This window comes from Gambusia affinis, linkage group LG08 (assembly GCF_019740435.1).
Source record: "Gambusia affinis linkage group LG08, SWU_Gaff_1.0, whole genome shotgun sequence".
Taxonomy (NCBI): domain Eukaryota; kingdom Metazoa; phylum Chordata; class Actinopteri; order Cyprinodontiformes; family Poeciliidae; genus Gambusia; species Gambusia affinis.
The window spans coordinates 2,530,514-2,672,827 of record NC_057875.1 but is presented as its reverse complement, the minus strand read 5'-3'; the positions used below and the strand labels follow the sequence as shown (position 1 = coordinate 2,672,827).

General features: G+C 37.4%; 8 protein-coding genes across 16 annotated transcripts in view; 2 read left to right on the top strand and 6 right to left on the bottom strand.

The window, feature by feature from the left end:
- Positions 1–6,733, bottom strand: part of LOC122835288 (cytochrome P450 2J6-like) — a 9,670-nt gene extending 2,937 nt beyond the window's left edge. For both annotated transcript variants that reach the window (XM_044124211.1, XM_044124210.1), the window contains exons 1-10: positions 5,645–6,733; positions 3,531–3,693; positions 3,234–3,386; positions 2,978–3,138; positions 2,518–2,586; positions 1,768–1,872; positions 1,243–1,378; positions 1,063–1,148; positions 463–564; positions 228–369 (exon numbers count right to left, since the gene is read on the bottom strand). In XM_044124211.1, coding sequence (XP_043980146.1) covers positions 228–369; positions 463–564; positions 1,063–1,148; positions 1,243–1,378; positions 1,768–1,872; positions 2,518–2,586; positions 2,978–3,138; positions 3,234–3,386; positions 3,531–3,693; positions 5,645–5,803 — 1,276 coding nt within the window. In that variant the 5' untranslated portion in view covers positions 5,804–6,733. The remainder of the gene's footprint in view (positions 1–227; positions 370–462; positions 565–1,062; positions 1,149–1,242; positions 1,379–1,767; positions 1,873–2,517; positions 2,587–2,977; positions 3,139–3,233; positions 3,387–3,530; positions 3,694–5,644) is intronic.
- Positions 6,734–7,676: 943 nt separating this feature from the next.
- Positions 7,677–14,793, bottom strand: LOC122835286 (cytochrome P450 2F2-like). Of its 2 annotated transcripts, XR_006371294.1 has the most exons (12): positions 14,555–14,793; positions 13,368–13,530; positions 12,258–12,419; positions 12,013–12,173; positions 11,303–11,371; positions 10,960–11,064; positions 10,699–10,837; positions 8,828–8,913; positions 8,526–8,627; positions 8,311–8,452; positions 7,912–8,236; positions 7,677–7,733 (listed from the first exon to the last, which is right to left on the bottom strand). XR_006371294.1 is itself a non-coding variant. In XM_044124207.1 (11 exons), exons 1-11 carry the CDS (start codon positions 14,714–14,716, stop codon positions 8,049–8,051), a joined length of 1,479 nt encoding a protein of 492 aa, XP_043980142.1. In that variant the 5' UTR covers positions 14,717–14,793; the 3' UTR covers positions 7,677–8,048. The 2 variants fall into 2 exon arrangements, 1 of the variants encoding a protein (XP_043980142.1); XM_044124207.1 differs by having other exon boundaries at positions 7,677–8,236.
- Positions 14,794–16,222: 1,429 nt separating this feature from the next.
- LOC122835287 (cytochrome P450 2F2-like) lies at positions 16,223–24,346 on the bottom strand. Its single transcript, XM_044124209.1, has 11 exons — positions 23,880–24,346; positions 22,431–22,593; positions 20,949–21,101; positions 20,649–20,809; positions 20,240–20,308; positions 19,897–20,001; positions 19,005–19,143; positions 17,835–17,920; positions 17,404–17,505; positions 17,195–17,336; positions 16,223–16,793 (listed from the first exon to the last, which is right to left on the bottom strand). The coding sequence occupies exons 1-11, from the start codon at positions 24,039–24,041 to the stop codon at positions 16,606–16,608; spliced, it is 1,470 nt and encodes a 489-aa protein (XP_043980144.1). The 5' UTR covers positions 24,042–24,346; the 3' UTR covers positions 16,223–16,605.
- Positions 24,347–29,021: 4,675 nt separating this feature from the next.
- tgm2l (transglutaminase 2, like) lies at positions 29,022–39,992 on the top strand. Its single transcript, XM_044123939.1, has 14 exons — positions 29,022–29,174; positions 30,361–30,531; positions 31,433–31,663; positions 32,224–32,342; positions 33,783–33,911; positions 34,264–34,441; positions 34,629–34,758; positions 36,187–36,290; positions 36,749–36,991; positions 37,172–37,317; positions 37,992–38,121; positions 38,203–38,363; positions 38,486–38,622; positions 38,708–39,992. Exons 1-14 carry the CDS (start codon positions 29,159–29,161, stop codon positions 38,889–38,891), a joined length of 2,079 nt encoding a protein of 692 aa, XP_043979874.1. The 5' UTR covers positions 29,022–29,158; the 3' UTR covers positions 38,892–39,992.
- Positions 39,993–43,344: 3,352 nt separating this feature from the next.
- Positions 43,345–81,647, bottom strand: cpne2 (copine II). 5 transcript variants are annotated; one of them, XM_044123941.1, is made up of 17 exons: positions 81,564–81,634; positions 80,409–80,527; positions 79,015–79,215; positions 71,751–71,930; positions 71,463–71,537; positions 69,426–69,497; positions 68,578–68,661; positions 67,639–67,728; positions 67,371–67,469; positions 65,757–65,843; positions 64,534–64,593; positions 54,404–54,537; positions 53,354–53,408; positions 52,952–53,003; positions 51,978–52,111; positions 46,928–47,164; positions 43,345–44,414 (listed from the first exon to the last, which is right to left on the bottom strand). In XM_044123941.1, the coding sequence occupies exons 3-17, from the start codon at positions 79,189–79,191 to the stop codon at positions 44,307–44,309; spliced, it is 1,644 nt and encodes a 547-aa protein (XP_043979876.1). In that variant the 5' UTR covers positions 79,192–79,215; positions 80,409–80,527; positions 81,564–81,634; the 3' UTR covers positions 43,345–44,306. The 5 variants fall into 5 exon arrangements, with proteins under 5 accessions (XP_043979876.1, XP_043979878.1, XP_043979875.1 ...); XM_044123943.1 differs by lacking the exon at positions 80,409–80,527 and having other exon boundaries at positions 81,564–81,647; XM_044123940.1 differs by lacking the exon at positions 81,564–81,634 and having other exon boundaries at positions 80,409–80,650.
- A 937-nt stretch (positions 81,648–82,584) lies between these two features.
- On the bottom strand, positions 82,585–114,157 carry nlrc5 (NLR family, CARD domain containing 5). The gene is made up of 55 exons (XM_044124877.1): positions 114,032–114,157; positions 112,490–112,833; positions 109,247–109,297; positions 108,808–108,885; positions 107,872–108,057; positions 107,632–107,786; positions 106,653–106,784; positions 106,249–106,564; positions 104,982–105,423; positions 104,693–104,855; positions 103,613–103,743; positions 102,825–103,056; positions 102,498–102,739; positions 101,530–101,613; positions 101,368–101,451; positions 101,197–101,280; positions 101,004–101,093; positions 100,724–100,774; positions 100,611–100,640; positions 99,712–99,795; positions 98,947–99,030; positions 98,767–98,856; positions 98,512–98,592; positions 98,109–98,192; positions 97,923–98,006; positions 97,090–97,179; positions 96,749–96,796; positions 96,531–96,560; positions 96,372–96,455; positions 96,204–96,287; positions 94,951–95,040; positions 94,787–94,846; positions 93,588–93,680; positions 93,399–93,482; positions 93,225–93,314; positions 93,078–93,143; positions 92,175–92,258; positions 91,659–91,742; positions 91,423–91,509; positions 91,290–91,337; positions 90,453–90,494; positions 90,052–90,129; positions 89,894–89,971; positions 89,241–89,315; positions 89,051–89,134; positions 88,894–88,980; positions 87,951–88,049; positions 87,797–87,880; positions 86,542–86,625; positions 85,669–85,752; positions 85,509–85,592; positions 85,340–85,417; positions 85,047–85,130; positions 84,198–84,281; positions 82,585–84,083 (listed from the first exon to the last, which is right to left on the bottom strand). Exons 2-55 carry the CDS (start codon positions 112,815–112,817, stop codon positions 84,002–84,004), a joined length of 5,715 nt encoding a protein of 1,904 aa, XP_043980812.1. The 5' UTR covers positions 112,818–112,833; positions 114,032–114,157; the 3' UTR covers positions 82,585–84,001.
- Positions 114,158–114,449: 292 nt separating this feature from the next.
- On the bottom strand, positions 114,450–123,761 carry syt19 (synaptotagmin XIX). Of its 3 annotated transcripts, XM_044124879.1 has the most exons (10): positions 123,665–123,761; positions 123,491–123,505; positions 121,665–121,895; positions 121,485–121,558; positions 119,753–119,869; positions 118,589–118,765; positions 117,295–117,444; positions 117,037–117,156; positions 116,026–116,137; positions 114,450–115,952 (listed from the first exon to the last, which is right to left on the bottom strand). In XM_044124879.1, the coding sequence occupies exons 1-10, from the start codon at positions 123,675–123,677 to the stop codon at positions 115,645–115,647; spliced, it is 1,317 nt and encodes a 438-aa protein (XP_043980814.1). In that variant the 5' UTR covers positions 123,678–123,761; the 3' UTR covers positions 114,450–115,644. The 3 variants fall into 3 exon arrangements, with proteins under 3 accessions (XP_043980814.1, XP_043980815.1, XP_043980816.1); XM_044124880.1 differs by lacking the exon at positions 123,491–123,505; XM_044124881.1 differs by lacking the exons at positions 123,491–123,505; positions 123,665–123,761 and adding an exon at positions 123,204–123,434.
- Positions 123,762–125,827: 2,066 nt separating this feature from the next.
- Positions 125,828–136,973, top strand: uba2 (ubiquitin-like modifier activating enzyme 2). The gene is made up of 17 exons (XM_044124757.1): positions 125,828–126,094; positions 127,906–127,989; positions 128,074–128,144; positions 128,779–128,843; positions 128,928–129,028; positions 129,120–129,241; positions 129,370–129,437; positions 130,842–130,963; positions 131,613–131,712; positions 131,848–132,002; positions 132,769–132,862; positions 133,007–133,119; positions 134,416–134,571; positions 134,653–134,749; positions 135,111–135,216; positions 135,314–135,456; positions 136,451–136,973. Exons 1-17 carry the CDS (start codon positions 125,954–125,956, stop codon positions 136,663–136,665), a joined length of 1,953 nt encoding a protein of 650 aa, XP_043980692.1. The 5' UTR covers positions 125,828–125,953; the 3' UTR covers positions 136,666–136,973.
- Positions 136,974–142,314: the final 5,341 nt, after the last annotated feature.

The window sequence follows — 142,314 nt, the reverse complement described above, 5'->3', positions numbered from 1 at the left end:
TAGGCTTCTGATCTTTCTGAGTCTGTACAGCCAAGTCACATTATGTCTTCTACTGTGCATGAGGGACACGTTCATGTTGTTTTTAGTTCACACAGGAGATCACATACAGGTTGCATATATTTGGAAATGTGAAACAACAGGCAAAAGAAAAAAAATTGGATATCACAAATATCAGAATTGCACATTAAGGCAGGCAGTGTGGATGAAGCCTTAGACATTGAGTCTACCTGCAGAGAAAGGCATGAAGGCTTCGGGTTTGACAAACTCTCCCTGTTCATTCAGGAAGTTTTCAGGGTTGAACTCATGAGGGAATTTCCACTGTCCCTCTTCTCTCAACACTGAGGTCAGGTTCTGGATGATCATTGTGCCCTGAAGAAAATCCAAAAGGGAGAGAAAAGCAGTCAAGTTGTTTATCTTATTTTCAGCAACACATAAAGCCTAATAAAGCAAGATGCTAACAACCTGAGGAATGGAGTATCCCATGAGCTCTGTGTCCTTTGTGGTGCAGTGGAAAACACTGAGAGGAACCGTGTTTGCAATCCGCTGGATTTCATGGATCACAGCCTGGAACAAAGCAGATTTCTTAAAATCTCTCCATCATGATGTGCAATTACTCTTATTGGTAGAGCTAAAACAAGAGCACAGAACCTGAAAAAGTTACAGGACCTCCTGTTGTATCAACCTTCCAGGACTTTCAGGTCTTCTGGTTCTGGTTCTGCTCTGCATCCCCAGAACCAGAACCAAACATGGAGAAGCAGCATTCAGCTTCTATGCTTCACAAATCTGGAGAAACTTCCAGAAAACTGCAAACATGCTGAAACACTGAGTTCCTTTAAAACAGTAATGCACTTCTGTGACCTTCAAGACTCCAGATGGCCACATAAATAGAACTTAAAGATAAAATCTTCTCCTGTATGTGGAAAATCGTTACGATTCAAAGAAATAAAACATCCGATTGTGTATGATCAGTAATGGAAAGTGTTTGAGCATTATTATTGAAAAACACTGTTTTCAGTAACTCCATCGTTAATTTATTAACTATGTCTTTAGGGAGCATTTCACCTGCATGTAAGGCATGCTGTGCCTGTCCTCAAAAGTGACCTGATCATGTCCCTGCAGCACCCGGTCTATCTCCTGCTGACATCGCTCTGAGGGAGGGAAAAAAGGCAATTTACAGTTATCAGTTCAACTAAAATACATTTTCATTTAAAGACGTTAGTGCTTTGCCATGTCAAAGTGTACCTTGAATGTGAGGGTAGTTCATGAGGTAAAGAAACCCGGTCAGCAGGGTGTTGGAGGTGGTGTCCGTCCCGGCAGCATAGAGGTCAAAAGTCATTCTTGTCAGTTGTTCCTCAGAAAAAGTGACATCATCACCTCTCTGAACATTGGAAGACAAAGAGACATAAAATTCAAATCAAATAAACTTTGTAAGGAAACAGAGAAACATGAGAAAAACTTCAACAGTCCGATTCTTACTTTTGTTGTATTTAATTATGAATAATTTCAGTTTGTACACAATGTGTGTATACATCTTTAGGTAGAAGTCATTTTCTGTAAAGAAATTTACATCTGATTTTGTACTTTATTTGTATTTATGTTGAGTAGACTGGTTTTTATATGTTCTGCAGGTGATGCAAAAATAGTTTCTGTATTCTGGGATCAATAAAGTGTGTTTTATCTTTATAAGGCAGTTATTTCATTTAGTTGTGTTTGACTATTACTCAGTAATGTGGCTCATCTCTCACAAAAAGCGCATGGATGACTCACCTTATCCAGCTCGTCCAGATAGCAGTCGACAAAATCTCGCGGCTCTCCAGGGACTCTGCTCTTCTTGTGTTCATTCACCAAACGTCGTGCAATGTTCAGAAACGTCTACAACACAGAAGTTAGTTGTGCTCATAAGTTTACTTTCTTTGGAAGAATTTGTCTATTTTTTGTGTTTTTTAGTGTCTTATTGCACATTATACTGTATCTTAAGGCCACAGAGTGTGCATATAGAAAAAACTGTGCTGAAAGTTGGAGATTTATGTTGGGGAATGTCATGTTATGTTGGGAAAGTCTATAAATGAGGCTGTTACAGGAATCCTTCTTCAATCGGATTAGATTCCTCCAGACATTCAGAGAAATTTCAGTGACATTCAGTTTGATTCGATTGTTCTAGCATGAAATATTTAACTTGTTCGTAAAAATTTACGCATTTATTTTGCAAGTGAAAGAAATGTGTTGTTTTGTTTAATTATTGTTATTATACGAGTTAAATCTTTGTGTTTGAGCTCCAGCTTGTTCACAAATCTCTTAGGAAAAAGCAGCCAGCTATAGGCTCTTGGTTTTAAGCTAACTGAATAAATTATGGCTTCCTTCCTCCAAATTCCTCTAAATCTGTATTCAAATGTACTTGATGAGAAATCATAACAGCCAACATTTATCCATGAGTGACAGAAAAGCAAAAAATACAAAAAGAAAAATTCAAACGTTGAGTGTGTAAACTTAGCAAAATAACTTTATGTCCTACATTACCTCCATGTTCTGAAAGGCTTTGATGTGGGGCAACCGGAGGGGACGGCTCAAAGGAAATGAATCATAGATCTGAGAAAAAAAGAGAAATTATTATAGTACATGGATTAAATAAAAAAAATAAAAAAATCACAGATTCTGTTTGAATAAAACATTTCTCAGGAGGAACATATTCATATTCATCTTAAGATATTCAACTTTTATTATGAGTCAAATTTAAGATACACCTTCACAATATGATTTTTGATTTGTGTGTTGTTTAGTAAAGAGGTTTCAACGCAGAAACATAAATCTAGCAAAAAGGTGCTTTAATGTTTGAAAAAACTAATATCAGTGATTTGTTAAAACTTTACATAGCAGCAACTTAAAGCAAGAAAACAAAGTGAAAATGTTGAGATTGTGATCATCAAAATCTGCTTTCTTTACCCACCTCATCCCATTTCTGTCTGATGCTGTGACTCACCATGGCCCATGGTCCATTAGCTATTTTGATCATCTCCGTGAAGCACCTGACAATAATTTTGATCGTCTCATCTTCGTACTCGTAACGGGTTCCAAACAGAACCTTACAGATGATGTTGGAGGCTGCATTATGAAACAGGAACTGAGGACTCAAAGTTTTACCTGAAAAACACACAAGAGACTAAAATGTGACAGGCTCACATGCAAGAACAACAGTACCTACAACAGAAACCGAATAATGCTTAAAGAAGACGCACCATTGTTGTCATCTAGAGTTTTAATTATGTGCTGAATCTCTTCATGGATTCTTTCCTCCATTGACTTCTTTCCCAAACCAAAGTTCCTCAGAGTCATGAGAGCAAAGCGCCGATGGTCCCTCCACAGCGAGCCATAATCAACCATAATCACACCTATAAAAGACAATAAACTAACTTTCAAGGTGACATTTAGCTATGCAGTAACTTCAAGTTCCTAGAATATTTTCATTTACTTTTATACCAAATTAGTCTTCCTTGTGTCTTTTTGTGCATTATGTTACAAAACACATACATTACCTTTGCTATCGGTGACGTTAGTAACTAAGATGTTTTGGGGTCGACCAGCAAAATCAGCAGCTTTGACCACCATCGCCTCCTTCATGGCCTTGAACTCATTGATGACCACAGCTGGTTTCAGACCCAAAAACAGACTGTAGACGTTTCCATAGGACTGCCTCAGCTGGAAGAGAGAAGTTGTGTTTTCTTTCAGATTTTTTTCCCCCCTGTTTTATGTCTTTATCCATCCATCCTTGAACATGTGAAGGAAGTCTGGTGATGAGTCACCAGATGATGGGGTAATAGAGCAAACCTCTAATCCTGAAACCTGTTTTCCCCATCCTTGATTTATCTACCATTTTCCCAGCTGCATGTATCAGCGTTTCCATTGACTATATAAATGGCAAGGTTGGCATTTCAAAAATAATTGCGTGTTATGGAAACACAGCAATTTTGAAAAAATTATCACTTTTTGATCAAACGTTTTTCACTAGTGATATTGGTTAATTTCGCAAAACTGCAATGGAAACACTTTTTTTGCATCACAAAAGTTAAAGGATCAACAACTGGGTGCAAACCATAAACGCGAAAATTGGAAGTAGATTTAGGTAGATTTTTAACAAATCACAAACTTATTCACAAGTGATTTTAATAACTTTTTTATTTAATGGAAACACATCAATTGTGAAAATGTGTTTTTTGGACATTAAGCAGAAGATTGGCAAAGTTTTGTGCACATTTGTAATGGAAATGCACCTTCTGTCACCTTAAAAAAATATTATTCCGATTGAGTTTATACCAGCTGTCATAAAACTACTTTGGTCTGGATGCCAGTGAGCTAAAGGGAACGTTCATGTCAGACTTGTATAGAAAACATCTTAAAAAATAGCAGCAACTTATGGATGACTTTGCAAAACAAAGATTAAAACATAAATGTCATAAAGATTGACTAATATTGATAACAATAATCTTTCTAGATCAGGGGTATCTAACTTCAGTCCTTAAGAGATACTGTCCTATATCGCTACTGAAGCACACGAGAATCAAAATGTATCATTACAGACTTTTAACACATTTGATGGCATTTTGAATTGGTAATTCAGTTATCTGAATCAGCTTTATCCAAACATTACAGGACAGAGGCTCTTGATTTAGAGACCCCTTCTCTGGAGATTATCCAACTTTTCAATAGTACTACTAGATTATTGACCAGTTGGCTGGTTACTCATTTCTAATCCATCCTTGAAGAAAAGCATGACTTAGAAATAAATTTGTCATTAATCATTAGGTCTGGCTTATCTGTTTTTCCAAGCATGCAAACACCAAACTTTCACTGTATATGTTTCATAGGAGACAGTAACTAAGCAAACTGTAACTTTGGACACAATTTTTTGTGTTTGGACACTAAAAGCTGAGGCAGGAGATCAAATGGGCTGAGTCTTGGACTAGAAGAGCATATTTCATTTGGTGAATTCAAGAGGTGTTGATTTTTGATGCTCAATATTGTATGAAATTCTACATTCATAAAATAATTATGAATGTAATTCATACTTATTGCCGGTCATAAAAGATGAAATGTTTCTCATTGTTTATATGCTATATCTTGTCACTTTAATTTCTAGTGTAAATAGTGTAGGACAGTAGCCGTAAATGTTTTAATGACTTTTGCATTTGAAAAGCTTTATAAGTTTGTGATATTATGAATGGACTGTTATCAGGGAGTATTTAAAGGTACACAAAACACAAGAAAAGTGTTTATCCAGTAAATGCTTCAGGGATACTTTAGGATAATTCATCTAGGAATCTTTTACACAGTTTCCTGAATCGTGCTGACATTATGCTGCGGACTACTAAAGTTTATGTAACGTCTGACTTTGCTGCAAAGTAACCTTTGCTTTACAAACATACAGTACAAAGTTTTCTTTGTTTTCTTTGTATTTAACCCAAATTCCGCTAAATATAGCTTATCAACAATGGAGTTAAAGTTTGTGTTTTACCTGCAATTCTGAACAAGTAAAACTGAAGTTCGCAAGCGTTAAATTAAATTCAAGCAATATATGGAAAGGAATCGTATATAAACTGTAAAAACAATAAATAAGAAAGAAAGAAAAGTGATTTATTAAAGCTTTTCTTACCCTTTCAAAGTCTTTTAAGGGGTTCTTTATGTTCAGGTTCCAAAGGTTCCCCAGTATAGGCAGACTGGGGGGTCCGGGCGGGAAGTTCTTGGGTCTCTGAGGTTTGAGTTGAAAAAGAAGGAAGACAACACAGAGCACCAGCAGAAATACTGAAATCATGTTGGCCTGTATTGGATCAACTGAAGAGATGACCTGCTTAGCTTATTATGAAAGTCTGCATCTCAGCGCTGACTGCTCTGGTTGTGCCCTTTGATTCTTTGTATTTAAAGTGAGAGACAACATCAGGCATGAATAGGTGATCATAAAAAAGGGCAGGAAATGAAGTAATGACATAGAGGGGTGGGTCCTCAACTCTATTTATGGTCTAACGTTTACATTCCTTTTTGTAAGCAGTTAGATTTATTTTATAGCTATGTAATTATTAGGAAAAAGACCAAACTTAAATCTTGAAAAATGCTTGGAAACATAGGTTGCCTCAAATGGTTTATCCAATAGTCCAAATTAGTGGAATAACATAATTTAATAGACCAAAAATAAAAGTAACCAAACTACAATCAGACTACAGTTCTAAAACAGTGCAGAAAATAATAATGATTATTATTATTATTATTATTATTATTCGCTGATCAGCCTGGTTGACTTTCTGGAGAAATCTAGCTCAATGGGAGAAACTCCAGCTGGAGCACTGAAGGAACATGAGAATGGATTTACGTAGGAAAGCAATGGCCAGATTAATTAGTGGAATCTGTGTGGGCAGGTTGATGATTCTTTATGCACAGATATAGATATTTATGGGGTGTTTCTTTACAAAAATTATTCCTCTTCTGTAGTTCTCTTCAATTCTCTCAAGCAAAAACTACACTGGTCCATATGTTTGTAAAGTTGCCATCATTTATCCTTTTTCCATGCAGGAACAAAAATCACCTGAATTCGTAAAGGAGAGAAATTATTGGACCATATCTAGAGATAATGAGCTACGATTTTGGGTTTATGATTTTTCATTTTTTGCTATTTCTGACCACTAGAGGGAGATGTTGTGTTACAGAGGAAGTCAAGGTTTCATTGAAACGCCAGGATATTCAGTCCAATCCAATCCAATGCAGACAATCAACTATATTTGTATAACACATTTCAAAGTGCTTACATCATAAAACCACAAAATTACAAAGTCATCAACAATTGAAACATTACATTTTATCAAAGGAAATATACATACTCTAAAGCTATTGGTTATGATTCTTTTATTTGATCACTATTTATTGTGATGCTCCATGTAGTTGAGGGAAACTTACCGCATGGTTCCAAAAGAGTTCAAGCAAAATCAGAAGGGAATCATGGCTTGTTCTTCTATAGCCCTTTATCAAGTTCACACTACATTTTAGTAATTCACACACTGATGGTGGAAATCTGCTGGATAACAGCCAGTAGTTTCCCTGGGGTAGTCTGACAGAAGTGAGGCTGCCATGCTGACCATATCATACCAAGTTAAAATGTCTTGTCCCTTTTACATTACTGAATACACATAAGACTTCAGAAAACCTCACTGATTTTCCTTCAGCTGAATCTTCATCAAATAGAGTTTGGGAGACATAGTTGCTCCATAGACTGGACTAAAGTCAGGTTCTCCTGCTAAACTTACAAAGAAACAATTGAATGGAAGAATGTAAACTTTGGTCTTGAAAAGATTTTTTAGGTAAGCTTTTATTCATTAGCAGCAGTACCAAAATACATTGATTATTTTGAATTTTTTTAATCCATTCTATTCCTCATCTGTAACTGCGTTTCCATTGACCTTAAAATTGTGCAAATTGGAATTACAAAGATAAATTTGTTTAATGGAAACTCAGCAATTTTGAAAAAACTAATTTTTTGTTAAAAGGTTTTAGCGCTAGCATGCGGTGGTTTTACAGCTGCACAGGAATTTGTGTATTTTGTAAAGCTGAAATGAAAACACTTTTTCTTTTGCATCACACGAGTCTTGATCCATAACCAGATGTTACTACTGGCGGAAAAGATGAAGAAGACGACAGGAGGTAGTGGAAGGATGATGGCGTGGCATGCTCTTGAACAGGGGTCACCAAACTCGGTCCTCGAGGGCCAGCCTCCAGCACGTTTTAGTTCTCTCCCTGGTGGCACCAACAACCTTTTCAGCATGTCAATGTTCTTCTTAGGCCTTCTAATGAGCCATCATCTGATTCAGGTGCGATAAACCAAGGAGAGAACTAAAACATGCAGGAGGCCGGCCCTCGAGGACCGAGATTGGGGACTCCTGCTCTTGAACAAACTTTTTCATCCATGATTTTAATGGCAACATCACAGTTGGGATTTTTTCCCCCCAACATTAGTGGAAAACTGGCAAAGTTTTATGTACATTTGTAAAAGAAACATGGTTAGTTTCTGCTCCTCACTGTTTGGACCTCAGTTGGACCTTCATGTGATAAGGTTTTGGCGTTAGAGTGACTCCATAGACTGGTGTAAAGTCGGGTTCTCCTGCATCCTCTGGCCAGATGAACTTAAACTTCCTTAGCAGAGTCACCGTGATGAGGAAGAGCTCCATGCGGGCCAGACCCTCTCCCAGACACATCCGAGGGCCTGGAAGAGAGAAACCACAAGATCCAACCCACACTTCAAGGTGGTTACCTCAACCATGACACATCTCAGTTTACCTGCAGAGAAAGGCATGAAGGCCTCAGGTTTGACAAACTCTCCCTGTTCATTCAGGAAGTTTTCAGGGTTGAACTCATGAGGGAATTTCCACTGTCCCTCTTCTCTCAACACTGAGGTCAGGTTCTGGATGATCATTGTACCCTGAAGAGAAGCATAAATATCAAATCAGATGGTCTTTGTTTTAGTGTCCCTCTTGCAAAAAAAAAAAACCTACCTTGGGAATGGAGTATCCCATGAGCTCTGTGTCCTTAGTGGTGCAGTGGAAGACACTGAGAGGAACCGTGTTTGCAATCCTCTGAATCTCGTGGATCACAGCCTGGATGAAGGAATATTTTTAACACTTTTTCTGAGCAATAAAACGTGTTTCTAAGTGTAATTGTTTGGTCATTATTACATTTAATAAATTTGAATTCCAAAGGGTAAATGAAGCAACAAGATCAAATAGAAAGTGGCTACAAGAGAAAAAAAACAAACTACTTCACAGAGTTACTAAGTTATATTTTGATGCTATAGTACCTGGACGTAAGGCATGCTGTTTCTGTCCTCAAAACAGACCCGGTCCTTTCCCTCCAGAACCTGGTCTATCTCCTGCTGACATCGTTCTGAGGGAGGAATAAAAATACAGAAGCATCAATTCTTCCACATTCTACACTTTTCTGCTGTGGTCCAGTTATTTTATCTGCAGCACCACTGTTATTTCTGTTACTGTTATCAATTGAAATTACTCCTCTTGGGACACTTGAAGCGCTCAACTGTCACCCTCAAAATCCTGGGTCAGAACTGCAAAACCACAAAATCTTACCAAGTTTGGGCAAGTTTCTATTTCAAATCTGTTAGTACACCTGAAATAAGACCAAACGAAGAAATAAGTAACTTTTCAACAAGAGCTTGTTTTAAGCCAATAATAAATTTTGCTGGACAATACACTGTCCCACAAGTTACTGCGATAAACAATAATTTTATTGTTTTGAGACAATTTTCACGCAATATAATGGCAATTAGGGGTGTAGAGATACCATAATCTCATGATACGATACTCTGATCACGATACAATATGTATCACGATATTTGGCAAACAATACAATTCAATGCACTTTTATGATTTTCTGAAAATTTTAGAAGGACAGAGTGATTTTAGTGACATTTTGTGTTCCATAGCCTTGGATTTAATTAACTGAAAACTGATTAAAAGCACCAACTACACAATACCTGACTCTGATTGGACAGAATCTAACAGGCTAAAAGGACAAAATGAATCAAAGGTGCAATGAGAAAATTAGTTTCTGTCAATTTACTCATGTGGATTTGGCATAAAACTCAAAGTTTCCACAGTGATCCAGGAGCTGAGTGGGGAGATTATCAGCCTCTACGGACTCTCAAAATACAAATGATTGCACTTATGTTTTTCTTCTGGACATACTGTGGCTGCGTTTTGGAATAAAAAAGTATTTTGGACTATAGGAAAAAGGCTTTTCTACCTTGGCTCCCGGAGTTAGCTATAGCTGTAAGCTGTTTACTACTAGCTGCAGGGGGAGCGGCTCTGCATCACCCTGTAGTGATCGACTCCTTGCAGCTGCGCAGCGCCGCCATTCCCCTGCTTAGATCTCTGCTGCCTCTCAGACTGCCAGGATCTCATCGTACTCTCAGTCTCTGATACTCTCTGTCAGTTGCTAATAAGGAGTCACAAACCACACATGTTAAAAAGACGGTATAAGCCTATGAACCCCTGTGGTTTAACGTATCGATACTCGCTGGTGAAAAATTGATGTCTTCCAAGGGTGGAAAAAAATGTTAAATATCGTAGAATTGATATAATTATACTATATAATTTCATAATTATTGTAAATATCCAAAATACATAAACAAAACAACAGAAACAATAAATAAAATGAGTCATTAAGTGTGTGTAAAGAAAATTGTCCTTCAAATAAAAAAATCACCAGACTGGAAACTTTTATCCTCCATTTTTTGGTAGAAAGAGAGAAAAGAGAAAAACGAGAAATAATTGGAAATTATTTTGCTCCTTCTAATTTATCATGTGATTAATTGAAAGATTATCTATTGTGACAGACCTAGTAAATAATTTCTTAATACTGATGAAAAATATTCATTAATATTTGATGAATAACATGGATAAAGCGTCTTGTAGGTGAAATAATCTGCCAGTGGAACTAACTATGTCTGTCATCATAAAGGAAATATTTGTTTAAAATAAGCTCCTACATCTTACTGAAAGGTTACTTATGAATTAATTTTGCCTTATTTCAAGTGTACTAAGATATTTGCACTACAAACTACACGAAAATACTTGATACGATTTTGTGTCTTTCCAGTGACTGAACTTAATTAGAAATAAACACATTGATGGAACCTGAATTGAAGCACACCTTGGACATGTGGGTAGTTCATCAGGTAGAGAAATCCTGTCAGGAGGGTGTTGGACGTCGTGTCAGTCCCAGCGAAATGAAGATCCAGGCTGAAAATCATGAGCTGAGCTTCTGAAAAGGAGGAACCGTCATCACCTCTCTGAAAAGACGACAGCTTATGATTATTATAAACACAGGCAAAATGCACCTAAAACTTACCGCTGCACAACCTGCTGGAGGTGATGAACTTAGTGAGTTTCTTATGTAGGTCGACTTACAAACCTTTTCCAGTTCATCCAGGTAACAGTCAACAAAGTGCCGAGGATCCCCAGGAACTCTGGTCTTCTTGTATTCAGTGACCAAGCAGTTAATATAGTTCTGGCAAATCTAAAGAAAATATTTTTGTTATGGAAACGGTATAAAGGATTTCTCAGTCAGACAAATTTAATGTTTTACAGACTTTATATATCCACTTTCTGAGTTGACAGTGATTAGAAACAAATTTGTTACAGTTCCTGAATGAATTTTTAAAAAATTCACAACATGGATGGAAAAACTGAAGCAAAAATAGCTGGGAATGCAGAAATACTTGGTTATTTACTTGGTAGGGAAATATTGTTTTTACCTTTGCATTCTTAAAGGCCTTCCTGAATGGCAGCGGGAGGTTACGACAAATGGGGATAGAATCATATATCTATAAAGAAAAAGAAATTACATTATCTGAAGAGAAATATGAGTATTTATTTCCAATAGCTAAATATTTTACAATTTCACTTATACGCACAAATCTACCACACCATATTTGGGTCATTGTAGATAGAAAAGAAAAAAAATAAATAGATAAAATAGAAAAAAATTGAGAAATTTCTGCCAAAATGTTTAGATTATTTTCAAAATTCTCTAGAAAAAAACCAAAACATGGACATTTCAATTTTTGGATGTTTTCAAAGTTTTTCATGGCAAGTTTTCAACTTTTCAAATTGAAAAATGTCCATTCATTTTCTACAAAATTTCTTAGATTCATCTAAAAATATTTCATCTACAACAACCCTAATACTGTCATACAAATCACCCTGCTAGTAGAAAATGTTTTAATAGCCAGATATAATGCATTTTATCAATAAGTGATATAACAGCCGGCTTTGTGAAGAGTAATAGTTTGCAATTGGAAAGTTGTGGGTCTTAATTCTAATGTCTTGCCCCATGTTTATATATTAGCACATTGCATCATAAATATGTCACTACATTACATGTAAGACTTTGATATCATTGTGAATTAAATGTTCTACTTTAGGGGGAGAAGTGTACGGCCCCTTCTTTAACTCAGACACTCACCATGGCCCAGGGTCCATTGGCTATCTTGGCATTTTCCGTGAAGCACTGAACAATCGTTTTGATCATGTCATCGTCGTACTCGTAGCGCTTTCCGAACAGAACCTGGCAGATGATGTTGGAAGCGGCGTTATGGAACATGACCCGAGGACTCAGAGTTTTACCTGTATGAAAATCAAAATAGACATTTAAAACAGGCTACAGAACAGAGCACAGGGAGTTGCTGCATGGAGTAACCAATGACATACCGATACTGCCCTCCAGGGTTTTAATAGTGTGTTGAATCTCATCATGAATTCTGTCCTCCATTGATTTCTTTCCCAGACCGAAATTCCTCAAAGTCATCAGAGCGAAGCGGCGATGCTCCCGCCAGCTTGGGCCATAATCTGCCAGAATCACTCCCACACCACCTGCAGCAACACAGAAACACATTCACATTATTTTTTAAGTCTCTAAACCACAAGTGTCAAACTCCAGCCTTCAAGGGCCGCTGTCCTGCAGTTTATAGATGTGCCACAGTAAAAAACACTGGAATGAAATGGATTAATGACCTCCTCCTTGTGTAGATCAGTTCTCCAGAGCCTTAATGACCTAATTATTCTATTCAGCTGTGTTGCAGCAGAGGCACATCTAAAAGTTGCAGGACAGCAACAAAGTTGCAGTAAAGACAGCAGTAAAGGTTTGACGGCCTGCTCTAAACCTTTCTATGACCAGGTTGCATTTGCTTTTATTTTTAGCTCTCTATGCTCTTTCATATTTTCAGAATACACAGATCCCACGAGTCTGAACCGAAAGTGATCCGCACCATCTGTGTAGGCAAGCGCATGTGCAATGCATAGCAGACCGACAAAAAGAAAATATGTGGACATTCTTGACCAATGTGCGAGAGAAAATACATGAACAAAATGGATGCTGTCGGGATCGACCCATATGAGACAGAGAAGTAAAATATGTCAGACAAGCTGCCTCCCATCTCCTACTAATTAAACTACCAAGTGAACGCAACACAACGTAACATAACTAAAGTTACACAGTTACAAAGTTCACAGAAACATTGCCTGCCATTGTTCTTGCTGTTTTTTATGCATTTCCATTTGATTTTTGCAAAGTTTATGAGAAGAATTCAAATCACAAGTCTAACTAAAGGTGGGAGACTTATCAAATTTTGAAAGAAGTATAAAATAGTGAAAGAGATCTTGTTTTGCCGGGACTATATTGAACACCACCAAATGCTGTCATGGTTGAGAAGACAAATCAAATATTTGAATCAAGTGTGATGAAACAGGGACCAATATAAACAGTAAAAAGCACAAAAAAACCCCTCAAACATTGGTTGTCCAAAGTCATGTAATACCTACCATTCCTACAGGCAACATCGTTGACAAACAAGTCTTGGGGCCGTCCAGAAAAATCTGCACCCTTGATCACCATGGCTTCTTTCATGGCCTTCAGCCCGTTCAGAATCACAGCTGGCCTCGGACCGATGTAAATACTGTAGATGTTTCCATAAGATTTGCTCAGCTGGGAGTGAAAAATAAAAATGTCAGTGATTTATAAACACCTGTCCATCCTTGGTGTTGTTCTGTAATTTAAGATTTGCATACAAGTGTATTATTCAAAGTTTCAAAATGTTAAAAAGTGAATTCATTTCATTGGTTTATTTCCACAACTGTAACTCTAGTAGATTAGTTACTTATGCTAGCTCTAAAATTGTTTATTTTTGTTCATTTCAGCATCCAGTCGATAATCAAAATTTTGTTTCTCATAAAATTTTAGCATTTCTCATTTATTAAAAATTATATACATCATGTTATAATTATTAAAATTTTCTGAATTTAAAAATTAAGATAAATTAGCTTTGATGTCATAATTTATTGAGATGCATATGTACAGTAATATTCAATAAATACAATTAATGTTCCGACCAGTCCTGTTAGTCAGATGTGAAAAAATCACTTACATTCAGCTCACATTTCTGCATAAAAAATGTTTCAATTTTGATCTAATATTCTAATCTTGAATGTGATGTTTAGATTAAAATAATCATAATTAGCTATTTTAAAGTCTTGAAAGAATAAATCTTAGCATAGGTAATCTATATAATCTGTTTGATTTAGTGAATTGAGTTACTAAAATGAATAACCTTTCAATAATATTCTGATTTACTGAACAGTTTGCAGTGAACTGTGTTGTGAACATTTAAGTATATTTGTGAGATTTATTTCATGCTGTGATAAAAACTTAGACTAGAATAAATTAGAATATGATTTATCGAATAAGAACTATGCACACACTGGCTTATCAAGTCCTCTGTGCATAAACTCTAACACTGGTTGGCATTATTCCAAGTGTGCAGATAGTTTTGCTGATATTATTCAGTCACTTATAGTTTGTAAAAGTAGTATCCTACAGAGAGATCAAGTACTAACACTTCTCAGGTGGATTTATTTCACCATTCAGCTTTACTGGAACTCTTGCGATCCTAAATCAAACTTTGCTACTGTCATTTAAGATATTTAAACAACAAACTGCATTGATTTCGTACCCTGTCAAAGTCCTTCAGTGGGTTCTCCAGGCTCAGGTTCAAAAGGTTCCCCAGGACAGGCAAGATGGTGGGTCCTGGTGGGAAGTTCTTTGGCCTCTGAGATTTGAACAGGATGATGACGAACCAAACAAAAAGCCATAGCAGAAAGATTGATACAAACATGTTTCTATATGAAGAGGAGAAAAGACAGGTCTGACAGGCAGCAACAGGATTAAGCTGCTGCGGTTAGCCCTGCCCAGTTTGCTTTAGGACTTTGTTTCTCTGTATGAAAGGTGAACAAAGTCACAATGTAAAAAAGGTAACAAGAATCAAGTTCAGACAGGCTTTGACAAGAGTTATCTGGCTCGGATGTAAAGTCCACAGATAAGCTAACGCCGTAGATAAAGAGCGCAGGAACCTTCTGTTCTACCAGAAGCAACCTTAGATGATCTTTACTGGGACCAGTCTAGCTCACCTAAAATACCTCCAACATTAAGTGTTGTTGGTTTATTCCACTACTTTCCTCTTAATCCATTCTGAGCATTATTGTGCTTTGCTTCATATAAACTCTGGTATTAAATACAACAATAGTGGCAGGGTGTGGTTTGAGCACAAGTACAAGGGAAAGCGTTGGGAGGCTGTCCCAGCCAAGCATGATGAAGCCAAGACAGAACACATCACCCTGGTTCTGAAGTCCACTGGCTCAGAAAACATAACACTTTTGCTTTAAAATCACCATGTTGAATGGCTTAGTACCAGAATACATTAAAGATTGTTGTATCAACCTTCAGACCACTCCGACCTTCTGGTTCTGGTCTGCTCTGCATCCCCAGAACCAGAACTAAACATGAAGAACCACCATTCAGGTTTTATACTCCTCTAATCTGGGACAAGAGGATTCAAAGTTATCCTCTTCAAATACAAATACATGAAATACATTGGCTGGTCTGATAAATATATTGCAGCTTCCACATTAAAAACATCCTGTTTCTATTAGAGCTAAAGAAAAAAAAAAAAGGGGGGGGGGGACATAATATGTAAACTTCACATTTTGTACCTTTTTGTACTTCCTTGTTGATTTCTACTGCTCCTAAAAAACAGTCCAAGTGCCTGAAAAAAAAAACACCCCGAAGCTTTTTGGTAATAAATTTATGTTTTTTGGTGTTTGGAAAATGAGCCATTTCAAAATCTTCCAGTATGTAAAGTCATAAATCAGCAGGCACAGCACCAGTACCTCTCAACCCAAGCTGAGCTCCAACACATTAGGTCAGCTGGTTTCAACACTGTACAATGGCTGCTGGAAAACACAGCAGCCGGTGGAAATGTTCAGATTTTCATTGCGATGGCCCAAAATAGAAAAGATCAGAAAGGAGTAAATCAGATGCTCACTTAGGTTACGTTTTTCTGATGAACTTAGGAAGGTAAGACTGAGATGTTTTCAATATGTAAAAGAACAAACAGGGAAGACAAAGAAAGGAAGACTTCAAAAACATTCAGGTATTTAGTGAAACAGAATCTAAAGAGGAGAATGTGAAGGATAGGCTGAGGTGGAAACCAATAATTATCCAACGGAAGAGAGGAAGATGAAAGTTGGCATAATATCCAAAATAAAATAAAAAGTTTTGTGAACACGTGTTAATGTATTCTGACTCCGATTGACCATTTCAAAATAATCTGATCACAAACAGATAAAGTGAGAAACTCTTTTAATCTTTTCATTTAATTTCAACAATCGACCAAAATAAAAACTCCTGCATTAGTGAATGGCATTTTGGTGCCATTCACTTATGCGAAATACAATGAGAGTTAGGTAAGCATTAGGTTTTTCCTTTCATTTCTAAAATATTCCCTATGTACATAAATATTTCTGGACAGGTCTTTGTTCATTAAGGAAAAAATTTTGTAGTAATTCCTCCATGCCTGTATGTGGCGACGTAGCAGTCGCTGTAATACACCATAAAAATGCTCATGCAAATAAAGTTAAGCTTGTTAAACATTAAGAGTTGCTTAGAGGCAGTTACTTAGTATTCATTTGTAAATTGCTCTTTAAACTCAGAATCTCTCTGCCGTCCTCACACTGAAGATCTCAGTTGGACCTTCATGTGATAAGGTTTTGGCGTTAGAGTGACTCCATAGACCCGAGTAAAGTCGGGTTCTCCTGCATCCTCTGGCCAGATGAACTTAAACTTCTTCAGCAGAGTCACGATGAAGAGGAAGAGCTCCATTCGAGCCAGACCCTCTCCCAGACAAACCCGAGGACCTGGAAGACAGAAAAAAAGATGAATTTCACTGACTTATCAACTCAGATGTACAAAGATGTATTGGTGTCATTACAGAGAGAGAAAAGGTAGGATTACATTTCCCATAAAGAATAATCTCAGAAATCTTGTAGGAAAAACAGGAATATTTCTGAGCTCCAAGTCAAAAATTTGCATGACGGGAACACAGAATTAATCTCAGAACATTTCTAGAAAAAATCTGGGAAATTTCTCAACTCCAAAAGATGAAAATTTACGAGAAAAACTGAAAAGTCCCAGAAGAAAAAAAAACTTGACTGTTTTTTCTAGAAAATTTCTGAAATTAATCTCAAAATTTCCCAGTTTATTGGCAGACATTTACTCCTTTTATTTTCTATCTACGATGGCCCTCATTTCATTTTACCTGCAGAGAAAGGCATGAAGGCTTCGGGTTTGACAAACTCTCCCTGTTCATTCAGGAAGTTTTCAGGGTTGAACTCATGAGGGAATTTCCACTGTCCCTCTTCTCTCAACACTGAGCCCAGATTCTGGACGATCATTGTACCCTGAAACCAAACAGACAACATGATGGCATTGCTGTTCCTCTTAGGAAGTCATTAATGTTTAACTCACTTTGGGAATGGAGTATCCCATGAGCTCTGTGTCCTTAGTGGTGCAGTGGAAGACACTGAGAGGAACCGTGTTGGCAATCCGCTGGATTTCATGGATCACAGCCTGATTTAACACAAATTTTCTATCATTAAATTCAAAACAGAAAAACAAAAGAGCTTAAAGTTACAATTGGAAAACAGTCCAAGCATACGCATTTTTAAGCTCCAAAAACCAGATTTTTAATGCAAATATTTGTTAAATTTATAAAGTTCTTCTGTTTGTCTCTTTGAGATGATACATCACAATCAGAGTTACAGGGCCAACCTCTGCAGCTGAGTGCAGCATCCCAAAATGTAGGACTGCTTTTAAAAAACTGCTTTCTCTTTTGTTGCTATGAGTCATGCCTGACGTTCTGAATAGAAATCAGAAATAAATCATCTGATGCGCCCTACCTGCACATAAGGCATGCTGAGTCTGTCCTCGAAGCTGGCCCGATCCTTCCCCTCCAGCACCTGGTCGATCTCCTGCTGACATCGCTCTGAGGAATCCAGTGTTGCTGCATGTTACTGCACAACTTAAAGCGTAATAAAATACACTTATCCCTATTAATACTGAGTAGTCAGACGATTAAAGCAAAACTGAAGCAGCAGTGAAAACAAACGGTCACAACGATGAAAGAAGAAATTGTTTTCTATTTTGTTTTTTCTTTCTTTTTCTCTTTCCCGAGCTTTTCCAACTCTAAAATTTCCCCTTTGTGGTCAAATAAGATTCTCAGATACACTAAATAAATCTGTGACAATAAGACTATGACCCTTGGTTTTTATGACTCAAAGACCAAGTGTCATAGTTCACCTCAGATCTAAATATTTAAATACTTGGTCAGCCTAACACCATTTTTAAAACATAGCTAAAAAAGGAGTTACCTGACCAAACAAAGACAAACTCAAGCCTATTTTAATTTTCAGGATGTTAAATTATTGTAACATCATTTCATTAGTCTTTATAATAAAACTTGATCAGACAGCTGCAGCTGATAAGAGTCCTGTCCATCATCATCATCATCATCATCATCATCATCATCATCATCATCATCATCATCATCATCATCATCATCATCATCATCATCATCATCATCATCATCATCATCATCATCTACTGTAACTCTTAATACAAGATACAACAACATTTCATTTCCCTTTGGGATCAGGAAAGTATTTTTGAATTACAACAAAAATGTTCTGCAGGAACATTTTCATTTTTATGTTTTATATCATGCTTAAATTTTATTGTTGCTCTTTTAACATATATATTATATTAATTATAAGTTTATTTACTTCTTTACAGAACTTTGTACCATCTTGTATTTGAATTGGCTTCCACATCAAATTGTACTTGGGGAATTTATTAATATTAATGTTAATTGTGGTACCAATTCAGCCCCTTCCTCCCTTCTTGGATGGCGACATTTATCACAGATTTTTGTGACCATTTGTGTTTGCAATAAACAACAAGAAGCAGAAAGAGAAAATGGATGTTTTTGTAGAAAACAATAAAAAGATTGCTACATTTAACCTGACACAAAAACATTGCATTTATAGGCATGTAAGCGTTTTTGAGGTTACCTTGTATGTGTGGGTAGTTCATCAGGTAGAGAAATCCTGTGAGCAGAGTGTTGGAGGTGGTGTCCGTCCCAGCAAAATGAAGATCCAGAATGTAATTTGTGAGCAGTTCCTCTGAAAATGAAGAACCGTCATCCTTCCTCTGCAGACGGGGACACAGAAAAATGTAAAGGCAAACTAAATTTAGATAATTACCTTTAGTTATAGTGTAATAAATGCCCCAGGAGCACCAGAAAATTAAATCCTTCAGTCATTTCAAATTAAAGTCAACTTATGTTGGATACAATCTACATGTATTTTTGCATTTCCGTCAGGCATACATAACTAAATCAATTTAGACCTGTTGTGAAATCTCAGGCTAGTTAGCATGGCCACAGATGATGAAGGATAAACAGTTTTCCTGGGATGCTAAATTGTTTCTGCAACATTAGCACATTTAGCAGCTCTTACGTAAGCATAATTGACAGCACTAACATCCTCCTCTTGGCTCTGATTGGTGCATTTCAGACGCAGGACGTGGATGAGATCTGTCTCATATCATACTGCCAGGACACAGTGACAATTTTAACATATTTGGTAAAAACTTTTTTTATAAAAGTTACCCCAGATTTTTTTAAATCTGTCTAAAAGGCTCGTCTCACATTTACCCAAAAACATTCTGATGATTCCAAAGAATTTTTCTAAAATAATTTGCAGGCTGATGAGACAGGAGTGGAGTTTTCTGGAGCCTGTTGGTTCTGTTACATCTGATAGAAATCTAATACCACACACCACTTTGGGAAAAGATGATCATTTGTGGTCTGATGGGCTTTGAGTTTAGTTTTCTGATGTTGTGAAGCCTGACTGAACACAGCTTTTATGTTTTAAATAGAGTTGACTTTTGTTACATACACACCTTATCTAATTCATCCAGGTAGCAGTCTAGGAAGTCCCGAGGCTCACCGGGGACTTTGGTCTTCTTGTGCTCCTTCACCAACTCCATTGCAATATTCTGACAAGTCTAAACAGAAAAGTCATTCAAAGCAAAGAAATTTAGAAAATTATGGAGATTTCTATCATGCATTTTTACATTAGCACCCAAAGGCAAGAGGCAGGTGAGATCCAGGAAATGCTGTGTTTGTTTGTTTACCTGAAAGTGACAGATTTACTTTCACAAGTGAAGCATTATGGTTTGGCTATAATGCTCATCTCCCCACCCCAAATGTGTGTTTAGTTTAGTGGAAGCTTTGTTCCATTACCTTATAGTTTCTAAAGGCTTTTCTGAATGGCAGTGGCAAACTGCGAGTTATGGGAAGAGAATCGTAAATCTGCAAAGAGAAACAAGACATTAAGTTATACTCCTCACAAATTCTGGCTTGTTTCACACCAACTGGTATGAACAGATTTATTTCATAAGTATAGCATCTGAATTCAAACAGGAGACTGATCTGATCTGGCCTGAACTACAACAAGCAAATACTACAATTTTAAACTGAGATCAGACAGAAAGGCTTTATTTTAACAGATGAGGTCAAAAGATTTGTTATAATGAATATCTGACAGAAATACTTGAGTTATAACCGAGATTAGGCGCTTCCCATCGTCTCGGCAGGAACAATTAAAATATATGATTTAGTTCTAGCAACTCAGAGATGGATTTTGACTCACCATTGCCCAGGGTCCGTTGGTAATCTTCGCATTCTCGGTGAAGCACTGAACGATAACTTTAATCAACTCATCATCGTATTCGTAGCGTTTACCAAACAGAACCTGGCAGATGATGTTGGAGGCTGCATTATGGAACATAACCTGTGGACTCAGTGTGCCGCCTGCAAAATTGATCAAAACCAGAAAATAATTTGATTAAATAAAATAAATTAAAATGAGAAAAAATTAAGAAACAGATCGTTTTTTGATCATGTAAATGTTGCAGAAAGTAAAGTATCCTCAGACTCAAAGATGAAATACCTGTGCTCTGTTCTAGAGTTTTGATTGTGTATTGAATCTCATCATGAATTCGATCTTCCATTGACGTTTTTCCGAGACCAAAGTTTCTCAGGGTCATCAGAGCAAAGCGCCGATGCTCTCTCCATCTCAGACCATAGTCTGCCAGAATCACTCCTGAAACAAACGTGGGAACAAAACAACAAAGATTTACACTCACAAAATATATTTTATACATATTTATGTCAGATCAGAGCTGAAAGAACAGAATGGATTACAATATATTGGCTTTCCATGCATAAGTTAGTCACCATTGAGTAAAAACTCTGAAATATTTAGATGAATCTCAGAAAAATTCTAGAAAAAAAATTGGACATTTCTCAGTTTGAACAGTCAAAAATTCAGAAATGCTGAGATAAATCTCAGACATTTTCTAGATAAACTTTGACATTTCTGAGTTTCAAAACTCAAAAATCTTTAATGTTTGAAATTCAAAACTGTTCAAGTTTTTCTAAAAGATTTCTCAGATTAATGAGATTTTTTGCAAAAATGTTCTGACTTTATTCTTATATTATTTGGACTTTATTCCCGTAACATTATGACTTTATTAGTATGGCCCCGATACTCCATAGTACTCTAAGACACTGCGTTTTTGCATAAAAATGTGTTTTTCTTATAAAATCTTAAAATTTTAATTCATATCTTCCAAGAAGTTTAGCCTAGAAACAACAATGGCTCGTTCCCATTTTTACGCCACCTGAAATAATTTTGGAGTTTCTCATTTCTCTTTATCTTTCTGAAAAAATAGAAATTATTGACCAGATGCTGGCGGCAAACTCGTTTTCATTCTGGGCCACATGAAGATCACAAATGTTCTTAAAGGGCCAGTTGTGTCAGATTGTATCAATAAACTTGATAAACTGTTAGAAACGTCTCTGCACTTGATTCTTAAGTTCTTCTAAAAATGAAATAATATTGAACAGTTTCAAATTGATCAGGCCTTCCAGAATTTCGCAATTTTTTCAGTGATTTTTTTGCCAAAACTTTTCTGGTGCAAATTTAGAAATATTTACAAGAAATGTTGCAATATTTACGCTTAAGTGTGATGATAAATGTGACTTTTTGCCACTTGCAAATAATTGATCACAGACTAGAACTTATCATCAAGTAAGACCGAGGCAGAAGTGCAGAAGTAAAATATACTGCCACCTGCAGGTAGGAGTTGCCATCACTTCCAGCCAATGTTTTTGACCATTTTCCTGGAAATTTTTCAATAAACTCAGTTTGTTGAAAAAAACTGTCAAAATTTGTTGATTCTGGATGAATTTCCATGATATTTAAGTACAGACCTTTATGCATAAATAGGCTTTATTTATGCATACTTCTAGAGTCTAGAGGGCCACATAAAAAGATATGGCTGGCCAGATTTGGCCCCCAGGCCTTATGTTTGACACTTATGGCTCCCTCCTAATCAACTCTTAAATGCTTCTGGGATGTAATACCTACCTCTATTCTGGGTGACATCATTTACAAACATGTCTTGTGGTCTTCCAGCAAAATCAGCACCTTTGGCCACTATGGCCTCCTTCATGGCCTTCAGCCCGTTGAGGACCACAGCGGGTCTGGGACCAAAGAACAGACTGTATACATTTCCATACGAGTTTCTGAGCTGTTAGGAAAACACAAAATGTCCTTTTAACAGTTGACACCAATATTAGAAACATTATTAAACCAGTGATGTGTCACAGTTGGACCATTTTCAGTGAAAAATCCTAAAGCACTGCATTAGAACAATCACATTTCATTGAGTTTTATTATTTTATTATATTTTTCTGTTCAGCTATTTTCCTGTATGCGAATAAAAGTCAGAAAATCTGTTGTGCAGGGTCATTAGAAATTACAAAATAGTTTCAAATGTAGAAAAAACATTGTTTTATGAATAGGTTGTCTTAAAGTCTGTCCAGATGATAGGATGCAAATTATCGTCTCTTCACAGATTCACAGATAAAGGAGACATTAACTGTTTTGCTCAGAATGCATTAATTTAATATTCAATGTAAAAAGAACAGCATTAACTGGTCCAGCACTTAGCTTACAACAAAAACAACCCCAAGTCTGAAAATATAATGTCTGAAGCCAACACACATACTTTAAATGAGTCAGTATTGAAAATTAACACTTGAAATGTCTCAACCTCGTTATCTTTCAATAAGGTATCATTAATCAGTCGGAATAGTAATTAGTTCACAAAGGATACAAATGACAAAACACTCCCTGATGGAAACATGCCAAATGTGTAAGAAGTCAGCTCTGACTGACTTCACGTTTACGGACAAGTAAAACTTATTTTTCTGAGCAAACTGGAGCTTAAAGGCTGGAAATGCAGGAAAATGTTGAATGCATTTGAGTTTTGTTCTGATCATATCAGTAAAAAGACTGAAGAAAAGCAAAATAGATCAGAAATAAGATAAGGATTTTTACATGCATTAAGAATAACGTGGGCTGGCTGCTTTCCAAGAATGCACCAACTTGTTACGCAATGAAAACCTCTGTATTCAGCAGAGGGAACACTGCTTACACACAGCGGTGGGACGTAACAAAGTGCTTGTACTTTGGGACTTTACTTAAGTACATTTTTCATGTATCTGTACTTTACTTAAGTACATTTAATTGTGGGTACTTTTGACTTTTACTCCACTACATTTACAGCATTTAATATAGTGTTTTTACTTTTGCTATAGTATATTTTTATCTGTTTATTTGTACTTTTATTTAAGTACATTGTTTGAATATTTTCTCCACCACTGCCTACATATGTTAAACTCTGGTACATTTCAGAATCACTTCTTCAAATTTGTTAGAAACTAAAGCGTTGTGCCAGCAAAAAGTATAATTTCAAAACATTTTAGATTTGATTTCTAAGAGCAACATTAAAAGTAAACTTATGTTTCTTACCCTCTCCAAGTCCTTCAGTGGGTTCTCCTGGCTGAGGTTTAAAAGGTTTCCCAACAATGGCAGCGTGGTGGGCCCAGGGGGAAAGTTCTTGGGTCTCCGAGGTTTGAGCTGGAATAACAGGAATAAAATGCAGAGGCCCAGGAGAAGCACAGAACCCAACATGATGGATGGGAAGCTCTGATGGACTGCAGTAGAAGTAGTCCTGCTCTCAGTCCTGTTCTTAGTCCTGCTCTTAGTCCTGCCTCCTGCGGTTGTGTTCTTTGTCCCTCTGTCCCAAAGGTGGGGCAAAGACAACCAGGTCACCCACTAGCAAAGGCTAGTAGATGCTAGTAGATGCCAGTTTACTCAGCTTAAAGCTGCAGTAGGTAACTTTAACAAAAATAAGCTTTTCCATATTTATTAAACGTTTATTAAACATTATTATAGTGTCACCATGTTGTGACAGTATAATACAAGACAGATGATCTGTGAAAAGATTCATCTCCTCTGCTTCCACCCTCTGCTGCCATCTGAAGAAATGCTCCACTCCCAACCAAAATCAACAAATCAGAGCCAGGAGGAGGGGCTTAGCGCTGTCAATCAATGCTGCTTAATGTGCTAACAACTTATTGTTATATTTATCGGTAACGCTTTATTTGTGAATAAGACTGTCATGACGCCGTCATAAACACGAGTAAGTCTTCATGAATATTTATGACTGTGGTCATAAAGTGTCAATCGGTAAATCATGACACTTTTTATTACTTTTTTTTTTTTTTCCCAACAGGTTTTGTTGGCTCTAGTGGCCTTTATTTGAAAGTAGTTAAACAGGAAAGCGGGGGAAGACATGCGGCAAACGTCACCAGGCCAGGAATTGAACCTGCGACCACCGCCACAAGGAATAAGGCCTCAATGCGTGGGTCGTGCCCCGTCCCCACGCCACCACAGCACCCCAATCATGACACTTTTTATACAAAGTTGACATTATTACAAATGTCTTCGTTATGACAACTTGACATCAACCAAGAAATCATGATCCGGCATAAATCTGTCATGAAAGTATTACTGATTACACTTTAAAAAATATGTAGCTTTATGTTATTAAAGCTAAAGTGTCAATGAGTTCACAATGAATTCTGCTTCATGATATTTAGTGTGAATAGGACATCATCCTCAAGCTTTGAAATGCATTAAAATGAACATTTAGAGTAATAACACACAAGAGTCAGAATAATGTAACACACGTCCATCTCAGGATACAAGAACATGCCTCTAAGGACACTGGGAAATCGTTTCCACTCCTGCCTTTTTCTTCTTTCAGTTTTTTTAAGTGATAACTTTAAAACTCTAGTTTATTCAACTCTTGGAGGTTTGACAAAATTAATAAAAACTTAACTTCCTACTGTACGTTTATCTTTCAGAAACTCACATTTCGGTTCAAAATCAAAAACTCGCTAAATTTATTTGACTTTAAGAGTAGAAGACAGTAGACACAACTAAATGTGGCCCACATGTTTTACAGTGAACAAGATAAATACTGCAGCTTTGACCTGTTTCCAAACGTTTTGCACTGATGACTAAAAATCACCAAGATGAAAACACTCAGGGCCACAAGTAATTGTTTTTCTTTTTTTCAACTGAAGTGCAAAATAGCTCTATGCTGAATTTTTTTTCTTTCTACCTGCTCTGCAACAACTTTAATTTTAATTTAAAAAGTTAGAAAAGGGCTCTCAAAGTTGTACAGTTTACTAATGATTAAGATACCATTTTTTTTTTTTTACCAGTAACAGAAATGAGAACTGTCTGTGATAAACCTTAGCTGTACTCAGCCAATTTTAATTATTCATTTACAAACAGATTGTAAATATTACCTATATGTTTAAAATTGAGTGAAACAAATTTAATGTAGAAAATACTTTGCATGGAGAAATGTTTCACTGGTAAATGTAGGAAACCAGCGCCCTCTGCTGCCAATGGCGAGCATTACCCTGACTGTTAATTGGACTAAATGTAATTGCAGGGCTTTATAAATTCACAAAGCCCTTCATGAAATTTTTCTAAATTGATTTCACGCACAGACACATAATTTATTGGGTTGTTTTGCTCCACAATAATACACAAGTGAACCCAATGGACAAAATGATCCCTGTTTTCAAAAGAACTCCGATACGTGAAACGCTGAAAATTAAACCATAACTCTTCCAGTAGGAGGATCACAACCCTCCATGAACATATTTCCCTTTCTTTCTTTTTAGAAATAAAAGTTACACCAACTGTTTGATCACTACTGCAGTGGAGCTGTTTATTTATTGCATTTTAGGTCTTTTTAAAAAAAATAGTTTCTAATTGTAGTCATTTTCTGTTGGAATGTTAAACGCTCAGTAAATGTTCTGGGAATGCAGCCAACGTTTTTATCAAGAAAGAAGAAAGTAGCCCCCTCTGCCTACACCACAGTGTGATCAGGAAGCTGGGGTCAGCTAAACAGCTTTTCCCGAACATGACCACCACTAAATTCCACAGCTTTGCTTCACATTCACCCAGACCCAAACACAGGCCTTCCTGGGTGTTTTTTAAGCACTTTTTCTGTTTCTAGAAGAAGTAAAGACTCAAATAGAATAATAAAAAATAATAATAAAAATGTGAATTTTGCATAAGTCCCATTTAACTTTGGGAGTGCAACGTTACAGATAGTCATACAAACTATGGTAGGAGATCTGGACCACATGCAGAAACTTTTAAAGCATTCTGCTATATTGGCAGGTGCCCCTGTGGTTTTCAGGATAGAACAAACAAAATGCAAAGTGTAGGAAGTATTGTTGAACTTGAATAATAATAAAAGAAGATGCCCAGCTCTTTAAATATGTGGTTATATTCTAATAAAGAAATGCAACATCTATTCTTATGTAACACAGGAGCAACTTTAAGTATGAGGAAACTGGTCAACTCCTCGTCACTCCCACCAACATTACTCACCTCACTCCAACTGTTCTTAACACATTTCCAGTGTATGTACATCATGTTTGTATTGGCAAAGAACAAAGGCTGAACGATGTATTTTATTGTTTTAAAGCAGAGTTTATGAACTAAAGCGGCTGGAAATGGGTTGGGTAAGTCATAAGGTCCATGAAAGACTTGGAACCTGATTTCTAAGGATGTAAAAACAGGAATGGGTTGGCCAACTTCCATTAGTGTCCTCCATCTGTTTCTGCATTCCTTGGTGGAGCTTATCTCGTTGGTGTTAGGGAGGGTCTTCACTACTTTATCATATATGAAACATGGGGGATGACATTGCAGCAACCAAAGCAACATCTGTGGAGCTCCCGCATGCAATTCAATACTTGTTTAACTCACCTGCAGGGAAAGCTGCTCACCTTTGATTCAGTCAGAGCATTTTTTGAAAAGTTCAAATGGTCAAAAACAATCTGTTGTGATGACATTTTTTCACACAGTTTGATTTCTCTTTGTAAAGTTCATTCTTTCTGTGCTGCAACTGGAGATCTTTTATTCTTTACTGAAGTCCTAAAATGGTTGAGGAACATACAGAACACATTCAGCTTCTGTACGGCCAGACGGCCGTTTAGTTTAGAACGGGAACTGTACCACATTCAATAGTGTTGCAACCTCAAGAAGACGTGTTTATCAGCAGTTTTCTGCAGCAAAATGCTATAAACATCCTTCCTGTGGCACAAAAGGTAGAAACCCAAACAGGAAAAAGGAACGATAGTATGTCTAGAAGCATCAGAATTTATCTGTCCATTATTTTTATTTTTTGATTGCAGTCACCTGATGTTATCCTGAAAAACTGGTTGTAAAAATCAAACCACACTGTATAGTTTCTATTACTTTCTGCCTCTGAAAACAAATTCCAGACAGAGAAATTGATATTTTCAGTAAAATGCTGTCCTGATCTCCTGGCAGATGGTCCTTGAGGTCATTTCTGAACCATTAAGTACTGCTTTAGTTGTTTGTTTTGGTTTCTATATAACGGTACAGTACTAGAAATGTTTTGATTTCAACACTGATGTTGATGATCGTTTCAGATATTTTTAGCAAAATAAAATCTTTGTAACACTGTTTTATGAAGGTTATAAAACAGTGTTAAAAAAAAACTGTAAAAATCTAAAGGACTCATTATAAATGCAAACAAACAAGAGAAAAAACTATTTTCAACTCACTGACATAACATTTCTCGTTTCCAAAATATTTGATGACTTACAGTTAAAAGTTTTAGGACAAACTGTTCCCACATATATTATCGCATATTTTCCTGTGATTCTCTTGAATGTTTGGTTAATAAATTACCATGGGATAATTCATCTTTGTTTAATATCCAGATAAGCAGCGACTGTTCAGGCTGTAAGCCATTGACCTCATGTACAGGAAATGGCTAAAATACAAGAGTTCATAATGAGCAGCAGCTCACACACAATGAAAACTGGATGTTAGTGAATGTAACGCCTCTGCTTACCGTAACAGAGGAGATGCTGCAAGAGCTTTTAACCCTTCAGCCACCTCTAAATTCACAAAACCTATTTTAGGTCCCAAAATGGTACATCTTATAAAACTATAAGAAAATTTCTCCTTCACCTTCAAGGCTGTTCAATAGACATTTTTCAAATTTTTAAAACTTTCCTATTTTTATGCATGTTTTGCCACAAAAATCCTAACTTTTTGAAAGAAACTAACCCAAAATATGCAATATTTTCACCAAAAGACCAAAACAACAACAACAAAAAATTTAATAACATTATGTGATAATATTTTGGAGCAATTAGAATCAAAATCAAAAACTGACATTCTTTTTCTCAGGAACCAAAAATGTACACTTACAAATGTGTTGTTTTCTTTTTTTTCATTTTCACTTTTTAACATTTTTTGAAATCGACAGAAAATTAAAAGTGAAATAAATACTTGCCAAGTTTCATAAAATCAAACTTTAATCTGACAGATGTTGTATTTGTTGCTGCCTCTTAGCAAAGACTTCCTTGGAAAAAAGGGCGTTTTCTTGTGCTTTTAACAAGAAACTGAGAAAAATAAAGCTTTACGTCGACTACATGACTACTAAAGAGTCATGTGTGTGTCAGGGGAAATGAAAGTGAGAAACCGCTGCACACACTCACAGAGGAGTTCAGCCTTTTGAGAAGTGATGTCAGAGGTCAAAGAGGTCAAAGAGGGAAGTGAGGGAGAGTCAAGGAGTTTGTGTGTGTCAGACAGGAGGGAGCGTTGACCCTCTGCTGTATAAATACCGAACCCAGCTGGACCCAGGAGGAAGAAGAGAGGAACAGAGGACAGCACACGCGATGGCCAACCCCAGCAGTAAGTGACCTCCTCGCTATTATTAATACTTCTTTTACGGTGAATTAGGATAATTCAGGGGGAGATTGTGTTGTATGTGGAAAAAAATGGTCTAATTTATGAGTCGATATGTCGTTGTGACCAAACCCATTCCTGCAATAAAGGCAAAAGCAGCTTTTTATTCAGAGAGCAAAGATCTGACTGAGTAAGTTGACCTGAAGGTCAACATGTGTCCCACAGAGCTACCCTGGCTGTAACATGTCTGGAACTTTCTACTGTTTTTTTTTTTGTTTAGATTTGATTTATTTCAAATGGGAAGAATTTGGGTGCAAAAGGTACAATCAGAAAAAAACATTTAAAACCCCAAAAAATCCCAACACTACTTCTGCAGATTTCCATAAATTAACACATAAACAACAGCAAGAACAAGCTCTGTGTTTCTTATGATGTAAAACATTCATAACAAAGCATCACTGGTTCAAAAATGCATTCGTGCCAAGCCTACTTATAATGCAGGTTTAAAAACAGCAACTGACCAAAGTGTTTGAGAACTCAAGTACTGATAAGAGCCCAGCGAGTTTCCTCTGGTCTGCTTTCTAGAAAACAGCTTTGGGTGGAAGACAAGAACAGAAAGTATAATCAGAAAAGCTACATTCATTTCTATCCTACAAAATCAAACAACTGATCCACTAGAATCTACTCATCCCGACTCTAGACCAAACCTATAGCCACCCGACTTTCATCAGGTGTTAGCAAGTGATTCTTCATTGTGAAAACACAAACTCTTACCAAGCATTTTGTCTAGCTTATAGTTCAAATATCTTAGAATGCTTGAAATGGGACAAAACTAATATACAAGTAACTTTTTCAGAAAGAATTACAAGCTTGTTTTAAGTCAATAATTCCTCAATATTGATGAAAAACTATTTGTTCTACTGGGAGATCATTCACTTAGAAAAGAATTTAAAAGTGAAATAATCTGCCAGTGGAAAAAGTACATTATCGTCAATATTAATGCATTATTTACTTTAAACAAGCTCCTATTTTTTGCAGAAAAGTAACTTTTCGGTTAATTTTGTCTTATTTCAAGTGTACTAATATATTTACGCTACTTAAAGATACTTGGTAAAAAAGTTGTGTTTTTGCAGTTTTTATTTTGTCAAAGAAAAAATGCATCTAACTCATAATCTCTGCTGGTTCTGGTCAGCTTTCATTGTCGACGTGGACCTGAGAAGCCATGAAAACAACTTGGCTCACCGCACCAGGGAGATCGATCGGGAGCGCTTGATTGTCCGCAGAGGGCAGCCCTTCTCCATAACCGTGCAGTGCTCCGACTCTCTGCCCCCCAAACACCAGCTGGAGCTCATCCTGCACCTGGGTGAGCTGACCAATCAAGAGGGGTCTTCAGTCACTACACTGCAAAAACACAAAATCTTACCAAGTACTTGTCTCTAGTCTCTGGTGAAAAGAAAACTGAACTACAAGCAACTTTTCAGCAAGATATAGGAGCACATTGTACATAGAAAATTCTTGCAGTGATGAAGAATTTTGATCAGTAATTCTGAATTCAGTCATTTAGATTACTGGAAGATTGTTTTTATCATTATATATATTGTTATAAGTGAAAATGTTGCCAGTGTAAGTAGAACTTTTTTTATCAATATTCAAGAATTATTATCCTGAAACTGGAGATTTGAAATCATAGAAAGACAAAACCAGAAGCTGTTTCTGTTTCATATGGCAGCTGTTGGATGTTTTCAGGCTGAGAAACAGCGAGGATACTCACCCTTCAATTCCAGGGTCAGTAAAAAGATAAACATGGGAGGTTTCCCAGATGCCTTTTCTGTCTCTATCTTGCCGGAGATGCATTTCATTTCCCGTGGAGCAAGAGTGGAAACCCTGCGCCGTTATTTCTGCAAATTTATTCAGACCACCTCAAAGCCTGGCAACAAAAATGGAGTGAGTTTTATCTGCGCTCACAGGCTCGGTTTGATCATCACAGCAGACCGGCTGACAGAGGGCTAATCAGTTGTTTGGTAGGAGTGAGAAAATGGTCATCTTGATCCAACAGACATCAATGTGTCCAAGTTTCTTTTTTCTGCACACAATGTTTGTGGGATTCATTGGCTGTCAAGCAAAAAAAAAACAAAAAATAAATCTTTCACAGATTTACAGCCGAGGCCTCGTCACCTGTAGGTGAGAAACTGTTACATCTTGTTTCTTGATAATAAAAAAAGAATCATCAACATGCACTAACTAAAAACTTTATGTTTATACAGGTAAAAGAGATGAAGTGGTGGCTAAGGTTCAAAAGCAGCAGGGGGCCGGAGACAGCTGGTGGTTTAACCAGCAGGAGGCTCAGGGGGAAATATTGCTGACTCTGCAAAGCCCAGCAGACGCCATCATTGGACAGTACCGTCTGGTCGTGCTGCTGATGTCACCGGATGGACGCATTGTGGAGAGAGCGGATGAAATCAGCTTCCATGTGCTGTTTAACCCTTGGTGCAAAGGTAGAGGATGTTTCCTACAGAACTAATTTAAAAGAAACTATATTTTTGTTCGTCACACATGTTCATAATTAATAATTCTGTCATATTATGTAGTTTGTTGGTGAGAACAAATTCAGCTGGCGGAGGAGCAGAGTAGATTTTGTGGTATTTAATGAACAAAAATCACATAGAACACAGGGAGCCAGAGCAGATCAAACACAGAAATAAAAAAAACGATGATATCAAATCAAATAAACAGGAAGAAACAACAAAGAGTGAGAGGAGCAGACGCGTTTTAGTACTCCGAGAGTGACTGTGGAACAATCGACACAAAGATTTTACCAAGTATTTTTGTCTAGTTTCTAGTGCAAATATCTTGGTACACTTGAATCAAGACAAAACTAAGATATTTGCACAAAAAATAATACTGTGTAAGATTTTATATAACACAAAGAATACTTTGTGATAAAGTATACTTTTTCTGATTTGCTGTTTCTGCAAACATTAGATGTTTAAACTCTGCTTTGTGTTGTATTAAGAACAGAAAACATTGTGGCTAATTATGCATGTCTGTGTATCAGATGATGTTGTGTACCTGCCTGATGAGAGACTGCTCCATGAATACATCATGAATGAGGACGGAGTCATATTCATGGATACCTGGGATTACATCAAAAGCATTCCCTGGAGTTACGGACAGGTACCACGCCCACACACAGCCACAGATATTTATTGTGTGGATGGGTTGAAGAAGTGCTTGTGTCCGTCTGTCAGGACAGAGTTTGGCATGTGAGACTTTTCACAGCAGCGTGTCAGCGGCGACTCTGGGGCTTCGGCTGGTTCACAAAACGTGTTTGTTGGACAGAAGAGACTTCTAGACAAGACGTGTTAGAATGTGACCAGACAAACAGGATGACAAGTGGACAGGACATGTCCTTTGTTTGCATTATCTGGAAAAATAGTAAAGCGAAGATGTTCTAAAAGATACGTCCGATTGGTAGGCATTTAATACAACACCAGCAAGTGGTTTCTGGATGATAAGTTGACAACAAAACACTTGTCTTTTCCAGCAGCCATTATGCAGCATACAGTGGTAAACAGACTAGGCTGGCCTTCACTGGGGTTGCTGGGTGAGTGGAAGTGCCTGCTGATCTGTGATATTACAATCCGGACGTTTTTGAAACGGCTCATTTTACAGACACCAATAAACACTAACTTATTGTCAGAAACCGACAGGATGGTTTTTTTAAGTGCTTGAACGTTTTTAGAATCAGTAGAAACCCAAAAGGATACCTTTAAGAATAAAAAACAAACATAAAATGTCTTTGGCCTCATTTACATTGAACCAGAACAACATCTTCAACTGACCCTTTGCAACTAGGTCACTTAATCATTCGAGGCGCCATGACGCACGGTGGAAGTAAAGACGGGAGCAAATTGTTTTCCCAAGTTGTTTTTGTCTGTAGTTTCTGTCTATAGTTGTTTTCTACAGTCCTCAGCTTTTCCATATCAATATTCTTTGGCATTAGTTGCAACTGAGTAACTGGAACAGTTGTCCTTATCCTCCTTCCCATGAGAACCTCAGTCAGACTGAATCCATTTTCTAATGGAGCGGAACGGTAGGCCATAAGAGCAAGATACGGATCCTTTGCCTTGTTAAGGAGTCTTGATAGTCCTGACAGCTCTCTCAGCCTCCCCGTTGCTCTGAGAAAAATTTGGGCTGGATGTTTCATGACTGAAACCCCATTCTTGTGTAAATCTTCTGAAGAAATTCGAAGCAAACTGTGGCCCATTATGGGAATGGGCACGCTCTGGTATGCCATGGCGTGCAAAGATGGACTTACAGTGTTCAATCACTCCCTCAGATGTTGTGGAAATAAGCTTTGCAACTTCAAAATAATCTGGAGAAATAATCGCAGAAAGCGATCCCAGAAAGGCAACATCATGTATCTGTGTCTTCTGTTGTAAACCCAGCATTCACTTGAATGCTGAAGTCCGTCATGGCGGAGCGGGCAGAGTTCATAAACCGCATGACGTCACGTGCAAAGGGTCAATAGAGAGGTCATGGTGGTGCATTACCGATTCTTCCTGCTAATTGTTTTCATCTCATTTTCCTTCCCTAATGACGTTTCTTGACAAGTTTGAGGACTTTGTGATGGACATTTGTTTTGAAGTCCTGGATAATTCCAAGGAGGCTCTGCACAACTCCAAGATGGACATTGAGAGGAGATCTGATCCCATCTACGTCAGCAGGATGGTCACCGCAATGGTGAGGAACTCTTCTTCTCTGAAAAACACATGATGGATTCATGAAGGTTAACACTGCACTGCACTGCTCACTGCAAAAACATGAAATCTTGCCAAGTATTTTTGATTTAGAACACGTGAAATAAGACAAAACTGACTCAAAAAGTTACTTTTCAATAAGATATAGGAGGTTGTTATAAGTCAACAATTCTTTAAAATGTCCATTTTATGGAAACAATTCCATTTTATTTCACTTACAAATTATAAGTGAAATAAAATGCTATGTGAAACAAGTCATTTTGGAATATTAGTTTATTTATAATGTGAGAAAAAATTATTTTGCAGACTTAAAGCAGTCTTTTCTACTTGTGCAGGTGAATGCCAATGGTGACAGGGGCGTGCTGATTGGGCGCTGGAAGGGACCGTACCTTGATGGAGTCGCACCAAATCGATGGACGGGCAGCGTGCCCATCCTCAGGCAGTGGAGCAAATCCGGCATCAGAGCAGTCAAATACGGCCAGTGTTGGGTGTTTGCAGGTGTCGCATGTACAGGTAACAGCTTTCACTGTAAATACAGCTGTTCTCCTACAGCAATCTACAACAAATACATTACTATTTAAGTTTTCTACATGTTACTTATGATGTAGGTTCCCAAAATCCCTTAGTGAAAAGTAAAAAGTGACTAAATCTATAGGAAAAAACGACAGGAAGAAAGAGTGACAATAATGTTTCTTTATAGTTCTTCGCTGTCTGGGGATCCCAACGCGCCTCATAACCAACTTCTGCTCAGCTCATGATGTGGATGGGAATCTTTCCTTGGACTTTGTGGTGGACTTTGAGAGCATAGAGGAAAAAACAGACAGCAAATGGTAAAATCAAATCCAAACATTCATGCTACGGAGCCAACACTTTATAATTCCTATTAATTTATTCATAGACATCAGAAGTTTTTAGAACCAAATTAATAGCTATGTTTCCATCCACCATTTGTAATTTGATATTTTGAAAATAAATTTGCTTAATGGGGGACAAGGGCATAAGAACATGGATGGAAGGAAGGAATAAATTTGCTTTTTGCTTAATGGAAACACGCAATTAAAATAAAAACTTTATTTTTGATCAAAAAGTTTGGATGCAAGTATGAGGTGTTTTTTTTGGCCATATCAAAATTGGTTTATTTTACAAAACTGTATTGGAAACTAATTTTTGCATCACACAAGTCACATGATCAACAACCAGATGTTGCCACTGGTGCAAACCACAAAGAAGAAGACAACAGGAAGTATTTGGAGGATGATGATGCTGCCTGTTTTTTTAATGATTTCTCACGTTTGTTCATGCTTGATTTTAATTGTGTTTCTTATTTAATAGAAACTCTTTTATGTGGCCCTCTAGACTAGAAATATAATTTTCAAAGTTACAAAGTTTTTTAAATATTACTTTATAAATCAAATTAGAACTTTTATCTGCACTGTCCCAAATTAGATGAACATGGAAAAATTGTTTGATATTTGATTTTAAGAATTTCTTTTTGAGTGCAGAAACAGATCGTTACTAATACCTTAACAGTTGGTGAATAGGCAGTCTTAAGAAGACATTCTTGATCTTGATGTGGCCCAAAACCACAAGGCCCATAAATAAGTTTGACAACCTTACCTTAAAGAAAAATATCACATGCTAATATTTTAATTTAATGAAGAAAGAAAAAAATCCAAAAAACAAAAGTATTTTAAAATCCAAGTTCACGTTTACTTTTATGGAGACTCAAACTCAGTCATATACATTAAAATTTGATCCTAGTTATAAAATAATTAGTGGTGCACCAACTGCAGTTTTCTGGTCGATCTTTAAAAAGCCTGATAGTAAGCCCTGTCTTACAGCAGAGCCAAAGGGCGGAGTGGTTGATTTTCTGACCTTTGATGAGTTGGGTAAGGTTCAGTGCTTATGTAAGCATCAACTGATCTCCCAAAATTAAGGATGTCAGGGGTAGTTTATCAGTGCACTGCTACACATAATAAGAATTTTCTACTGAGTCACTTACATTGCAGCAGTACTTCCTCCAACATCATTGCATGGAGCAGCAATCCCCCACACTAATTATGCATGTGGCATCAGTGCAAAGTCGGTTTCCAAACAACTTCTAGTCATCCAGAGAGAGAAATATCTTTCACAACAGTATTATGTAAGATTGTTGTCCATCTTTCCATGAGTGGACTTCCAAGCAAATGTCAGACAGCAATGTAGAGATTATTCATCTAATAGTTTAAGACTTTTTTCTGTCTTTCTTTTGGTTTTAGGAACTACCACTGTTGGGTCGAGTCCTGGATGAGGAGAGACGATCTTCCTAAAGGAAATGATGGCTGGCAGGTTTTGGACCCCACACCTCAAGAACTGAGTGATGGTGCATTTCTGATTTCTTCTAATTTTCCAAATATTCTTTCTTCCCCTCATGTGATTTTGAAATGTTTGAACTGAATGGGCTGAGTTGCCAATTTACACATTGTTGCACCTGCAAAAACACAAAATCTTACCAAGTATTTTTGCCCCACTTTCTAGTACAAATAAATATCTTAGTACACTTGAAGTAAGTAAATACTATCTGGCAAGTCTGAAGCTTGTTTTAAAATCAATAATTGTTTATTATTGATGAAAAAACTAGTTCCACTGGCAGATTATTTCACTTGTAACAAGACATTTTCCCCATGCTATAAGTGAACTAATCTGTCTTGTTTCAACTGGCATATTATTTAACTTATAATTAGTATTTTTCATCAATACTGAGACCATAAATACCTGGTAAGGATTTGTGTTTTTACAGTGCAGCAGCTACCTTAAATTAATTCTGAACATATTTTTTAGGGGAGTTTTGCTGCGGTCCGTGTCCGGTGGCGGCTATCAAGGAGGGAAATCTGGGAGTGAAGTACGATGCTCCGTTTGTTTTCGCCGAGGTGAACGCTGACATCGTTTACTGGAGGGTCCTACCAGGCGGCCGGAGGCAACAGATCAGCATGGACCAGAGAACCGTGGGAAGAAACATCAGCACCAAAAGCGTTTATGGCGACTTCAGAGAAGACATCACTCTGCTCTACAAATACCCTGAGGGTCAGAGGCTGAGCAGAAAATAAAATTTAAAATCTAAAACTGACACAATTATTACAGTTTTTCTCAGAACCTCGTATTTAATTTCACAACGAGGCATCAGACTGTTGAGGCTTCTTCTTCCCACTGTGGTATAAAATTGTTTTCACCGTAGATAGTTTTTGTTGTTTGTTTGTTTTGCAGGCTCTGTGGAAGAGAGAGAGGTTTATAAGAAGGCAAAGCGCAGGGCCACCCTGCAGCCCAATGAGATCGCAGAGCCGGCACAGCTCAGCCTGTCCGTCAGACATCCTAACCCCGTGTTTGGAACAGATTTTGATGTGATTGTTGAGGTACACAGTGACAGGATTCTGTTTGTTTTCTTCTTCTGCAATGTTTTGGTTTGGCTCTCTAAGTCACACGTGTCAAATACATGCAAGGCCTTTAAGATAACAGTCGTGTGCGTCAATTTTATTTTATTGATCAAATCAAAGCAGCTTTTTTCTGTGTGCTGCCAAATTGCATAAGCCTGCCCCTCCAGTTTTTCATGGAAATTCGTGTAAAATCAACAGATCACAGCATTTTTTGCAAGAATGTGTAACTCTGAAATTAATTTTCTGCGAAAATTGTCAAAAATATTGGGTTGAAGTGAATCTAACGTCCACCTGTGAGTGGCAGTATTTTTCTTTCATTTCTACACTTCTGCCTCAGGCTTAATAGATTATGCGACTACCAAAAAGTCAGATTTAACATCACACATAAGTGCAACTATTGCAACATTTCTAGCAAATATTTATAAATTAGTAGCAGAAAATCTTAGATTTTTATTGCAAAAAATAAAAAAGCGAAATTCTTGGGGGACTGATTAACATCAGTTTTAAGAAGAACTTATCAAATGCAGAGGCAGTTCTGTTTTTTTTTATTATTGGTTTTATCAATATATTCTAGTACAGCCGGCCCTTTAAGAACATTCATTTTGTTTTCATTTTGTGCACTAAGTGATGAATTATTTCTGTTCTGTTCTTAGGTGAAGAATGAAGGAAGAGATGATGCTAAAGTTCATCTGACGGTGCACGCTATGGCTGTCACTTACAACTCTCTCCACCAGGGGGAGTGCCAGAGGCAGATGAACAACGTGACTGTGTCGGCTCAGAACGGTCAGCAGAGCGCTGATGTAAAAATCAGTGATCTACCTGCAGAGTCTGATTGTTTTCTTCTCTCATGCTCTGTTTGTTTAGCTCATAAAGAAGTGGTGCGTTTCCGCTACGACGACTACGCCAAGTGTGTCTCTGACCATCACCTGATCAGGGTGAAAGCACTGGCTGAAGCTCAGGGGAACAGTTTGCCCATCATGGCTGTGGCGGACATCCCACTGAGCTTACCTGAGCTCCACATTCAGGTGAGCAAACAACATAAGGAACAACACAAAGGTTCTGTACCAAGCACAAGCACATATAATCCAAACATATTTATATTGGTATAAACAAGATAAAAGTAAAGACTTTCTGCGTTTTCTCCAAGGTTCTTGGGAAGGCTTTTGTTTGGGAACAGCTGACGGCTTCTATCTCCTTCACCAATCCTCTGCCAGTCCCTCTGACTGCTGGTGTGTTCACCCTGGAGGGGGCTGGCCTGCTGTCTGACACTCGCATCTACGTCGAGTAAGGAATAAATACAGATTAAAACGGAAGCAGAACTGACTCTTCCCTTGCTCACCCTGTTCTCTTTTTTTGTTTCTTTTTTCAGCGGTGTTATTTCTCCAGGCCAGAAGGTGTCGGTGAAAATCACCTTCACCCCGATGAGAACCGGGGTCAGGAAGCTGCTGGTGGACTTCGACTCCGACAGGCTGAAGGACGTCAAGGGAGTCGTCTCTGTGGTTGTTAGAAAGAAATACAGGAATACCTTGCCTGTTTTGAGTGGAAGGTGTTAGGAAATACGTCTAATATTGGGAGACCTATAAAGTCTTTACCATCCAACATTTAATGCTTATGTAACGGGTACCGGGGTTCCGGACCCGTCAGCAGCAGATGAAGCTGAAAAACAGCATATAAATGAGCACACGGAGACGCAGTCTGTGTTACTCCAATTTCTCTCAGCTTATTTTATTGAACAAACCAGCTCATTTAACTGTCAATACAGCTCACTTTATATTTCAGTAACTTACTGTATATTCCATCTAAGTAGACATAGACATCAGCATTAGCTTTCCTTAAACCAGAAATAATCCCACATCATATTTTGTCACAATTCCCTCAGGTAACCTGTACCTTCAATTAGCTGCACTTTATATGCATATTTAATGACACACAGTGACATATTTCATGAGCATGTATCTTAGAGTTATTGTAACTGGCATAACTATCTTAGAATTCAAAGTGTTTTAACTAAGTGAATACATTAAATCAGTTTAACTTTCCACCACTGTGTTTTAGAACACAAATAAACCATAGAGCCTGATAACAGTATTTTACACTCATACCATGGAATATATATAGCCTAACCACCTCTACGAGCGATTAGTGCTAGTGGTTGCACCTACATATACCGCCATTATCTACCGTTACAGTGTGCTGACCAACTGGCACAACGGCATGTTAGCTACTTCCTTTAACGGCTGCTGGCTCCGAAACGCAACAAAACTCTTTCAATATCTTTCATACATCGAAGCATTTCCTTAAACGTTTCTCGAACAGTACCAAATAATAAAGAAAACTTTGTTAAAATAAACTTGAAGGTTTCCCTCACCTGAAAAACAGCATATAAATGAGCACGCAGTCTGTGTTACTCCAATTTCTCTCAGCTTATGAGAAACGGCAGCGCAACAGGCAGCTCAGTCGCCATGCGCCACCCACTGGTGAAACACTGTTACTACACCCATCGTCATTAACCCCATGAACATTTAAAGAAATACATACTCCTTTTTTTTCCTATTGTGGGCACACATCCGTGGGCATCACACTTACATTTGGTTTGTATTCTGACTGTATCTGGAATGGGCCACAAAATACATATTCTGACTTTGAAAATTCAATATGGCTGATGTGCTTTTATTCACAAAGGGTGTTGCAGTAAAAACTGTTGTATGCACTTTACATGGTTTTTATCCCCCTAAATCAGTCATATGCCTGTGAATTTATTCATTTAGTGTTTGGATGCAATAAATGTAGAGAAATGTTTTGTTACTAGTTTGTGTTGCTAAAATGAGTTTGCAACCTTTAGGAAATCCGGCTGGGTTTATGTTTTTCTCTCACCATGTTCCTGAGTTCGGTCCATCGCCACTTCTTTTTCAGGCTCTTTATCTGGGTCAGGCAGTCTCTGTCACTCTGCTCCAGTGCTTTTCTTGGCTGCTCAGAAATGTGTCACTTTTTCCAGCCCACTGATGGAGAGATGTCACAAGCTTCACAGGACTAAAGGACAGGTTGGACTGATGTTCAGCTTGCTTAAAGAAATCTTGCTGCTTCATTAAGAGAAATTAAACTCATTTTGAAGTTGTTACAGCAGAATAAATATCTGAAAAGAAGGAGCCATCATCTCTTCATCTACTTTAATAGCTGTACTTGTCATTCAGTTATGCAACCACTGGGGGGCAGCCCTCCACTTTCACTGGTTTTTTAACATTTTAGCTGCTCAGTAACATAATTTTGCTCACAAATTTATATACTCATATATAAATTATGTCCAAGTGAGTATCATTAACAGAGAACAATCAAATCATGAGGATTTGGGGGTAATATATCCCTGCTCTTTTGCATTTGCATAAAAAATCTGATTTAAACTAGAAAATCAATTATACTTCACATGCTAAACATGAATGTGTTAAAATAATCTGCTAAAGAATCAGACAAAACAACAAGACATTTGTTTAGGCTCAAGTATCATTCAGATACAACAATATTACTCATTGACCTTTTGGTAATGGAAACCTTTAAACTGTAACGAAGAACATCAATTCAGCCTGAGGAAGTAATTCACATTGTGTTGGAAGGTCATGATTCAATGTAAATGCAACAATCATGTTATTTAGGATGGATGAACTGGAGTTTCCTACTGACTGAGTTTCTTCAGTCTTTTATATTGGAAAAATCCCAAACTGTGGCTTTTTCTAGTTACTCTGGATCCTTGTGTTCAGAAAAATGTTCAGTTGTGGTTCCATTATTATTGTGTTTCTTCTGTTCACCCACAGCCACAACCACTCAAAAATCCATCTCCTATTCTACATCCATCAATCAGTTCTCCCAAACCCTCAGGTTACATTCAGTCGTGACTTGATTCTCCTACAACTCTGCTCTAATGTTGGGTAGATCAGGGTTGATTGCCATTTTTTCTGATCTTAACCAAAGAGTCCCACAACAATAAGCATTAAAACAAGAATCAACAAAGAGCAAAAGACAATCAGACACTCTAAAAACACTTTGCCATTTCTGGCAATAAGTTAAAGTTTTTTGATGTCTAGAAAATGAGCCATTTCAAAAAACCTCAATCGTCAGTAAGTGACGATTGAGGAGTCATGTACTGCACCGTTACCAAGCAACCAGAGCTCCAGCACTTTTGGTCAGTTGGTTTTACCACTGTATGAACTGTACAATGGCTGCTGGAAAGACAAGTGTTTTGTTGTTTACTTTCCATCAAGAAAGTGATCACATGCAGAAAATACATGTGATCATGTATTTCTGCTTTTCAAAGCTGTATGGTTGTATAGCTGTGCATCTGTTTGCAGCCACTTTCATGTGCAAGTATAAACGCTGAGTTTGATTGGTCAAATGTGCAATGTCAGCAGAATTTTACAGCTCACTATGTGGGTATTAACAAACAATCTGGGAACCAGCATCGGTCTAACGTACCCTGTCGGTCGAATGGAACTGGGTTTTTTTCTTAACATTTACAGAAATGAACGTTGAAAGACTAAAGAGATTGTTCAGTAATCACCTACATTCATCAAACAAGACATGTGTCATGGATTGATCTTCAGAACTAACTGTAATCACATAACTTTTCTCTGTGCTGTACAACAGCAAAGGGCAGAAAGAGCAAAACAGAGGTATCAAAATTAATTTGTGAAATTGGACTGTGGGATGTGTATCCTGGCCTCATTAGACCTTGGCAGAAGAATCGTGTATCTGGAGTTGAGCTGCGTTGGCTGATTGGGATCGAAAGCAGGTTGGCATTGAAGGTGATGAGACGGTAAAAAACAACCTCAACACTTCAGTGTTTGTGATTTATTAAAGTGGATAAAAACTTGAAGTTGTTGTATTTGGAGATAATTTGATCTCTTGATGTTGAATTTGAAGCTGTTTGCTTTGTCTCGTGTCAGCTCTCCGTTATAATGCAGGCAGCCACAGGTTTCTGGTTGTAACCAAGAGATGGACCAAAAGATCATGTGTTGCTGAGAAGGGAGTTGCTATGACAACAAATAAAATGACGAACATGCACAAAGAATAATATCAGTGGGGGATTCGAGTTTGGAGGCAAACTAAACAAAGCAGAGCATCTGTCACCAGCAGCCATGTTCTCTGATCTTGGCAGATTCTGCAGTAAAAGTCCAGGCTGGTTTGTGGCACAAGCAGCAGGCTGCCCACCAGGCTCAAAGAAGGCTTTCTTCATGCTCACGCTGCTGAGAGCCTGTCAGAATTATCTTTCTGTTCAAATAAAACCTGCAGAAGGAAATCAGAAGCGAGTTGGGTGAATTTCAGGATAGATGTGATCAAAAGGTGAGTCTCACCAGAAGCACAGAATCTGTAAAGTCTCACCTTCTTCACTTAGCAGCAGGTGTGGAAACTTCTAACTGTGAGCAAGCAAAGTGGGCGCTCCTCTTTGTGCTTGATTTCACTCTCTGAAGGTAGGTATGTGTGTACGTGTGTGTGTGTGTGTACGTGTGTGTGTGTGTGTGTGTACGTGTGTGTAGTAGGTACAGCGCCATGCTAGCTCTCCCAATTCAATCTGTAAACATAATCTGTTGTTTAAGACTTCATAAACATCTCTAAACTGAGTGGAGTAGTTTTTGTGTGGGAGTTTTGTTAAATTTGTGTTGATTTAAATGTCTTGTTTTGCATAATTTCTTTAGAGCCTTTGTTGGTTTTTTGAAAGCATTTAGATTGGAGGCTTTTCATTCAAAGTTTCACCAATTCTGCTTTTCCTAAAGTAGTAATTTATTACTTTCCATCTCTTGTTTTTCAAGTGTGTGCACATCTTTTGCATTTCTTTCAAGATTAGTGAAGTTTCTTTTGGAGATTCCATTTTGCCCTTTGTTTATAATTATGTTTTGCAATTTTACTTCTTTATATCATTTTTGTGACATTTGCATTAAAGTTGGTTTCCATCCCGGTCCTTTTGCATACACATTCACTCCTTTCTGAAAATGAGAGCAACACGTTTGCTACAGACTCACAGCGATACACATTGCGGTTTAATTGCACAAGTCAGCACTGCATAAAAATTACATTAACATGGCAGAAACGTTGGTTTATAATTTCAGAAACAGCATCATAGAAATATACATTCGAAAAGTTCACACCAAAAGTTTCCCTGCACTTTCTGCTCATTCAAATCTCATTAAATCTTATTTCTTTGTCACTAAACACTTTTCTGAACTTTCATTAAATATTTTCATCTCTTTAAATATTTATATAAAAGAAAACATGCATTTGAGATCGTCAGCTTTTGTAAACAATAAGGAAATAGTGGCAACATGCAGGATCAACTCAGACTATAATAAATACAGAAATTGTGCAAAAGCAAAGAAAATGTCTCCATGTTAAACAGCCTAATGAGTTCCCACATCTACTCTGTGACGTTGCTACAGCAGCCACTGTGGCCTCATTCTGCTCACGTTTCATCCCTTCCAGGAATTAATCCTCACCGCTCAGATAGCTGTTGATCTCAACTTCCAAAGAAAAACCTCTGTTTGTCATGGCTGAGGAGAATCTTCTCTGTTTGGACTCAGGCTGTGAGTCTGCTGCACATGAGCACAAAATCAAACGGCTTCCATCGAGTCCGCTGCCTCATATAAAACCTGGAGAGGATTCAAACTGCTAGGGTTAGCACAACGGGGATCCACGGATCACACGGTCCCTGTCACATGACACACTGACATGCAAAATAAGTAAATAAAAAACATCCTGTTGTGTCAAGGTCATTTTTACCTCCCATTTTTGGACACAAACAACATCACTTCTGTTGAACTGACTTTAAACAGTCTTTAACCAGTATAAAATATGATGGCATGGATGTTAGATTTTTTTTTTCTGACATACACACTTTCATTCTGCACTGTTTGCCTGCAACAAGAACATTTTTTAGGATCTGTCAAGCTAATGTACAGCGAGTGGACTCTGGACCTGGGGATGTCTCACTCCGGCGCCGGGTTGATGGGCGGTAGATTTCTCTGTTTGAAGTACTGGGTGACCTGCTGAGGGAGCTCAGCCAGGACAGACTTGGCAAGCGTCTCCTTCGGAGCCTAAAAGGAAGAAAATACGACAAAATAATGTTGCTAAACATCAGATTCAATGACCTCTACTGGCTAAAGTAAAGACTGCAGACAAAACTGCAAAACTACTTACCAAGTATTTTTATCTATAGTTTCTAGTGTAAACATGTTAGTATGCTTGAAATAAGACAAAACTAATTTGAAAGCAGCTTTTCAGCAAGATATAGAAGCTTATTTTAAGTAAATAAACACAAAAATATTCTGATTTCTTTCTGAGTATTAATCAGAATCAGGTTCCTGCTGTTTCCTTGATTATAGAACAACCTCCATCTGCATGTCCACAATCTCACAGGTGCAAATTACCTCTTCAGCCCTGCTGCTCTTATTCTACAAATACTTTAGTCTTGAACCTAAACGGAAAATCAGGAAGATTAAAAACTACAAGAAGTTGTCGTAGTAACACTAATCTCAGGCTTTCTGATCATGGAAAACACTAATTAGATATTATTGGTCTGGTTTATAATGTAAAAATTTTAGTAAACTCAAAGACAAGACAAAACTAACCTGCAAGTAACTTTTCAGTAAGATATTGGATCTTCTTTCAAGTCAACAATTCCTTAATATTGACAAAAAAAAGAATGTTCTACATGGAAGAGGGCCTCTTTAAAACACTAAGATTCATAAAACTAACACATAAAAGAAATTCAAAAAAGGAAAGCATTTTAATATCTTTATGACAGATAAATTGGCCAGATTCCCTTCATTTTGGTTGATTGGTGATCAGCTGATATTTGCATAAGAAACCAAGCTTATTTTTATCCGTAATATCAGAATATCAACAAGTCAACTAGCTGCTGCCAACTTAATGACTTTTCAGACCAAAAAAATTGGCCAAAATTGATAAAGGCAGGTCAGGCTTTTAAAAGACTCATGATCGGCAAGAAATCTGCAATCTGTGAACTTCTACTTTTTGATAACAAAACATGCTTTTATTTAGCCCAGCATGAAAACTGCAATGTCTCAACTGATAAACCCTGCAAAAAATATTCTGCACTGACAACAGATTTTAATTAAAGAAAGAATTAAAATGCAAAACCTACTCAACCTGCAGAAGCAACCAGGGCTTCCTGAGTGCCTCAACAGAGCATTGGTGCAATAGTGCAAGCAGAAGGAGAAAAGCTGGGCTTTTCTGTACAAAACATTTCTTCAATTGGTCTTTAATAATATTCTAGTTGTCAGATTTTTTGGTTTTCATTCAATGTGATCCATCATCATGAAATCTGATAGAAAAACATAAGTTTGTGTATTAAATTTTATAACATAAAGTCATTTTTTAATCATTTTGTTATACAAACAAACTTAAATGCAACTAGAAGGTGTAACTTTTTCCCACTGTCACTGCTCCATCATCAACAATAAAACACCAACTCTGCATGTTCTGCAAATGATTAGTAGTAAGAGTGGGAGTAAAGGACCTTTCTTCAGATTTCTTCATTTCCTCTCCGTCTCAGATTAATTTCTGCCCCGTTTCTTTCACTTCATTTCTGTCTCTCGCTCTCCCACCAGCAGCTGGAACGAAGCCAACAAACATCGTCTGTTCCTCCCACTACACTGGAAGTTAGTTTGCCCACCGACAACCCACACACACACACATCCAGAAACATATGCAGAAAAACTACAAAAACCCCACTAATGAGTCCTTCAGTGGACAGCCTGGAAGGAGGACGCTCCAGTGTCTCTGCTCACCTGCAGCACACACGTACAAACCTTCATTAACATAAACGCAGCTCAGAAAGCCATCAACGCGGCGCACGCCTGCAGCTCCTCTGCTGAGGGCGAGATAACGGAGCAGGAACCCTCAAACAGCAAACTCTGAGCTCTGAGTGTGCTGTGTGTGCGATAAAATACAAAATGAGAAGCAACAGGCTGCTGTTTACACTGCTTCATTTAGTCAAGAATAGCTAAAACTGAGGCAAAATGAAGCTGCAACACTGAAACATTAGTTGGTAAAAGGGTCATCAAACCCCACTGGAGTTGTTAGGTTTGAGTTTTAATCTAAAAGCTTTCTTTAAAAGATCATGCATGCAAAAAAACAATTACAACCTCTGGCCAGCTTAATGGACCAAGTGTTCCCCATTCAATTTAATAGAAGTTGTTCCTCAAACCACATCAAATACAGCAGAGCTGGACTGGTTACACTGCAAAAACACAAACCTGTTAGAAAAAACAAAAGATCCAACTATGTGGTTTCATTAGCTGCTGGCTTTTTGGAATAATGAGACTTTTTTAATTATCCACAAAAAAAAAAATTGTCACAATTTTTCTAAAAACTTTCAACGTTTCAGGGCAGCAGCAACAAACTTTAGTGAGAACAATGTTGTTATGAGTGGAAGTTTGCATTAATGGCTGCTTTTCTGAAGAGCTGCTGCTTTAAGACATGACTCCTTCAGGGTTTTATTAGTTAAAAAGTCAATCAAAGCTCTGTTCCAGGTGAACAGCTGAAGGCTGAGAAGAATCAGAAATTGCTATTAATCAATACTCACATTACGGAAATCCCTGAAGGGGACGAACTGCACGATGTCCCGGACCGCCTCCTCCCCTGTGTTGGACCTCAGAACGCTGGCGTCTCCATCCAAGAACTCCATGGCAGCGAAGTCGGCGTTACCGACACCGATGATGATGATGGACATTGGCAACTTGGAGGCCTGAACGATGGCGTCGCGCGTCTCATCCATGTCACTGATGACACCATCTGTTATGATGAGGAGAGTGAAGTACTGCTGCAGACGGATAACAAGAAAGACGGAGAGGAGGGAAGACAGATGGGAAAAGACAGACAACATGTAAGAAATATATTAATTTATTTACAAAATCCTAAATTTGTACTTCAATCATCATTCTGTGCAAAGACTGCAGAGCAAATTAGATTCTTATCAGGTTTGGTATGACAGACATACCAAACCTTACTTGTATTCTTTTTGCAAATAAAACCTGAAATTAAGATCTGGCAGGACGAACTACCATGCAGGCCATGGCTGAAATTCATGAAAACTCAACAGATTATTTAACTCAACAGATCAGATTAACCTTCAAGATAACAGTTCTGTACTTAAATATTTTATTAATCAAATCGCAGCTATTTTTATCCGTTTCCTTCCAAATTACAGTCAGTCAGTCCCTTTAGTTTTTTGTGAAAATTTACGCAAAATCAAAAGATTACTGCATTTCTTATTGTGCTTGTGCATAATTATGTGTTTAATGCAAATTTTTCACTCAAGTGGTCAAAATTGGTTTAAGTGATGCTAGCTCCCACCTGTAGGTGGCAGTATTTCTAACTTTTACTCCAGCGCTACCTCAGCCTTACTTGATGTCAAGTTTGATCGGGTAATAAAAGCATCACATTTAACGTGATATGTAGACTCAAATATTGCAGAACACCTTGCAAATATTTCTAAATTACAACCAAATATCTGTGATGTTGATTGCAAAAAGTAAAGAAAATCACAGAAACAATCCCGGAGGGAATTATCGATGTTTTTTGTTGGCTCCGACATAAACATAAAGAAACATCAGCTGGACTTGAGTGGTGTCATGATAAGAACAGACAACGTGAAAACAAAAGCTGTCTTTACTTAGAAAAAAGTCACTTCTGTGTGAAATATACACACACGCAAACACACACTCTGAAGTCTGTCTCATTAACGTGCTAGCAGCAGCGCTCATTAGAGAATCGTTATCACACAAATACACAGGGTCGCTCACACACCAGGACACGCAGAGACCGCATTGGCCCGCAGCCTGGGTGTGTGTGCGTGTTGGTGTGTGTGTGTTGGTAGTGGGAGCATATCTGTGCGAGTTCACACTGTCTCCAGTCGCAGGTTCTCTCATTATCCGAGGAACAGAAAAGGCGAGGCTGAGCAGCAGAACATTTCTGCAGCCTAAAAACCAACTCAACACACGTAGGTCCAAACACAAGCCCAGCAGGACGTCCAAACACACACGCACACACACTGCAGCTGTCCTCACTCACTGTGTGTTACTCATTCTTATGTTTGAACTCACTGTAATATAAAATAAGAAAAGGGTCTCCAATCATTTCCTTAGAGAGACAAAAGCGTTCTGGCACACATCACACAACCGAGTACAATTCTCTCTGTGTCTCTGTTCCCCACAGGGTGACAGGGTGCAATTAGGGACAAAACGCACCGTGGGAGCATAATGATACCCAGCCACTGCGCTCCTTTCAGATACATTCAGGAGACATGCTGCTTTATATGTAACCAGAGGGGGACTTTTTGCCATTTGTTCAAGCTTCTGAGAGAGGGGCATATCTGCAGGAACATCGGACTGATGTCACCAAATCCTGGCCCAGAAGAAAACAGTTAAAGATCTGGGACATGCTGAAAGTTTTGTAATCACCAGATGGTAAGGTGACACAGGTGGTGATGCTGCAGAGATAAAGTCAGAGATTCATTTAGTCCAGGCGTCTGCAACCTTTAAAAAACAACGAGGTGCTTTTCCCCCTCAGTCCAGCTAAATAAAACTCATTTAAAGTCGAAGAATCACCATTTTATTTCTGTTGTCAGGTTTTAAAACAAAGAAAAAAAAAAAACGTTTACATAAAGAGGGATGTTGATGTTTGTGGAAAAGGATGAAAACAAAAAAAATATAATTGATAGTTGTGCCGTTCTGTTATGGAAATTCAATGTAAGATTTAATAACCTACTAAATGGGCTAATGGCAGATAAACAACTTTACTGTTACAGAAAAACAGTTTACCTGGCATCATCAGTGGCTATGCTAACTGATGTTTAGCATCAGTTAGCTAACAGTTAGCTGTTACAAATGCCAACTAGCTTTGGCATTTGTAACAGACTTTGTAGTGGTGAAGCAGCTGAATAGCAGATAATGAGAGTGATTGACAGCACTAAGACCCTCCTCCTGGTTCTGATTGGTTGATTCTGACTGAGTGGTTTATTTATGCATTTACTACTGAGAGCACAGAGAGAAGCTTAATTTTTTTACACAGATTACTGTCACAAAATTGATAATTTAACAAACATAAAAGAACCATATTTTTTGTTTACCAAAAAGTTGCATATTGCACCTTTAAGGACACCAGTTCTTGAAAACTGGACTCTGATCTGCAACATATTTAAACCCACAGCTTCCTGTGTCTCCACTCAGAGAACTGGGCTCAGATTATAAAACTAAATGTGTTCGAATCCGTCCTGAGTTGAACCTGAGAGGACGAACACACCGTTAAGTTACATATGCGTTCTCTGATGTCATGGAGTGTTGAGCTGACTGAGACTGACAGATTTAATCATCCCAGGATCCCAGACAATGAATTTAAAGGAGAAAATGAGGCTTCCTAATCCTGCTGTCGGGCTAAAAATATATGAAAAGAAAAGCCTGGTCAGAGTCTCAGCTGCAGAGCAGTGTAACAAAGAACAGGATGAGACTCAGTGCCAGCAGCCAGAGATAACAGATGCACTAACTTGTTTGTCCCCACAGCAAAAAGATTGGATAAATATGGAGTAAAAGCTCCCTGGACAAAAGTGCACCACTGACAGCTTTTGTGTTGCTGGCTAGTAAACAAAACAGTGTCATGTTTGCTTTTCCTTGGTGTGATTTGCCCAGAGATATAACACTCTGGTTATTAAATCAAATAAAAGGAAAAGAGAACAAAGCAAGAAAATTATTGCAGAAGGCTGTATAAGGAGCAAAACCGTAGATGCCTCTCATACGTCTATATTCGGTGGATTTGAGCAGGAAAAGATCATTTCATCTGACATATAAGAGCATGGCTCAATCAAACCTGAAGGATGATTAGAAGAAACAAGTACACTATGAAAAATCAGGAGTGTGTGAACTTCTAATCTTTTGAGCACTGCAAAGAAGAGTGAAAAACTAAACGTTGCATTAAGAGGAGAAACTCTGGTATCTGTTTCTCACAGATACCAGAGTTTCTCCTCTTAATGCAAGGGTGCAAACAATGGAAAAGTGTCTGCAGAGACGTAGAGAGGTTGGCTCTTAATGTATATTAATAGCTACATTTACATCCTAATTGTCACATGAACTTTCAGTGGAGTTTTGAAATGTTGCAAAAAGAAAAAATGCAAAGTAAACATGCTTAGAGAGAATCAATGAGGCTACACAAAGCGTGATGTCATCAGAAGTTGACACTACGCATGTAAACAGGAAGTAGGCCTGCAAACTAGCATGAGGCAAACATCTCACAAAGATGGAGAGAACCTTTCCCTCTGAGCTGGAGTTTGGTGCCTCGGAGCCCAGAGATGCACCCAAACTCAAACGATGGTGTTTGGCGTTGGCTACATCATAATTTATTCCATCTCCATTTTTGCACATGAACCTTTTGACAGAAAAGCCAAAAACCGCCTCAAGTTAGCATGTAAACCTTTTATCCAAAACTGAGCAAGTTTTTTCAGATTTCAACGTTTCCATCCAGCGTTCATCATGCAATAGTTCAAAATATAAAACCCATTAACTCAATAAAAAACATTGAGGAAACACGACTAACGTCAGCCTGTTAACGGTGGTCTGGGACAAACTCACATTTTTATTAATAAATCTTAAATCTACTAAACACAACTGAACTACATTTAGCTGTGATCATTTCTTACTCTCTGTCCCATTTCACCACAACAACCTGTGAAAACTGTTATTTACTCGGTTCTGGTTACGTGGAACATGTAGCAAAAAGACTGGACATTTATTTAACTTTTAAATTTAATTTATTTAAGTCCAGACTGTGAGCACTACAGATTAATTCATTAAATTGTGATTATTTTTTTATAATTATTTGTATGGCATTTTAATTGTGTAATTATTTGTAATTGTTGCGTAATCTTTGCTGCCTCTTGCTCAGGACTCCCTTAATAAAGAGGTTCTTAGTCTCAGGGGGGCTTTCCTGGTTAAATAAAGGTAAAATAAAATAAAAATAAAAAACAGTTTGAAATGAAAACAAGATTTCATCAGCAAACAAAAAAAAACTTAGTAGTGAGTTTCTCCACTAAGACATAAACACATGAATGTGTTCCTAAAACAGAAGTGGCTCCATTTATTGAAAGTCTGAAACTGTTCCTTCCCAAACAATCCTAAAATGTTTCAAGAGTTTAGATCAGGATGGTCCAGAAGACGGATCATATTCTCCTAGAAGAAACTAAAACTGCTTTGGTTAAAAAAACATTTGTTTTCATAAGATCTTTAAAAAAAGCTTCTGACAAACATAAAACATTAATCTAACTTTAAAAATAAACAATCCAATTCTCCTTCAAATAATACAGAAGAAAGTTTGAGAATCACCTTTTTGAGCAGAAAAAAAAATCTCCATTTATAGATAAAGATCCCACCTGGACAGTGGTGATGGACAGGTGTGTTGACAGAGAAGCAAACTGTCACAGACTGAATCGATGCCTGGCTGTATTTAGACATTTTCATGGTTCTGGTTTCAGCAGCTGCCTGGGAATACAGCGCTCAGCCAGAGGCAGAGAGCTGATCCCAAAATACTACCCGAGTATTTGTACATCTGTAAATATAAAACAACACAGCTGAGCTGCAGCTACGCACCGCTGCTTTCTCCTGCTGAAGCGCCTGAGCGGCGAAACGTGCAACGTGGCTGATGATCGGAGCAAAGTTTGTCGGCCCGTAGAAGCGGATGTGAGGGAGGCAGGCGGAGTACGCCTCGGCGATGCCCTCCACACCTGAACATGCAGACGGGAAAATTAAACTGTTAGAAATGTGAAAAATACACAGAGATGTTTAGAATAACTGTTTTCTTTCTCCTGCAGCCACAAGCGTCTACGATTTGGAGGTAAATTTAAAACCTGCACTGCACATTCGGACTAGCATAATATTTATTCTTTTATACAGAATTTTATTTTTAAAATGTATACAGATTTAACAATTAAGCAGACATTTGAATGCATACAGTAGATTTATTTATTGCATGTTGTACCTGATATTTAAAGTTTAATATACCAGCTGTTGCAGCTTTTTGTGGTGATAATTCAGCAGACTGAACTAAATCCGGATCTGTCCATAGAAATCTGCTGACCCTTTAGAGGCCGAAGATTTTAGAAGCTGTGCAACGATTCTGAAGAAAACCCAAAGTAATGCTCCGACATTTAAATACACTCTACAATGTTAAGTTGAGCAGGAAGGGCTTTCTGCTTTATAGTATTTCTTTAGCTGCAGATTCATCCTTTGCTACAAATGGTCAAATGTACATGAAAGGAATGCTACGTTGCAAAAAAAGGTTTATTTTCTTATTTTAAAAAATTATTAAATTATTCATTTATTTGAATATTTTAATGTATTTCTAATATTTTATAAAAGGCCTATGTGGTCAAACGAAAAATCTGCAGAATGTGGCCATTTGTATCCAATTAATCCATTAATCAACATAATAATAGATTACAAAAAAAATCGATTGCATTGAAATTGTTCACATACATATAATGTATGTGAAAGATAAATCAAGTAGAGCTTTAGTTTTTATAGATGCTGTAAGCTCTCCACAAAAAAAAAAAAAGAAAGCTCACCGTAACAAAAGGGATTAGTGGGGTTGAAGTTGATGGCAAATTCATGCGAGACCTGCAGAGAAACGAAAAACAGGAACTGATGGTTCGTCCTCCATCAAACTGGAGAATATTGTTCAGGAATATTATCAATTTCTCCCACACCTTCCACTCCCTCCCATCATGTCTCTGTGTAAGGCTTCTTTGTCCTTTTCATCATCTCAGCGCCATGGCAACACAGATAGGTTGACAGTTGCGTAATCATCTGAATATGCATGTACAATGTGTATGATGTTATCTGTGTGTGTGAGGTGGATGTTTATAGCAGGATGGCTGAAAACCCGCCCTCGTCTCTCTGCTGCACACGTTTTCTGTGTTTAGCACACAAACAGAAAATAAACTCCATCCCCGTCCACACGTGTGTACCTTCCAGTCGGGTGGGAGTTGAGCTCCGAATCCCAGCGCAGGAAACATTTTGTCGCTGAGGAGGAAACCATGACAACAGATTGGAACATTAGTTCAATCTTTTTTCTTTTTCATTCAAATGCAACAAATTTAGACAGGAGTGGCAATTCTGAACAAACAAAAAAAAGGAATATGGTAGAAAGATCAAAATCTGACCATTTTTTTATTGCTGGAATAATAAGAATAGTAAAGAAAACATATTAGAAGTTGTTTTTATTACGACAAACTCAGAACGGTGTTTGCATTAAAAATAAGAATTTCCAAAGGCTTCAGATAATAAATCTGAATTAATTTTTATGCTGGTTAATTGACATCAGAGAAAAATGAAATCAGGAAGAGAAGAGTGAGCTTCCACCAGTCAGATTCATCCTCTGCTACATTTTCTAGATAATATCCAAAGTTAAAAAGTTAATTCTAGCTAAAAACTACTGAAACTTCCAAATTTGGGGAAAGTTAAAAAAGTCTCTCTTTTCAGCTTCTAGATAATCGAAAAAATGTTAGCAGTCATAAACTATTTACAAAGATCACAAAATGTTATTAACACTATAATATGACTGATAAAACTTTAGTTTATCTTTCGAGCTAGAAAATAAAGTTTGGTGTCATGACCTTTGACACGGTGGTTCAGCGTTTAGATTTTTTTTTGTATTTATGTTTTGTTTCCTGGTTCCTTCCATCTGTTTTTGGGTTCTACTCTTCATCATGTTGTGACAGTTTTGTATTCCCGTGGAAATTTACCAGGATAATGAACAACATGTAGATGTAAAGCACAGTTTCAGTCAAAGCTTACGTCAACTCATCAAACATGTCGTTTTAATTTAAATTATCAGGACTGTCCCTTTTCCAGGGTGACTTAAGCTAAAAAAACAACCAGAATAAATTTTTAATTCAATAATTTGGAGCATAACTTTGATTTTAGAGAAGTATACGTGGTTTTCCATACATCCCAACATTTGAACTAATAACTGCAGCCAGAAACAACTTAGCATAGAAGCTGAGCTCCATCCTTACGTGTCGTAATCCTGTATGATTTGGCCAACAGCTAAAATGGCCGACAGATACTCGTTGCTGCCCAGCGGGTTGATGTAGTGGAGGGACGACGGCTCTCTGGGGTTCCCGTTAGACGCTGTGAAGTCAATCCCAACCTGAGGAACACAAAGTAGAGACAATTATCTTAAGATCTGCACAGTTAGTTTTACACATATAACGTTGATGGAAAATGCTTTGTGAGGTCAAATGTTAAGCCTTATTTTAAAAAGCTTCACATGTGCAGCTGCTGCTGGAGTTTTTTCTTTCTCACTGCAAAGAAAAGTTTAAAAAAGCAGCTTCTGCGTCATGTTCATGTTGATTACTAACCTGAACTTTTTTTTATGACATTAATATACAGACGTACTGTAAAAAACGGTATTCATTGCTATTTTTTGGTGGTTTATGAGCCACGTGGGATGCTAAACATCCCACGTGGCTCCAGGGTTGCATGTTGCAAACCCCTGGTCTAAGTAGAGTGCAGCCCTGATTATTATTTGTGCTCTTACTTTTGTTTTTTAGACTCTGTGCTGTAACCTGCAGCTTCTAAACCTCTTAAATCTCATTTAAACATTGGCCTGCTTCATTTACTTTAATCTGGCTGCATCTGAAGCCAAAAGGAGTCATTTTGAAGCAACAAAAAAAAAGAGCAAAGATGGAACATGTGAAAGTAGAAGAGAGAAAGATTGGACTGGAGTCTATGTTACATATTTTTCCAATACTAGTGTATTAACTATGAGCAGAAATGTATTTTCTTTACCAGATTCTAAACTATTTAAATCTAGAATATCTTATTCCATTAAACATGTGATCAACTAGGAAACAATTCAAAAAGTAGTGATGCTGTTCTTATAAAATAGAACAAAACAAAGAAAAAACAAGGCATGAAATCCGACTCGATTCAAATAGAAATGAGAAAGAATGGGACAAAATCAGTAACAAATAACAAACACATTCTATAGCGTGATAATGAGCTCAGCCAGGCTCTGAATCGTTAGTAACCCGAGGAAGAGTGAGCTCTGCAGCAGATGGTCTGATCTCTCACACTGAAGTTAAGATCTTGGCGTCTGCTGGAGATTATATGAAGAAACAGGCTAAATCCATGAATCCATGGAAAAACTTTAGAAACTTTTTCATGATCGTCATATTCAATAAATTAGAACAGACGCCATGATGAGTCTTGTTGGTTACATTAAAAGTAGTTTTTTTTAAATAACCTTTAAGCAGGAATTACACTTTCATTAAAGCCACATTTCTGTTTTTAAAATAGCTATTTTTATTGGTCTGGTGTAATTGGGGCCTGCCATGCAAAGCAATGGCAGGAACCTGCTGTTATGCACCTATTACCAATAATGCAGCTCAAACCGCTGAATGCACCCCTACAAAAGTGGTATCAAAATGTGCGGCTTGATCATCACGGCATTGGAGCTTTAACTTCTGGTGGGATTCTGAGTTAACATGGCGACAAAAAAGCAAAAAACGCTTTTTGCATTAAGGACCTCACCAGCTGCTCCATTGTTGTGTATGGGGACAGACTGGATGAGTTATCACAGCTGCCAGTTGATGGCGGACAATTAATTACCATAGCAACGGAGCCAGCGGCAGCAACAGCTCAGACAGTCTGTCCGGTCCGTGACTCGTAATTGGTTGAGAGAGGAGGAGGAAGAAGGACAGCAGAACTGTGACGGTAGAAAACGGAGGGTGAGTCTTGGTCGCCGCGAGAGGTACGGGACCAGAGGAGCTAGACGCAAGTAGTCCTGACGAGTTTTGACCTAAGCTAAGTGAGCTAGCCGCCTCAGCACCACGTGTCTGTGAGGGGTGAGGTGGGGCACAAAGCCCAAATCTGATTGGTCAGTTTGCTTTTGTTTATTTCACATTTTGGCGTTTGTCTGTAAGATAAACATGAGTGAGTGGAGTTTGAACCTCCTGTAGTCCTAAGATCCCACCTGAGCTTTTTACAGTGCGCGGTTCTGGCGGGTCGCCGGTTTATTAACCTTTCTGTGGTTTCACAAACTGAACAGCTGACGGGTCACCACCCCCAGTGGGCCGAGAGAATCTGTTTTGTCATTCAATGCTGTTGTTTGTCACTTGTGGGTCAGATTTACAGTCCTACCAGAAACACATGAATACAAAGGTTCCAGCTCTGAATTTTTTAATTTAATAAAAACAACAACAAAAAAGCAAATTAAGTGAGTTAAAATCTTTAACGCAATAAAATCTATATAATTAATTAATTTAAATGAATGCATTAAAGTCCTGGCCTTACCTAAAATATTATAATATTCATGATTATGATCAGTGGATGTAAATTTCTATAAATGACATATGTTGATGGACACAGACTTCCAAAGGTCTTCAAATAAAGCACTGTTAATTATGATGGGCTGTTAGGAAAGTCTCCAACAAAAAACTTTTTAGATTAGTCACAGAAATCCTCTATTAAAAAGCATTGAGATTTCTAAGCTCCAAAAATTTTCAAGAGTTTCAACTTGAAAACTTGTTTCTCCCTAAAAGAGAGGTTTCTCTCTTCTGGTTTCTCAAACGTCTCTAACTTTTTGGCAGAAAGCTTACTCTTCCATTTTCATTTTTCTATCTATCTTTCTATTTTCTATCTTAAACACAGTTATAGTTTATTCCCAGAAAACTGGAAAACATACAAAACTTTCTGTAACATTACACAGAAAGCTGAGTTTAGAAATGCGATATTAGAAATCTACAGTAATTTGAATGTTTACATGAGATCTTCCTCGCAGCGTAAACATCAGCGTTGCCTCTTGTCGTTTTCTGGTGTACGTCTGTTTGTGTTTACAATGCGCCTGAGCAAACTGACAGCTGATGGATCATCTCCGAACTATCACAGCGCTCGTCCTCCGTTGCCCTCCACTGACAAATGTGACAGCTGTGAATGTGATGAAGGATGAAGCCATCCTGACTTGTTCTTCGCTTCAGGCTGGTTGTAGTTTTTAAACACGTAGAGCTAATAAAACATGACCAACAGTTTCAACAGGAGAGCGTTCACTAAATACAAGAGACACGTCTGATTACTGTATATTTTACAGCAGGGATTGTTTGAGACTTTGACTACACTGACAGCTCATCCCACTACCACCAACTTCCCGTTGAGCAGCTGACATGCTGACATTTACACTGAAGTTTTATTATTGGCTTCCCTGTTGAATATTCGCCAGAATCTCTGACACATTTGCAGCTGAACAGCCAGAGAGATGATGGAGGGGAGTGAGGATGGACGAAGGTGTCAGAGCGTTTGTGAACGCCTTATTCTCTCCTTCTGAGACGGTCAGCAACAACGGCCAACATTTTTATGTTTTTGAGTCATATTGCACGTATTTATTCATATTCATCTGAGACATATTCCATTTAAATATAAAGTTCCAAAAACTACAACAGAGTTACTTAGAGTTTTAGTAGAAAGAAAACTAACATGAAGTGAATGTAAAAGCTTTTATTCCTACATCATTTACACTAAACAGCATAAAGAATTATTTATTAAATATCACTATTAATTTTACTTGTCAAGATAGTTAATTATAAATATTTTAACAGTTTCTTAGAGGGTTTTATCAACACTTTCTGGCACAACTGGCCCTTTAAGGACATTTGTGATTTTGATGTGGTTCAGGTTTCAGTTTGAGAAACATGACAGAAAATAAACAGTAAAATAAACACAGAGGCATTTACAGTAAATATAGTAGCTATCAATTAATTCATTAATCATTTTATAAATTTGGGAAATGCTGCATGAAAAGAAATAACATTTTATTCAAAGCCAATCCTGATTGTCTTGTATCTTTCCTGACAGGAAGGGTTTTTTACACTGCGATGAATCCTCCAAAGTCTCTCTTTACCACCAGCTGACCATGAAACTATGAATGATATGAGGTATTCAAAATGCATAATTTCCTGAGTCATTTGAAGTGAGCCTCTCCATCAATGCAGGTTGTTTCTTTGTGTTGTTGCAGAGGAACGATGCGTTCTCCTCCGGCTCCCACAGCGCCGAGCAGGAGAGACGTTCCCCTCCTGCAGATTAGGATTTAAAACCTCGCAAAGATTGAGTGAACGCCGCAGAACGGCTCGTCTTTCTTGGCTGGTTTTGTACACAACAACTTCTGTGTGTGGCTGTAACATGGTAGTACCAAAAAGGATAGACGATGTCACTGGTGACTGGGTGTCTGTGAGAGATTACTCACGGTGAATCAAAATTAGTGTCAGTTTGCATAAGCAGCTAGTGCAGAAAATATGTTTGAAGATATTCTGTGGACCTGTGCAGCTAAAACGCATCAGGACTTTTGGTTTGTTTCTGAGCAGAAAAACTGTAATTTGGGAGTCTGCATATCAACAAAAGACAATGAAAACGTTCATTCATGTGTGAGTATTTATATGTAATGGAAATGTGAAATAATAAAATTACATTTACAGCATTCAGTCTACAGTCTGAATAGTGCTGGATGTTTCTCCCGACTCCAGCAGGATTTATTCTCGTAATGGCTCTAAACCTCAGAGCTTAAGAAAGCTGCAGGATTCACGGTTCCTCTTTTAGTTTTAATAGGTTATCAAACGCTGAGCAGAGCACAGAGGAGAGAGGAGAGAGTTTCCTGCTACGGAAACCATCTCATCAGCGAAAACTGGGAGATCCAGTGGAGAAGAAAGAATTAGCAACTGCAGCTGATGTTTAAAGGGGCAGTTATTGATTTTATAGTATTTCTGGGTAGTGTGACACGTTTAACAGCAGTAGGTTTTACATCTAAATGTCATTTACACTGACTTGTGTGAACTAATTGTTTCTAATAACAGAACAAAAGCATTTTCAAAAGTAAATCTGTGATTATAGCTTTAAATATCTGTATCTATGTTATGTATGGTTCATATTTTTAAGTAGTGGAAGTTTGTAAAATGAATAAACATAAAGCATTGACTCTGCTCAGCTCTTATGACTCAGAGCTCGTCTGTTGCTGCATATTTCTCATAAATACCGACGTGAGCTGGAAAACAAGCCACACTCTGGTCACTCTGCTGACATTAAACTCAGTTTGTTTGTTTTTCTGATGATGTAAGTTTATGCAAACATTTCTTCTACTTGATATGAAAGCTGAAGAATTTGAATCACCTCTAAACCATCTGAGAAATTATGGGAATCTTTCGCTCTTTCAACTTTCCAATATGAAAGATGAGCTGCAGAAATCTACAGTTATATTCAATAAATTAAAATATACACCCCAATGAGTCTTATTTATCAGATTAAAAGCAGATATTAAACATAATTTACATTAAGTCCATATTGCTATTATTTGTTGTATGATTTTAGGTAATATTCTGATTTTAAATGCCATGTTTTAATTAATTGCAAGACAAAAATAACCATAATTAATAGAAACAAAGGCTTTCAAACATCCATCTGTGTGTAAATAAACTTTATAATGCGTTTAATTTTATGATAAAGTTCCTAAAATAAATGTCCTCTACAATAATATTCTAATTTACTCATTCTATTCAAAGTCCCGATCACATCAAGTGATTATTCTTAATCACTTAAATAAACAAAAGCTTTAAAATATGCTGGATAAACTTTTCTGAATCTACATTTTATCTAGGGGTGTCGGAGTAAATTAGTTTAATACTTAAACACATTCAGAATGGTATTGGGCAAAAATAACACTTTTAATGCAAAGTTGGAACTTTTAATGCAACTTTTAGTGTAACTTTATTTACCAAATTAAACTTCTTGACAACAATCATAAATATTTCTGAAAACTCCTTCATGTTCATAACAGATGTTATGTTTACAACAATGTCATGTGAGTCTCATGCAAACCCCTTCAAATAAAGTGTTATCAATAAAAGAAATTATAGCTGTTAAAAAGTTAGAGGGGTATGAATACTTCTGAACTGCACTGCTGGAAATATGACTAAACATCTATTACGTCATCTAAATTCACTTCTCTCTCTCTCTCTTAAAAAAGAAAATGTCCTTAACATTCATCAGCAGCGCAGAACGTCACCATGGCAACAACAGCTACCTTCTCTGCTTTAAGTCTCTCTTCCGACAACAAGGTGGCAAAAACAGGCGGTACCAAAGAGACGCAGCCATTGTCTGAGCTTTAACGCAGCACCGAGCAGGTCGCCAGCCCAGAAAATCTGCACAGCGTGTTCTCTGTCAGAGTTCTGCTCAACTGGACCCAGAAGATCCACCAGGCAGCTGCTGCAAAGCAGGCGAGATCCAAACACACGAATCCTGCCTCAGAGAACAACAGCTGCAGCTCACCATCAACTGACTAATCAGATGATAAAATCGGCACATTTTTTTATTAAACCATTTCAGAATTTTTTATGAGATATTAAAAATACATTAAAATGCAAATAAAAAAATTATCAATTACTATGTTATGCATAAAAATACACATTTTACTGCCTAAAATGCAATAATAGCATTCCTTTAGTGAACGCTGGATCATTTGTAGCAAAGGATGCATCAGAAGCTAAAAAGCACAAAATCAACTGAACAATTGGAAAGAAAAAGGTGAAGATTATTTTATATATTTGAACCAGGTGAAGCTAAACCTGCAACTTGAGAAGTTCTGGGTGGAACATATTTACATTTTCTGTACAGTTTTGGCTGCTGTGATTGAATTTGTGTGACCGATTAATCAATTACTATATTAGTTGACAATTATTAATCAGATTAATAGTTTCAGTCCTACATGAGTTCTATGAATTATTCTGGGGTTTAAAGATTATTTTTGAATGAAATGTTTGTGGTCAAAAGTCAGAACCAGTTGGTTTATAATGCAACAGGTCCAGGTTTAAACACTACATTACATTCAAAGGCGTCTAAAATTATTGACTGAAATAATTCAAAGTTAGGGTCAACAGATTTAATGTGTTAAGCCCATAAACTGAGAGTTAGATTACAACATTTACATTTAATGAGTTTAAAGTTAAGAACTTTTTAGCAATTATTCCTGGATTTTATTATGTTGTTTCATTTAGAAGATTAATTAAAAACTAAGATTCAGATTTGATCAGGGCAGCATCATTTCTGTTTGTTAACATTTTTTATTTGACAAAGGAAGTCATTAAAATCAAAAGAGCTTCTTCTGAGTGAAAGTTGCTGATCAATATGAGGAAGTTGAACAAATCAATGCAACAAGTTTTTTCCTCTTACTCTAATTACCCAAAATATTCAAGTATATCCTCCAGTACAGGAAAAGGGGTTTTATCACCTTCTGTTCCCTCAGAAAATTAAATGAAAACCATCCTGGCAGCTTTGGATTGCATCGCTGAGTGATTTAAACTAAATGAAACTGTGACTTCACAGCCATGAGGGCCATGCAGACGCCTCTCATGGGAAGTGATTTATTACGCCGCTGTGCTGCGTGTACTCAGTGAACACATTACAAGTAAATTAAAGCTTGTGAATTCAGTCTGTGCCTTAAGAAAGAAAAGCTTCATAACTGGATAATAGAACCATGAACGGATTATTAATCTGAACAACAATGTTATTCTGAGGAGCTTTCATCTAAAATGAAATAAATAAAGAACACATTTTCATTTCCAACGCATCTTACAGTTAATTCCTGTTTAACTTTAGAGGTTTAAAAGGAAATCATCAGAAAATGATGTACTGACTTAGAAATAGTCAATTCCAGTTAGTTTGTTTTGCACATTTCAGCAACGAGGCAATTCAAAGAGCTTTACATGATAAAAACATAACAGGAAGTACAAAATTAAGAGAAGAAATAAAAACCTGTAATTAGGCTACAATTAAACATTGTTCCAGTTATTATTAATCAAAGGCAACTTTAAACAGCTGATTTAAAGGAACTCAGTGGTTTTGCAGTTTTTCTGAAGTTTAGATTAGAGGAGCATAAAAACTGAATGCTACTTCTCCATGTTGGGTTCAGGTTCTGGGAAGGCAAAGTAGAACCAGAACCAGAACCAGAAGACCTGAGATGTTGTTGCAGTGATCAAAGCGACTGAAGATAAACACATGGATGAAGTTCTCTAGATCTTGTTAGGACATTATTCCTCTAATCCTGAAAATGTTCTTCAGGTGATAGAAGGCCAACTTTGTAACAGTCTTTATGTGACTCTGAATGTTCAGGTCAGAGGTCATCCTGATCTCTGGTTTCCAGCTGTATTAACTGAAGCTGTGCGTTGACTCTAGATCTATAGCTCTAGATCGTTTCTCTTTAGGTCCAAAGATAAAAACTTCAGTTTTGTTTCTGTTCAGCTGGAGAAAGTTGTGGCACATCCACACATTTATCTGTTCTAAGCATCTGTTCAGTGACTGGATGGGTTCAAAGGTCACACGGTGACATCATAATGTAGAGCTGTGTATCATAGTTATGGTAGCTAATATTATTTCCTGTTATAACCTGAACTAGTGGGAGCATATAAATATTGGATAAGAGGGGTCCTAGGACTGAGCCTTGGGGAACTCCGCATGTGACCTTTGACCTCTTTGATGAGACGTTTCCTATTGAAACAAAGGAATCCCTGTTCTTTATGTAAGAGTCAAACCAGTTAAGCACTGGACCGAAGAGTCCGACCCAACTCTCCAGTCCATTCAGTAATATGTCACAGTCAACAAGCTGCACTGAGGTCCAACAGAACCAGCACTGTGGTTCTCCCACAGTCCGTATTTATATGGATATAACTGAACACTTTTACAAGGGCAGTTTCTGTACTATGGTCACCATGGAAACCAGGCTGAAAGACCAGACTGAACAGAACAGACTTTGTTAAAAAGCTATCTAACTGTTGAAATGAAGTTTTTCAATCATTTTGCTGATGAATGGGAGGATGGAGATCAGCCTGTAGTTCTGCAGTAGTGATTGTTCAGGTTTGATTACTGATGTTTTGAACACCTGATGAGAGCGATGAGTTTACCATCTGGATCAGATCAGACGGACTTTCTGAAGGAAAGCTTAAAGTTTTGAGTAACTGTCATGAATCCTGCACAGGACCGGGTTGTTGTGCACTAAAGCTAATCAAAGCCCTCCATGTTTTTGTTTATTTCTGTGTACCGTCAAGGCAATTGCTAATATTATCTCTGTTTAACCATTTAGTCTGTTTTAGTGACGTCTGCTGCCATTTTCCTTCATAATGGATCTGAATGGCTCTTAGCCAAGTGCCAAAAAGATACTTTGAAAAAAAAAACCCTGAGCAGCAATTTTTCTGTCCTTGAATCATTAACAAACTTATTTCCCTGGAACCATTTTCTCTTAGCTTAACTTGCATCTCAATCAAAACTCATATTGACACCATTAGTAAATTTTAGTAATTCCAGAAAGAATTGTTTCATCATATTTATTTGATTTTTCCGTCTCACTCTTATAGTTTATTTTTAAATCTCTTAATACTTTGCCTCCATGTCGCTGGTTTATTTTACTTCAGATTTATGTTTTTAAATGTTACAAGGTTTTGTAAAGGGCTACAGTAATAAATCAATAAATGAATGAATGAAATGTGTTTCCAACCATAAAAAGAAGTGGCAAACCAAATAATCCGTACATTTCTTCTTTATCTGAACGTTGTTTTTCTTTGAAATCTTTAAATGTATTTTGAGGGATGGAGAAGGAAAAAGGGAAGCGAATTCGTTTCTTTTTGTCTGTTTTCATCCAGAATAATAATAAAAAAGCTTGGTGTGTTTGAGTGACTTTGGTCGGCCGTGATAAAGGAGGGTTACTGAAAGATGTGACATAATCAGGGAAACAAAAGGTTTCTCCAGAGTCAGAAATAAACCAGGGCGTTTCCTCTCATCCATGTCTGGAATTCACAATGTCTCTCTGACCCCAATGTTAAACACATTTCTCTTTATTTTAGATCACTTTTATTTAAAAATTCACTTTTTCTTTTGGCAGAATAACTCAATTTGCCCCCTAGTGCACTCATTTTTCCACCACTCAGTGCCTCCTCTCTCTCTGCATGTAAATGCCTGCAGTCCAGCTGCAACCCGGGAGATGAAAATAGAAAATCTGAATGTTTTCCATTCATTTTCGAGAGCAGAGGCAGCGGAAACATGTATCTCATCATCACAACACTGCAGATGCAGAAAAGGGAACAAAAGCTAACAGACTTGCTGACATCATACTCACTGTAAACATGAGCTGGCATCCTCCCAGAATGTAATCCAGAAAGGTGTAATCGTGTGCAATCTGAAACAACGAAAAGAGCAGATTTATATTTTCACTCTTTTTCTACTTTAAATAAAAATGTGTTTGCTTCTTCATGCAAAGCTTGGTTATTTGAAATTTAGCTTAAAAAAACATTTTGTTTGAGAATAATTCCCTCTCCATTTGCAACAAATGTTTAGTTTTAATCCCCGCTGCAAGCCAGCAAATAAAATTTATATATTAGCACTTTTCTTCATTTGTTAGTGCATGAAAACAACCAGGATGAAGAAAACAATCAATTATGAGAGCCTGTCATGCACGCAGCTTTAATGCTGTTTAATAGGCAGCTAAAGACTCCATGTTTCAGCTTTATGCGTCATCTGTGGCGCTCCGAGCTCCGGCTCTAATTAGTTACTGGCGACCAGGTCTGATCGGATGTGTGTAAAATTCAGACAAGCTAATACTGTTTTTTTCGGCTTCATTACTCCAGTTTATCTCATCTTAAAGCAGCGATCTGAGCTTCAAAGTAAAACACACAAGAACATTTAGATTCGGTTTTATTCATTAAAGGCTAAATATTGTTGGCATCTGTCTAAATCGTTTCTTTGTGCAAACCTGTATTTTTGCCACAGTGGAGGCTCAAAAGTGCAAAAGAATTGAGCAATGTTTTAAATACTGATGGAAGACATAAAGAAATGAGTTTTCATCTGTCCAACTGAATCCATAGAGGGAGATTAAAGGATAACTAAAACCACAAATCAATGGTTTTTTATTGATAAATTCTCTAAATAGTTTATTTAGGGTTCTATCTTTATGCTTCTGTGAAGATTTTTATATTTTTGTGCAAATTTGTTAACTTTGCCATATTTTATTAACCGCCTCAGTGCTGCCCTCTGTAGGTTGACCAGAAGCTACTGCAGTTTAATTTTCCTATTGGTTACACCAGTACAGTGCAGTACAACCAGATGAAAGCTCCGCCCACTTTAGGGGATTTTTTTAATTTTTTTTATTTGTCAAGGAGCGAAGTTTATATTTCACAGGGAGATTGTTACACATTGAGCTTCAATACAGCCAAAAAACTAAAGGAAATGTATGTCCATTTATCCAGAAACAAGTTGTACATCCATCCATCCATCCATCCATCCATGCATCCATTCATTTGTTAATCCATCCATCTCTCCATTGTTCCATCCATCCATCCTCACCTTACAGGACTTGAGGATGATGACTCCTGAGTTTTTGTAGTTTTTCTTCTTTTTCTGTTTCTTGGGATTGATGCAGTCAAACTCCACCTGAGGAGTGAAAAAATGTGAAAGAAAGTGTCAGGAAAGAAAAAAAAGAGGAGACATGTAAGAAGAGAAAGAGGAGGGGTGAGAGCAGAGTTGAGAAGAGGCGACAGGGATCTGACTGCGGCTGTGTCTGGGTCTCCGCCTACGGTACCTCCAACTGGACTGACAAACATTCAGTATTAAAACCCAGCTGGGCTTCCTGACGGGACGAGGAAGAAAAAAACGTTAGTTAATGTGAAGAAGGCGAGCAGGAAACTGCAGAGACACGTTAAATTGGATAGTCTTTGATCAAAAAGGACGTTTGAGACGCAAGCACACTTTAAGTCCTGATTCATGTGACAGGTAAACGCTAAACGCTGTCAAGCTCCTCCGGCTCATTTCATCACCCTTCTTTACAGTCTCTATTTTTTCCATCCACCATCTCTCCATCCGGCCTGTTGCTTGTTATTTAGCAACCCCCTACCCCTCTTTACACACAAATCATTATCACACATGAAGGGCAGTCAGTGGGAGCACACACACACAGAAAACACAGGGAGCTGCTAATGAATGAACGGCGCTCTGATCTGGACGTCTTTATGTCTTTAGCTGACCAGAAGCAAAAGGGAAAAAAACCTCAGAGGAGAAAAACTTGCATCTGTGAGCAGGAATATTAGCAAAAGATGTGAATAAATTGATTTTTGGTTTCATTTTGACAGTATGATGTCAGATAATGACTAAAGCTCACAACATAATCCATGTCAGTTGGTTTACCAGGCAGTAATTCCTTGTGTCCGAGTCGCTGAGTTTAATTATTTGTGTGAAAAGCGTTGAGTTACAAAGGAATGCAAAAGTATTCATGCCAGTAAAACGTTTCCAGAGTTACAACCACGAAAGCGTAAAAAAGCTTAACCTTTCAGTCCTTAACACTCTCAATTAAATTTTGCTGTCAACTTTAACCTCCAAAAACAAAAAAATTTACTTATTTACTCTTAAATTAATCCTGGATGTAACCAAACAAACTCCACTTGGTAGAAAAAACTTCTTAACTCTTAATTAACTGAGTCATTGTATGTTTATTTTTAGTGTTTTATACTGTAAAATATAACTAATATCATTTACAAAATAAAATAATAATTAAGAAAACAAGAAAAAATGTAGCTGAAATTCTTAGTCGAAAAGGTCGACTTTCACTCTCCATCTGCTAATAATGAAAACAACACACTGGTCCAACACTTTTGAGTCATTTTATTTCTTTATGTTTGAAAAAGTTTTCAGTTCTGACTGATAATCCTCAAGATTTTCTGATCATCTTTGATATTTTTTTGTTTTCAAGCAAAGCAAGCAAACAAAGTGAAGTTTTTGGAGAAAATTTATGATTAGATATGAAAATGATGTTTGCTTAAATGCTTGGAAACTGGAGTGAAAAGTAATAAAATAATTTAAACAATCGCTCTGAACTGTAAGCTGTCAGGATCACAAAGGGTTCAGATTTTAGAGACACTGAAACACATGCAACACAAACACTGCAACAGTAACGTCAGTGTTTACCTCCACTGAGTTCTGCGCTTCGCTCATCTTGGAAACCGTGGTCTGAAACTCTCCGATGAAGTCATGGCCGCCATCGTTATCGTAATCATAACACAGCACCTGTCAGCGAGCAGAAAACAGCGGATCAGACGGTTTGTCTCTGTTTTCTACTCCACACAAAATCAGACGGCTTCATCCAGCTCCAGGAGTTTCACTACTTCATTCAACGTTTCATTTTTTAACAACAGAAATGACCAAAAAGTTGATTTTCAGTGAGAGAAGGACCAACCTTAATGTTTCTCTCCACATCTCCATTGCAGAGAGAAATGAGAGGCACAGTGAAAGGTTTCCACACCGGGTCTAACGTGTTCTTTATCACCTGAAGTCACAGAAACAGCACTGTTAAACCCGACAGCAGCAAATCTACAGCTGGAACCACAGAGGAACATGAGTTTCTAATAACTGTTTTAAGAAAGTAAGATACAACCAGGATACAATTTCTGGCTGCCAAGAACGATTCTCTAAAGAAATAAAAAAAAATTATGAAGCATTTAGAGGTCAGAACAAGTTTATAGAAAAAAAATTAGATTTAAAAAAGATTTCACATTTGTGCAAAAACAGAAAAGTAGAAAACAACATTCAGCCTGTTATAACTAAAACAACAAAACAAAATGGGAGACAGAAGAACAAACATTCTGTCATTGAATGCATCACTGCTTCTAAACAGGCACTCAAAATCATCAGTCAACTTATTTAAATAAAGAAATCGGAGTTAAGGTTCAGTCCCATCAATGTACTCGTCTGTGCAGCTTTTTCTTTGATTTGAGCACAAAAACAATCAGAAGAGAAAAAGTTCCTCGTCTCATTTATGAATCAGTAAATCCCAAAATGAGCGTAAAAACGACCAGTAGCCTTTCCACTCCATGTTTGATACATGAGTTACTGTGAATGTGTCCCTTTTTAAATTAACATGAAGGTCTAATGATGCTTCATTTAGGAGTCAAAGTTTGCTGCTAAACTTTGCTCAGAACAAACCCACTTTGCAAATGCATGTGCAGAATTTATCTGGCAAAGAGCACTTAGAGCTGGGTCGTCTCATTTTCATAATTCACTGCACGTTTTAGCAGAATCAAGAGCAGAGTTTACACAATTTCATCACGTTCTTTTTATTTTTGCAACTGGCAATAGTTGAGCAGATCAGATGATTTCATTCACAGTAATGACTAACCTCTGTCCTGTGCACCAGCATCCATTTACCATCTTCTCCCTGTTTGTGAAACTCCAGGTAGGGATCTGATTTACCAAAGAAATCCTGCAGAGAGCACATTTAAAAAAGTGATCAACTTTATTTCACTTCACTCTTTCTTACCCTAAATTTCTCATAATAGCCTCAGCTGGAATGTTATGATAATTTAAACATCGCCTTCGCCAAAAAGTCATTTCAGCAGCAGCAATTACTGTTTTTAATGCATCCTGGTGATTTAACAGGAGGGTGCACAGCAGGTACTCGCCCAGATGAGCTGAAAACAGCTCAGCAGCTGCTCCACTCTGTTTAAATTCTGCTCGATTCAAGCTGCTTCATTTTACTGATAGATAGAAGCAAAGAGAGAAGCTGTGAATGCAATCAAATGTGGCAAAAACCCAGGAAAAAACACAATGAATGAGTCATGTTTAACCAGAATGTTTAAATGGTTCTGCTCAGCAGAGCCATTGTTAGACTCTTTTCCATTTTCACACAAGTGGCAAAAACAATTCATCCTGCATTCTTAACACATTTTTTAAAAACTGTTATTTTTATTCCACCCGCATTTTCGCATTTTTAAAGAAGAAGGTGGTTAAAACATTTTCTGTGTGGGCTCTGTTTCTGAATTAGTATGCACAGGCTGAGTGTATTCGCATGTTTGTGTTTGCATCCTAACTTTCTACGTGTGCCTGTGCGTGTGTGTGTGTGTGTGTGTGTGTGTGCCTGTGTGTGTGTGCGTGTGCCTGTGTGTGTGTGCGTGTGTGTGTGTGTGTGTGTGTGTGTGTGTGTGTGTGTGTGTGTGTGTGTGTGTGTGTGTGGCTCTGACCGCCTACCTTCTTATCCAGTTTACGCCCACTCAGGGTCAAAGTGATGATTCTGTTGTCAGACAGCTCCTGCGCTGTTATCTAAAGTAAAGGCACAGAATAACAGCAGATAAAACTCAAACACAAACAACTGAGAAGAGCTTAGTTACAAATCATCCACCATTACAGTAAAACAGCAGCTTTATCATAAAAAAACAACCTGACCACGTTTCACACTACGGAAAAACAGAACTGCCAGTATTTTTCTCTAGTTAAAAATATTTACGTGAAAAAGTAAACCAAACAACTGTTCTTTACAATATGAGTTAAAAACGATTAAAAAACAAAACAAAGTATGAACTATTTAAAGTTCTTTTTCCATATTGGGACTCAAACTTCAACATATTTTGCTGCTTTTTATATAATGAACCAAAATAACAGACGTGCATAATTGTAAACAAAAATATTACATGGTTCTTAAAATGTTTGCAACTAAAATTCTGAAAAGTGTGGAGAACAATTGTTTTCACTCCCCTTTCACTTCTGAATGAAATTCAGTGTAAATGATTTTCTTCGTGTTATTTGTAAACAGAATTCCATTTTGTACATTTTTTCTTTAAATCTCCTTTTCTGACATTTGTTGGAGATCATAAGAGAAGGTTAAAGCAGAGTTATGTTAGAAAACAACACCAAGCTTTGAATGTCAGAGCTTACTCTGGAGGAGCTACAGGGACTGACAGCTCAATAAAATTTACCTTTTTATTTTCATAATTAAATTTGTGGCAATTTATGAAAAATCCCAACAAAATACAACAAACTTTGTTGTTGAAATGTTACAGTAGAAAAAGCGTAGAAAAGTACAAAGTGTGATTACACTGGAGGCGTAATCAGGTTTCCGGTAAACGGTGATCAGATATTCTGTCTAATGCACTTATTTCTGAGAGTTTTATATATAAACGATTCATTTTTTTATTAGGCTCCAAAATTTAAATCCTTGTTTAAATGCAAGGAAACGGACACAGTGGATATTTCACTATGTTATTATTCCTTAGAGAAACAGATCACCCCACAAATACGTAATTAAATAAACTACTTTCTTACTTTTTTTTTTACTGTAGACAGAAAATATATAGGCTACATCCCCTGAGGATATGTACATTTCTTATCAGGTCCAATAGATAGATCTAGAGTCTTAGAATCTGAACATCCACATCTGATTGCAGAAAAGTTTAACTTGGCAACTGAACAGGATGAACTATTGATTTGTTCAAAGTCGATTCTGTTTTTCAGTCTCAGAGTTGGACTCAGAGTTAATACTTCTCCATTTAGTTCCTTCTTGCATTTTAGTTTCAGCAAGAAGAAACTAAATGTAAATAGAAAAGAGGAAGTTTTCTAGTAGAAGTGTTGGAGGATACACACAGTCAGGCATGTTTAAATGTGAGCAGCGTGGCTCACAGTCTGAAAATCTGACATTTTATTCACCTTAATTCAGCAAAGGGTTTATTTTAAAATGGGAGTATTGTAACACAAAAGCATTTGCTTTCACACCTGCAGTAGATTGGGAACCAAAATTGCAACATTTGTTACATTTTCAGCTGCTTCGGTTCACTTTCACACTGAACTGTGTTAAACAAACCAGACCGTTAGATTGATCTGTTCCCCTCCTCGCCTGTTGGGGAAGCAACACAAAAACCTCAGAAGAAAACACTGAACACAGATTCTTTCTTCACAAAATATAAACAAAAATAGAGTAGAGAGAAATTTTATCTACTAGAGGATTTCTCATTTCTCCCACCAGCGCCAGTGTTTGTTTGGTTGTTTACCCAGAATACCCTGCACTGTAGTCCACTTCCTGCCATTGGAGCGATCGCCAGTCTGCTTGGCGTTCACATATGCATTAAAAACCTCACCAGAGTTCAGATTAACCGAACCCCAGCTGAGGTTTTTAGGTGGGCCAGAGTTCACTTTAATGGTTCGATTACGCATTCACACTTCCCCAAACAAAGCGGACTTTCTGGGCAAACGGACTGGAGTTGGATTAACTGGATTAAACTGGATTATTCTTACCGTGACAGAACCTTTGCCAGCTGGCTTCCCATTGGCTAATATCAGCGGTCTGTGAAGTTTCTTATTGGACACAATCTAGAAGAGAATTAAAAAGAAAGCATCATCTACGTTACTCCCAATAAAACAAACCCGGATTTTAATTTCAGGGTATTTTGTTGCAGTTTCCTTCTCTCTCTGTCCTGAATCTAATCACTTGATGCAGTTTCCTACACTAGCTGCTGAATTCAACATTTCCTCCAATAAAACACTCCGTTATGTTGCGAAAGTAGTCATGTTGTCATGCAGTACCACTCCCAGTGTGCAGATGAACTCTCCCAGGAAGTCGTGTTCGTAAAGCTGTGTGGCACACTTGTCTTCATCAAACATGGCGAAGCGAAGCTTCTGGACCTCTTCGAAGTGATAGTCCACCTGGAACTTCACCCCAAACACCGGGTTCAGGTTGTTCACGGCCGTCTCAGTCCGTCCCAGCTGGAAGAGCAGAAGCAAAGGAACAAAACAAGTTTTTCATCTTTTCATCAAACTGTTTTTTAAGGATGAGAACAAAAATGTTTCTGTGAGTTTAAGTGTAGAGAGCAAATAATTCACCTTTTAACAGGGGCTGATCTTTGATTTTGCTTTTTTCTCTTAAAAGGAGTCTATTATGAAAAATTCATATTTTTATGCTTCCATTTGGGTCTCAACTGCTTCCAAAGAAAAGTCCAAACACTGAAAGAAAAACACCCACTTGTTTTTTGATAATAAGTTAATGTTTTTTGGTGTCTGGAAATTTTCCAGTGATCTGTTAATAATTTTGTGGATTAACTGACTAATAACTGGATACCAAAAGGTCCTTAATATGAGATTTTATTTTCAACCAGGTGAAGTTAAAACTTCCCCTTGAGGATTTCTGTAGAACATTTTTACATTTAGTTTTAAAGATCACTTTTATCTTTAAAGCTAAATGTATTTATTTTTTGTACAGTTTTGGCTTAATTACTCTCTATATAGAGTAACTATTACTAAATTACCAGATTAATTGACTATTTTAAAAATCTATTCCTCATGATTAATCCAATTAACTATTTCAACCAAAATAGGAAAACATTTGATGACGTAATGAGTTTAAGTCAAGGTCATTAATAAACATTATATTAAACAAACTGTTTTGTGCAGATTCACAGGACTAAACTAAAGAGCTAGTTTTAGATTTAGACTTTATTTATATAGTAGATAAAAACAGCCATTTGCATCTTATCTTCTGATGTTAACTGTTAATTAGAAGAGCTCAGTTAACTTGGTGGAGTCTCTTTTTGTCTAATTATAGCAAACAAAACCTGCCCAGACGGACGCAGACATCCCAGCGCATGTGGGAGTCTCTAAAAGGACAACAGGAGTCGTGTTCTTACTGCGACTCCACTAACCAGCTCCTGACTCGCAGCCCGTTGATCCACCGTTAGATGAGGTCAGTGCATGTTCATGTTTCTGAACTACGGCAAGCAGAAGCAGCAGTTTGATGCACTGATGTAGCAGAGATGACAACTGTGAAGCACCAGCATCTTGTGAATGAATTACATCTGTGTGTGTGCTGCAGCAAAACGCTTTTACATTGTCACATGTCTTACTTCTTTAATGTCTCTTTAGTTACAACTGATGCTAAGAAGATTGTGTTAAAAATAAACTGTTTCCTCACAAGGTTTCGTTTAGTATCATCAAGTTTTAATAAGATTCTAAAGTTATTCAAATCTCACCTCAGCAAAAATGCAACAGATTGAAGGTTTTTATTTGTTAAGCAAAGAAATTTAACGTATAAAACAAGAAAAGCAATGGTGCTGATCAAATACTTTGATTACCAGTTTCTTATCAGTGTGAGAAAATCAATGAAAACGTGTTTTTTATAATGACAACATGAAAAACATCAACAATCACCTGAGAAAAGAAATCTTCATTCTCAGATTTCGTTTTATCCCAGACCTGATTTTAAGTCATTTTAATTTCCATCCATCCATTTTCTGTTCACTCTTTTCCCTAATGGGGTCAGGAGGGTTGCTGGTTCCTCTCCAGCTACGTTCCGGGAGAGAGGCGGGGTCACGGGGTCACCCTGGACAGGTCGCCAGTCTGTCGCAGGGCAACACAGAGACATACAGGACAAACAACCATTCACACACACACTCACACCTAGGGAGAATTTAGAGACCAATTAACCTGACAGTCATGTTTTTGGACTGTGGGAGGAAGCCGGAGAACCCGGAGAGAACCCACCATGCACAGGGAGAACATGCAAACTCCATGCAGAAAGACCCCGGGCCGGGAATCGAACCCAGGACCTTCTTGCTGCAAGGCAACAGCTCTACCCACTGCACCACTGTGCAGCCCCCATTTTAATTTGCTTTCAAAAAAAATAATAATAATTTGGAAATGACAGTAAATATTTTCAAAAAGTGGCTTTGATTTCTAATATCCCTTCCGCGAGTTGCATGGTGGAGCAGCAGGGCCAGGCTACAAAAATATTTGTTTAACAATGAGAATAAAGTCAGAATATAAGCAGAAAATTACAAGAATAAAGTTGTTTTAATGAGGAAAAAACTATTTTTTAGTTATTTTTTATGTTGTTCTCATTAAATTTCTACTTCATTCTCAAAATATCACAATTTTATTCTGGTAAAATTAAAGCGTTCTCGTATCACTACGTCCGTATTCTTGTAAAATCATGATTATTTTTATTTTAAAGAAAATCTAAGCCTGACCCTTTATATATTGCTCGAGTTGACATAAATTGTCAAACAAGATGGCCGCCCTGGGCGTGCTGACGTCACTCTGAACTAGGAAACCCGAGAGGAGCATTGGTGACGAAGAGTGGAGGAGAACGGCTGCGCTTCACGGCCTAACAAGGTAAATAACCAGGACTTCCTGGACGCCCGGCGGCTCCAGTGTGCATCTTAGATTTGAGTCACGGCGGATTTGAACCGGGCTCACCAGGCTACGGCGCTGAATCAGAACCTCGCAGCATTTTGTCCTCATGTCAACCTCATCTTTCATCTGCCCATGTTTACACTGATATGAGACAATGAAAGACTGGAAAACACATAAACACAGGCAGGCGCAGGAATTCTGCTCTGGAGCAAAAACAACAAACAAAATACGTCATGACTACATTATGAGCTACAAGGAGACAAACAGAGGAGGAATGAGTGTGATTACTTTATCCTGAGTGGTTCAATCTGCAACAAAAAGCTAAACATGAACATATGAAATGACATTGCTCACATGACATTTATGGCATCAAATAATATATTTACCGTTTGATCAACATAATCAATCTGCAGATGCCAGAACTAAAACAAGCATAACAGGCTGGAAAGTTTAACTCATTGCTTAAGAGTCACTATCCTCGTTAAAAATTACTTTTCATACTTCAACTGTAGCACATCTAGCTAAAGTTATGCTAATTAATTCATGCTAATTATTCAAATTTCAACAGCCAACAAACCACTTGACTGGATTTGTGCTCTTCATTCAAAACATTACATTGAAACTTGCATAACAAGTCCATTAAAAGTGTCAAGGTTGCATTAAAAGTGTCATTATTTACCAAACAACACCTCATGTCATAAAACATTCATTTTTATGACAGGTGTTATGTCAGGGTTTGCACAGCCCCTCAAATAAAGTGTCACCAAAATCTCTTTTTGTTTCCGTTTCATTTCAGTCAGAAGATTTTGATGTAGATCCCTGAACTCTGACCTACTTGCGCTGAGTGGGACATCTTGTGCTCTCTGGTGGACAAACCCAATTTGGTTTCAGTCACCAGCTGCCATTTAAATAGACGAAATGTGGAGTAACATCATTCTGACTCAGACTGATTTATTTCCAACACGGTGGTGGAAGAAGAAGAAGGAAAAAGAAACTTCCTTCAATCTGCATCGTGTGGAGAAAGGTTTAAAGTTAACCACCAAATAAAGACTCCAGGCTCCATAAGGTTGCACTTTGCAGTCTGGTGAATGTGTGATTTAAACCTCAGTGACAGAACATCCCACTGCATGCGAGTTCGCACTTGCAGTGTTACAAGCTTATATCTGTGCTCATAACACGTGTGGAGATTAGCATTAGGATTTGGAGTTTGGAGAGCAGAAAAAAGATCACAGGATTTAGGAAATTGCTCGAGCAGACTGCTAACTGGGTGTTTTGTCATTTGCATAACTTAGATGAATATTTTCTCCAAGTTACCATCAAGCTCAGTTCACCTTCATCTTAATTTATGTTGTCACCTCTCTGTCTTTCACCCCCGCTGTCTCCTTCCTCCTTACCCGCCTTGTCGCCCGGTTCTCCCTCCCTCTCTTGTCACACTTTTTCCCCCTCGGTTTACCCAGCTGCTTCTCGTGCCTCTATCTCCTAACGCAGACGGATATAGACGCAAAACGAAGACAGAATGAGACACGGAGAGGTGACGGGATTTGGGAAGGCGATGGGAGGAAAACAAAGCGAACAGGAGGCAGCCGGAGAAGGTGAGAAAGCTGCGAGTGTGAGAGAAACGGCAAGCTGCGGATAAAACCCGAGAAAAGGCGCGGGCCCCGCTTCGCCTCCTCCATCGCGCCCTCACTACAGGAGCGCTAAGCTTTTTGTTTCCCTCGGCGTTGCCTTGGTAACCGTTGGCAATTTCGCTTTGGAGCCACATGCCCCGCTGACCGACAGAGCGATGCAACCCGAGGCACACGCCTACACACACACACACACACACGCATGTATTCCCAAAAATGAAATTGCCCTGTTGACCAGCTGTTTGCTGCAGAGGTGCCTTGAAGCTGCCCCCTCTGCCCCCCAACCACACACACACACACAGATGTACCAACACACACACATCGTACCTAAACTGGTGCAATGTGGTATTTCCATTTGGGTTTTTAACAATTAAAAGGAAAAACAGAAGACATTTCTAGCTTGGAGTTGAAGAAATCTTCAGCTACTTTATTAACTGATTAATCACTAGCTGAAGTTTGCAGACTTCAAAACATTTGCTGGTTAACCCAACACGATCAGAGCAGTAATTAAGCCAAAACTGCACCAAAATATTTACATTTTGCATTTAAGTTAACAAGCCATTTTTATCTGTAAATATGTTCTACCCAGACTCTTCAAGTGGCAGTTTTAGCTTCACCTGGTTAAAATTCAGTAAAGAAAATTAAATTAAGCATCTATTCCTATCCAATTTTTAATTAGTTAAATGAAACAATAGCCTGCAGCCTGCTGTATTGATGTTAAATGAAGTGCAAAGAGATTACTTAAATATTTGGTATTAATTTTACTGCAGATGCATCCTTTGATACAAATGATCAAGTGTTCGCTAAAGCAATGCTATGCTATTGCATTTTAGCCAATAAAATATTTATCTTCTTTTTTCCAACTTTATTTATAGATTTTGAATTTAAAATGTTTATTTTCTTTGTTTAGAAAATGGAATTGCTTTGTTTATATGCACTTTCACATATTTTTAATATTCTATGACATAAGCTTAAGTATTTAACTGAAAAATTGGCAGAATGTGCCATTTTTAAAAATCCAATTACTTGATTAATTGTCACAATAATTGATAGAATAATGGATTAATATTTTTTTTTTTTTACTAATGGTAAAAAAAAACAAAAAGGCAAATTTACCACCACATTATTACTGACTTGCCATAAATCTACATAATTAAAGAATGTTTTTGTAGTTTTTTTACCTCACTATCCTCACACACTGTGTAACCATTACTGCAATAATCATAACTTTGCCGTATATTGAGTTCTTGTTGACTCACTGCATGCTTCAGTGTCTGTAATTCTTCAGATAAAAAAATTATTTAATGCATCAATTGATGCTTCCTCAGCTCAGGATGTATTAACTACAGAAAAAAGTGAGGAAAGAAACAAAAACCATCAGCTAACAGGTTATTAACAGAAATAACAGCATCTATGAGAGGCAGAGGAGGAAAATGGCTCACAGCGTCTCTGCAAACAGATGTCTCCCTTCAGCATCTTGATTTATAAAATCTGTTTTGTTTTAAGCTGCATTTGTGAAACTTTTCTCAAATCCCAGCTGGTATTTCTGACCTCTGAGAGCAGAACCAATACTTTCCCATTCAGGCTGGATTTATAAGCAGCAGCAGGTGATAAAGAAGGACCATGTTACTGAAGTCTCTGCAGCGAGCTGCAGGCTGTATGTGTGACTGCAGCTCTATGTGGCGCGCTGACCTACATTCACTTCCATGGCAGAGTGACGAGTCACTTTTTACTAATATTGAAACTCTGTGGTTTCTCTGTTAGTTACTGGCTTTTGCCAGGACAAGCTGGTTGGTTTAGTTTACTTTTCCAACTATGAACTGCAGAAACTCACAGCTGTGCATGGGCCACGTCATGGAACGCTGTCTGATGTCATGGTGGCTTCATTGCTGTTTAATAAGCTAAAGTTTTTTAAATATAAGTCACATTGATTGCATCTGTCTGCTGTTGTTTAATCCATCAAACAACAAAAACCTTCACCTTTAATTTGAACATCTCTGTTAAAACCACCAGGGTCAGTGTGCTTAAATCAAATGTTTCAGTGTAACTGTGAAAGCATAACCTACCCACAGACAATTTGCTAAAAATCCAACGAGTGGGTGGAGCCAATGTATGCAAAGGGGCGTGGCCAAGTGTAGGGATAAGCAGAGGGGGACACTGGACCAAATTAGCAACTTTGGCACTATATTTAAAAAGCTGGTAGCTTTTTTTATTCAAAAAAGCAACTGGCGACAACTCTAGCAACTTTTCTTCTATGTTATTATATGATGACAACATGTGAAGCACCAATCAGCTCATTATTCGTGTCGTGTGTCGTGTGTCAGAGTGAAATGGTTTTAAATCTGAACCGGGACTGTGTGACACGTAGACATCGAGTAAGCTTTAAGATTGTAACCAAAAGGTAAATTTAACTGCAGTAGCCACTTTTCAACCCAAAGAGGGCAGCACTGAGATGGTTTTAGGCAAAATATTACAGAATTACACAAATTTAAAAGAAATTTTCACAATTTGAACAGCAACATAAAGACAGAATCCATTCATATGTTTTATCTTTAAAAAAGATTAGGGTTCAGTTAATCTTTAACAAGAACATTATATGTAAAATTATGCAGGAATCCGAGTCAGTAATTCAGACGTCTCTAGCTAATTTACTAATTTATTATAATTAAGGTCAACTGCAGGATCAAAGGGGAAAGAGTTATGAGTAAAAACACTGACATTACTAATCTAATTACACCTTTAAGCACATCTTCCACCCTTGTTTTCTATCGTAATAGAGCTCAGGAATCTGGCAACATTTCCCTGGGCTCAGCATGCCATGACTGGTACCAGATGGCTAAAACCTCGTGGGTTTGGATCACAACCTATAGGTCAACAAATACAACCCGATTGTTTATTCTCAGAGCCAAAAGGTTTAGCAATATTGATTCAGATCTTTTCAACTTTTTTTGATCTGATCTGAAAAGTGTCTCTGCATTTTGTACAAATTCCTTGCAAAGTCAAACCTCTGACCCGTCAGCTCCTCCCAGGTGACCTACCTCCACCCAGTTTCCATCCACTTCGTGGAAGAGAACGCAAAACGGGTCTGATTTGGAGGCTACATCCCGATCCAGCAGGTTGGACGCAGTGACAGAGAGCTCGACTCGAGTGACGCAGTGCTGCGGTCCGACGGAGCGGGTCCGACCATCTGGTGCCACGCCCAGTGTGTAGGCCATGATCTGAGGTCACAGGAGGGCAACCTGGATGACATTAGAATGAGTTTATTTGATTTTGATTGAAACATACCAACATAATGAAAAATAAAACTCATGCACACATATGATGACTGTATTGGTCTCAGTTCTTCTGTGTCAAAATATTTCTGAGTATCCCTGACATCAATTCACACCTTCAACTAAAAGATGCTGGTCCACCGCAGTAGGCTGGGCTTTTGACCCCAGGAGGCCTAAAGGTCATGAAAAGGTCCTAACGAGGTACAACCACATGAACACACACAACCATTCAGTAACAACCGCCAAAACAAAGAAGTTTAATGTAAAGACGGAGAAACGCTTTCCTAGCATCTTAAAAAAGTTCCTCTCATCAGAAATAAAAGTGACTGAATTCTGCCGCAGCTTTTTGAACAAACAGCTCCCTCTGTGTCCATGAAGGCGGTTTTGTTCTCACGGCGGCATGCTGAAAGGATGCGGTCTGTTGCTAAGATACTAATGTGTCACAACCAGCGGTCCTCTGCCTCACTCCTGTGATGTCACACTGGAGGTTGTGATGATGAAGATGAAAATGACAGGGTCTTCACTCGCTCTACTCACTCACTCATTGTTCAAGGCTTTAGTGGTTTGCGTTTATTCACACCTGCTGGTTCCTTTTTGTGCTTTGACTGAGGAATCAGAACCAAATCTGACTCCGTGCATCACATTGCTGTCAAGAGAAGCTGGGAAATCTGAAAATGTGGAGATTGTCTCAAAGTTTAGAGTCTTCTGAAAACATGAAGCTGTGTTGCATCCCTCCAGTGGGAAGACACTCTCATCCCAGTCACACTTCCTGTCAGTCACACAGAAGGGGAAACCAGAGAGAGGGCAGGTTGTTACCCGCTTCCAGCACAGTGACCTCTGCACACACTCATCAGGTCTAATTACATGTCCTGCCTGCTGCATTTGGAGACACAGACGTCAAGCTGAGTTCAGATAAACAATAATCATCCAAAGATAACTGCTGATCTAAACTCACATTAGGTTATAAACGTTGCTCAGAAACGCGTTTTTCCTGTTTCTACATGAAAAATTTCCACCAGAATCTCACATCCTTCCGCCTGTCACCTCTCTAACCCGCAGTCTGATTGCACCCTTTAGCTGCAGGTCATTTTGCGCACACATCATGTGCGTTAAAACCAACCTGCTCTCAGATCAACGAAGAGAAGCAAAAACAGACTCACCTCAGAGAATGATGAGCAACTTCTCAGGCGTTTTCCACTTCACCGCTTTTTTGATTATTTCTCCCAATAAGGAAGAAGAACAAACATCAAACTAAGTCACTTCTTCTTCTTCTTCTTGTCTACAAAAGGGTGAAAACTGGAGTTGACATTTTGACCTGCGGAGGATTATCCGGGGAGGCGCAACAGTGTGTGAGCGGAAATCATCCTCGGAGCGCCGCTGACTGTTTCTGGCAGCAGCGACTGACGGAGAACGTTCAAGATCGCGGCAATAAGGTCCAACCGGATATAGAGTTGTTTTTCTTTCAAAATAAAAGCTCGAAGCCAGGAAACACGCAGGAGTCAATAAAATATGACATTTGCGCCCCAAAGCAAGTTTTGAATTGCTTTTTTGTATGTGCTGTGAGTCATACATATTGTTCCTATAAAACGTATTCACCCTTTTGAACCCCTTATATTGTTTTTATAAATCAATTGTGATCAACAAAATTTAGCTTTATTCACTAGAAAAATTACTAAAAAAACACTTCTATATCAAGGGGAAAATTGATTTCTACAAAAGATTGGCAATTAATCGGAATTATAGAACATAAGTTATTGCATAATTATTCACCCCCTTTACAGTGACAAACCTAAATCAACAGAGTCAACGGACATTTGTCCAGAAGTTCACCCCCTTTTCTGGAGGAACCGAACCTCCATCAATATTGCTGGATTCATCATTGCTAACGTGCTACGGTTATGGAGATTTTGAGGAAAATAACAGCAAATCATGCTGTTGTCAGTGGGAAATATGCAATCCGGACAGACGGACAACCCAAAGTATTTAGAGGACAAAATCCAATTTATTTCCAAAACCCAAAGGAGTCTGGAATAACGTAAGAAATAAATCAAGAAATGCTGCTGACTTCGAGTAAAAACTACCATTTGTTCATCTGCATGAGAGTAACTGGTAGCAAACATCTCATTTTTTGTCATAACACTTATTGATAGTCAAATCAATAATTGAAGGTAGTCATGCTTGATTTTTGTGTGTAAATTCCAATGGTAGCTGAAAACATGTGCTGCAGTAACTGCGGTATTTATATGCCATTTATTTTTAAGCATTTTCTTGAAGGCAGATTTTTGCAAACTTGTATTATTTAAGTCATTACTCACCCGTTTTGTACGTGCAAAATGCGTCTGACACGTTTATCAGTCATTGTTAGTTGGAGGTTTGCTCTACTTCCCCATGGGGGCGGAGCCTGCATCATGAGCCTGAAAATGACAAGATTGGAGTCGCCAGTGATTGTAGCACCTGATTCTACAAAATCCAATCAATTTTCACTTTGTTCTTTTCTTTTAATCAAAAGGCCACATTTTGTTGATTATGCTCAATTTGGAAAAGTAATAAAAGTGTAAAACATATAAGGAGTGAATACTTTCTATAAGCTCTTTAATACTAATGTCTGATTTGTAGCTTTTGATTCAATGCCAAATGAAAGGACAATTTCAGGCTTTACCTAAAGGCTTCTGAACAGCAATTATTTGAAATCATAAATTTTGTCACTGAAATTACAATTTTTTAAAACACAATATGAAATTTCAAGGTTTTGACTAATTGAGACAAGAATGAACACCTCGTTTATGTAGGCTATGTCCTTGCGATTCTTTGGTACAAAAAAACTGGTTGGAAAGTTAAAAAAAAATTTACGGAGTATTCATGTTTGCTTGTGTAATATCTTCAGGTGGACAAGTAAACAACAGAAGACGGAACAGCTGCACATGTAAAAAAGAAAAAGACTAATACCTCCACTACCGACACTGTCAGCAGATGGCGGTATTACCCCATGACAACATCTCAAAATATTCCAAAAAGTTTAGACTTCTCTTTACTTTCCTTCTAGCACAAAGTTTCTGTCATGTTTATATACTCTGTATTATGTATTCTGTCATGTATTTATGTTTATGTATTAAATATTGTTTGACTTGATTTTCTTCCGTCATTTTTGGTGCGTTTGGATCCTAAACAAAAATATGTTAAACTTCAGATTCCTCATAAAAGTACAAGTAAAGGCCTTATTGAAACATTTTATTTTAGCAGGAAGACTTTCAGTTTTCAAACTGCCGCATAAACTGAAAACAAAATGCATTATTGTTGCGACCGATCGCAACATTGTGAGGGAATGCAATAAAAAAGAGAGATTTGTAGCAACTTTAATAACCACAAGAGGGAGCCATGTGCTCTTGAAGATGTTTTTCTTCAGCTATAGCAGTTCTTTTCTGTCATATTTACAAAAACAAAAAGGCTCAACTTTTTACAAGAAACACAGTAGAAACAACTTTAGATCAAGGATTTTCAGTTAAACTGAAGATGCTGGCAAGGAAAAAGTCATTTTCTACAGTTAGCGTATCAGTATTCATGTAAACAACAAAAGCAAATAAAAGTAAAGTACAAGGAAGACATTTAAAAAATTGTTGAGCTGCAACAAGATATCATCTTTAGTCTTTAAGATGAAAGGAATGGCAAAAAACAAAATTAAACCAGCATACAAATTGGTTTATGAATAAACAATGTTTTCACTGAGAATTTCAAGCAAAGAGGAAAATTTGTGAGAACTTAAATGTCAACCTGAATAGAAATCCTAAAAAGCACTCGTGGTTTTCACAATAAGGTGCATTTATTCCAGAACCGAGTCTGGTGTCTTTTTATCAACAAGTCTTTAAACAAAAAGTAGAATAAGATTAAAACTTATTCTAATAAGTTTTAACCTTATTGAAACTTATTCAAGTTTTAATAACTTTAATTAGTTATGAACATAAATAAACAACAAAAAAGCTGAACATTTCTTTCCATCAAAGAGCAAAAATAAATACGTATTCTGACAGAGACCACAACCTTTAATAATGACCAGAGGAACAACCTCCAGTTTACTGCAGATTCTTGACTTATTGTGTTTTTTCACATATGTGGCCTCTGTGTCTGTGCAAAGTGACTCATTAAATCAGAGTCTGCAGAAATGCAACACATAAAAGGTAGCCTTTAGTTTCACAGCAGAAACTTTGCAATGAGTGGCAAAAATAATGAGCTCATTAGAGTTTTACCCATCGCTTACCGAGACCGGAAGACACTTCATATCATCTATGTGATTTCCTAAAGTATATTTAAATAAAAGGTCAGATTTTAAGTCAGTTTTGTTTAGTTTGGATCCACCTGCAATTTTCTCTTGTGAAACTAAGCTGAAAAACGGAGATGTCTCCTTCTAAACGATGTACGTTTTTGAATAAAACATCTGCAAAACATCCATCCATCCATCCATTTTCTGTTCACCCTGGTCCCTAATGGGGTCGGGAGGGTTGCTGGTTCCTCTCCCCAGCTAACGTTCCGGGCGAGAGACAGGGTCACCTCACTGGACAGGTCGCCAGTCTGTCGCAGGGCAACACAGAGACATACAGGACACACAACCATTCACACACACACTCACACCTAGGGAGAATTTAGAGAGACCAATTAACCTGACAGTCATGTTTTTGGACTGTGGGAGGAAGCCGGAGAACCCAGAGAGACATCTGCAAAACATAATATTGTAAATAAATATACTTTTTTGGTAATCCCATTATGTGGAGGAAAAGTTCAGCCTCCTCTCCATCTGGCTGAACCTCTGAGCTTCACTCCAGGAGACTTTATTCTTCCACAACCTGAAGGAAAGAAAAATTTCAAAACGTTGAAATGAACGTGAGGACATTCTCACACCAAGATGAAATGCTTCCAGGTGAGGTAAAGAAGTAAAGATTTGTCCTGGGAACGTTTACCTGATGACCTGCAGAGCAGGGCAGCACCTTAGTGCTCTGACCAGAGCCTCCACGCCGCCAGCGCTCACGCTGTTACACTCCAGGCTGAAGGGAACAGGAAGAGAAACATTAAAGTCCTCAAAACACATGAACAGTTTTTACTGAACACAACTAAACACAGAAAAAGTATTTTAGGTCCAGTTTCTAACTTGAAATTAAGGATGCAGTGATTCAGATTTTTAATTCTGATATCGGAGGTTTAGTATCGGCTGAAACTGATCCGATACAGAAAAACAACTTCATTGACTTAAAACGTTTCTTCTTTCTTTTTTTTTATTAAATACAAACAAAAATGTATTAAATTACAAATTTATTTGATAACTCTGCTCGTCACCAATACTTAATCTCGAAATTTGTTTTCAATATCCGAACTGATTCAGATTATATCACATCCCGCATTTCTACTTGAAATCAGAAAAAACTTACTTGCAGGTAACTTTTCATGAACATGTCAGAGCTTGTTTTAGATCAATAATTTCTTAGCATTGATTTTATAAAGTACTTGTCCACTGGAAGATTATTTCACTTATAACATGGGAAAAATGTCTTGTTTTAAGTTAAATAATTTGCCAGAGAAACTAGAACTTTTATTTATCAATGTTAAGAAATTACTGACCTAAAACAAGCTTCCATATCTTGCTGACAACTTAGTTGGAAGTTAGTTTTGTCTTATTTCAAGTGTACTAAGATACTTGCACTAGACAAAAAATATTGCATATTGCACATTGACTTTTATTTTAGACATAATGTGACACGTGTCTCTACTGTTTTCAAAGTCATATTTGTGTGAATGTATTAAATTAAACTCACTCAATGCGAGTCAGATGGTGGCAAACAGGCAGAACGTTAGCCAGCTCCAGCGCCACAGCGTCTTCACAGTTATTCCACCCAAAGCTGAAAAAAGCATAAAATGATTTGTGTGTAAAGTTATTGTTATAGTCAGTTTGTAACGTAAAGAAGAATGAATCAGTTTCACTCCAGGTTAGCTCTTTGGATCCCAGTGAAGAAATTCAGATCAAATCCAAACATTTTTACTGGAAATGTTTCTACTGAGTTAAACAGTTTCCTATTAGTTGAATGTGTTAAATAGTTTCTTCTTTTACCCCACATCCTCTATGAAGGGACAGTGGCTCAAACTGGCAGCAACAGCGCTCAGCTCTGAACTCCCCACAGAGGTCAGGCTGCATAAAAATAAAAAAAACAAATGGAAAGAAACAATCAATGCCTCCTTCAACGCAGCCCAAATCAGATTCCTGAACTATCAGGACTTACTGGATCTTTCTGAGGTTCTTCAGGCTCATTATCGCTCTGGACAGACTGAACAAGCCCTCGTTTCCGACACGGTTTTCTGAAATACTAAATAAGAACCAAATTAAACTGATAGGATTGGAAGGAAGGAATTTATGTTAATATGTAGCAAAACAAATCTTACTCTAATACAGAGAGGAGCGACATTGATGGGAGAACAAGAGCCATTCTGGCAGCAGTGAGGTCACCAATGTGGTTTCTGGACAGACTGGAACAGAAAGACAAGCAGACGGTTTCACCATCACTTTTTATTGTTAATCAGATTAATCGTGACCAACTGATTGTTCAAATAATCATCAACTAGTTTAGTAATCGATTCATCACTATCTGGATTAACCGAAAGAACAACAGCCAGAACAGTAATTAAGTCAAAACTGTACACAAAAAAAAAATCACATTTTGCCCTCAAGATTTAGACAAACTCTCTCGTCCATAAATATGTGTAATCCAGAACTCCAGTGGTAGTTTTTACCGGTTTTACCTTCACCTTGTTCAAATTCTGTCTAAAAAAATTATAATTTTTTGTTACCCAATTATCAATCAGTTAATACAAAAAATAATCAACATATCAGTCCTACAATGATGTTAAGTCAAGAAGAAAAACTGAGATTTTCACCTGTTAATGTTAGAAGTTTGTTTTGTTTTTTATTGTGCTTAACTTGCAGATTCATTCTTTGCTACAAATGATCAAGCGTTCACAAAAAGAACAGTATGTTATTACATTTTAGGCAAAAAAATGCTTATTTTCCCACTTAAAAATTATTTATTTGCATTGCTTAATGTATGAATAATATTGCATAAAAAAGACTTAATAAAATCAGCCAAATGTGCCATTTAAAAAAAAAACTGATTAGGAGATTAATCGATAACCAAGATAATCATTAGTTGGACTCATGTAGAAGTTAAGTAAGTAATCCAGTTTACTTATTTAAGTGTTAGAGAAATCATTTCTAAATAAGAAGCAGATATCACAGAGATCCTGAGATTATTTTCTTACTGGAGCTCCTCCAGATGCCTGCAGCCACTCAGAGCCTCCAGCAGCTTCTCTCCTGACGGATCACTCACAAGATTCTTGGAGAGACTGGAGGAAAATAAATGAGTAAAAACATTAAATCAGTTTATCTGCTGTCAATATTTACAGAGCAAGTGAGACAAAATGCACTTTTAGGTTTAAGCACCAGTGGACTCTGGAAAAAGGCAAACCAGAACTTCATCCTCAAAATGAAAGTATGAAATTTTTCCATAAATAATTTGGAGTTTTGCTCCATAAAAACAATCTGTGAATATTGAACTGTGGATAGGCGAGTGTCACTGGAGTGGGCAAGTGGAAAATCCCCCACAGGTTTACATTTTTTCAGTTATTGTAACTGGTCACTTTCTACCTCTGTTTATGTGTTATATTGATTAGTTGTCAGATTAAAATAATGTAGAGTGGATTATATTTATTTATTTTTCAATGGTTTCAAAATGAATGTCAGAATCAGCTGGTTTAAAGGTTGATATTATGCAAAGATTTACTTTTTTGAGATTTATATCGTGTTATAATAGCATTATAAAGAGAACACTGCAAAAACAGAAAATCTTATCAAGTAATTTAATCTAGTTTCTAGTGAATGCAGACAAAACTAACTTAAAAATAACTTTTCACCCACAAACAAGAGTAATATTATGAAATCAGTATTATTTCATAATATTGAAATAATATAATATTTAATATTTAATAAAAAGTTCTAGTTCCACTAGATTATTTCACTTATAACTAATGCTTTTATATCTTATATTAAGGAATATTAGTCACATCTAATTTCAAGTTTACTACGATATTTGCACAAGAAAGTCCACCAAAAATATTTTTGTAAGATTTTGTTTTGCAGTGTAGGAGGTTCTTAAAGAGACAGAGGCCAATTTCAAAGTGACAGATTTTTTTAATATACAGCATTTTAAAAACAACTGAAGGTAAGATAGTTACTTGGTTAAGTTACAAAATGGCACTATGGGCCTGGAAAACCCTGGACCCCCTTTAAGAAGATTTTGCACACTCGACTTTTTGTCAGGATGTAAATATGAGAAAATTTGAGATCTTTATCTGAAACTGACATCCAGAGTCAGAATCTGGGTGAATAGCCCCGTTTCTTTTAATGAATGAACTTTACATGCTCTCCCAGTTTTGGCTTGAGCTGGTGCATATTGTTGAGAGAGGACCAAAGCTGCATGGATGAGTGTGTGTAGAAGATGGACGGTAGTTTCATTACCTGATCGTCCTCAGATCTTTCCAACCAGGAAGGATTCCCGTTAGCTTCTGTATCCCCCCATCACCCATCCTCCAGCCTCCCAACCTGAAAATAAAGATGAATTCAGACACACTAGATTCATCAAAACGAGTTTCTGTGAGGGAAACAAACTCACTGTATCTCCTGTATCAGGTTGAGTTCTTCCATCCCGGCCAGCAGGTCCAGAACAACGTCGGCTTCTGGTTGTCCTGAACTTTTTACGATTTCGTCCAGCCTTTTACAAACAGACACATTTATTTATTTATTTCAGACCTGAAATTACTTTTCATCATCACAGCCCTTCAAATTACAGTTTCAGGCAGGTGACAAATATGTTCAGCTGTTAGTTTTTGTGTAATTTGTTTGTCTTCCAATATAAAATCAAGCAGATTAAATAAAATTATTGCATATTTTTACCTTGTTTTACGCGCTATTTTAGGGCTACATTATTTCAGCAAAACATTGATTAGCAATATCATAATTTCAATTATTATTATCCCTACTTTCCCAACTCTTTTTCTTCACCAGTACACTTTTCTCATCATTCACAGTGAGTTTTAGCATCAGCCTCAATGCTTGGCCCTTAAAATATAACATTCTATTAAACGTGATTAGAATAATGCACACATATTTTGATGATGACTGCGATTTAGTTTTATTGTGCCACTTCTTATTGGATGCACAGATCTAGCATTTGTTTGTAACATGGGACACATTTCACATGTTTAGTGTGACAGATGACACTTAGCTAAGTGAAATTACTTAGCGGAAAAAGATCCAACAGAAATGTCTGGAGCTGCTGAAAGATTTGTGAAGAAGAACAAACTTTGCAGGATGTGATCAATTTTATAACTGATAGATCAAAGATATTGAATGAAGATTTAAAAGTATTTATTGAAGAGTCATATAAAATGTTTCTGGTCAGGAAAACTAATCTATTCTGTAATTTGGTGCATGTTAGGTTTTTATTTTCACGGTATAGAGATTTGTATTATATCATTCACATTTTATCAAGTCAAAACTTTCTGTGCTGGTTCTGGTCAAATAAAACAGCCCAGATAGAAGAAACTTTGACTCACTTGAGAATCTGTAAAGATCTCATGTTCCTCAGAGTTTGTGCCAAACCTCTGCTGCAGTCTTCATTCAGCTGCATCGCTGCATCCAGACTAAGAAACAAGGAATCAAAGACACCAATAAACACAAAATTTGACTCAATTTGATCAACTGAGGTTTTACCAAAGTTCCTCCAAAGCGGCGCTCTTCTTCAACGTTTCGATAAGCAGCAGCCGTCCAGCTGCTGACCAAACGCAATGCGATGATCTGCAGAGGAGAAGGAAAACAAAAACGTGACACATCATTAATACAACGATAAGCTGCATGGAAGAACAGATTATTTTGAACTCTTCATATTAACGGATGAGCTTACTTGAACGATCGAAGGCGTGGCAACAGTCTGGTCAAAGTCTGAGCCGCCGCGTCACTTATGAGGACGCCAGACAAGCTAGAGGAGAGAGAAAATGAGGTTAAAATAACATTTACAGTCATAATTAAAGGGAAAATTTTAGAGTTTAATGTGTTAAATGGGACGTATTCTGCAAAATTTAGATTTTTTTGTGCATTTATTCTTCCAGAACAACCCAAAAGATTTACAGAACCATGTCTGTTGGACAGATGGAACCAAACTGTCCATGTTTGTAGTGGCAGCTTGAGACATTTATGCAAATAAAAGTCTGCAAGGTGCAATGTCAATAAACTAAAACAACAATGAAAAGAAGAGAAGATGTGAGGCTAATAAAACGAGAAAACTATGTTTTTTAAAGAAGTCTTAATCATACAGTTTACATTCATGTTGCTTCATTTATTTTCTCTTTTTTTAAATAGTGTGACATGATGAAAATGTGTCATGTGTTGCTGGTTTTCCAAAGCTGTATTTATCTACATTTTCTTTTTCTTTTTCTTTTTTAATGCAGGAAACATAAAAAAAAACTAAAAAAAAGAAGCTGTATTTGTATCTTTATGTAATTGGGTGCAATGAGAAAATGTTTAATAAAGAAATTAAACTTGTGTTCTGTTGCTCACTTTAAACTCTGAATGGACGTAGAGCTCAGGATGACGTGTAAAAGCTCCTCAGCCACAGTGCTGTCTTTGATTCCAACACTGCAGAGGAAAACAGGAAGTGATCGTCACACAGGAAAATTAAAACACCTGATGTTAAAGAAAACAGTGAAAATGTTCACCTGAGAGACGTGAGATTTGGCAACGAGGGTAGAAGAGAGCAGAGCAATTTATCTCCTTCCACGCTGCTGTTGGAGACACTAAAAAAGAGAACAAATAGATGCTTGAATCAAAATGTTCACGTGTCAAAATGTTAGGGGTCAAAACTATACTGTAAAAAAAAAAATCGTGTAAAATACCAGCAGCTGTGGTTGCCAGGATTTTATACGGTAAAATTCTGCGTTGACCATTAATGTTAGTTTGTTTTACAGTGCTTACCTCCCCAACTACAGGGTGAATATTGTAGCTTTAACTGTTTTTAATTACATGAAAAATGAGATGGAGTTAAATATGTAAATGTGATATTTGATGGTTGTTATCTTGGTTGCAGGAATAATTTACATTTTCCTCATCTGTCACTTACCTTATATTTTTAATCGCTGACTGAGCTGAAAATGCAACATCACTGGAGGAAAAACAGAGACAACTTAATCTCTCAACGTTTTCATGAGAAATAAAATCAGATCAGAAGAATCAATCAGCACAGCGATAGAAAAAATAAATCGATATTGGTGTTTATGTGATTTAAACTGAGATATATTGTGTTAAAGTTCTAGTAAATGTCCAGTGAGGACTGGAAATATAAAATCTTACCAAGTCTTTGGTTTGACTTTTCTCTTGAAATAAGTTAGAAGTGACTTTTCAGCGAAACATATGAGCTTGTTGTAAGTAAATATTTCTTTAATGTTGATCAAAAAGGAATATTTTTTTCAATTATGACGTGGGAAAAATGTTTTGTAATAAGTAAGATAATCTACCAGTTGAACTAGTACTCTTAGCTTGTAGGTTTATTGAATTAAATGTTTTAACAGTGAAGCTGATTTCATTTTGTTAATAAACTCTTTTGTATTTGAGAAAAGTGTATTTATTCCATACACATGTGTAGCATGTATTAAACTTATGCCTTCATCTATTACCAGGCAGGTGTTTATAAATAATTAACTGAACTTTATTGGCTATTTTCTCTACCAAGCGAGATGCACCAACTGGGTGTACTGGATCCAAACTGATAGTTTAATTAATAACTGCCATAAGAGATCATAATACGTATTCATAGCCAAATCTGACTCTTATTAAAGCACAACAGTGTGATAACATTTAGGAAATAATACTTCAGTTTTCTAAAGTTCCCCTAATAATCTGTAAAACTGTGATGTGTGTGAATGTGTGTGAAGTTTGCGGGTTTCTCCTGAGTCAGAACCTTTCCATGTTGTCCATCAGAACCAGCTGTAGAGTTTTGTCATCAATCCTGAAAGACAAAGTCAATCACATTCATGACTTCCTTCCTGATCGTCCTGCAGGGAGTTCAGGGTTTGTCTGGAGTTTATGTTCACCTGATGGTTTGGACGGGTTTGTGGAGCCGCAGACAGCGGCGCAGTAAAAACGCAGCGTCGTCGCCGCCGATCCAACGTTCTTCAACACTGACGAAGAAAAGAGAAGAGGAGCAGCAGGTCATCACACAGAGTCAGTGGTTTCATTAAACCGTTATTTGGTTAGAACCTCAACCTAACTGGGGAAAAAAGTATTTTATAAAACAGTTGATTTTGGTGAAATAAATAAATAATCTCACCTGATAGTACATCCTCTCAGATTAACGTTTAAAGCCGTCACAAAGTTTTCAATCCACTCAGATTGCAGCATGTTGTTCTTTAACCTGTGCAACAATAAAAACACAAATTAATTTTTTGTTTTTTTCAGATTTTACATCTGAATACTTAATAATTAACATAAATCAGTGTCAGCAATTCAAGAAAATTTCTATGATTTGTAAATTTACCTATTTTTTTAGCTCTTGAAAGCATGTAGGATGAAATACATTTTCTGGAAATAAGTCACAAATCTCATATGCAATTTTAATAGATTTTTTTTTCTCACACTTTCTTTTCTTAAAAAGAAATTACAAATGAAAGAAAATACTTTTTAAAAAATGGCTTTCATTTAGTCGTGAAAAAAAATTCAGATTTTCCAAAAGTTAAGTTTTCAAAAACACATTTTATTAATCAACAAAATCAATTTACTCAACACAAAAAAACACTTAAAATGTATTATTAGATCTCCAAAATGTTTAAGATTGACTCTTACTTACTCCACTTTGGTCAAACTCTGACACTCTGAGACAATATTTGCTAATCTGAGCAGATGATCACATTGCAGCTTGCTGTCTTTGACACTAGAAGACAGGAAACAAGAGCAAAGAAACAATACTTAATTTCTAAAAGGTATTTATCTAATTGTATTTACGTTACTTGATGGTGTTAACTGTGTTAACCAGCTCTCTCCAGAAGTCGGGTCAAAATCAGGTCAGAATTTCTTGTTAGTGGCAACAAAGAGTTTGTAGATAAAGAGCAACTTGATAAGAAACATTTAATCAAATGTTAGTGGGTTTGTGAGTAGATTTGAAGCTGTTTGTTTAATATTAAAATTTAATTAAAAAAAGGGAAATCTACAATAAATTCAAACATTTGCACCTACTACTTATAACAATCATTCATGCTGCATGTTTCATTTATTCCACCTGAAAATGTTTTAAACAAAAACCCCCCAAAAAAACAGAAACTGATGCAATTAACACCCAGGATGAGGAGGAATCTCCAGCATTTATAGAAACATTTTCCTTCTAATCATGCAAAGTTATGTTGGACTGCACACTCTGAATCCCTTTGTTGCATGAATCCACGTGTGAATACAGAATATGATTGAACTGCTGTGAAAGATTCAATCTAACCAGATTTCTCAGAAGATTCAGACATGTCGATGCAGTTTGCTGCAAGCTGTTTGTTTAACCAGTAAAAGGTTTCTTCATCTTTATCCCAATTCTTAAACAAGCCTTTTGAACTAATGATTATTTTTCTCAACAATTACAACTTGATTCTGTCTGCTATGTTTGCATCTGCTGCTGTTTAACTTTAACCGTTTCCAATCTGTTCTCCGTTGCAATAACAACTGCATGATGAGCTTTAATTTTCACTTTTTTTGTCTCTATTCTCACCTCAGAGTTTTTTCTCCTCCTCCTTTTTGTGTAAACCAGATCAGACATCTTTCATCTTCTCCCAAACTAGCAGAAAACACAACAGGGTTATGGGGAAAAGAGGCAGGAAATTTTCTTTTCTGCTGTGATTCTTTGGCAGAGATTTACCTGACTTCCACAGCAGAAACATTAGTGCAAGTACAAAGTGTTGTGGCTACATGCAGCGCCCCCTGCTGGCTCAGTCTGTTCTTACTCAGACTGAAAACAAAGATTGAAGGTCAGAGTTGTATTGAACACAAAAGCACTGCTTCCAGTTGCAACAAAAAGACGAATGTTTCGTACTTGATGAAGCTGCTGACTCTGATATTTGGAAGAGACTCCAATAAACATCTCACTCCTTCGTCTTCCAGCTGGTTTCCTGACAAACTGCAGCAGAAAAAGCATTAAATAAGTATATTTAAATGAGTAAGAAGGGTCAAAATTACATTGTAGTTTTGCGGTTGTGGTTTTGAGATGAGTTGTGTTTCGCACTCAAGATAAGAGAACTGCCGGGTCTGCTGCAGGATCTGGTTCAATCTGTCCAATAAAACCAAGTTTTCTTCTTTGAAAGAAAAATCTGTTAATCTGAAAACAGAAACAGATTAATTAGTTTTTAATCTTTCATCCAAATAAAATACATTACACCTCATAAGCACCACAGGGTTTTCTGAACTATATTTAAAATAACAAATCATATTTATTTTAAACAAAATACACCAATTGCAAGCTTTATTTCAATTATCTTGGTATCAAAATAAAGCTAACCCTTGGGAGTCTTCATCTGAAATGTAAGTATCACAGCTGCTGCTACAGTTTGAGAAAATTATACTGGAACATGAAATAATTTGGATTTTTCTTCTCTTTTTTGTCCCTTGCCAGAATTGTTTTGCATTATGCAGAATATAAACCTTCTAGAAATGTCATAAATGAGTCTAAAACGCTTTGGAAACCATTGGCCCACATTACCTGTGCAAAGATTGATGTAGCTGAGTTTTTTTTTTAAAAAGTACATTTACAAATGTCTTAGTAAAAAGTCGGTGTTTCCCTTGGCACAAACTGGCATCATTTACAAAACTGGAGATTTGCTGTTTTTACTTACTAAACTTACTTTTACATGTCTAAAATAGCTTCTTCTTTTTTTTTACTTTTTTAAAATACCCACATTTATTTAATTTTTTTATCTAATAAAAAAGATACTGGGGGCATAATAAGGAAAATTTGCAGAAAAATGCTGATACGGGAACACAGCAGGAAAAGGGAGTAAAAAACTGTAGACTTGACGGGTATGAAAGATAAAATAGCATCACCAAGATGAGTACTTTTTTGGCACTACTGGAGTTCCATACTATGTCTTTTTGTTTCCTGCCTGGTCACTGACGTCTGTCCTGCAGCCCTACGATGCTTCCTGCTCAACTCACACTCAAACTTTTTATCAGTTTCTAGAGTTTGAGGTTTCCATGGATACCAAACATGGACATGTTTAACTGAAAAGAGGTGCAGAAATGAGTGCAGGATTTTTTAAATACACTGGCTAATATTTTCTGTTTAAAGCAAGTGAGTGCAGGAAAGTTTCATACACACACACACACCTACACACACACAGCAGCAGGGAGAACAAAAGATGGATCTACAGTAATAATGACTTAACCAGAAAACCGATTTGGAGAAGTTTATGGTTGCTGTTCACACACCTGCAGTTGACTTGTTCTGCTTTAATTCCAGCAAAACGAATGAAGGATTCGCCCTGTGGACTAAAGAGTCACAAGCAATAATTAACTAAACGGCATCAATGTCAACATTTTTAAAAAGTCCTTAAATAGGGTTAGGGACAGGTTTTGGACCTGTTGAACAATACCTGAGCTCCACGGATGAAACTTGATGGTTGTCAGGGAAACAGCTGATCAGAGTTAGCGCATCAAAAGTGGACAGGATGCTGTTACTGACACTAATTACAAAGAAAAAACAATTAATTAGCCACAAAGCTACCTAACAGCTAAAGATACATTGATAAATATGAGATCTTAACACTTATTTAAGCAGGTAAAACCAACAGTAATGTTACATGTGACTTAAACTAAACAAGTAGGAAGAAGCTTAGCATCGTATTCTCTGGTATTTAGTCATAATATACATTAATCTCCACAAACATGCAGTTAAAAGAGACAAAAATACAAATTCACATTAGAAAGTTTTGGTTTGTTTTCTCATTTTTAACATTAAGTCAATAATATGTTGATTCACATTCAAAGTTTTTGCAAATAATAATTCTAGTTCTTTCGTTCGCAAAATAATAAAACCCTAAAAACAACTCAGGAGAACCTTTGGATCTTAATTTGGTGTTTCCTGATCCTTTTATGTTTCTGTTTTTTATGTGTGCTGCATTGAAGTTGAACTTCCTGTTTTACTTTTCCTACCCAGTGGATCTTGTGTTACTGTTCAGAAGTCAGTGTGCATTTTACTTCACAATAAGAGCGTAGATGTTCCTTTCCAGAAGTTGGAAGTTACTTTTCGTTAATACTCCTCATAGCTTCCAGTTTTCTTTCCTGAAATGTTCTGGATGGTTTGGAAAACATTTACGATAAATTCACAGAACTTACAACTTACTTTCCTGGGACATAGAAGAAAATTTTAGCAACCAGGTGGATTGTAATCTGAAACTTTCCTAAAATGTTAGTTTTCTGGTTACTTTCAAGACTTTTTTTCAAAATGATTAGTGATCATTTTGATCATCTTTCTGAAATATATAACTGTTTCTCTGGAACATTACAACATTACAAGTTGTTTTCTAGAAATTGGAGGTTTTCTTTCCTGGAAAACACAAATTATTTTTCAAAACATAAACAGTATTTTTAGGGGACTGGGTTTTAATATGAGCTTGATCGAGACATGATACTTTCCAGATCTTTACTTTATGGGATTTAACGTTTACTTCCTGGAAGTCTGACAAACATTTTCAGAACATCGAATAAATTCTGGGACTTTTGAGTAGCTTTTGTGATTCGGCTGAATTAACTGTTGACTTTATTAACTGTTAATAAGTAAAAGTTTAAACTTTTAGTGAAACAACATTCAATGAAAAGAGAAACATTTTTGATTTCTGTGTCTCACTTTAGTCTCTGCAGCGTTGACATCTTTGGCAACTCTCTCAGCAGGTTTTCGATAGATTTCTCAGCAAATGAGCAATGAGTTAACCTAAAACACAGAAGGTCATAAATATGCATCTGTACACTCATGTTATGAATAAAAAGCTCATGGATATACAATCGTTAAGCTCACTCTAACTCCAAACTGGTGCCACACTGGACCAGTTTCCTGCACACTTTGTTTACATCAGATGCTGTCAGGGATCTTCTGTTAATTCTGAAAAACACAAAAACAAACTCCAGTAATGTGTTCCTTTAAATGGTTGCAAAAATGTGCTTCAGCTGACTGTACCTGAATAACTTTGTCTTTAATTTGCCGTTACTAAAATGAGAGAAAAGCAAGTGTAACATGTTCATTTTAAACTGTAAACTTTTATGGTAAATATAAAAGTTTTTTCAGTTTTTTCATGCATATGCATGTAGACAGTCTCTACATGCATATGAGGGACTGCTGCATTCACACCTCCCTAAACGAACTGGACTAGAGTTAAGGTAGAACAATTTTTCTACCTTGTGTCAGAGCTGAACTGCAGCATCACCTGGTCTTTTCCTCCATCACTTCAAGAGCAGGAAAACAAACAATGCAGAGATTTTATATTATAAATACTGAACAACAGTTATTGAAAACAGATAAATAAAATAAAATGGAAACTGTTATGTAAACTTCATGTTTTTGTACTTTCATTTGGGGTTCTACTGCTTCTAAAAACAGACAAAATGCTTTAAATAAAATTATGGAGCTGTGCTTTGGCATTGTTTAATTGTTTAATGACAGGTTGTTGTCATTAAACAATGACAACAAAAAACATTAACGTTTGGTGCTTCAGATAAAAATGGAAATTAGACGATACCTGATGTAAACGTGCGTTAATCTGTTGCTGGAGCATAAAGCACCTGCCAGCAGCACCACTCCGTCCACACCGACATCATTACCACTGAAACTGAAAAATACACAAGCACAGGAAATATGGTGTATCATGAAACCACAGAGGTCACAACATAAAACCTGTTCAGAACCGGTTTGGTAGGACAACATTAGCCCTGTGTTTCCTTCTCATTGTTTATGCAACAAAACCACAAAGAATGAACATGAAGATTAAATGGGACCTATTATACAAAATCCACATTTTGCACATTTTTGTACTTCCGTTTGGGTTTTGCTGCTTTTAAAAACAACTCAACCACTTAAAAAAAGCATCCAGCTGTTTTTGGCAATAAGTTGATGCTTTTTGGCGTCTGGAAAATAAACCATTTCAAAAACTTTCTGAATGTAGTCACTGAGCTGTTACCTAGCAACCCCAGCCACGCCCAGCCCTGTTACCTAGCAACCTATGTGAAACTCCAGCACATTTATTTGGCCAGGTGGTTTTACCGCTGTAAGAGCTGGGGGAAAAAGTTGATTCATTTTTTGTTGCTTGTGCTGGAGGCTCCACTTCTGCTTTTCAAAGATGTACAGTTGCATAATGTTTGCAGTCATTTTCAGCAGCTTAGTTGGATTTAAAGTGACAGAGCGCTAAAACTGTTAATTCTGAAAGGAGCTCAAAATAGCTAGAACTGATCAGACTAAAATCTTTTCTAAGAATTTTTAAGATTTTGTGCAAAGACAAATTCCTAGTATTTATATCCAGTTTAATGAAGCTACCCAACAAACTTACAATGTCCTCATATTAGCTGATAAACTTACTTTATTTGTTGGATTTTGCTTAGACGAGGCAAGAAGTCCAACAACTTCTTCAGTCCTTTGTCGCCTAACTTGTTACAGGACAAGCTGAAAACAATAAACAAGAGGCAGTAGTTATTTATGGTGTGCTGAGTGGAACCTTGTTGGTTTCTCTTTTTATGTGACCATTTTTGTGTTTTTGAGTCTTACTCCAAATCAGAGAGATCAGAGGACGCTCCCAAACTTTTCCAAACTCTTTCCAGGTCGATGGGCTGAAGATTACAGCGGCTGAGGCTGAAACAGGAAACAGATAAATACTCATGATTGTCAATGGACAGTCATATGAGGGACTGCTGCATTCACACCTCCCTAAACGAACTGGACTAGAGTTGGATTACAGCGAACTTGGAGTTGGTCATCTGTGAACTAAAATCACTAAACTTCCATTAGAGGTAAATCCAACTCAAAGTAAAACAGATTGAGACAATTTTCTGCTGAAAAGGTGAAACAGCTATGACTATCTAATGATATTAAATAGTTAACACTTAAATATCAATAAATATATATTCTTCTGAAATTAAATCTAGAAGGGTGAACGTATCTCCATACATACCAGAGTGTTTTAGAGGAAACATTTGCAGGTTTTTCTCTCCCTGCAGAAAACTCAACAGACACCTGGACTGGATCCTGCAGCCTGAGAAGTAAAAAAAAGTCAAGTTTGAGCAGCAACAACACCGGATTATATGAAACCACTTCAGTTCTGTGATCTCAGATTACAGTTAGCTGCATTGAAACCTGTTATTGTTTAACTCAAACACGACGTAATGTGATTCCACATTTAGTTGGTGTTAAAAATCCTTTTCTGTACCTGATGTTCATCTCCATGACTGACGGACAGTCAGAAAGCAAAGTGGTGAGAATCACCAAACTCTGAACTGATGAGCAGCTGTCATTCAATCTGACACCAAACAAAAAAACAACAAAATGCTGCTGTTTATTTCCATAATTAACAGGTATATTGTTCTGACTGAATGGAGTTTTGACTTACATGATCCTCTCAGTGATGCTGAAGCTTGGCACAAACTGAATTAGCATTTTCAAAGTCTCCTCATCCCATTCGCCTCCAGACAGACTGACGGACACAAACAGACAGCAAGTCAAACACAACAAGTTTGAGCCCTGTAAACAGGACACACAGCAGTGCACTGACTGCGTTTTCTGGCCAATCGCAGATTACTGGTTTTTGAAAAACCTGAGCTGCTGATTCCGATTTTGGCCGATACCAATTCTTTTGACTGAAATGTTGCTAAATATAGCAAGAAAGTTGCTGGGTTGGCAACAGTGGGGTGACTATTGTTACTGCAGACGTGGCCTGGTGGGCCAGTCAATCAGTCAATCCTCTCCAACTGCAGAGCAGAAGAGGCAGTGGTTGATTTTTTGCCTTGTTTGAGGTAGATTAGATCGGCTTCATGTGTAAGTATCAGCCAACGACCGATCAACAAAAATTCAAAAAATCAGCGTCAATAAATCGGTGCACCACTAACACACAGTCTGTGACAAATGTAAATATCTGACGAAGATAATATGAGCTCCCACATAATGCATTTAATTTATCAATGAAAAAAATAAGCAAAGCCAACCTGGCTAAAAATAACTGGCATCAAGAATTGTGCCAACTGGCCCAATCTTTGAATAATTTAATAAAATCTGTTACATTAGAGACTTTTTCATCATTTCAATCATCTAACTCTGATTTAGATCCAGACTTTGAATTACATTTTCCTAATAAAAAAATGTGTCTGAGTTTACTCACTCCAGCTCAGACAGGGAGGGACAGCGAGACAGCGACTTGGCGAGGTTCTGCATGCCAGACTTGGTCCACTTCTGGTTCAACAACCTGATAAAGAAAAATCTGAGATTAATACAAATACATTTTTAGGGTTGGACATTGCATTTTACATCTGTGTCGCTGTTTTCATTCACTCAGACTCTCTCTGCTCCAGATTCACGAAGCAAATAGTGATAAACATCTACCTGCACAAACAGGCCGTCTACCTGCAGCTGGTATGTAAATGGTATATTTTATATGAGCAAATATTTATTCAAAGTAAGTTTCAGGTAATAATCTGGATGCAAAGCAACATAAGGTTTAATATTCTAATGACAAACAGCATAAAAGTATTTTAACAAAAATGTCTCCAACAATATCCATCTACTTCCAGAGAATAAATTATGCCTTCTGCAGCATCCATCTCATTTTTATGGCTGGAAAAGAGAAGCAGAGATATTTTAAAACAATATTTCTGCTTCTCTGACTTTTAGAAAATAGTTCATATTTAATGCTAAGAGAATTTTCACAAAAAACGCTGTTAATTTTTATCTGATTATTTCATTAATGACTGAAATATTTTGAGAAATTTTCAACCAAATCCATAAATAATGTCTCATTAAGAGAAAAGTGAAGTGGATGGATGAACAAACTGGTTTGTTCTCGTTTTGAGTGTAAAATTTGCACAGCTTCTCACAGTATCAGGCACTGTGTTGTTAGAGTGGTAATATATAAAATACAACTGTAAGTGTGATTTGTGCATTTTTTATTGAAATCTGATTTTAAAAATAAAACAATTTTAGGAACAAAGTCTCACAAGGAAACTGGAAAAGCAGAAAAGGCTTATAAAGTGGTAAATATATTAAACTACAGAAACATCGTACCTCACTGACGCTTCTGGCTTAATTTTACGGCTGCAAACAGAAAAACGTTTTATAAAAGGTTAGAATTTCTTAAAGTTGATGTCATTATTAACTTTGCTGATTATGAAACTCACCTGTTTGATTCAGATTTTTGAGAAAAAGTTAGTGTCAACTCTTTGATCCCGCTACAAGAACGGAGACAAAAAATCTGTTAAGATCACTAATTGTTTTCTTTGAGGCTTAATGCTGCAGTATGTAACTTTAATAAATATGTTTTTAAACATATTTGTTAAAACTGCCATTATATCATAACAAGAGACAAGCTCCTCTGCCTTGTCCCTGCGGTCCTACTGCCATCTGCAGAGTCCTAATTTGGGTAAAAATACAAACTGTGTGTTTTGTGTTTTTTCTTACTCTGCATGAACCTGCTGGATGTTCGAGCAAGAAGAGACGTGTTTAACAAGACAATCTGCTGCTTCCAAAGACGTGTTGTTTCGTCCCAGCCTGCATACACACACACACACACACACACGAATATAACAAAAGACATGGAGTCTGCTACTGCTACGTTAGAAAGCCTGAACGTTTATAAGCAGAGGCGACTTACTTTACAGATGTCAAGTTTTGTAGTTTGGCAAGAACGTCTGCAATGCGTCGGATTCCTTCGTCTTGCAAATTGTTGTCACTAAAACTGGAGCCAAAAGTAGATAAACATTCTTCTTATCATCTGTCATCTATGCTTAGCTGTAATATGAGATATTTTATCTTGTAAATGTACTTGAGCTCAGTGACGCTGGAACAGTTCTGCAGACCAGACGCCAAACTCACAGCTCCTTCAGAACTCAGACTGGCACCACAAAACCTGGTGAAGAAACAAATCAGATTTAAAAAGGAAAAATTACTTTAAATATTCTGAGTAAAGTATGGAGTAAAAACCTACTCTAGTTTTCTCAGCGCGGTGAATCGAGGTAGAACGGAGGAAAGCTTCTCTGCAAACTTATCACCATACTTGCGGCTCCGAAAACTGCAATGAAATAAAAGGAAGTTTGAAAGTGTTACATGAAAATATATAATAAAAACTGTAATGTATGAAGTTGTGTTGTGTTAAAGCAGTAGCGTCCAAACGTTTTGCCTTGAAAATTTAAAGCAGTGGCAGGCCATGAAATTCATTAAATTAAAAAATTTGTTTATTGTGATTTTTTTTTTATACAGTTTTACCTGTTTTTTTTTTTAAATTATCATATTATTAAAGAGCCAAAACAAAGAAAGGGCTTGGCTTATTTAATGAAAAATTTTTGGGGATCATCAATTGTTTTTCCATTTTTCTGGCCAAATTTGTGGTTAGGGCCAAACAAAATCGTTTCCAGGGCCGCAAACGGCCCCTGGGCCACACTCTGGACGCCGCTGTGTTAGAGGCTTTAATAACATTTTCATAAGAAGTCAGACTTGGAGGCTAAACCTGCCTGAAGGAAGCAGGGCTGCATTGTTCTCATGTATCTGTGATTTACTGCCCGTCATGGTAACATCTGCCTGACCTTGTCTCATTCAGTATCTCAGGTTAATTGAATTTGATTATTTAAATTCACCAAACCTTGTGTGAAACAACATGTTAAAGCTAGTTCTGTAGAAAGTGTTTTCTCAAAGGACAAAATAATTTCTGTTGGATCCTCATAAATCTAATCTATAAATTTAAACTACCGTTAATGCTTTCCCTCTGCAGGACATTTCCATATGTGGAGCTAATTCAGAAACGTATCTGATTGTTGTCAAAGTGAATGTGTCTGAACGGATATGTTGCATTTTATCCGGCTTTTATATCCATGATGTGAGACGTGCCTCATAATTCTGCTGCAGAATTATGAGGATGAACTGCGAGCATGAATCAGTTTAGTTTGAATGTGTTTGTACCTGAGGTAATGAATATACTGACACCTGGACAGGGTGTCTAGACACTCCAGCTCCATCGAACAGGCGCCGAAGTCCAAACCGACACCTTTGGTACCGACTGAGCTGACCACAAACGCCAGCGCCTCGATGTCACTGGGTAACAGGCAGAAGTTTCTGAGCTCCAGCGTGGGTCGCACACTCACCACCTGTTGAGCCAGCTGCTGGTTCTGGCTCTCCTGAACACAATGACAAAGCTGCAAAATCTGTCGCAGCACAAGAGCAGAAAGTCAGGATAGAGAACGAAAATCTGAATTTCATGAATCAGGTTTTGTTTTTTTTCAAAATCACCTTCGGTCCAGTCAGAGTGGCACTGCGGCACAGAGCTTTCAGCAACTTTAGAACAAGGGCTTGGCGTTTCTGGACCCAGCTTTGGGCTGCTTTTATCCCAGTTGCCTTGGCGACGACCTCCAGAGCTGGAGTGCAGTCTGACGAAGCCAGACCACAAACGTACAGGTAGAGGGAATCAGTGAACACTGTCTTCTGGTCCGATTTAGTCGTCCAGCGAGTTTTCAGACTGAATCTGAGACAGCAAACAGGGAATATATTGAGTCATAATGGCATAAAATGATAATGAACTAAAATTATAGGCAATCCCGCAGCTCAAAATTGACATCAGTGGAAAACATTATTCATCTATTTCTTTTTATTTTCATTTCATTTATTTTAACACGCCATGTCTTGTCATTATGCCCCCTTTTCACCACAGTCACTGCAAACATTTAGCATGCCAGTTTGCACCTGCTATTCAAATGTGCAAATTAAAGCCACACAAACAACACCTGCTACCTAATTCTGGCTTAATAAATCTCATTTCAGGTGATAAGTTATTACATTTGCATATCCTCCTCCAATTATATTGAACTTTCTGATGATCGACATATATTTTCATATTCAAACATGCTGAATGGATTTGCATTTGCTATCTTAGTTCCACCTGGTGTGTAGATCAGATTTGTGCACGATACCAAATTTGCACTTGTTTTTTTTATACATGCCAACAAACCTTTTAAACATCTTCATGCTCTTTACATCCCTCTGTGCCGTTCAGAGGGATGTAAAGATAGATTTTTTTGTACCTCTTCTTCAGGTCTGCATCACTGACATCAGTGCTTGTCATGATCCTGAGTGCAGCCAGAAACTCCTGCACTGTGAGATGCAGGAAGCAGTAAGCGTTGACAACACCGCCGTCACGACCTCTGACCTCCACCTGACAGGGAGAGTGACAAACATATCGGTTTATGGACTAAAGGTATGACACTGGAGATAAAATGCATTGAAAATGATTTATGACATGCTACACATAATGTCTGCAACAGTTTGAACGGGAAGTTGTCATGGTAATTAAAAGGTTTTTACCACCAACTCCAGTAGCTTTAAATGTTAACATTTAATTTCCTTTATTGGTTAGTTGTTTGCATCATCCACTTCCTCTAATTATAATCACCAACTGACAAAGTAGCAACATTGTTCACATGGTGAAAGAACGTGTAATGATGAAGAAAAATATGGATTTAAAAAGCAAAATGAATTTTGTAGCTAATACCTTCCCAGTAAAAGCAGCAAAGTTACATTTCTCAGAAGAAAACTAAATATTACAGCAGACATACAGAAATGATAGAATCATGGGGAACATTTTTGACATGATCATAATCATTCATATTATTAAAAAAAATCATATTAAGTTTGATTTGACTTACTGAAAATTTTAACTTTTTCATGATATTTTAATTAACTGTAATGTACCTGCAACATGGCCTGATATTGATATTCTGCATAGGTTAAAATAAATAATAAGTAAATAAATAAATACACAATTTAGCAATTTCCGTGTTTCCATTAAATAATAAATGCAATTAAGCATGTGAGTGAGTGAATAAAGTATTAAAATCCACGCCATCCTAGCACTTCCTGTCTTCTTCTTCATGATGTGAAAAGTGTTTCCATTGATGTTTTGTTAATAAACTAATTTTAATACAGCCAATAAAACCTCATAAAACTTTTAAGTAAGAAGTAAAATGTTATATAAATATATATATATCTATAAACTATTTATTAGTCTTGTTGTAAAGTCCTTATTTTTCTTTTTATTAGTCTTGTTGCCATTTTTGTGCAAATTTGTAATAGAAAAGCTACAGAGAAGTGAAACCATGTCTGACCTGTGAGAAGAGTCCTGACTTGATTGAAGACTCTAAAGTTTGCAGAGGAACGTCTTCATCCAAAAAGATAATCCTGCTCTCCTCCAAACCTCTCCATGCCAGCTGACTGAGCTCACAAAGCTCAGCAGCAGGAAGAATCACAGTTTTCCATGCAAACTTGGTACTGCAAAGAAACAAATGCAAATTTGTTGACAATATAATACAGACTACGTTTAGTTTTATAGAGATTTGAACTAAAAACCTCATGTTTTGTTTTAGTTTTTGTGTTGCTGTGTTTTTTAATCCTCACCTTTCAGAAAATCCTGAGGTCTCTGCTGCGTCGTTTCCTCCGGTCCGGTCCGGGTGCCGGCTAAGAAATGCAGCAACAGCAGCGAGGTAGATCTGAGTTTGGGTTGCAGGGATTTGTGCTGATGTGAAAGTAAACGTGGATCTGCTTTTTGCTCCATCCATTAATGTCTCCTCACTGTTTTCACCATGTTGTGCTTTTTGGGAGCAGCTCTCACTGTCACTCATTCCATCAGGAGTTTGTGCGTCTTTTTTCTCAATATCTAAACGTTTTTTCTTTACTTCAACTCCTTTTTCTCCTGGCATCTTTATCTTTCCTGCATGTCGGTGCAGTAAATGCTGCAGAAAGACGCAGCAGATGTTGCAGAGGGCCGGGAGGGAAGACATGGCCAGGAGGTGTCGGCTGGAGAAGAGGATTTCTGCTGCATCGGCTGCAAGATCTCCATCTGAACATTAGAAATGAGAAAATAAGTTAAGCAGCAATAATGTTTACTGAATAAAAAAGATGTTTAAGTGCTGGTATTTAAGAACTGATGAGGCATTTCAGATTCAAGGATATATTTGGAAAAATCTTTGTATCTTTGGAAAAAGACTTAAGCAAATTGATTTGCTTTGGAATGAGGTAAAGTCAGATTTCTGTAAATGATAAACAATTAATAACTAATTTGTGCAACAGAGAACATTATTTTCACTCAGTAATACGCAAAACTATTGTCAACTTTTATCCACTGCATTTTTTCCAATTATTTTCTTCATATTTTGTATTCTTACTTTCTAAGATAAAGAAAGTAGGAAATTTAGACAGTTCCACCAGGGAACTTTTATTTTCTGTGTTCATTTTTCAAAATGTCAAGGATATCTAGTTTCTAGAATAAAAATCTTAGTACACTTGAATCAAGACAAGGCCTTTTAGCCCGAAATAACAGGTTGTTTCAAGTCAACATTTCATTAATGTTGATTGTAATTAGTACTATATTCATTGGCAGATTATTAAACTTATAACAAGACATTTTCCCATGTTATATGAAATAATCTGCCAATGGAAATAGAACATTTTCATCAATATGAACAAATTATTGACTTAAAACAAACTGTTCTATATTGCTGAAAAGGTTGAAAAAGGTTAGTTTTGTCATATGAGAAGGTTACTAAGATATTTGCACTAGAAAGTAGAGGAAACATGGTTGGTAAGAGTTTGTGTTTTTGCAGTGCAGAATTAAATCCCTCATCAGGTTTTCAACTCTAATAGAATGAAATAAATTAATGTTAACCTTTTGCACTAAAGAAGTTGCTGACACCCTCTTTGATTTCACGCTGGTCCCACAGCAGCAGCTCCCCCACTTTGTCAGACCAACCGTCCAAATCTACGACGTCGCGGACTCGACTCGTGACCAACACGGTGCTCCCTGCAAGAAGCCGCCGGCTCAGCAGCCCTGAGATGAGCTCTGACACAGGCAGAGGTTTCTCTGGGTCCAGCCGCTCGTTCTGAACTCTGTGTCTCTTTAGTTTTTTCTGGAACTCATCGTAACCATCCAGCACCCAGCAGCTCTGCTCCGGATTGGAAATGAGGTAGTCCACAACGGCCTGCTGCTCCAACAAAGAAAAAAACGGTCATTTTTAAAACATTTAATCTGTTGTTTGATGCATTCAAACGGTATTTGAGTTTTTGTGGCACCTTTGCTTCATTGTCTCCATTAGTTGGGAGGTAGTGGTGAAACAGCAGCTCAGAGAGGGAGAGAGGGTCCGACAGGAGGTTGAGCTGACGAAACTCCAACAAGACAAACAGATGGGATGAAGGGATGGGGCCCTGGTGACATGAAAACGTAAAAATATAAAAACCTCCCATCACGAAACAGGAAACAAAAACTGTCATCTTAGTGAAGGAACGCTGCAAAGCAATGCTTAATGAGTGAATTAAATATAAACTTCGGAAAACTTCAGTTATTTTTGTGCTTGGATTCTGTTTTATCTTCACAAACCTGCAGCATCGTCTAAACTTTTGAAGAATGAAAAACACAATGAAAATAACAGCAAACTGAGCTGGAGAGAGAGTTTAGTTTTACTTTCATTTCAGCTAAAGTCTGCAGTATATATGTAAACAAACTGCAGATAGGCGGTTAAATTCAAATGAATGCGTTTGCAGTTTTTATCCGGTACTTTCCACAGGGGCAAGTTGGGCAACTTTTTTAATGTAATTTTAATTTCTGTTTCATTCTCCCTGCAGGGCATTTGATCAAATTTATGGTTGGGCTGGTTTCACAAAGAATACACAAATAAAATGAAAAAATCCTGCTTTTTATTCCTGCAAATCATTTTTATTTAACATTTCTCATGTCTTAATTATTATTATTAAGATTAGCCACTGAAAGAAAATAATTTCCATTCTCAGATTTAAAACATGTCAGAATTAAATATATGAACTCAGAATTTTGACATTAAACTTGATTATTTTTACTTTGATCTCAAATTTCTGACATTTCTCATAACTCAGAAGATTAAAGTAAAAATTCTGCAGAAAAAAAATCTAAATTCTTTTTTTTTTCAGTGGCTCTAATCCTCTACTGTAGTATTGAAATTCCAGCAGCTCAAGAAGAACTTCATTTTAAATGCACATTAGTCATTTATAGTGAGTAAAATGAGAAAATTGAACTTACTAATCCTTTAGTCCACTGTTGCCCGATGAAAGACATTACCAGAGTTTTTCCTGAGCCAGGTTTGCCGGCCAGAACCGTCACTTTTCCTGTGCATCCCTGAAGAAAACTCTCCAGAGTCAGTCTGGACTCTGGCCACCCGTCATCACCGTCAGGCTCTAAAGTTGGTGAAAAATGATTGAGGGATTAATTTCAATAAATGTGGACTACTCTCACTGATTAAGAAAGGAAGCCAGTCCTGACCCGGAGTTCTGCCGCCTCTCTCTGCAGAGCTGGGAGTCTGATCCGGTCTGTCCCTGACTCTGTTTGCAGTTCTGATGCTGACCCAGATTTTGTCCGGCTGCACATCCTTCAGCAGGCCCTCCGACAGTCGCTTCCACCTCCTCTGCAGGGAACCTGCCACTTCAGCCTTGTACTGCTCCCAGTAATCTGCAAGTAGATTTAATTTACAAAGTAAACTGATCATTTAATAAACTGCAGGATACAAACAAATGACTGCAGTTTCACTTTCAGTTCATTGGCCCGGAGACAGGCTGGATTCTCTCACGTCTCTGCTTGAAATCTGAGTTAAAATCGATAATATAGTGTTCAATAAAAATAAGCAGTTGAAGGTAAGTCTGGCACAGGAAAAAAAAAGAAATTGTGATGTCATTGAAGTTATAATTCACCCAATCAAATCATTTTGCTTCTGTTATAAATGTGCAAACATTTTTGCAATGGGATATTACAACAACACATGCTGCAGCAGCCAGAAACTAAGTTAAGTTTATGTATTTACATTTAAAAGCTGAGAGCATGTGAAACCGAATAAATCGGATTCTTATCCTGCGGTTTCATGGACAAAATTGTAAAATACTGAAAGAAATGTTCTGAAAATTCAAACTATTAGTCACCAACCAAAATCAGACTCAGCTTTATTTGCACAGAAGGAAGAAATTTTATTTCAGTTCAACTTTGCTCTCATTGAAGACATTTTAACACGGAAAGAACAAAAATGATGAGAATCAAACAGGATTTAAGGCGGAATCGTCCAAGAAAAAGTTGTCCAACTACTGCGTGTTTCTATTCCTATCCTATTCTTTCCTGAATTATTCAGAGACCTTAGTAATAACAATTCCTAAAGTTAGTTTCTGAATGTGACAGCAGCATAAATTTTAAGATCTTGTGTGTGTGTTGTACCAATCCGTGGGCGTTTGGTGAGCTGCTCCTCTGCAGGCGGCGTTAACGGCTGCTGATCCGTCACACTGGAGGCTGCATCTATCATGCAGAAGAATAGAGACGATGCATGAAATAAAACACTTCGACACAGACAGTCAGAGATGTTGCAGAATATGGAACTACATAAGAAACTAAATAAGTTCTGTTACCTTTCAAAATATCCACTAAGAATAGTTGAGTATTAAAAAAGTTTGCAGAAAGATCATAATGTATAGAATGTTGAAATTTAAATTAAAAACACAAGGTTTCTGTCTGATCAAAAATATAGATCAGGTTTAGTTTAATTTCTGTTGCTTTGACATTTGGAAACTTTTGACGTTGCTGCACCTGATTTTGTTCCAGTTAAAGTTGTTTTTATCTGAAAACTCATTTATGATCATCATTTAGCATTATCAATTACCTTCATTTTCCAAACATGATGTTCCAGTTGATAGATTATTCAAAGCATCGCCTGAACAAGCAGAAAGAAAAGAATTAATGAACAAATAAATCATTCAATAAGAATTAGTTGTTGGTAAGAACATGTTCATATTTGTCTTTACAAAAACAATCCAGCTCTAATTTAGCTCCTAAAAAGAAATGTCAAATTTGGATGTAATTTTGTCCATGTGCAGAAGGTAGATTTGTCTGCAAAGGGAATCCGAGGAAATAAATGTTGGCATTACAAATAGGACAGAGCTGGCAGCAGCTGACAGTAAGCAGCTTGTTTTAAAGCAATACAGTGTTAAAATTCACAGTCTTGATCCCAATGCAGATGCACTATTCAGAATGTTTTAAAAGTTACTTCAAACATCTGACAGGACTTAATGTTCCACACAAACCAACTTGATTGTTTTATGCTAAGAGACATTTTTGACTTGCCAACGACTTAATACAACTGTCATGAAATGCCGTAGTAGATGGTGAGATAGATGCAGTGGACCCAGGTTTGGTGAGAGAAATGATGATGATTTAATGATCAAAAGGCACAACAATCCGGGCAGCACAGAATGAGCGGAAAGCTAATGCTCCTTTTGTGGGCACCAACTGGTATAAATAACTGACAGCAGACTAGACAAGGCTAACCGAGACAGCAGGTAAGACGGCTTGACAAGGACCTGACAAAGAACAAGGAACACAGGGTCCTGTGGGTTTAATTACACAGGGAGACAATCAGGGGAAACGAGCAACAGGTGTAACTAAACAGTGGGTAGACAGGACAACACAGAGACTCCACAGAACACAGAAACCGAAATAAACACAGAAAAAGTCAAATCCTCACAACAACATGAAGTGTTAAGACTTAAAACAACAAGCATTAACTGGCCCAATGTTGGAACCAAAACAAGATGTTGTTTTGGTAACATAAAACAACATATTATGTTACCAAACATAAAACTGATTGCTGTATCCTCCACCGGGTTGAGGATACTTCACTGGGTCGATGTATCCTCCATCAACCCGGTGCAGGTGATGAGACAGAAGACTTTAACTAAAATAAAATCACTGTTGGACAATGTCTCCCCCCTCATCCATGAAGCTGCTGCCGCTGCACTGTTTTAGTTCAAAACTGCTTCATCCTTGATGCACAAGCAACTGTTATATTTTAGGACCTTCGCTGCTCCCAACAAACTTAAGCTCAACAAATATTTACAGCCCTGATATTATTTGTACAGTTTCTCAAATTTTCCCATATATCTGCACATTTGTACATTGTTTTAATCATCCTACTCAGCTGCCCGTCTCTCTGAATGTAAGTAAGCAAGTTTTAATCTCTGTACATAATTTGTTTCAAATGCTGTAAATCTGCCCTTTCTGTAGAGTCTCATAATCTTACTTTCTGTTTTTAGACCTTCATCCTAGTGCCAATCTGCATGCTTCAACTTGTCCATCGTGTTTCTGCTGGCACACCTGAACTCCCCCTGCTGAAGGGCAATAAAGGCTCTTTCTGGTGTATTCTATTCTGAAGTGAGACGTGCAAAGGTTTTGGTTTGCTTCTTGAACAATGGCACCAGGTGTTGTTTAAAGAAGGGTAAAAATGCAGCCAAAGATATCATTAACATAATACTATGGTATGACTGGTCTCAGACCCGCCACTGCAAAGAGCCACAATAAACTCACACAACAATCATCTGCCAAAGGCAAAGCTAGCGCACATATAAGAGCTTTTATAAGTCAATATTTTCTTAATGCTATTTTTAAAGTACTAGTTCAACTGACGTGTTCCCATGTTATATTCTTCTTATAACATGGGAACATGTTTTGTTAATTAATAAAATATTGTTACTGTGAAACTATTATTTTTTTAATTAATATTAAGGTGTTATTTACTTAAAACAAGCTCCCATCTTGCTAAAAAACTTACTTGTAAGAGAGACACTTGAAATGGAAAAACTAACATATTAGTATGAGAAACTACTTGCAAATTAAATCTGCCTGTTAACTAAATAATATCCAAATCAGACCACTTCTTCTGAGTGTTCAACTTTCTTATCTGTAAATGAATAATAAAAATATTTATCATTTAATAATAAATGCACTAACATAAATTATGACAATAAAATAGGATCAAACAATCAGTTTCTCTAGATTCCCATGCACACAAACACAAATCTCCACTTTGTTTTTGTAATATTAAGCACAGTTTTTGTGTGGATGAAAGGCCAAAGTGCATAAAGATGTTTTGGTTTTCCCAGATATCCTTCTATGTGTGGACTCGGTTGCAACCTCCAGAGGTTTGAACTATGTGAAGTCTGGAGAGGAGCACATCTTTCCGATCAAAACGAAAAGAAAAACACAGCCAGAACCTCAACAGATAAGAAGAAAACTGAAGGTGATAATCTGTCATTTCAAAAGTGACAAAGATCAGCTTTACAAAAGAGTGGCAGCAAAGAGGAATTTCACTGAGCCAGGCTCTCTTGCCACTCCTTAATCGGGTTGGTTAGAGAAAAAAAAACATTTCCGTGTCAAAGAAGCATGAAGCTTTGCAACATATCTTTGACTGTGAGGTGGTTTTCTGTAGTTTTTTGTAGGCTGCAAAGCTTAGTTCAGCCAGCAATATTTAAACTAACCACTAATTATGCAAATTGGTCATCCAAAAAGTTACTATTTCATATTCACAGAGGTGGGTAGAAAAAAAAAAGTCAGAGTACGACTACAAAATATTTTTACTCAAGTAAAAGTAAAAAGTAGCCATCCAAGAAGTTACTCAAGTAGAAGCAAAAAAAAGTATTTGGTAAAAAGTCTCTTCAAGTAACTGATCAAATTATTTATGATTTAATACTTAAAAATTACATAATCAGACAGACCAAACTATGAAGCTAAGTGGAAATTTTGGTATTTTAAGACACAAAATTACAATAATTTATATAAAATAAAAACCTAACAAAATCAGACAAAATATTTTTTTCCAAATCAAAAAAACTTTAACAAAAAACTGCAGGTGTGTGTCTGTGTTTGGTGAATTTTTGTTAAAATATGTTTTTCATTCAGTGGGTAGAAAATCCAGAAATTTTACTGAAGTCAGAGTAGAGATACTTCAACATGAAATTACCCAAGCAAAAGTATGAAGTACAGCATAGGAAAAGTACTTCTAAAACTGCATTTCAAAAAAAAAGTTACTCAAGTAAATGTAACTGTTTACTCTCAAACTCTGAATACTCACTGCATGAATATCCAGCCACTGACATGAGCTTCGACTCCAGATGCATGGGGATGCCCTCACACAGAAGGCAAACCGTCTGAAGGAAGTTGCTGCATTCTGCAGTGTTGGCGCGACTGAAGTACTGCAGCATGGCTTCGATGTGGTCTGATGGTGCAGCAGAGCCGCCGGGTGTTTGTCTGTTCAGCCACACAGAACCGGCCGGCACCGTTTGGATAAGCTGCATTACGACCGAGTCCAACTGACAGCGAAGGATGGCGACCAGCTCTGAGTATTCCTGAGCCAAGACGGAGTTTGGATTTCCATCGTCAGAGTCGAGCTCCTCATCCATGATCAGACTCCATCAGCTGAAACACAAAATCACACGTGGAAGAATGATAATAAGAAGAAAAGATACAAATCCATGTTTTCCAATCAGTGTTTGCACCATACAAACTGTAATTGCAACAAATTTTCCCAAACAGCAACACTCTTCTGTGTGGAAGATGATAGACTCAAAAAAACTGTTTTTAGGATCTCAAATTTACTAAAAATGAGACCAGAGGAAGAATAAAAGATGTGAAACTATTCCAGAAGGAAAACTGTACTCGAAAGAGAGATTAGGTGACAGACTATGAAGGTAAAGTTTTTCTGATTTATTTGTTTAGAGTAGTCCAATTCAGTCACAGACTATGCTGGATGAGGAAATCTCACTGTTATAGCTGCAATAAGCTTTTGAGAAATAATTAGTAAAATAAGCAACTTTATTAAAACTAATGTTTTGCTAAAGCATCTGACTAAATGAGTTTTCTTAGGGAGAACTTGCAAACTGTTTGAATTTGTATCAGCAGGTCAGAAATTAACCACAAAACAATTTGATTACTGCAGTTCTAATCATATTACTATCATAATAATACCCGCTTTAGTTTAAAACAACTAACAACGACACTGTAATATAACCCACTAATTTATCAAAAACATTTTTTCTGAAGAAAAATTCCAAGTGGTTGTCAACTAAATTATCCGTCCCAATGAAGAAACAGGAAGTTGATCACGTGACCCATATCTTTGTTAGAATAAGTCAAATTAATCTGCAGTCAGGAAGTTTTTGGGTCTGTTTTATTTTGTTTTTATTACTGATTTATGGTAAAACTCGGTTTGGTATTGTGGTCATTAACAGTTTGTGCTAATTAAGTTCCGTTTGATTATATTTATGGAGGTGCGGCGGGTTTGCGAGCTGCGTCATGCTTATTAATGCATGTAGCTCACATAAAACGCTAATATCAATTAGAAGTACTCATGTTTGTCTCTTAAGAAATATAATCCAGGGAGTTTTAATTGAGCCGCTCGGATCTCTTCAGGGACACATGCAGGTTCAACATGGGTTTGTCCCTGTCCTGAAATAACTCGCAGCCGAGGTCGACTGAGGTAAAGATCAGCAGAGTTCTGCGTCATCTCCAAGCAGCCCATTGAAACAGCTCGGGCTCAAACTGCCTCAGACTGAAGCTGCTTCTCCGCTTTTCATCTGCTGGGAATAAAACTGAGAATCAGGAGAAAACGACTTACCGCCGGCTCGTGTCCCAGACCGCTCTTTACTGCAGTCAAGCTCCTCGTTTTTTGAAAACGAAACCACGCAAAGGCTGAGGATGGCATCATTTTTGGTTTCGTTTCTTTACCTGGGCAGAACTTACACATCTATCTGTGCGTTTTAAGGAGGCATAAGGGGCATATCAAGTCTGGAATGGGATATACTCTTTATGTTCTGGCTGGTCTGATCCAGATGGGTGGTTCTGGACTTGATCCCAGTCTGGGCCAGAGTTCTAATGGTTCTGTGGTGGTTCCTGAAGACGCAGCTCAGACCTTATCGGCGGTGGATGAGCTTCTTTCTGTCTACAGTGAATTTTTGAATTATTTTACTTGTATTTCTATCAGGTGTCATTACGTGTCCAACAGAGAGAGTGGGGGAATAAAAAGCCAGGTTTAGTTCCTACTTGAAAAGTATTTTAATAAACAAAACAGCAGGGGGCAGCAGAGATCACTCATAAGGACAGAGCCTCACTCGCACATCAAACTGGAGAAAAGTAATTAACTGAATCCAAAAGGTTTTGGACAATTGAATGCCGAGTCATCAGGATCATATTTATTGTTTTGTTGCATACAAATGTTAGGATACTCTCAATAAACAGGTAGCAGGCATGTAATGCATTAATTAATAGAATAGAAACATTTAATTTTAGGAAAAATTTAAAAAAAATTGAAAAAACATTTAATGCTAATTGGTAAAATGTGTAAAGTAATAACATATCCTTCAGAGGTTTTATTAGAAGTAGATTTACAGATAGAGATAAGGTAAGACAGTGGTGGTTCCATTAACCATAAAATTGCACAAATTGAAAGAACAAAAATACATTTGCTTGATGGAAACACGCCAATTTAAAAAAACTCAGGTTTTTTTATAAAAAGCTGTCCTCGGATGATGTAATTTTTCAGTCGAATAGAAACATTTCACAAAAACTGCAATGGAAACACTTTTTTCACATCAAACGAGACACATGATCAGCAGGTGGATGTTACTGCTGGCAAAACTACAAAGAAGGAGACGACAGGAAGTAGGAGGAGGATAATGGCTTTCTTTGGATAATGTGCAGCTGGCTCCACCAGAGCTCTCACAGCATCGCAGTTCAAAGAAGGTTGTGTCATTTCAACATGTTGAAACAATCGCTCTTCTGTAAACTACTATTTCCCCAAAACACCACATATGTAGCCGCTCCCAAGAAGGCGGAGCTTGTCACTTCAACACTTCAATAGGATGCCAACATCTTCTCTGATTGGCTGAATTATGAATATTATTTCATGAAACTGTTTACATCCGATGCTGCCATGATTTTTAGTAACTTATCATGGAACTAGCCTCATTTCCATGTGACTTTAATTTAACTTCTCATTTAATGGAAACACTGTAGTTGCAAAATTGTGTTTTTTCAACATTAGCAGAATATCGATGAAGATTTGTGCACATTTATGATGGACAGGCAGCTCAATAAAAATGATTGTTCTCATGTTTACACATCTGAGTGTAGCTCCATCCTGTGGAGTTTCATCACGGTCCCTGCAGGACGAGGTGAACACGAACCGAGTCAAACAGCAGGAAACTGCTTCAGATGTTTCTGGCCAGCAGCTTAAAGCAGCAGGCCATGCCACTTTGCTACAGGCTGCCGCACCGAGCGCACCATCGAGGTCCAGTGCTCGTCCTCTGAGCTCCTGTCCTTCCCCACACTCAGCTGTCCCAGCAGACACTTGTTGGACCTTCCAGTCGACTGCATCTCATACACCGAGACTAAGATTTTACACTGCTCCAGTGGGACGTCTGGCAGGGAGAACATGAGGACCTCATTGAAGACGGTCATTGGGCAGCGGGGGACAGCAGAGGTCTTCTGGTACCTCAACTTGCTCTGGTTGCACTGAATGCTGATCCTGGCATACATGACTAAGTGAAAATAAAGTGAGTCAATGTGGAGATGTGTGAAATTTTCATGTTTGGATTTAGGTTTGGGAATCACCTGCATCAGAGGACGGCTCAGCGATGGCTGTTCTGACCTTCAGCAGGCCGACCTCCAGCCTCTGAGAGGTCGGAAGATACTTTAACGTCAGCAGCACTTCTCCAACCAAATCCTGTACACAGAGAGATAGAACGATAGATAAATTCTTTATTCATAAGGAAAATTCAAGTACCCAGAAATCCAAAAAGTGCAACAAAAATAAAATAAATTAAACAATAGTTTAAATAAAGAGGTTGCATTGCAATATAAACATTAGGGCTCAAACGATTGATCAAATTAATTGCAATTAATCGAGATTAATCCATTTTTTAAACAATCGTCAACTAATTTAGTAATTCATTAATCATTAGCTGGAGTATACAAACTCTAAAAATGTCAATTCACTGGAATAAAAACACACTCAAAGCAGTAATTAAGCCAAAACTATTCAAAAATATAAACATTTTGCATTTAAGATGAAAAATATTCTTTGTCTGTAAATATGTTCTGCCCAGAACTCCTCAAGTGGCAGTTTTATTATAAAATTCTGCAAAAATAATCTCATATTAAGTACCTTTTGGTCTCCAATTACTCCAGATGCATCCTGTGCTACAAATGATCAAACGTTCACTAAAAGAATACTGTTATTGCATTTTAAGCAATAAAATTTTTATTTTGTTATTCAAAAAAGTAACTGAATTAAATGCTTATTTAAAGTATTAATAAGATCAAAGACATAAGTGGTCTGCAGAATATGCCAATTTGTTTAGGATTAATCGATTATTCATGGCTTATTAAAGTAAGATATTAGCAAACTAATGATTATTGTAGTACATTAATCATTAGTACGCTGAAAACATTTCAAAGCATTATTGCAGTTCTATTAAAAATAATATGGCCTTTTTTACTGGCTCTATTTTGACCACTCTGCTCTACTCTGAAGTGATCATGTTTCCACAAATTTAAATCTCAGTTTGCATTCTCAGTAAATCAAGCTGTAAAAATACTTTCCTTGCTCAGCTTTAACATTACCTTCTGTGGAATCTGCAGGTCCTCTTGAAGCTCCAGAGGAAAAGAGATGTTCAGCTTCCCCAGAGGAACCCTGACCTCTCCCAGCACCGTGTGTCTGGAGAACTTATCAAAGTCTCTCACCTGATACACAGAAACCATAAACCATGAAAATTATTCTCTAATCCACCAGTTTAGATTAAATCTACTGCAGTCAGTCTCTCTTTTGTTTGGTAAAATTATAGATTATGTAATGCAAGTCATTTTCAGGTGGAGCGGTACCTCCATCCTCAGGGTTATGCGATTAATCATGTCCTTGTCTTGCAGAATGCAGCTAAACTGGTCTCCATATAAAGGGTTACAGCTGCCTTTTACGATGCGGGTGCGCCACTCCTGCAGCACCGTCCACAGCACAGATGGCGTCGCTTGACCCTAACAGGATCACCGTAGACACAATTAACATGTCAGCATATGTTTAACACGCATCTTTGACTTACAAGCTAATTTAGATCACAAAAGACATTTAAACTATCTCAAACTTTGGGTGTTTTCACACCTGATAGTTCGGTATGATGGTCCGGTAGATTCAGTTTGACTGGGGATCAAAATTGCAACATTTGTTACATTTTTAGCTGCTGCGGTTCTCTTTCACACTGCACTGTGACAACCGATCCAAACCCTTTGAAAAACCTTTTCCCCTCCTCGCCTGTGGGGGCGCTGCACCAGCAACCACTGAAGGAAACAACGCAAAAACTTCTGAAGAAGATACTGAACACAACTTTCTTCTTCACAAAATATAGACAAAAATGGACTAGCGTCAGATTGCAGAAGTTGTAGGATTTCTCTTTTGTTGTTGGTAAAAGACTACAAGCCATTTCTCCTGCTAGTGCTAAACTCTTGCATTTGTTTTGTTTGTATTGACCCAGAATGCCCTGTGCTAGTCCACTTCCTGCTTTTGGAGCGGTCTCCAGTCCACTTGGTATTCAAATATGCATTCAAACCTTCAAACCAGAGTTCACTTCAAATACATATGTGAAAGCCAAGCGCAGGGGAAATGACTCCAAAGCCAGGAAGCAGACTACAGCACAGGGCATTCTGGGTAAATACAACCAACACAAATGCATCATTCTAATGCTAGTGGGACAAATGGTTCATGGCCGTAACAAGGCCAAAAATAGAAATCTGACAGCGTTATTTGTTTACATTTTAGGAAGAAAAAAGTTTCTATCAGTGGCTTCTTCAGACGTTTCCGTGTCTTTACCTTCAGTGGTTCTTGGTGCAGCACCCCCACAGGTGAGGAGGGGAACAGGTTCATATGAGGGTTTGTTTTGTTTGACAGTGCAGTGTGAAAACAAACCACAGCACTTGAAAATGGAACAAAGGTTGCAATTTTGGTCCCACATCAAACCCAGTGTAAAGGACTATCAGATGTGGAAAAAACACCTTAAGATTTTAGTTGGGGTTTCTAGTTCATCTCTTGAAAGGTCCAGTGTCCCCAGCAGTGTCTTCCCCACAGAGCACAAACATTTCAGGAATAAAACAAACACTGATCCAATCAACACATTCACAGCTTTACCTCCTGGTGTTCCAGCTCAGTTCCTTCTGATCCGGCACACATGAGGCGAATCTTCACAAACGGTTGCAGGCCTGACGTCTGGCTGCTGCCCACCAGCCCCTCCACCTGCAACACGGTCACTACCAGAAACGCCTGCAGCTGGTCGTAGTAGACGGAGAAACGCAGCGAGCCGTGAACCTGATGGAGGAAGTTTAAGGTGAATTTGAGTTACCCGATTGTTTTTTTCTTTATAATCCATCTTCATGCATCTTCTCCATGGAAGTGTACTAAGATGTGTTTGAGATCTCCAGAGCAGTAAATTAAGAGAAAAAAATTAAAAATTGTTTTTGGATCCGTTCACACTGCTGATGGTCATTTTATCTGTTCATATGATCTATCCATTATTATGGATTTAGTTTTCCACACAGTGTTACTTCATTTTCACTTATTGGTTGCTCAGTAAGTGTTAAACAGTGAAATTGTGGAATGTGTCTTTTTTATTTGAGGTTTTATTCATAAAGTTTTAAGACCTGGTGAGGATCAGGTGGTCATTGTGAAAACTATTAACAGCCATTCAAGAATTATATGAGTTTGGCCGCCCCGACCTGGTGGAGTTCTGGGTTTTTTTCAGTTAATTTTTAATTATTGCAGATGAATTGAAATTTTCTATCATGACAAATCTTATGTATTCATGACTTTTGTGCACCCAATTTGCTTTAAATTAATTTGTTATACCTGATTAAGAACAGAAAAACTGCTGTTCAAATGAATTCAAAATAAATTACATTTTTTCTCTCATTTTTTTTCAAATGAGCTCAAAAAAATTTTAAAACTGGATGCTACTTTTAATAAGGTAAATGTCCAATGATTTACACATCACTTTTCTTATTTTTACAAAGAAAAACACAATTTGTTTACTTAAAATATTGCATATTTAGTTGATTGTTGTGTAGGTAACAAAAATAAAAAGATAAATAAAATAAATACAATATACATGACTTTTTTCTGTCCAACACCCTTACTGTATGGAATTAAGAAAAACATAATAACTTAAAAAAGATATGAAGCCAACAACTTAACTTGAGACCATCTGCAAACTGTTACTCCTTATAAAGAAATGTGTTTTATAGCAAAGAGGGGAGTAAAAAAAAAAAAGAATAATTGTTATTTTTCAGTAACTGTTACCCTGTTAATGGTTTGGTGCTCCCTCATGTTGCTCTCTGCGTAGTTGGACTCGGACGGAAACGAAGCTTGGGACAAACATCGAGTCAGTCTGCGAGCTTCAGAACGCACATCCTCCACCTGCAGGCAAGAGTTTAGATTAAAATACTGACTCCAACTTTGGTTTGTCTCTCACCAACACCTAGTCAAAGTCCAGATATAAATCCAATGGAGAATTTGTGTCAATTCTTGAAGAATGATGTTCATAGACTTTCTTCATTCAATATGGGATGTTTGAGAAGAACTGACGAAAAATGTGGGGAAAATTGTGGAGACATTCCTTAAAACACTAGTGGCTGGTGGGTCTATAAAGTAAGATTAGGGGTTAGAATCCATCTCTCCATCTCTCACATAAAGTCTAGATAAAATACACCATGGTTTGTGGTTCCAACATGAGAAAATGTGAAAAAGGTAATAAAGTGTAAATTCTTTTCCAGAGCACTTTGATTTCCCTAATACTTGAAATAAATCCATTTTAAATTCTGCATTTTATTAAACTTTCTGTATTTTACCTTCAGAATTTATATAAATTTTAAAAAATATAACCAGACTCTGACAGCAGGTTTAGTCCTGTCCTATAAAGATATCAGCAGACTATCCAAATAACTGGATGAGTAAAAGTCAAACACGTCCGCCACGTCAGATCAGAACACAAACACCACACCCATCATGTGCTTTACCAACCCGCTTCTCCTGCAGATATGTCAAACAGAAATAGATCTGAAAATATTTCTTCAGACGTATTACTCTTGACATAAATATGATATTCTGGTATTTATAATAACTTTACATCTAAATTACTCTTGGGTTGCCAGATTATGTCCTGAGTCCTTCAATACAGTCATATTCAATAAATTAATAAATCCTCTGATGAGGTTTGAAACTAACAACTTTTATCCGATCTTAAACGTACTATTCATTAAACCCAAATTCCAGTTTTTAAAGATAGTTTATTTTAAGGGTCTTATGTAATAATCTGATGTCAAATGTTGAAAATTATAATAATTAACAAAAATATATGCCTTGAAACATCAGTGTGTGTGGAATTAATCTATATAATGTGTTTTACTTAGTTAAACACATTATAAACATTATTAAACAAATAAAATGTTTAATAATATTAATTTTTTTAAATATATGACTGTATGTTTATATTACTGCATGAATTCTGTAAAGCTGTGCAATGAACACACAAAGAACATATTGTGTGCTTATTTATTCTGTTATTAAAGTCTCCTTTATTTTCAGGTTCTTGTTTAACTTTAATTTTATTTTATCTGTAAATTCTTTAGTAATATACAGTTGGCTACATTGTTTTAAGATATTTTTATATTCAAGTGAGTATATTTTGTTACTGTGATGCTGAAACAAGTAAATTTTCCCAATGTTGGATTAATATAGGATTACACTATTATTTTCTATATTAAGGTGAAATTCCTTTAATTATTTCTCTCTTTTTTGTAAGTTTTAAGCTTAGAAAATATTTAGGATTCAGAAAAATTTGATCCGGGATTACATTAATGTTGTTTTATTTAAACTTAGAGAAGCAATATGTTTTCTTATGTTACAAAATACGATTCTGTGCCCTGAGTATTGACTGAAAGGCAGCAGGTTGGTTTTTTAATCTCATCATCCAAAACTTAATTTCTCAGTTCTTCCTAAAAGCCCAACTTGATTATAGACAGTTTATAATTACTTTAGTACTTGGAGGAGAACCGTAATTTTCAGCTCCTGATGGTTTTTCCTCTGAATACAGCAGATCAGTGTTCACTGCGACAAAAAAACACAAAAATCCATGAATCAATTAATCTGTTTCCTGACTGGACACCAGTCCTCATCAGATTAAGCTGCTCTGTGAGGCAGGGTGACCTCTGACCTGTGTCCTGATGCGGGTATGATGTATGTGTGTCAGAGAAGCATCTGAAGATCTGCCAGATTAAGATTGCCAGCGCCACCAGGAGGAGAAGGATGGAAATTCCCAGAATGCAGTACTTGACTGCATCTGAGAACGGCATCCTCAGCTCTCCGGTGGACAGCAGCTCCACTTTGGCTGGAAACTCCACAAAAGACAGCATGTCGCTCCACATCCATGCAGCCGCTACAAGCTCTGCAATGCGATCAGAATGTAAAGTTTTAGAAACACTTAAGTTTGTTTCTTTTTAAAAAGAGACACTATTTGGTTTGTATGCATGTAGAAAGGGAACATGTAACATTTAAATACTTTGTGGAGACTTTTTTATATAGTATTGGTATTAAATAGCCAAGGACATGAATCAAACTGAAGGCCTGGGTGCCAAACAAGGTCCACCACAGCTTTTTATAATTAACTTTATCAGAATCCGATTATTAAATAAACACCCTACACAAAGTAAGATTATTTACACAAATACAACCTGCTTGTGTTATTTTTTATATTTAAAAAAATGTCTGTACAGACACATGTAAACTTTTTTGCTTCTTCCCCTTCCTGCTTTGTGAACCAATCAGATTAGAGTTTTTATCTTATAAGTTCCCAACACATCAATATTCCACTGATTTCCTTTGTATTCAGTCAGAGTCTCTTTTTCTCCTTGTTTTGGAGATTTCATCTTTTTAAGCTTGGCTCTGGTTTTTATTCTCTTCTGAATGTCATTCCAGATCGCACAGACTGTTATTTCAGTCATTACAAATTAAGTTGCTATACCTTCTTATTGATTCACACTCTATGTCTAGTCTCCAACAGTTTCAGGAAGAAGAAACTATTTCAAAATCAATGGTTGATATAGTTTATACTTTACAAGAAAAACAAACTTTTAAAAAAGGAATAGACTTATGATAAAAGCAATTTACTAAGTAAAAGTTATGGCAAATGAATATGTAATTAGTCCAGCTAGCTTAATAGGTTTAATCCTGAAAGACAAAATATCTATTTCTGAAGACAAATTAGAATAAATTTAAGCTTTGGGGAGTTAAAATGCCTTAAAAAACTAATTTGCAACACATAATCTGTAAAGATCATAAATGTAGAGACAATACTGTATTGATATTGTAACTTTGTTTCTTTTACTTAGTGTCATAAGTTAGGAAAAAGAGCAAAATGCCTATTTTAAGATAGAGACATTCAGGATGTTCTTCTGGGATAAAAAGAAAATGATTATTGCTGCTGGTTGTAGGCAGACAATATTATCTCCTATCAGACTAGCCTTAGTCAAATAACACAGCCTGTTCACTCACCATGCAAATTATGATGAAAGTTAGCAGGAAAGTGAACAGGTGGTATTCCCAATCAAATAATATAAAACCTAAAAAAAATTTCACACACTGTGTAAGTTCACTATGATCATTTCCTAAAGTAAAGAAAAAGCATTGTGTACTTTTCTTGTAAACCCAGCTGCTTCCACCTGTAACAACTCAAACCACATAAAAAACACATTACCTGTTGAACTTTATACAATCTTACTTCTTTTCTTCCAAAAATTCGTATTCCCATACTGTAGATCCATATTCAGACCCATTCAGTGGTCAGAGAAATAGGAGAAGTTTCCCTCTGAGAGCAATTCATATCATATTGAGCTGTTCCTCCTGCTTTGCAAACTCTAGACACACTTTGACACTCCCTCTCCCTGCTTTCTCCCTCCTCACACTCAACACATGACTTCCTGCAGGGCATTCTGGGGAAACAGGTTGGAGAAGATTTCAGGGATGTTTTAGGAAACTTATTACCTGCGGTACATTCCTCTGCAGAAAAGAAAACAGACAAGAAATAGTCATTTGAGCCGAATGATTATTTGGGCAATATTTTTTTAATAATTTGGTATTGACTATCAGTTAGGCTATGTTCACGCTGCAGCCGAAAGTGACCCAATTACGTTTTTTATTCCTTAATGCGATCTTTACCTGATCTTTTCATGACAGCCGGAACAACACAGATCAGATTTTTCTTCGATATCCCATACGTATCTTATATTTTCAAATAAGACTTGAATCAGAACAGCCACATCGCATTCAGCCCATAGACCTGAACGTCACTATTCTGCGCCCTGATACGCCAAAGCGGGAAGAAAAACAGCAACCGTAATGAGGATTCAGTTGTTAATGTCCTGTCTCCAGTTGGACAACAACTTTAAAATCATAAAATATGCTCCATCTACGTTTACTTCCGCAAACACGGAGCACTTCTTCTTTTTAATTGCGGTTGGAAAACACTGAGCGTATGTGTGACGTTGTTGCGCTCTCTACTGCGCTTGCGGGACGAGTTGCAAATATTTAGAAGCGTGATTTCACACCAAAAAATATCGGATTTGGAATACTTCAGGCTGCCGTGTGAACATAGCCATAGATTCAAGTTACTGATTTTAGCTAAAAACGTTTTTTGGAAAGTCCTGGCGGCTACTTAATGCAGGGGCGTGGCCACAGGGAGGGCTGGAGGAGGGGCTTCGACTGCCTATGAAAGTGAGTTATCCAAGATTAAAAGACAATTCTAAGTTAACCAGCAGTTCCCATTACGAGTATGAGGAAGAAAGATTTTCACTAAACATGTTCCTTGTTCAACAACATAGAAAGGGACCTTTTAGCGAGAGGCCGGGTTTCCAGTCCCTCACAAGCAAAACAGCCATGAACGCCATCATGTTTTTGAGCTATTTTGAGCTACTTTAAAGCAGGAGTTCCCACTTTTCTCTTCCATGGTCCCTCTGAAAGGGCATTAACCTTTGGCCTGGCACCCCCTTTGCAAACACAAAGACAATGCTACAAAATATGTGAAGCAACTTTTAGAATGTTTTTTATTCATTATTGCATAATTATTACATTTATTTAGCATAAATGCTGTTTCCCACTGTTAATCAGATAATATATTCTGACTTTATTACCAGAAAATAAAATTTGACACCATAATCCTCTCTTTTGGTTATTAAAAAAATATGAAATCTTTTTTATTAAACACATAAAATTATATTTATTTATAATTTATTTTACATTCTCGCTAACTTTCCAAGGCCTCCACAGCGCCCTCTGGCGGCCGACACTTTGGAAAACACTGGGATGTAGCATTTCTTCATAGGACTTTATGAAGCTACAAAATATGTGAAGCATATTTTCACACTACTGAGTTCCATTTTTCTAGTTGCTCCGTAAATTTCACCATGCTTCTTCTCCTGCATACTTTGTGCTATTTTTACCATTCAACTTTTATACTATTCACCTTGCTCTTCTACTGCCGGCTATATCTCTTGGTATTCATAACCTTCATACTTTGTATAATATTCAGCTTTTTATTAATTTTTTCCCCTTCGGGGAAACCGCCTCATCCTGTGGCAGAATTGAGAATTACAATATAAAATATCTTGTGTTTTACAGAGGATGTTTCAGGTCCTGCCTATTAATTGCAATGAATCATCCAGTTTTTGGGCTGTCATGGAGGAAACAAGGCAGTGGCGATTTTGAAGTTTGGCAGTTTAACAGCTTTTATGCTGTTTAACACCTGGGAATAATTTTCCCATTGATAAGCTTTCAGTTTAAGTTTATCTTTCTCTATCTCTCTTTTTTTTTAATCAGTCAAAAGCACTAAATACCTGAAGCCACATAACTGTGACTCGATCACAGATGTCACCAGTGTGTTCTTTTCTGAAGCAGAAGTCACACTTGAAAGCTGGCTGGAAATAATTTATGCATATAAAATACCACTTCAAATGTGTTTTATAGAAATGGGGGTAGGCTCTAGTTTGAGGCACAATAAATTGTTTAATTTTTTCAAGATCTGCTTTGAAGAATATGACTTTTTTTCTTGCCTGCGTTACACAGCAAGAAAATGTAATTGAAATCGAACTGATTTGAAAATCCAAACACTCATTTGGTATTTTTTTTACTGTTGTTTTGTTATTGCTGATGATTTTCTGGGAGTGAGAGGTTCTTTTGTTTTGTAAAAAGCACAACAAATATAATTTTTCGTTTCTTTTTGAAGAACATAGCTGGAAAATAGTCAAATATTTTTGTTTTGTATAACAAATGAATATCACACCTTCTCAGTGTAATATCGTGGCAGTAATGAACGTCTGTTGTTGCAATTTAACCCAAGAAGAAGAATCGAGCCGGCTGTGGGCGGGCCGCTGAAGAACGAGAGTAGCTAGCTGTTAGCCGCTAACCACCCGGTGCTGCTTGCAGGATTTGCTCTTACGTCTGTGCATCATTATGGTCCAACTAGTGGGTTCCCTCCGAAAAGAGCTGGCTGACTCTTTGTCCAGCTGCAAGGTTCTGGTGGTGGGAGCGGGAGGTATCGGCTGTGAGCTGCTGAAAAACCTGGTCCTCACCGGCTTCAAAAACATTGATGTGGTTCGTTCCGTTTCTGCTTGATGCTAGCAGCTAGCTAGGTCTTTGTGTTGCTGGGGGGCGGGTGTGTGGGTTAGGAGTAATTTCAGAGTCGCGAGTTTCAGGGTTACAAATGTTTATAGAGAGTGTTAGCTTTGCTATATGTTAAGACCCAGGGTTAGAGTTTCTTTTAAATATGAGCAGAGTTTCAGTGTTTTAGTCAGTATTTGGCGCCATTATTGCTGCTAACTTAGCCAGGCTTCTGTACAGAGCCTCACTGACCGGTGGGTTGGTTTAATTTCAGGAAGGACAAATATGTCCACAACGTCAGGGCTCTACCTGTTCTGTTAAAGACTGGCGCTGGCAAAGCTGGTATTTTATAAACTAATGTTGTAAAAATGAAGGAAACCTTGACTAACAGGCATGCAGCTGAGCCAGAACCATAAACAGGAGCGCAACGAGACTAAACAGCTGTACAGCTTAAATAAAGACAGACAGAAAAAAAATATTTCTTGTTTTAAACGGTTTAATAATTTAGAGAAAAAGTAAATATTCAATATTCATGTCGCTTTTGTAACTGAAATTAATCACTCCATCAATTACAGACGAAAACATCAAGAATAAACTGGAATATCAATGAAAGTTTAAATTATTTCAATAATTGAATTCAAAAGTAAAACTTATGATGCACAGTGATCAGGAGTCGGTCAAACATTTTTTCCATCAGGAGAGAAGAGAAACGTGCACCAACAGGAAATCATTAACTGGAGTATACAAACTCAAAAAGAAAGAAAACTTAACTACTTAATCAATCAATCAATCAAATTTTATTTGTATAGCGCATCTCAGCAGCAAGGCATTTCAAAGTGCTTTACATCAAATCAAACACAAAAACACAATGCAACATAGAATCAACAACAAAATACAACACCAAGTCAGAGTCCGTCAACAAATTTGCAATTGATTACGTTTCAACTACTCAAGTTTTCTTTTTACTTAAGCAGTAATTAAGTTAAAAAAATATATACATACAAAAATGTAGACATTTAGCAAGGAAGATAAAAAAAATTCCTATAAATTTTTAATTCAATTCCAGAAAATCTGCAATTGATAGCTTTAGCTTATCTGGTTCAAATCCTTAAAAAAGGTAAAAGAAGAAAAAAAGCAAATCTCCTCAGCACCTTTTGCTATCCAATTATTAATTAGTTAATCCTAAAAAAAACAGGTTAGTCCTGCACCGTATTGATGTAAAGTCGTGCTTTTGAGAATTTTTCATTGAAGGAATGCTATTATTGAATTTTGGGCAATAAAGTCTGTATTTTCTTATTTTAAAAAGGCATTGAACTATTTATTTACACATTTTATTGTATTTCTAATATTGTGGTTAAATAAAATATGTGCAGAGTGTGCTATTTGTTTTTTTATACAATTAATCAATAGAACAATTGATTAGTAAAATAATCATTAGTTTCCTTACTAGTAGACATATTAGGCAGCATTAGTGGAACTTGTTGGGGTTGCAGTTTCCAGGTGTTTAACTTGGTATCAATGAAAATAGCTCATCACAGATTTTGCCAGGTTTTCCTTTAACTCAACCAAAGTCTTCAAGGGCTGCTTTTGCAACTTTGAGACTCTTATGTGAAATGGGAATTAAATCATTTGATTCAGACATGCTGGTCATGGCTAAAAGTTGCAGGACATCTGCTGTAATGGACGAGAGTTTGAGATGCTACTGCAGACGCTACATGGCGAACAAAATGGAGCAAAACCTACCAAGATTTCCATTTTTAGTTCTCTTTCTGGGATGTGTTAAACAAACTTACTGATTTCTGCAGATTGACTTGGACACAATCGACGTGAGCAACCTCAACCGTCAGTTCCTGTTTCAGAAGAAACATGTCGGCAAATCCAAAGCACAGGTGTGCAAACTCCAAACAGCCGAGTTAACGTTTTATTCAGTTGCATTTTTAACACTGAGGACTTTGGTGGGGTTGTTTTTCCAGGTGGCCAAGGAGAGCGCCCTGCAGTTCTGCCCCGGCGCAAACATCACAGCCTACCATGACAGCATCATGAAGTGAGTCTCCCTTTTTCTAGAGGAAATAAAAGCGTAATTTATGTTTCCAGGGCTGGAATTGATCATATTGATTATTAATCAGATTGTAAAATTGTCACATTCTGCAGATTTTTTGTTTTGTTTGGCCATTTGAGCTTTTTTAAATACATTATTAGAAATACATTAAGAGGTGGAAATAAACAACTAAATTCCTTTTTTAAATGAGAAAATAAAAATGTTATAGCTTAAAACTCAATAACAACATTCCTTTAGTGAATGCTTGATCATTTGCAGCTAAAAATAATTATTTCTTATAAAAGCTCAGTCCTTTGTGGTTTACTTAACATTTGATTAACTGTTTAATAATTGGATGCAAAAGGTGGGTAATAGGAAATTTTGTTAACACAATGTGAACCAGGTGAAGCTAAAACTGCCCCTTGAGGAGTTCTGGTAGAACATATTAACAGACAAAATATGTTTTTTACCTATTGCAAATGCAAAGTCTATCTATCTTTTGTACAATTTTAATTTGAATACTATTTTGTATGTGTTGTTCTTTCAGCAAATTTTCTTTTTTAGAGTTTATATACTTCTGTTAACTATTAATCAATAACTTAAAGATAAAGTTTCTGATGAGTTGTGTTTTTCTCAACAGCCCTGACTACAATGTGGAGTTCTTCAGAAAGTTCATGTTGGTGATGAATGCTCTGGACAACAGAGGTAAGCTAACATGGGATTATTTTTCATTTATCTCTCCCTTTGTTCTGAGTCCAGATGATGAAAGTCACAGTTTTCTCCCTCCAGCTGCCCGTAACCACGTCAACAGGATGTGCCTGGCAGCTGATATTCCTCTGATAGAGAGCGGCACTGCAGGGTATCTGGGACAGGTCACTGTCATCAAAAAGGTAAATGTCCACACCTTCATTTGGCAAAAAACCCTTAAAACTTTAATTTTTAGTTCCCCCTGCTCTTTATCTCTGTCCCTGTTGACACCAGGGAATGACGGAGTGCTATGAGTGCCAGCCAAAGCCGGCCCAGAAAACTTTCCCAGGATGCACCATCAGAAACACGCCGTCCGAGCCCATTCACTGCATCGTCTGGGCCAAGTATCTCTTCAAGTAAGACTCGCGTTTTACAACAACGGTCATAAATTTGTTTTCCTTTTATTTTGGAAACACTTTTCTGTTATTTGTGGTTTACATGTTCAGTCAGTTAGTTGGTTGTGACTTTAGTGTTTGGTTTCTAGCCAGCTGTTTGGAGAAGAAGACGCAGATCAAGAAGTCTCACCAGACACAGCTGACCCAGAAGCTGCATGTGAGTCGGATGCATTTCTCCTCGGCTGCTCAGCGTTTTAAACTAGAACTGCAGCTAACGGCTATTTCAGTAAATGCACAATAAAACAATTGTTGCAGTAAACTATATTGTTGTTTTGAGAACAATGGGGCCCCTGAAGCCCTGGGGGGCCTAATGGAGCCACTGACTTAATTTGGATTAAACAGAAGTGCAAATAGTTGATATTCATTTTAACTGTATTTTCTGATTAGCTGTTTTTAAGACCAGTTGTGGATTTAAATAGCATTTCACTGGTGATGTTTTCTCATAACATATAATTGTCCAGTAATATTTTAACTTTTCCCGTCTACTTAACACCTTTAATACAAAAACACGGTGAACCACCGGGCTTAGCAAGTTTTCTGGGGGGAAACCCCGCTGTAGTTTAGAAAACTAACCTGTAGCAATAATAGCTCACGTTCTAAGTTAACCTGAAGAAAAGTTGTACAAAAATCTGAAATTATATTTAATGTAATAACAAAGAGGCAGACTCACAAATATGCTTATAAAAAATGTCTGTACTCCAGCTTTTAGTTTATTCATTCATCTTCAGTCAATTTAATAAATGCTCAGACATTTATAGCTTTTGTGTTTATGTTAGCGACAGGATTTGACTCCTTTGTTCGTCACACACAGAAACATCTACCAGCTACGTGCCGCCGCCATGAGCTCCGCCACACATTTGTTGAGACCGGGATGATATGGAATAAATTTCCTGGTTTGTCCATAAAGCTACACTTATGTTAATCATCTAATGTGCAGCCGTCTGTCTGCAGTGTACAGTCTGTCCGCTCACCTGTATAAATACACCTGCAGCGCTCTGAGCCGCTGTTCGTCTGAACCGCCACCAGGCAGTAGCTCCGGCAGGATGGGATGCCTGCAGTACTTTCCTGCCGTACTGCAGACATCGCATCAGTCATTTTAAAAATGCTTATTGGTCCTCCAAAAAACGACAAAACCCGGACATTATCATGATTCAATAAAATCCTCCCAGGCCAAACTTGAAAGCTGGACGTTATGCTGCTAGCAGTTAGCTTTCTTAAACAACTCAGGCAGAAGTGAGAGCGCGGCGCAACGCAAGTAATAACCCGGCCGAAACACAGTGCATTAAATAATAAAACATAACGAATCTTTGAGGCAGATTAATTTTCCTTGAGGAATTTTAATAATCGAGGTACTCGAATCACTCAAGGAATCATTTCAGCCCTACTAAACAGCCTTTCTTTTAGTCTGTATAATGAATCATCAGTTACTGAATTAGTAGACAATTATTTCGATCATCGATTCATTATGATTAATCGAATCAGCTCTATTTTAAGCAGCAGTGATCTGAAAGCATGCAGGTGATTCTCTTCAGTGAACTGAGAGAACTGTTCGTGTGAACAGGGAACCCTGAAGACACGGCAGCCCGCGCCACGGCCTCAGAGCAGGACGGCGACATCAGGCGGGTCTCCACCAAAGAGTGGGCCCGGTCCACCGGTTACGACCCTGTCAAGCTCTTCAACAAGGTGAACTAAACCCAGCAGGTTGATGTTGAATCACTTCACTTTGCTTTATTTATCAATGCTGTGAAAGGAAAAAAGTTATTTCTTATTTAAGTATAAAGATTCAAGCTCAAGTGCAGAGCTTTGCTCCAGTGTTATTTTGTGTTTTTATTGTTATTCCTTTTCCACTTTTACTCATAATTTAAACTTTTTTGTCATTAATTTGACTTTTATTTTCTACTATTTTCTCCTTTTTCTCTCCAACTGGGCCTCATGGGTTCCTGAGATCGAACATAAGTTAGTTAGTTCATAGAGCTTTAATGTTGGGATCACAGTTCATAGAAACAAATTATTGCCCCGTAACAAACATGAATCTTTTTTGAGTCTGTATACTCCAGTTAGTGATTAATCGATCACTAAATCCGTTGACAATTATTTCAATAATCGATTCATCATGATTAGTCGTTTCAGCTCTAGTAAAACTACAGATCTGCTTGGTTTCTGTCTTTCAGCTCCAGAAACTAAACCTTTCTCACCAGTCAGGTGGAAGTTTGTTTGGTGGTTTAATAGAAACTTTGGCAACGTTCAGGTCGTTGTAATCCGTGTTTCTCTGCAACGCCATCAGATCTGACTTACAGTAACAATCTCTGCTCTGATTGGCTCTCCTCCAAAGCTCTTCAAAGATGACATCATGTACCTGCTGACCATGGACAAGCTGTGGAAAAAGAGGAAAGCTCCTGCTCCTCTGGACTGGCAGCAGCTGGAGAACAACGGTGAGTTCCTGAGATCCAACATAAGTTAGATTTCTGGCTTCAGGATAAAGAAAATTTGGAGTTTTATTGGGTTGTTTTTATGAATTCCCTGAGTTTCTGCTGTCTGGGTGATTAATTCATCTGTCATGGTCTCAGCCCATCCTCATGAGGAGAGTCCAGCGACGTCCGGGCTGAAGGACCAGCAGGTTTTGGATGTCTGGGGCTACTGCAGGCTGTTCCGGCACAGCGTGGAAACGCTGCGTGCGCAGCTGCAGGAGAAGGGCGAGGGCTCCGAGCTCGTCTGGGACAAGGTTCGCTCCAGAGGAAACACAACAACAATCGTTGACAGTATCAAGAATATTGCTTAGTTTTTACAGTCATGCATAGACATCTATTAGCCAGCTAGCAACACGCTACTGCAGGCGCCGATACTATTCATTGTGTCATATCCACAAAATCTTATTGTCAGGCAGGAATCTGTCACATAAATATTCTTATTTTTTATCCTATTTCTATAAAATACGGTTTAGATTAAAACTGAGACATTTTAAAACATAAAATTTGTATTCTGTTTTGGATTTATGCTACACACATGGACCTGTTGCTATGGCAACTAATGGACAACAGCTCCACCAGCCCATAGAGCAGAAATTAAGTTCAAGTGTATCAGAAATCAACTCCAAAAAACACGCAAACATTTCCCAACCCAAAAAAAGTACACAAAAACCCTAAAACAGAGCATTCAGTCCATCACAGTTTTATGTTTTCAGGGTTGATGTTTAACGATTATTAGTAAGTGGTAATTTAAACAGATACTTTACTAATTGATCTGTCAGAGTGGATGTGTGTGTTGCCTTTTATTTTTTAACTGAACCTACACACTGGATTCCACAACACATCTACATGTTAAGGTTGTCAAAGTCAAGCTAGTATAACTGACCCACCTCCCACTTTATTTTTTTTATATATAGATATCTATAGATAAATATATACCCACTTTGTTTTATTTATTTATATATATACACATATATACCCACTTGACTTTGTTTTAAATCATTTCCATCTTCTTGCTGTCAGGATGACCCTCCAGCAATGGACTTTGTTACTGCAGCAGCAAACCTGCGTATGAACATCTTCAGCATGAACATGAAGAGCCGCTTCGATGTAAAATGTAAGTTTTTATTTCTGGATGCTAGAAACAGCTTCTAGAAATCTTTATTGAAAGATTCATGAGGCGGATCTCAGCTTGAAGACGAGCAGCACTGGTTCAGAGTTTCAGTAAAACGTTTTGTTTATTTTCTTCTTCTTCTTCTAGCTATGGCAGGAAACATCATCCCCGCCATCGCCACAACCAACGCTGTTATTGCTGGACTCATTGTGCTGGAAGGACTGAAGATCCTGTCTGGAGAGCTGGAATCCTGCCGCACGGTTAGTCCAGCAGGCCTCTGTTGTCTGCAGACATGATGATATGTTAACAAAAGGTTTGTTGGGAACTCAGGATAATTTTGGATTTCAGTTATCTCAGTATGTTGAGCTTTTAGAGATCACCTCTTCACCCTCTGCTCAGTCACATTGATCCAGCTTTGTTGAAAACACTTTTGGCTTCAAGCTGTTTTAACATTAATGTGGAAGAGATTTCTTTCAAAATGTTGCAAAGATTTCATCCCACTAACTTCAAGCTTTCAGAGACATGAGGACAATATTAAAGTGAACTTTCTGTGAAAACCTGTGAAATATTGATGATTTATACTAATTATAAAATTTGGTTCACATTAAGTAAATAAGATGGCGTAAGAAAATTAAAATTATTTCAGTTACGAGGATAAAGTCATACCACAGCAGAAAAAGCTGAAATATTAGCATAAAAATATCATAGTTACGAGAAGTCAAGAAAAAGGTTTGATTTATAAAGATCTGACGTGACTAACTTATGATTCTTTCTTTGAAATAGACTCAGCAGTCCTGCTACCGATAATAATAATTTGATGCTGATGTGTAAAAGACTAAATATTTCCCTGAATGTAAAACTTAATTTCAGAGTACAACTTCAGACGTTGCACAACATTATTTCTTAAATTTCTTTTTATGTTTTTTATGTATGATTTTTCATAAAATTACTACTTCATTCTTGTTATATTATAACTTTTTGTCTTATAATTAAATTTCAGAGCGTGGCCCTAATACTCTGTCATCAGTTCAGTTTACTTCATAATAAAAAAATGTTGTTTGGTTGCACTAATAATGACAGAAAATTAAATTATTTGTATTCTAGTTTTGCTATCGGATGTTTTATTAACAAACTGTAATATTCAACCATAAGTTAAATTTCACTGAATATATTCATCAAAAGAAGCCGCTTCACTTTACTGCATTCGTTCCTCCTGTTGGTTTTGTTTGCTTCATTTAAAATCCAAAGTTTGTTTATGGTATTTTATCAATTTTAATGTTTTGTTTTTGTTCATCTTCCTAATAAAACCTATTTTGAAAATTTTGTCACTTTAACCCTGGCTTGATTCCAGCTGTTAAAACCTGCAAGAAAAATTTGTTCCTTTGTTCCAGAACCAAAACGGATTCTTTTCTATCTCCCACAAACTCGACATGTTTGTTGACCTGCTGTTTCTCCTCTGATAAGAAGTTTTAAAGCGTTGGTTGGGTTGGGTGGTAGAGTTCAAGGACAAAAACTCTGACTTCTCCTCTGTGAACCCTGGTGTCCATTCGTTCCAGATCTTCCTGAATAAATGTCCGAACCTCAGAAAGAAGCTGCTGGTGCCCTGTATTCTGGACAAACCCAGTCCAAACTGTTACGTCTGCGCCAGCAAACCAGAAGTCACAGTTAAAGTCAACGTGCAGAAAACGACGGTTCTGTGTCTGCAGGACAAGGTAAACCTCAGCTGGAGCCCGTTGTCACTGAGCAGAGACCAGGGAGCGAAATTATGCAACGTTGCTCTGATTTCTGTTCAGATCCTGAAGGAACGGTTCGGCATGGTCGCTCCGGATGTTCAGATAGAAGACGGCAAAGGAACTATCCTCATTTCCTCAGAGGAAGGAGAGACGGAAAGTAATTTAAGACTTGAAGTTATTTCTTCTGACTCTTATATTTGAGGCAGATTTCTATTTGAGGTTTATTCTGAAGACGGCTAAGTAACAGAGGCTGACTATTGGTTTCCTAAAGTTTGTTAAAACAGAGTTAGGTAGGAGCTGGTTACATTTAATCAATTGCATTTATTTGAGTGCCTTTTTGAAAAAATATACTTTTAGGACTATTTAGTTTATAGTTCCATACTATACTATTTAGACTATATAGTTCCATTTTTAGGCCCACAACAAGCCTCATTTACTGAATCCCAGTCTGCTGAACACAGTTTTGGATCAGTTGGATCTGTAATTTCTAATCTGCATTTTTTTTTTCTTCTTCACAGCCAACAACAACAAATTCCTCTCCGACTTTGGGATTCGTAACGGCAGCCGTCTCCAGTCTGACGACTTCCTTCAGGACTACACGCTGCTCATCAACGTCCTGCACACGTGAGTGGCAGACAGATCAAACTTTACCTCCTTCTGCTCATTTTTCTGAACAGAAAATATAGATATAATATGTAATATCATTTGTTTTTGTTGGCAGTGAGGAGCTTGAGCGAGATGTGGAGTTTGAGGTGGTGGGTGAGGCTCCGGACAAAGCTCCGCCCCCTCAGACCAACCAGGAGGAAGTCAATAGCATCACCAATGGCAACAAAGACTCCGCCCAGCCGTCCACGTCTTCTAAAGGTCGGCATCAAAACATCATTTTCACTTTTTAGCTTATTTTAAAGATGGAAATGTCTTCAATGTTTTTCTGGCCTGATGATTTTGCATGTTTTTATGCTTCCATATGGATTTCAACTGCTTCTGAAAACAGACCAAGCCCTTAAAAATAAACTGAGCCGTGTTTTTTGTTTTGTTTTGTATTTTTTTACTAATCTGAAATGTTGATATCAAAAATTTGTATTCTGAGTTTAAAGTTAAAATTCAGATCATTCTGAAGTCTGACTTTTGATCTCAAAAGATTAAAGTCAGAATTTTGATTCTGATTTTTGTTAAAACATATGGAAAAAAGAAAATAAAAAAAGACTTGCTTTCCTGGAAATATTTCTCCACATCCCAACTTAATTTTGTAAGAAAATTAAGTTGGGACATAATGAAATAATCACATAACATTTATATGAAGCTGAAAAATGTGTGTGTGAGTAAATCTGCTTTTTTTATTTTTTCCTTTGGTGTCTGGAAAATTGCCATTTCAAAAAAGTCCTTTTTAAGTCACGTTCAATGGGCAGTGTGCTGTTACCTAGCAACCTAAGTTAAGGACCAGCACGCTTGGTTAGCTGGTTTTTCTTCAGTATGCGCTATACAATGGCTGCTGGAAAAGGCAAGTGTTGTGTTGTTAACTTACCATCCAGAAACCACTTGATGCAATGTTGCTGGTTGTGCAGGAGGCTCTACTAATGCCTTTCAGAGATGGACGGTTGAGTAGTTTTACATCTGTTTGCTGCCATTTTTATGTGAGTGTAAAGAGCTGGGGGCGTGACCAGCAGCAGTTCGTTTGGATTTAAAGTGACAGGAGACCCTAAATCAGCTCAACACAGGCAGAACTGAGTAGACTGAGGTCTCATTATCTGAGAATGATTTTGTGAAATGTTATGAAGATGTTTTGTTTAGGCCATAAATCCAGCCTAACCTGTTCAAAGAAGTATAATAAGTCACCTTTAATTGTCTTGGATTTCAGCTGCAGCAGACGATGATGACATCATGATAGTGGACTCTGATGAGGAAGTGGGAGCACCGTCCAGCTCTGCGGCGCCGCCAACCGCTACCAAGAGGAAGCACCAAGAGGACTCGGAGACCGGCGAAACCTCCACCAAGCGCCCACGAACGGACCAATCAGCTGCAGCCACTGCGGCAGACAATGACGATGACGATGACATCATCGCTTTGGACTAAGCTCTGAAGGACTCTGATGAAATCATTATGTTTTCAAAAAGACAGTAGGCTGAAATCAATAAAACCACCAGTTCAATGAAGAACACTTTCAGCTTTTAGTCCCCGCTCCTTTTTCTGCTTTGATGCCGACTTTCAGACATGACTCTGTAAATAGATTCAATATTTTAAACAAACTTTTGAAAATGCAGTAAAGTTTGCATATTTTTATTCATTTAAGGTCTTGAACTGCTTCTCTTGATGGTTTAAAAAAGGCTTTTTTTGTACTTTTTTTTTTTAAATAAATGTACTGTACTCCTCATGCAACACGAGTCAGGATGTCAGTGGAGGTTTTTGTAAAAACAAAAAAAAAAAACGGTGAAAGAGATCAACAGTTGATGTCTTACGGGTCCAGTCATGCACACACACTGAGGGGTTCTGGCCAGTTTGTGCCATAAGAGTGTTAGTTTGCTACCTCTTTTCCACAATTAAACACATTTTTTCTGCAACATGTATTAATATCTTGTTTAGTTTGGCCACACCAAGGCCTCCGGTCTTTGGAAAATCCTCCTAAGTTATACCGGAGGAGCTAACATGGCCGCCAGGGAAATTCCTGCTGCTTCAGTTTCCTGAAGCGTATGGTCGCTGTCTCAGTGTCAGAGGTTAATTTGACAGAGCCAGCCTTCAGAACCACAAGTGCGGTTATTTACTGTTAAAAGCTGAATATCTCCGGGTCCTGTGTGTCCATTACTTCAAATTGGTTTTCTGTTTATGAACCGTTTGGACCAATTTAATGAAGATAATAAATACAACAGTTTCTGACCTTTTTCTGTCAAGTTTCTTTTTGGTTTTTGTGGTTCTGTTAACCTGAAATGGTCTAACAAAATCTCAAACTGAATTTTAATGTTTTACTGAAATTATAAATCAGAATAATCAAAACTACTAAATTTCTGAAGAAATTTAAACGGGGCCTGCCAAAGCGCGCCCGTCGGTCTGGACCCGGCGTTCCGACGCTGAAAGTTAGCATCGACGCCACAAAAAGCTGCAGCGCAATCGACGGTATGAGGAGAATCACGAGAACGTCGACTGACACGGCCTTGTGCCATTCAACGTGTTAAAATGAGTGTATGAGCTAAAATTAGCCAAAATGCTAATGTTAGCATGAATGCTGTCAGTAGCCTGTGAGGCATCACCAGCATGTTGTCTGTAATTCACTTACTCCTTTCAGCAAACTAAACATGGCTAGTAAGTCAGAAATATAGCTAATAGCTTATTTAAGCTAACAGGCTAATGCTAGCGAACTGCCTAAGCTTCGCTAAATAGTAGTCAATAGTGCAGGGGTCACCAACATGGGGCCCGCGGGCCCCCTAGCGCCCGAGGGGACCTTGTCCATTGTTTGCAGAGCGAGTTGTAAAAATAGCCATTGTCATTAGGGAGCACTGCCAAAGAAATTATTTCATTTAATCTTTTTACATTGAAGTAATAACATTTGTTTATATTTAGAGTTTGAAAAAAGGAAATGATTAAGACGTTTAAAATAAATTGTTTTATGGCTAAAACTCTTTTCTATGGTTAAAGTTCAGTACTGCGCAGACAGCAGCAGCTCCTGCAGCTGTACGGCTGCACACACTCTGTCTAACTTAAGATTCACCTTGAAGTAAAAAAAGAAAAGAAAAATTTCTGAAATTTTTATTATCGAACCCTCTTTACAATTAACAAAATTATGGAGAAAAAAAAAATCTGGGCTCCTTAGAGAAATCCAGGAGTCATTGATGTTGATACATTTATCCAGGGTTTCCCCAGCGCATTATAATCCCCCTGACCTCCTACATGGAGGCAGGAGTCCAGATTAAACCTCTTACATGGAGGCAGGAGTCCAGATTAAACCTCCTACATGGAGGCAGGAGTCCAGATTAAACCTCCTACATGGAGGCAGGAGTCCAGATTAAACCTCCTACATGGAGGCAGGAGTCCAGATTAAACCTCCTACATGGAGGTAGGAGTCCAGATTAAACCCACCATGTTGCTCTGCTGTGCAGCTCCATGTGAACTGCAGGTATAACATGTAGTTGTGCTTGAAGAGGAGCGCTGAGTGAGCGCTGAGAAGGATTTCTCTTGGTGAACCAAGAATTATGTGGCATTTCCCTCTGAACACGCTGCCCAGCGTGGCTCTGTGTCTGCACTATAAAACAGGGTCACCAACACGGGGCCCGCGGGCCCCTGGTGGCCCGAGGGGACCTTGTCAGTTGGAGCGAGTTCTAAAAATAGCCATTGTCATTAGGGAGCACTGCCAAAGAAACTATTTAATTTAATCTTTTTACATTGAAGTAGTAACATTTGTTTATATCTAGAGTTTGAAAAAAGGAAATGATAAAAACTTTTGAAATAAATTGCTTTTTGTGTAAAACTCTTTCCTACCATTAAAGTTCAGAACTGCGCAGACGCCTGCAGGATTTTATCGGAGGGCAGCAGCGCCTGCAGCTGTACGGCTGCACAGACTCTGTGAACCTTGAGATCTTCCTTTAAGTAAAAAATGAAAAGAATAATTTCTGGAGTTTTTATTATTTAATCTTCTTTACTATTAACAAAATTATGGAGAAAAAAAAAATCTTTTGTGCCAAAACATCACAACAGCACAAGATGCGCTACGTACAAGCGTGAGGGTGAGCACCCATAGCCCAAATCTTATTGGTCACTTTACTTTTGTTTATTTGCTGGCTTGGCACCTTTTCTGATAAAAATGAATGACAGGAGTTTGAACCTCCCGTAGTTCTCAGAGCGTCGTTTGGATCCTGGTGGAGCTTTTTACCGTGTCGGTTCTGGCGGGTTGTTGGTTTAGGAGCTTTTTTGATGTTTCCTGAACTGGAGAGCTGATGGGTCACCTGTCGGCTGACATCTGCTGCTCTTCCTCGCACTAAGACTGTGGATTAAACAATTTAATCTAGTTCAATTTAATCTATCCAAAATAGAGTAGAAATTAATCAAACATTGTTGCTTCACCTTCTTTTCCTCTGGACGTCTGACACCACCTGAACCTGTGATCAACACACTTCTCTTTCCGTGAACCACAAGGATATATAGGCTCTGCTTCCATATCTTTATTATTTAGCATCGGCTGAAAAAATAAAACAATGTCCGCTGCTCTTGTGGTTTAGGTTTGTGCTGATTTCTGCGCAGTGGGGAGGTGGTTGTGCTCCTGCAGGTCAGGTGCAGTGACAGTTTTGTGCTACCCTCCAATCTGTTGGACCTTTTTTTTTATTTTTGACATCTGCTGGTGTCAGCCAGCAGTGACCCTTCAGCAGTTCAGTTTGTGAAACCACAGAAAGGCTAATAATCCTGCGACCCGCCAGAACCGCGCACTGTAAAAAGCTCAGGTGGGATCTTAGGACTACAGGAGGTTCAAACTCCACTCATTCATGTTTATATTACAGAAAAACGCCAAAATGTGAAATAAACAAAAGTAAACTGACCAATCAGATTTGGGCTTTGTGCTCCACCTCACCCCTCACAGACTGAGGAACATGGAGAGCGTTGCAGTTCACTGGTCCTCCATTGAACGCAGCTCAACACGTGGTGCTGAGGTGGCTAGCTCACTTAGCTTAGGTCAAAACTCGTCAGGACTACTTAGCTCCTCTGGTCCCATACCTCTCGCGGCGACCAAGCTCCTCCAAGTCTCCCGAATCTCCTCCTTCGTACTTTTGTCCAGTTTTTAACTCCTTTGAGTGTTTTCTTCACTTCTTGTCGTCTCACCCTCTGTTCTCCACCGTCACAGTTCTGCTGTCCTTCTTCCTCCTCCTCTCTCAACCAATCATGAGTCACACACCGGACGGACTGTCTGAGCTGTTGCTGCTGCTGGCTCCGTTGCTATGGTAATTAATTGTCCCCCATCAACTGGCAGCTGTGATAGGGTGACCATATGTCCGTATTTCCCGGGACATGTCCGTATTTCACGTCCTGTCCTGGGCGTCCCGGGATATTTTTAGAAAGTGAGGAAATGTCCTGTTTTTTGCAGGACCCTGTCCAACGTGTCGCGGTCCCCCCCCCGCCCGGTCCAACGTGCCCCCACCCCACCCTTGCTTTGCATGGTAGGCCCCAATTAGTAGAAATTAATACTTAGAATATACAGCTCCCTGCAAAATGAATCTACAGGAGTTTCTTTGTAAAGCACATTTAAAAAACAAGGCAGCTCATAGTTCTTTGTCATAAAATAAACATCTTAAAGTTAAAATGATGTTTTGATCTGTAAGCATGAAACAAATCAACTGCACTGAACTTAGTTTAACAGATTCCTGTTTCATCACTTTATTGGCTGCTTTGCCACTTTGCTTTTATCCTGGCAGTATTTTTATGGCAACCATCACAGTGTGAGTCACATGCCTGCTGAGCATAACTCAAAGGATTACTAAACTAAAAATAGAGGTTAAAGGTCACAATGTTTGTTTGTAAAATGTTCTTATCTAAAGAAACATACAGTCCTGGAACATCTACTAGCACACTGCTAACAAAGAGGTTTAGAAAAGGCTGTGGAAGGAAATATTTGTATTACAGCAATATAATTGTGCACAAAGGTATGTTTATAAAGTTTATTATACAGCAACTTGGTTCAGTTACAATACAAAAACATTAAATCTCACCATGTTTTTCTAGTGCAAATATCTCAGTATATTTGAAATACAACAAAACTAGCTCACAAGTAACTTTTCAACAAAATATATGAGCTTGTTTTCAGTCAGTTTTTCAATATTGATTAAAACAAGTACTAGTTCTTTATGGCAAAAATGTCTTGTTATTAGTGAAAATAAAGGCAGTGGTGACCAACTGCTCCACAAGAACCAAATGGGCCAAAATTATTCTCAGTAAAACAGTTTTCTGTGTAACACAGAGAATATAATGTGAAATATGAGAGTCAGAGGTCTAAATATTTCTTACTGAAGTATTTGCTCTTCATTAGCTTGTCTGAAAACAGGTAACAGCTGCTCATTAAGGTGTGTGCAAAGAATGTCAAGAGGAGCTGGGAACAGACTGGTTCACCTGGGACGTGTGATGAAATCAAAGCTGAGAGAAGCCACAGATTCATGTTTCCCTTCAGTTCCCACAGCTGAGTAAAGTACACACCTTATGAGATTTTGTAAACAAAGTTACTGGCCTTCGTCACTCAGAGGGGATGTTGATGATAAGCCGTGACGCAACGCTGAGGTTTGTAAATTGAACCAAAAGTCACAGGGTCTGAGAGAGATGGCATGTCTGGAGTCTTTTATAGCCAGTTTCAATAAAATTAATATAAATACAACTTTCCTTGTCATAAATTAGGAAAGTGAAGCCAAATGACAACATCACAGACTGATAGAAAGTAATGATTTCATCCTGCAGTGTGCTTTAGTTTATAATGAATATTTTATTTTGTTGCGTAAAGTGTTTTTTTTTTGTTTTTTGTTACTTACTTTTTATAAAAATAAAAATAAAAACAGCGAAATCAAGTTCAGTTGCCTCTTCAAGCACAAGGATTCTGACATTTTGTGTAAATAAGATTCATAAGACGAGTTTCTAAGTATGCCATAAGTGTCTGGCTGGACTGACTTGTGAACGACAGGTCAATGCTAAAATAGTTACGAAATGCTCATGTTTAAATAATTTGTTAGATGTTTTAGAGTGAATTAATATGTGATTAAACAG

What these genes read in the sequence shown, in the direction of transcription:
- nlrc5 (XM_044124877.1), bottom strand. Translation starts at nt 112,817, where the DNA reads ATGGATGAGGAGCTCGACTCTGACGATGGAAATCCAAACTCCGTCTTG. An exon ending in AAGCCAGAAGCGTCAGTGAG is followed by an intron (nt 99,796 to 100,610) that starts GTACGATGTTTC and finishes TTTCTTTATCAG; the next exon opens with GTTGTTGAACCAGAAGTGGA. An exon ending in AAAGATCTGAGGACGATCAG is followed by an intron (nt 86,626 to 87,796) that starts GTAATGAAACTA and finishes ATTTTCCTCCAG; the next exon opens with TCTCTCCAAGAATCTTGTGA.
- uba2 (XM_044124757.1), top strand. Translation starts at nt 125,954, where the DNA reads ATGGTCCAACTAGTGGGTTCCCTCCGAAAAGAGCTGGCTGACTCTTTG. An exon ending in TGGGCCAAGTATCTCTTCAA is followed by an intron (nt 129,242 to 129,369) that starts GTAAGACTCGCG and finishes TTTGGTTTCTAG; the next exon opens with CCAGCTGTTTGGAGAAGAAG. An exon ending in GCAGCAGCTGGAGAACAACG is followed by an intron (nt 131,713 to 131,847) that starts GTGAGTTCCTGA and finishes TCATGGTCTCAG; the next exon opens with CCCATCCTCATGAGGAGAGT.
- tgm2l (XM_044123939.1), top strand. An exon ending in GCAGGATGGTCACCGCAATG is followed by an intron (nt 33,912 to 34,263) that starts GTGAGGAACTCT and finishes CTACTTGTGCAG; the next exon opens with GTGAATGCCAATGGTGACAG. An exon ending in ACCTCAAGAACTGAGTGATG is followed by an intron (nt 36,291 to 36,748) that starts GTGCATTTCTGA and finishes CATATTTTTTAG; the next exon opens with GGGAGTTTTGCTGCGGTCCG.
- cpne2 (XM_044123943.1), bottom strand. Translation starts at nt 79,191, where the DNA reads ATGGCCTACACACTGGGCGTGGCACCAGATGGTCGGACCCGCTCCGTC. An exon ending in TCATCCTCAAGTCCTGTAAG is followed by an intron (nt 64,594 to 65,756) that starts GTGAGGATGGAT and finishes TCGTTGTTTCAG; the next exon opens with ATTGCACACGATTACACCTT. An exon ending in ATCATACAGGATTACGACAC is followed by an intron (nt 53,409 to 54,403) that starts GTAAGGATGGAG and finishes TTTCCTCCTCAG; the next exon opens with CGACAAAATGTTTCCTGCGC.
- LOC122835286 (XM_044124207.1), bottom strand. Translation starts at nt 14,716, where the DNA reads ATGTTTGTATCAATCTTTCTGCTATGGCTTTTTGTTTGGTTCGTCATC. An exon ending in CCAATGGACCCTGGGCCATG is followed by an intron (nt 11,372 to 12,012) that starts GTGAGTGTCTGA and finishes TTTTCTTTATAG; the next exon opens with ATATATGATTCTATCCCCAT. An exon ending in GAACTACCCACATGTCCAAG is followed by an intron (nt 8,914 to 10,698) that starts GTGTGCTTCAAT and finishes TTCCTCCCTCAG; the next exon opens with AACGATGTCAGCAGGAGATA.
- syt19 (XM_044124879.1), bottom strand. An exon ending in GTTCTCCTCCAAGTACTAAA is followed by an intron (nt 119,870 to 121,484) that starts GTAATTATAAAC and finishes TCTTGCCTGCAG; the next exon opens with GTGGAGGATGTGCGTTCTGA. An exon ending in CTGAGCTGGAACACCAGGAG is followed by an intron (nt 117,445 to 118,588) that starts GTAAAGCTGTGA and finishes TGATCCTGTTAG; the next exon opens with GGTCAAGCGACGCCATCTGT.
- LOC122835287 (XM_044124209.1), bottom strand. Translation starts at nt 24,041, where the DNA reads ATGTTGGGTTCTGTGCTTCTCCTGGGCCTCTGCATTTTATTCCTGTTA. An exon ending in CACTGAAGGACTTGGAGAGG is followed by an intron (nt 22,594 to 23,879) that starts GTAAGAAACATA and finishes TTTTCCTAACAG; the next exon opens with CTCAGAAACTCGTATGGAAA. An exon ending in TGATGTCACCCAGAATAGAG is followed by an intron (nt 21,102 to 22,430) that starts GTAGGTATTACA and finishes CGTTTGTTTCAG; the next exon opens with GAGTGATTCTGGCAGACTAT.